The following is a 144,179-nucleotide window of genomic DNA, read 5'->3' as shown; positions in this document are numbered from 1 at the left end:
ACTAAAACTACACTAATTGATTGAAACAATAGCGGATGCAATTCTTTGATAATATTGTTGTAGATATTCCTTAAAATGTTGAGCGGAAAATTGAATTTATAATTTAGCGCAGTTCTTTTCGAAGATTCACTAATTTACGGATATACATAACATAATACCATTTTTGCTGAATGTTACCAATTACTTTTTCCTTGGGGTGGGGTGGGATTAGGCATTGTTATCAATTTAGATATATTAAAATATATTAATTTTAGGTTGACTGTACAATTATTCCCAAATCCCTCCATTTTGTGTGATCTGTGGGGAAATTTGCCTGTTTTCTAAAACAACTGAAAAATAATTTCACGCCAAGTCCCATGTTAACTGGGGCATTTGTGTGGCTCTACGTCAAGTGCCATGTTAATTGGATCATTTGGGAGGTTCAAGACTGCATTGCTGTCATATAATCGTTCAATCCTTTGAGAAGAATATTCGTTCCTTTGAGGAAAAAGTCTGATAGTTCTTACCTTTTTTGGAAGAATCATGAATGTATGGATTACCTTATCATCACAATTAAATGTTTCAGAAACTTTATTGCCAGATCAATAAAACAAATAACATAGTATAATTACCGAAACCTTTGATGTTATTTAAATGGAACAGAAGATAATCAAACCAACTGCCTGAAACCTGTGGAAACTAAACATGGAAATAAAAGACAAAAATACAAATAAATAATTTTTAAACTTGTACAAAATATATGCTATGTCTAAGTCAATTACTGCATTTATCAAAATCGCAAATGTAATTCTGTTCATAGTTAGATTTCAAATAAATTTACAAAAACAGTATCAAAAATACTGCTCATCACGTTATTTTGTTTGCTAGAGTTAATGAAATTAAATGATTTGCACTGTTTTCAAAACAAATATCTAGTTGAAACTAAATACCTAGATTTTCTTTAACAAATGTCCAAACACTTTATTAGTCTTTCAAATAGAGCCATGATTGTAAAGAAAAGGAACTGTAGGTCTTCCTTCAGAATATATATATTAAAAGATGAAACTTGTTATGGAAATTATAAAATGGAATGTTACGTGAGTTGAGGTTACCATGGAAATTGTAACATGGAATGAAACACGGCTTTTGGTTACCAAGCAGACAGTTTTCATGATAACTTAAGTTTCGTTTTTATAGACCTTAACACACCAGTTGACAAATAGGTAAAATACAATGAAAACATAAAACATGGTTAATTCAGCAGTGCACTAGAAGTCCAAATACATACTTCCCTTTAACAAAGCTTAGGACTTGTAATACACGTGGACGACCTAATTTAAGGATTATCAGGGTGACATACAGGCAGATGAAAACTATAGAAGTGGATGCTGACATATTCTCACAACGATACGCATATTATCCAAGTATGCTTATGATGAAAATAAAATGAGATAGCAGACATGATATATATGCAAATCGTGCATTTTGTCCCTTCTCCCAACAATTATAACATCTACATTAGACTCTCTTAAGGATATAAGTCGAAATTCCTAAACCCTTTTGCACGTCACAAGCCATCCAAAAAATTCGCTTTGCAAAATGTGAAGATTTATTTCTTTGTTGTTGCAATAGTTCCTAATATAGTGAATGCACATATATTCACCAAGCAGACCATATATGATGGTGTTACTTGATTTGTAATTTATTTAATTAATTAATAACTTTCTATTTATTTAGAGTTGTTGTAGAACGTTTAGTATTGTTTAAGATTTAGCTCACAGTACTGTATGTTCCTCTTAAATTTTTAAATTACATTTAGAACACATGATGCTTTTGCTTCTTTCTTTTGTTTAGTTTAAAACCATATAGTCGCAACAAAATATTGCGGGGTCCTTTACGATACGAATTTCTTTAAAATATTTAAGAGAAAGTTCTATTGGGTATTTTTAACATTCACTTTGTTTCGGAATCTTGTTAGTCCCTCTATCATTTAATTCACATAATTATTTGAAAACCTTTAATGCACACTACAAGCATTTAAATGTCGTCTAAAGTGGAGAACGTTGTTCCTAATCCTACCAAGAAATGGTTTGAGCCTTAAAAAAGACGAGCTGCTATATCAAGTTAGACTTAGTTCTATTTCGAGAGACAAGAAATACAAACATATTTTGATTAAGTATTTGATAGAACAGGAATGATTTCAGAATATGCTTTGCATTTGGTTAGTAAGTCTCAATCAGGCTCTGAAATGATTTTGAAACTATTGCAATTAAGTCCAAGATATAAATAGCGTTAAGAAGCTTCAATTACAAAAAGAACTGAAGAAAGACCAAAACCAGAAAGATGAAAGAGAAAGTGAGGCATATGGTAAAAGAGAAAGAAGAACCACAAATGCAAACGAATGAGGAAGGAAGCTGAGAAATGCAAATTAAGAGAGAGAAGATAAAGAAAGAGGAAACAAGAAGAAAGAAATTGCAATCTAGATTTAAATAATTAGAACTGATAGGTAGACAAGTATACAGCGCTATTCTCGTTAACGCACAAGTTATAAGAAATATTAGGTGCATGTTCCTTTTCAAAGAAAATTAAATAGATAAATATTTTTCTCATTTTGAGAAAGTGATGAAAATTTACAATGGCCAAGAAAGCTTTGGACTTCATTCTTGCAGAATGTACATACTGTTTTTTGTATGACTACTCTAAACTATAAGTACAAACAAGTGTTGATTATGATGCGGTTGAGGGCTGTCTTTTGAAGGAGTATGGTATCGAATATGAGGCATATAGACAGAGTTTTAGGGAGTGTAGAAAGGAAACTGGGCAAGCATATGTGTTTGTGCAATTATTAGAGCTATGGCGAAAATAGCTCATGAAATTGATATTGATCAGGGCATTCTTTTAGGGGGCACATTTATTGGTCATTCTTTTGGTGCGGCTTCTAAACCTTCTGATTTCTTATTCAAAAGTTATTGATTACAGTTATCTTCTTTCATCTACTCATACTCTTTATTCTAATTACCAATAACTTTGTTGTAGATAAATTTCATCCATAACCCCTGAAGGGAGATGAACAATGTGGCAGGTGGGCTCCAGTTCACCACTCCACATAAGGGAAGGTACCAACCAGTGGGCGGGCAAGATGCTTCTCTCTTAACATGTCCCGAGCTCTACAGACCCTCGCCACACAAAATGGGGAAATCAACGACACATTTATATTATCTTAGCAATCACTGGATAGCTACAAACATTTTGTTTTCAGACGGGGACATGGGACTTGAGCGCCAGGGGACGAATCGACCTTAGACACCACAGAGCTATAACACATGATGCTACACGAAATAGACAGGACTGTAGAGGAGCCCGAGAAAACATTGGCGCACAGCACATGGACACGGTAGAATGAAACCAGCCTTATAAATTTGTATTTGGCAGATAGTACGGGCCCCTTAATCTCGAAAACAAATTGTGTTGTCTGTGATGGATAAATAAAACAATTATATTGTTTTATTACATGTGTTTACTGAATTTATGCAATATCTGCATTATACCAATTTACTTGTATCTGCATCGTCATTCATTCCTTCATTCATCTATTTTCATTAGTGATCATAATTATGCAGATTTATTGAAACATTGCTCAGTATTTTGTTCGACAAAAACACTTCACACTGAAATAACAATTGAATAATCAAGTATGACGAAGTGCAGTGGTTTTGACGAACCGTTAGCAATTGTTACTTTAGTTTGCTTCTTTGACCAGGTGTGCTATATAGGAATTGCTAAATTTGATACGAATGTATAAATTAGTAGCATGGTTAATTTCATTGCGAATAAGGTTACAGGACATGCATGCTGGTAAAGCATATGTACTTTCACTCTTGATTACAATATTTTTTACGCAGAAAGGGGTGGATTTGATGAGGATTTGGCAGGTAAAAGGGTATAAATATATGCAAACTAGATTTAATAGGACCAATAAATCATGGTCCTAATTCATGCAGTGTGTAGACTTCAAAATTACAAAAGTCATACTGAGACGTTTGACTTACATCTTTTTCATAACTATAATACAAATATATATGAAATTCTGTCATGCGACATTTTATATCATATGACTTTCTGTCCCACTATCGCGTATCTTAGGTACAATCTCTTCTCGCCTTCTCACTGCACTAAACTGTGAATAACGCTGTAATTCAAACCAGGGGGTCATTTTAATGTACTTTAAAGTGTTTGCTCGTCAAGTCCGCTAAAACTTTAAATCATTTTCAGGTTTAAGGTGTTATGTGTGCTTCATCTGAAAGACAGTAATTAACTGAAGATTGTATACGTATGGAGCAAATTGTCAAAACTATTCGGCATTTTGCATTCAACTGCGTTGGTTCGAGTCTCGGATTCGGCTAAAGTAGGTATGTGATAAAGCTTGCCAGAAGCTTCTCGTGGGTCGGTGGTTCTTTCCGAGGTTTTCCCGGGTTCTTCCTCCACCATTAATACTGGCTTCCATGTATAGCCTATCGTGTGCTGAAACATGGCCTTAAACCCTACAACAACAACAACAATAATACAAACATTTCGCATTCGAAGATATACTGTTTAATCATTTTGTATCCCTTTGTATCCGAACGCAACACTTGATGGTCTTCTAGTAATTCAATTGGGCTTTTTTGTTTTAATAAAACAACTGATCATGTCTGTACCTTAAGGATATAACTTAATCGACATTACCCAGTCAATATATCTTATTAACATTCTGATCATACTAATCGTTGTATATTTAGAAATGTTGTATATATTTGATTGTAAAAGATATTTTATATAGTCAAACAAACTTTCATGTTGACATAACTGCTTGAGGTAATCGTCGGTATTCAGAATGAATACGCCTGAAAGAATCGTCACTTACACTAACCTTACAAAGGAATCAATACTTTAATGCGTGTGCAAAAAAAAATGAGAAACAGCAACTGTCAAATGCAGAAATTGATGATTGTGCTGAATGAGAAAAAGGATCAAAGGCTGAACATTGCTGGTTATGGTACGTTCTTTCATATTTTGTCTTGCATCGCAACATAGAACAGCTCTTGCTGCTACAGATGCCTCGTCCAGTGGATCATTCAAATATCCATATATGGAATAACCTCCATTCAAATTGTTTGGCACCAAATAATCATCACATGATCTTGTTTATACCTATTTGTAGAAAGGTATTGGTAGGCGATAGTCTTGACTTTGTCATCAACATATCCCAGTCAGCAAATAAATCGGCGATAACTTGAATTTCATTGATCAATCTGGCATGATACAGGAATGTTAATATCTATTCTACATCTCCGATTTCGTCCAACTCCATAACGATTGTCGGGGATCCAAAATTGCTCCCAAGTAATCACGATAATGTCATATTCACTTCCCCTGAGCTTATGTGCCCTAGCCAAAATTAACTCTAATGGCAGCTATAATTGGGGGATGAGAGATTTGTGGATTTTGGTTTCTTCCAGAATTCTGTTCTGAACTCTACCTGCTATATGTGCACCCTATATAAAGGTATCGCTGGATGTAGTTCAATCTGTTCAATCAAGAATGGTTTTATCAAAACTGTACAATCTGTATTGACCATAACTGCAACCCACACTAATATAATGTCAGGTTATTTATCCTCTTTCGTGCCTGAGCATCAACGCTCTTGTACGGTAACATTTTTACATGTTCACGAATGTTGCTCGGGTTGTTATTCAATTGATGTACGAACCGCGCGACTTATGGAACTGTCAATGGTTGTTTATTTTTGTGGATTGAACGCATTCATTATATTTGTAATGTGTCGTCATCTTTTTTATTTCTTTAACATTTCCGTTGACAATTGCATACAGTTATCTTGTGATGGTGAAATTTCGTTTCTTGAACAATTTATGGTGAGTCTTTGACGATCTCAGACCGGACATCACGTCCACCCCACTCCACTAGTGGCGCGAAACTACAGCCTGTCTCCCCACTGTTCTCAGAAGAAAGTTACCATTTAACCCCTACATATTGTACAACAGTTTCACTAGATTAGGAAACTGACGAAGCAAAACAGACAGGAGAATATCCAAACTGTTTTCAGAACACTGACGCTACAGCATTCTACGGGCTCTTGAATTGTTATATAAATTCATAACGTAAGCTTGCAGACTGTCTACCATTGAATTTACAACTGTAGGACTAAAAGAAGTTCAAAGTTTCTGACATGCTTTCAGTTTGTCTCCCGTTGAATGTACTACTATAGCACCAAAAGGAGTTCACAGTGCGGACATGCTTGCATTCTGTCAACCACTGAATTTACGACTATATGACAAAAAGAGTTCAAAGTGGCTGACATGCTTGCAGACTGTCTCCCGTTGAATTTACGACTAAAGTACCAAAATGACTTCGTATTGGATGATATGCTTGCATTCTGTCAGCCACTGAATATACGACTATGGGAATAAGAAGAGTTCAAGGAGGCTGACATGTTTGAATTCTTTCATTGTATTTACAGCTATAGGACTAAAAGGAGTTAAATATGGCTGATATGTTTGCAGACCATCTACCATCGAATTACACGACGGCTGATATGATTTCATACTGACTATCGCTGAATTTACGACTCTTAGAGCCATAAACAAACGTGAGCAAGTAATGATGAGCGAATGCACATTGCACGATTCGATGAGATCATGGGATTCAAATAATTGGTTATGCAAAATGACGCGAAACAGAAATTGTTCTTCAGTTGTAATGAAAATTAGTTCGTGTGGCATCATTTTCTTTTCGGTTTATTTACTGTTTGCTATATTAAAATTCGTTATTTCAGAATTAACTATTGTGATAAAGAAAGGAACAGTTTTGGTACTGAAGAAAGTGTTCTTTGTGTCATAAGATTCGCTTTTATCTCTTTAGTTGTAATGGTGTTTTGACTCTGACTAGGGATCCATCTAGCTAACAATTTTCAGGTGCATTGGAAACAGTGGATGTAAGCTTTTTGTGGCCTCGCTTGCATCTGTTTGAATCAGACCACGTACAAGAAGTTTCTCCTCAATACCCTTCTTACTGTTTTCCACATTCGCATGTAAAGTTATGTTAAGTATTTTCCCTCGCCCATACATTTCCTCAAGTACGATACCAAATATGAAATTGGTTTGCTACAAATACGTCAAGATAATTTCAAAGCTATGCTCACTTCATGCTTTTGAACCATTCAGTTGATCTTTCATTAGAGTAAATATTAATCGAATCATCAGGGTAAATAATGATGACCTTTCATGATTGTCAATATTGATAACATAATCAAATCATATCCAAGGAATAAGTCCTTATATTGAAATTGCTAATTTTACGTTCGAGTATATGTGAGTGATCAGCGCGTCAAATGACCTGACCACAGAAGCCTATAGGAATTTATAATTTAGAGTATGCGATATATGCAAACACTTTTTCATGCATTTCTATAGAGAATGAACTGTCCCTACGCATGGATCTCCAAATTATCTATTGAAAGTAAATGAATAAGGTTACTATATTGAATAAGTCAGCAAGAAATGGATTATTAGACGTCAATTCATAAACTTTCAAGTTAGAACACATTTTCATAATTCACTTAAATCAGCTAAAATCAGGCACTGTTACATTATTTTCTATTGAATCGTTACACGGTTTCTTGAAGACTTACCATCTTCAGATTCTCAAACTTTCCGTTTTTCCATAATTTATTTTTATCCTCTTGTCATTTTGTACACATCTCAGGCATAATAGTTTGTACACCACACAAGTATATTAATTTGTTTATCACACAAGCATACCAATTTTGTACACTATACAACCATATTAAATTTGTAGAAAACACAAGCGTACTAATTTATATACCACACAAACATACTAATTTGTTTATGATACAAGCATGCTAATTTGTATACCACACAATCATACTAATTGGCACAAGACACAAACATGTTAATATGTATTCAACATAAGCATACTAATTTTGTATACCAAACAAGCATATTATTTTTATACCACACAAGCATAACAAATTGTACACCACACATGTACTTTAATATGTAAACCACACAAGCATGCTAATTTGTATACCACCCAAACATATTAATTTGTAAAGCACACAAACATAATAATTTGTCACTAAAGCATACTAAATTGTTACCACACAATCATGCTAATTTGCAAACCACACAAGCATACTAATTTGTATAACACAAAAGCATAATAATTTGTATATCAATAGAGCATAATAATTTGCACATTATACAAGCATAATATTATGTAGTCTGTTTATCACTAAAGCAAGATAAATCGCATATCACACAGGTATATTCATATCTACACCACACACGCATGCTAAATTTGTATATCACACAAGCATACTAAGTTGCACAGCACAAACACATACTAAATTTAATACCACACACGCACACTAATTTGTTTTTCAATAATGCATGCTAATTTGCATACCACACAAGCTTACTAATTTGTATGCCACATAAGCATACTCATTTGCTTATCACCAAAACCTACTAAATTGCATACCACACAAGTGTACTAATGTGCATGCCACAAAAGCATATTAATTCTAGATCATACAAGCATACTAAGTTGTACACAACACAATGATGCTAAGTTATACACCACATACGCATATTAATTTGCATACCACACAAGCATAATAATGTGTTTACTAAACACGCATACTAATCTGTATACTACACAAGCATACTAATATGTATACTACACAGACATACTAATTTGTATACAACACAAGCATTCTAATTTGTTTATCAAACAAGTATCTGAATTTGTAAACCACACAAGGATATTGATATGTTCATCATTAAACCATGCTAAACTGCATACCATACAGGTACACCAATCTGTATACCACACAAGTATACTAAGTTGTATACCACATAAACACACTAATTTGTCTATCAGTAAAGTATACTAACTGGACACCACACAAGCATATTAATTTGTTTACAACACAATCATACCAATTTTGTATACCACACATTTATACAAATTTTGTATACCACATACACTAATTTGTTTATCAATAAAGTATACAAATTCTTTACCAGACATGCATACTAATTTTGTTCAAAACATGCATAGTAATTATAAAACCACACAAGAATACTAATTCGCATTCCACACAATCATACTAATTTCTACACCAAACGAGCATACTAATTTGTTTAACACTAAAGCATACTAGATTCCATTAAACATAAGTAAACTAATTTGTATATTATTCTGCTAATTAGTTTATCACTAAAGCAGACTAAATTGCATACCAAACAAGTTTTCTAATTTGTATACCACTCCAAGATTCTAATTTGTATACCACATACACATACTAATTTGCAGATCACTAAAGCATATTAATTGTATACCACTGAAGCATAATAATTTGCATACAGCACATGCATGCATATTTGTTTACCACACAAGCATATTAATTTGTAATCATTATTTTGTTATAATATATAACAAGATGTCAATCACATTATTAATTACACTACTTATTGAAACATTTAATATTTTATGACGTAAATATTTCGGTTTTCTCTTTATGTCTGCAACAGTTCTGATATTGATAGTCGAAAGACTTTTAATCCATTTGCAACTACGAAACTTTAATTGCGAAATGTTGAAGTTAGAGAAGGGGTAAATTTTACGACGTAAATATGTCGGCTTCCTCTTTATGTCTGCAAAGGTTCTGACCGTGAACGGCGTTTGGGGGTGACAAGTGGGGCGACTGCCCCAGGCCCCGCTATTGATGGGGCGCCGCGCTTCAGGCCTAAGTTCGTCCTTATGAGTTTGCCAAGCTATATTCTCCGGTAAATTGGAAACGATGGTACTGGCCGCACGTAATGCACGCAAATTATTGTTCATAATTCGTGCATTCACGTTATTTGAAAAGTGACAATAATGATCAGTTTATTAGGCCAAAGTCATTGTCGTCATGTTATTATTACGATTTAAAAAACCATTGTCCACAAACAGGATTTTTTTTTAATGAATAATGAAAAAACTAAATTCGTGCGTCAAATCGCGAACGTTGATCTAGTCTAGACATAATCAGTGTTTTCAGCAGCATACCAATTGAAATACCAATGCTCTGGCCCCGCGCGGTCATGGTCGGCCCTAGTCCCCGTGTGCTCTTAACGCCTTCTCTGGTTGTGACATTGATAGTCAAAACACTTTTAATCTATCTGCAACTACAAAACTGTAATTGGGAAATACTGAAATTGGAGACGGAGTAGATGGCTTTGTCTCCGCGAAGCTAGTTTCTACGTTTATCAGTACTGTTTTGTACAGAAATTGAGACATACATTGTGTACAGTAGTTGAGATATAAACGCTCGCAACTACTGTTAAGAATGTACGTGGAGAGAGAGAGATTTTAGAGCATTGAAATTGGAATTTATCGTTTTAACGTAAGAAACCACTAGTGTATGATGCGTTGATGATATTGTAAAACGTTTTCTGTTATATAAAACTTCAGAATAATTATCATTATACATATTCTGTGCACAGTGTTCTAATTATGTTTATTTTGTGTAAAACGTTTGCTGTAGAAATTCTTGCCTGCAAAGAAAGATAGTGAGAATGTCATTTTGTGACGTAATTATCGCAAAAGAATTCCTGCCTCTCACCCATATGTCACCGTTTCCTTCACAATGTGCATATCATAAAAAATAACAGGACTTACAATTTACAGGTAAAAGCGTCAAAACCCTAATAAACAAGCACGTAAACGTTATAATCTTTAGAATTAATTGTTTATTTTATTTTATTTTTCTTTTGTATGCGTGCAAATGGCGGGTCAAGTATAGATTAGTCGGTAATCCACACAGACAGTCTTTACCTTACTCACCAGTGGCATGCAACAACAAAATCGAAATTTACGATGAAGTCTCCGTGAGCCAGCTGGGTCAGATCTACAAATGATAGTTTTGATACAAACGGAAATGAGCAAGTTATAGTAAGATTTTCGAATGATTGATATGGATAAAAACGTGACTAACAAACGGAAAGACGACCAATTATTGAACAGACTAATGGAAGGCATATATACATTCATAAAGACACAAATGCAGTGCATCGAGTTCGTAATATGTATAATTATTTTAACGGTACATTAAAGTAGTACATAGATTTTTATTGGTTTTTTAACACTTTCTTTGAAGTAAAATTGATTGAATCATAGCTTCTAATGCAAACAGATAACTGATGTTTTGCGAGAGGTTATGCCATCATCGTGGCAATTTAATTCTCTATCCAATTTGGAAAATATAATAAAGCCTTGAGGACCACGCAAAATCTCCTTTAAAATAAGTATGGTGTCCCCATAGAATCAGACAATTTTCAGTTTATCTGCCATTTGGATAAAAAGGGACCCAAATTGGTCTATTTAAGACGATGAGCTCGAGCTCAGCTTATCTCGAGATTCCTTCTTCCTCTATTCATTTCCACCGATAAACGCATGTGACAGTTTTGGGACCGAAATGTAAGAACAAGTCTTAATAATGTTTCCTACGATGTTTTCTCTTTATAATTAAATGTTGTTTCACTTACTTATTAGCAGCAGGTAGGAGATCGAGAAGTACATAATGACCATCTTCCAGTAAGGTTAACTGTACAGTAGCGAAAGAGATATCCATAATTTCATACTATATGAAAATACATTTTGCACACAATATTTTTGTACAAACCGTGACACAAAGGGTGATTAGTATATTATCTAAATCAAAGAATATCAAAGAACTATGTTTAATCATTTCTGATACACAAAAATACATGACAAAACGATATAATACGCATATTTTTTTAATAAAAAAATTCTTCAAGCAAGCAGCTGAGAGGGCGAACAACCTCTAACTGGCTCATTCTCTATTCGTACAAATAAGCCTTCCTGGAAATCGCAGAAAAAGGCTCGCAATGATTGAAGTGAAGGATTTACCAATCGAGTGCCAAGTATGAGACGTTACCCTCTCTGCTGTTATAGTTAAATACAATTATAACAAATAATTCAAGAGAGAGGGCGAACAACTTCCAATTGATTCATTCTCTATTTCAAATAATAATCCTTCCCGGAAATCGCAAAATAGGGTTCGAAATGAACGTCCATCTTGAAAGCCGTAAAGAAAAGAAGGGATTGCGGTGACTGAGTGCCGAGTAGGATACGTTCACCCTCTCTGCTGCTAATAACTAAAAACTGATATATCAAATAATGGTTCATCCGGAATCTTATACTGCCCGGTTAGCTCGAGAGCGACAAGAAGTAATTAAGAAATTTCTTCCCGTAAGAGATTATCTTAAAAAAACACCTACAAAAACGACAAGAAGCCCAAGTTGAATAAGCAGAAGGTACAGAACAGTTATCTAAACCTGTTACTAAAGTTATTGAAAGAGTTGCAACAGCTACTACAAGTCTTTTTCGTTCAGTCAAACAAACGCTAAACAAATTGCAAAGATAGCTGCAGCTCAACCTCAACTTGAGGATAGAGGTGAAGAACCACTTGAAGGTACTGTTGGTGAATGACCAAAAAAAAAAAAAAAATGAAAAGGAAGAATTGATTTTAGGAGAAATTTACTAAGAAAGATATACACGAAATTCAAAAATATAAATTGAAAGCTAGACAGGATAAGGCCAAGTTTTGGTGAGATTTCTGCCGAAAGTTTTCCTTTCAGAGATCAATTTTTGAAACCTGAATACGTTGAAAAAGTAAATAGTGACGCATGAAGCGATTGGGTGTATAAAATAAATCAAAATGTTGATTCTATAGACAAAGAAAATACTGATTATAAAATTTATTCAGAAGCAGCAAAATGTCATAATAAAATACTAAAATAACAAAGATAGCAAGAAAGGGAAGAAAAACAAAAGGGAAGGGAACAAAAACAAAAGGAAAGGGAACAGAATCGAGAAAAACAACAAAAAAACGACAAGAACGACAACAAAAAACTTCCCAGCAAGAGCCTTCCTATCAACTTCCTCCTCCATTGCAACAAAGGGAAAAGAATTGACTGAAGACTTTTATAAACTATACGGAGAACCTACAGAAGAAGAAATTTACGTTGATCCTGGTGCTACTGGTAGTGGTTTGGGAAGTGATCTGTTTCCTTGTCTTAACAATATTCTCAATGACGTACAGTGGTTAGAAGTTCTCATAGGAGGAGCGCGTACTGGTAATAATTCTGAAGAAATAATTAATGAAGCAGCTGATATTTGTCAGCGATTATTTACAGGTGGTATCATGGATTTTAGCGTTTACCAAGAACTTATTGATGAACTCGTTGATGATTACCATGATTAGATACATGGCAAGTAAAATAAGACGATCATACACAATAGTCAGCGTAGACCTTTTATGGTCAGATCAATAAACTCAAGATTACCAACCTGCAGTGCGTATTACGGAGATGGACTTGGTGATGTTGTTCAGGGTTTATTCAGAAGGTTAGCTCCAAAAGTAGTGCCTGTTGCAAAACAATTATCTATGAAAGCTATTGATGTTGTTCGTGAAAAAGCTCCTGGTGCAATCGTCAACGTTGCTGGTAAGGGATTCTGGGCAATCAAAGAAAAACTAGCACGATTAATACGACGAAAATCACACCAGTGAAATTACCAAGCACTGAAGTTATGCCTGCAAATGTCAGTAAAATAATAATTCTAGCTGCAAGTCAGAAACTGGCAGCTCTAGCAGATCAAGGACTCGGTGAATCGGAGGATAATATTTCAAGATTAATATCAGGAGGCGGAGTTTTCCGAAGGCGGTAACCCACCTGTTAGACGAACATAATTATAATGCAAATGTTTAAGGACATATCCGACATAACATTTGACATGGAAGCACTTGTCCTTAAAGATGAAAGTGAACGTAATTATCAATTTTATTATTATGACGCACGACTACCAAATCAGCGTGGAAGAATTGAACTTCATGTTCATGATGCAAATATATACCTTTTACCCGCTGATGCTTTCATTGAGGTAGAAGGTGAAATTACAAAAACAGATGATAATGTATATGCAGATGGATTTCGAGTTGGTTTTGCAAACAACAGCATCATGACATTGTTTGATAGCGCCACCTATATGATCGATGGAAAAAATATTGAGTCGATTCAGCAAGATTTCGACTTTGCTACAACACTAATAGGACTAACAAGATACTATGATGCAGGCCCCACAATGATGTTTCTGAAAGACAGTTCTGATCACCCAGACAGTAGACGGCCATCAATTTTTCCAATAAGGCTGACGCTGATGTGTGGTCGGTGGTTCATGATGGTAATCCAGAATTTAACTTATGATTTACAACACGTCGAACAATGTAGGAAGGAGATCGTATACATTTTTCATGTGCAATTCCACTGACGCATATCTTTGGATTTTGCAGAAATGTTAGAAAAGTTATCTTTGGAGCTAAACACACAGTTGCTCTTGTGAAAAGGGATACCGACAACAACGCTATCTGGAGACCTGCTGATGATGCTGGTAAAGTAATACTAACAAAACTTAATGACTCCAACGATCGCAGAAAACAGCGAATATTATCTTTAATGGACACAGTTGGTAAGTCTTTGTTGTCCTGATTGACAACAACCACAGATAGTATACAATCTAATATTAACGGTAAATTTACATGGCACATAGCATCACAGCAAGTGTTTCTGCACAACAACATATATTTATTGCTTTTCAGAATTATAATCGATTAAACTCAGAAGAACGTAGTAATATGATATTTGACAGACTTGGTGTTATCGAGGTTTCTTTGCGAATAAACGGACAACAAGAACCCACAGAAAACATACTACCGAATTATGAACAAAATCGTATGGCGTGTGTATACCATCGGCTAATGACGTTTATAGGACGTGATCAAAACGTAGATACTGGTTTACAAATATCACAGTTAGATTTTAGAAATCGGTATCCGATTTATTACTTTTCACTGGAGCAGCTTGGTTTATACAAACAATCTGTCGTTGATATACACTTCGGAGCCATCGTAAATACAGGTGGTGGTGTTAATTACAGTGGCAAAGAAATGTCACGGTTATACTCAGTGACAAAGCAATGTTATTTGAAGGTGGTAGTGGTCGAATGAGAGTTGTTGATGCACCAGTGGAAATCTTTTATCCACGTTATTTAGAAACGCGTGTATTTTATAAAAACGTCTTACCATTATGCTAGTGTCAGCCTTACCCCTGGTCAGATCAAGACGCTACAATCCGCATCAGAAAAAAATGTGTGACCACAATAACGCTGAAGCCAATCAAATCGAAGGCGGTGAGAATAAACTGTCCTGTACAGTGCGTCAGCTTAAACATCTCAATGACGTAAACAATCCAAGACTGGAATACGATTTAAAGTTTCTGCTGGTGCTATCAACAACATGTTTAAAACGGGAGGAATATTCCCACTTCTCGCGGCAATATCAGCATTGATAGCTGCTACTGCTTCAGCTGTTGCAAAAAGCTGCTGCGTTAGGTGCAGTTGGAGCCGCCGCTGAAATGGCATTGAAAAGGAAACGGGAAAGGGATTAAGACTTCGGGGAACTTATCCAGGAAAAAGTCCGGGAACTTATCTACTTTGAACTCACAATGGGGCTTTACACCGTTGTCAAATTTTGATTTACTTGATGCCGCTCAACAACTCAAGATAAAAAACTTCAGAGGAGTTTTTATGCGAGATCAATTATCACAACAACCAAACAACGCTGAAACAGGTATTATTAATCTCGATAACAGCGCTGGACCTGGAATTCGTTGGGTAGTATACGGTATTGACCCTCGTGGAATTGTTTATTTTGACTCCTACGGGTTAGCACCGTCGCAGAAGTTTATCAAATATGTTACGCCGCTGCAAATATCAGTTTGGTATTCGACGTTACCAACACAAAAATTAACCGATCCGCCAATATGAGGCCGTGAAGCAATTGCTGTGCTCGAGTCTATATCAAAATCATCATTACCGCCTCACAAAGTTGTGCACAATTATACAAGTCAGAGTTGGAAATCTACGATTTGAAAACGAAAAAAGAATAATGGTTGATATTTACGGAAGATCTAGTAGTGATATTAGTATTAAAAAAATCTGACATAGATTTATCAAAGTACGTGACCAAAGACGATCTTAATGATCTAATGAACCTGGCTGGAGTTGACCGGGATGAGGTTGTTGTTTTTCAGGACCGATATGGCAGCCTAAAAACCAGCAACGTCAAATGGAATGATATAATTCGACGAGTATCGGTGCGGTCACGGATAATATCCTTGTGTTTACTGACGGGGGTAGAAGCAGAGACTCAAGTATATCGTTACAACCATCATAGATTAAATCGCTAATCGTTTAAAGAATACAGACGACACAATAACAGGTGAAACCAGCATGAACGGAAATAAAATAGTAACGCTTGGAGACCCAACATTCGACGAAGACGCGACAACAACAAAATATGTAGACGTTAACTACAGCACCGTAGATAATAAATTATCCACGTTACGGACCGAGTATGACGTTCATGTAGTATGTTCACGAATCTTCTTATAAATTTTAGAAAAATTGATGAAATCGCAGATGATTGTTTCTGGTACTCGGTTGACCGCTGACATGAAACTCTATGATATCAAGATGAACATTCATACAATTAAAACAAAACTAGAAGATGTCATAAGTGGGATTCCTGATATTGTTAGCAAAATTAATTTCATTAAAATCCCTCACAAAGAGATTACCAACGTGGTATACACAGTGTTATCGGGATTAGCAACATGGTCACATCAAAAATAAAACTCTCAAACATACCGCAACAGTTACTGGTGTGTATAGACCGTCTGTGTTCAGTGCTGTAAAATTTTAGATATTTACAACATATCCCTGGCGGCATTCAACCGATAAGTTTTCCGGGGTTGTGTCTGTTGTAAAAAGCGGAACCGAAGAAATTTTTATACTGGAAGCAGCTGATAAGAAATTAACCGCAACATCTTACTGGTGGTGTCTGGGATTTGTTGTTCAAACGCCTCAGTTGGTTACTGAGTAAATTAATAATGGTCTTAACAGAGTTAGGGACATAATCAAGAGTCCAAAAATTTAGATATGATCAAGTACGTGAAAGGCAATCAGCGTTAAAAGCCATCATTGACAAATATACCGTGAAAGTAAAAAAAATACAAGCGGCGTGCAGTTGCCATTGATGTTGTAGCTTATTCAGTGAACACGTTAGTTGCATCCATCGATATAGTGTTATCAGCGTTGAATCCGTTTACAGTATCAGTAGCAACAATATGTGTTTCATCATCAGCAGCAATTGCAGGTGTTTTTAATATTATCGCGAAAAAGATATCCACGTGCAAGAGTACAAAATTGCACCATTATGTTACGCGGTTACGCACGGCAACAGCTACTTAATCGAAATTATCGTCGCTGATATCATCCAGCCTCGACGACACAACGATATCAGATTCCGAATTTACCATAATGGTTAAGATATACAATGAAGTAGTCGACGCAGAAAATCACCATGTAAAAGAAAATGAAAAGAATAATGACCGAACTACATCAGCAGATATCCGCGAACACAGGGCCGATAAAAACAACAATGATATTGACAAGCTCAACAAACCCTGAATTCAGTATTAATTTTCCAACTGCGATTTCAGTAAAAGAAATCACTTTTGCACTGTTGAGAGCATGCCACAGTTGGCCAAATATCAAATCAACATAAGTCGGTAAATTAAAACGAAATAATTCGCTGGAGTTTGCAAATAAAAATAAGCCCGATGGAACCCGCGACTGGACCGTCGTAGGAATACCAACCGATAGTTATCAAATCGAACAGATCAATAATGAATTTGCAAGCAGAATGCAAAATATCACAAGCCAGGAATCCAAGATAGCAATAACCGTTCATGAACCAAGATTATCATCTACAATAGAGATAAACTCTCCCGATTAGCAGTTTATATCTATCAATCATCCATCAGATCGGTGTTAGGTTGGCCTGATGTTGCATTGAGGGCACCACCGATACATGAACCAACGCGGGATGATTTTAATTCAGACAAACACACATACTCGGAAGGAAACAAAATTATTGGAACCTATGAAGGTTGGCTTGAACCATTTATGACGGGGTTCATAATGGATAAAATGTTAAGTGTTACTTTTGGTCCTTCCAGCGATATGCTGATTTGGATCAATCACCCACATAACGTGGAAATTACTGAGGGAAGACTCATAAGTTTCATCAGTGAAATTACTAAAGTAAAGTACAAAGCTTTGCGAGTGAGTTTACGTCAAAGGTTTACAGAATACCTCACTGATATCAGATTAGATAAAAAAGATATTATTGAACATATAGAGACATCACATCAAATTATGGCCGATTTTAAATATTTGAATCAAATTTGCTTACAAGCGGTAATTAACACACACAAAAAAACCAAGCAACAATTTTTTAATAAATACCAAATAACACAAGCTTATTTACTTACATTTAAATGTCCCGGATATAACCCAGACGAGTTAAAATAACCACTCAACGATATCATTGGAGAAAGATAATACCACCCCATGATAACATTCTCCGACACTACAATGACCCAACGGGAACAGGCCGACATGTATCTCCGGAAATCGTAAATATATCATCGGTGATCGTTGTAAATCTTGTATGTGATGCAATTGATGGAAGCTATCAGATAAACACAGAAATATCCACACAGGCACAGCAAGGATACATCTTGTATACTTTTACTTCACGATGTCATAATCCACTGTTATCAAGAATAAATTTAAGACCAACTGACCAGTCCAGGAACTTGCTTGACCTTCGTAGGGAAACGCTGAATCTGAATTTATATGTGAAATCTAAATGATTTTTAATCGGAAAAATCTACGATTTTCAAATCTATGATTCCTCGTAGTGTGTTTATCAAGGAAACAGTAAATACTTAAAAAATGTCACTGACAAATTAAAACAACACAAAAAACAAAACAATTCCACTCCTTTACAGTCAAGGTGGACATTTTTTTACTGATAAATGGACCTAAATCAGTGAGAGAGATACTAAAATCACTTTTATTTCCACGAAAGTGTCTCACTTTCATGTTCATTACTTGACATAATTTTTCGTAGTTGCCTAGCACGAGTATTAAATGTATTCTTTGCTTCATATTCACGAGATAATTCTGATCTAATTTTTTCGATTGCACGAGAGAGAGAGAGAAACAAATTCCTTTACTTCACTTTATTTTATTGTAGTTAGCGATTGACACATTGCTGTTTGAATCTTCTTTAAGAATTTGAACTCGGATGGTAAAGTTAATCTTTCCTCTTCCCTTCTTTCTTGCAATGTCTCAAAAACAGAAATATTTTTTTCCAGGATTTAGTTCATCAGATATATTTATGCCGTCGCTTTCTAATTTGTTAATAGCAGAAATAACACCATTGATATTTTCATAATTCATTATACAGTATATATATATATATATATATATATATATATATATATATATATATATATATATATATATATATATATATATATATATATATATATATATATATATATATATATATATATATATATATATAACAAAAATATTTTACCCCTCATGCGAATACCTAAGGTGTCCATATAACATCCTAGCAAGTCCAGAAGGTTGTTTTTTTTTTACACCGAATACAAATCAATCAATCAATCCTCTCTGCGCCGTCTGGTGCTTGAGGCGACAGCAAGGGAGCACCATTTTGGTCTGTCGGCTGCTGTTATGGGGGCGGTCTGCAGGATGAGGCCTGTAGTCTTGAGTTCTCGCTCCACGGTTCGGCGCCAGGTCTGCCACGGTTCCTTTTCCCCCTGGAGTCCATCTCAGTGCCACCCTTGGTAGTGAGTCAGTGGACATTCTGCAGACGTGGCCGAGCCATCTCCATCGACGAGTTGCAATGGTCTCAGCGATGGTGCTTGCGCCCGCTCTGTGCCGGAGTTCCTAATTCGAGATCATGTTTGGCCAGAAGATCCTCATGATCCGTCGCAGGCACTTGGTCTGGAAGACTTCGATCTTGCGGTCTATGTTAGCAGTGGTCTTCCAACACTCTGACCCGTACAAAAGGACGCTCAGCACGTTGCTCTTGAAGATACGGATCTTCGTGTGGGCGCTGATATTTGTTGTACTCAAGATGGGCTTCAGCACTGCGAAGGCCTGGTTGGCCTTGTTGATTCTTGTGGTGACTTCCCTTGTGCAATCTCCATCCGTGGCGACCTTGCTGCCCAGGTACGTGAATTCGTCTACTTCTTGCAGAGGCTGGTCTTTGATGGTGATTGGGTCGCCCACTCTAGTGTTCTTCCTCAAGACTTGTGTCTTCCCTATGTTGACTCGAAGACCTATGGTCCTTGCTGTCTGTACCAACTGTTATGTGTTCTGTTGGATATCCTGGTGACTTCTTGCCAGCAACCCTATGTCGTCGGCATAATCCAGGTCATCCAGCATTGCGGTCAGCGTCCACTGTATTCCTTCCCTCCTGCCCTCCGTGGTGCGGCGCATGATCCAGTGAATGGCCAGTGAGAAGAGGATCGGCGAGAGAATGCATCCTTGCTTCACTCCGATTTTCACCTTGAATGGTTCAGTGAGTAGGTTGTTGTGGATGACTCTGCACTCAAAGTTCTCGTACAGGGGCCTGATGACGTTGACAAGTTTCTGGGGGATGTCATTGTGTCGTAGAATCTTCCACAGAGAGGCTTGGTGCAGGCTGTCGACGGCCTTTTCAATATCCACAAAGACCATATAAAGGGATCCATTCCACTCATGGGACTGCTCAAGGATCTGTCTCAGAACGAATGGGAAGGCACCTGGCGATGATGGAGTATGACCCGAGATGCTGAAGGCAGAAGACACAAAGACACCGCAGCTTCTTTGCCAGGGTCTTCGAAAGAGCTGGGATAGTGAAGAATCACCGAATGACTGGAAAACAGGAATCATCGTCAAACCTTCCAAGAAAGGAGATCTGGGGAAATGCAACACCTGGCGAGGAATCACCATACTATCCATCTCAGTAACATTTTCGGTCTCAGCATTCTCCAATGCATCACAACAGCTGTGGACGGCATAATACGCCAGGAACAGGCAGGCTTTAGGAAGGGCAAATCCTGCATCGACCACATCTTCGTTCTGAGACAGAACAACGAAGACAACACAATCCCATATGAGGCTCTAGGGTGCCTATATGACATCCTACTAGGCTCAGGGGCACACGAAACACAGCCCCCTCTATGAACTCCTAACCTGTCAAACAACAGTCTAGCAGACTCAAGAGGGCGTGTTTTAGAGGACGTCACAACACATAAGGAGGACGACACAACCCCCTGTGTGAACACCTAACCTGTCAAACAGCAGTCTAGAAGACTCAAGAGGGCGTGTTTCCCAAGGACAGCATAACAAATAAATCTTCATTAACTTAATTCTAAGGAGGACGGAACGAAATCCTCAGTGAACACATGGCGTGTCATATAACATCCTCACAAGTCCGCTAGGATACAGCAAACATTAATTAAGGACGGCACAGAACATAATTCTTAATTAACTTCATTCTAAGGAGGACGGCCCAATACATTTACAGTATTTACGGTAAGGTATTTATTGTATGGACGGCACAATACATATAGGACGGTACACAATACATAGGACGGTACAATACAAATAGGATGGTACGGACAGACACGGAGTAATTTTCTACGCTCAACAGGTTTTGCACACCCTTCCCCCAAAATCAACCCCTAGAGGGTGAAAAAGGTGTCCGCCACGTGTTGACATGGCGGGAAGATGTGTTTATCTGTTGAGTTTCGAAAACCCCAATAAAGAAAACGTGTCCCATATTATATAAGCTTGAGTGATACTTGGAAATTCAAAGACAGGCGTGACTTATATTCTTAATTTTTCTTAATTATAATCGCAAAAAAATGTAGATGAACCAGAAAACCGGACGGATTCAGTAAAACATACATATTTACTGTGAAAACAATACTATTTATAACAATAATCAATTACACCCGTGCTGACGCTCATTGATAAAAATCCACGGGAAGTAATCGGAGATAACTATTAGGGCTTGAAATAGAACTGATACCAGATATACCGTAGTTATTTTACTTCCGTGTTAACCATTGCCACAAAAAGTATTTGTTACAGGTATTCTGAAAGGACATAGAGAAAAGAATGATAATTTACCTTTGAGTATATTGTACATTTAATAAATGTAATAGCCCAATTGATTTGGTGTAATGTGTATTCAACTATGCGATAGTGAAACAAGGATGCGGTTAATCAGTACAGAAAACGAGGATAACTCTCACAGCCGCGTTACATGTCCTCGGTTTAGTTGTCTCCGCTTATTGCCTGTATCTTTACATAAGAGAATGAGCTCAAATTTTCGTACTCGTTAGAAAAGGCAGATTTTTGTATTTTATCTGCAACACGTTGTACCCCGGAGGAGTTAATAACGAAATACTTGCTAGCTGCATTCATTGAGTGAAATACTATTTCGTTACCGGTCTCTATATTGAAAGATTTAACCGCTCTCTTTTCAATACTCTTAAAATGGCCAGCCCTTCCACGTGTAATATTCTCGCGCTGTGTGATAGTTTGAAGATTTTGTAAAGAATTGTCCAGTTTGTCGCTGTTTATATGATCGATCACAAGACCAACTTTGATCTCCCCGTGAAAAACCTTGAATACAATCCTGTGAACATGTGATAACCATGATTATTAACAAAACTGACTGACTTTTTTCGCTGACAGTGTCTTACTACACCATCACGAGATGCTTCATAATTTGCAATGGTGGGTTGTTGAACTAATACTTTTTTCTCCATTTATACATAATATTATTTGTCTAAATTATAACTTATCTTCAAATCTGGCTATATAGTTTTCAGGGATTCTTATAACCTTATCAATGACAGGATTGTTACTTTTTTATCATATCGTTTTTACTCTCTATATCGTTTACCACTACTACAGGCACACAGCTGTGTTTTCCCTCTAACTGCAGCACCACATTTTAAACAAGGCTGTGGACCAAAACTCCGCCTCCTCACACATTGCAAATGTTGACCGCAGAATTCCTTCACGCAGGATTTATTACAAGGAGTTGAAGACCCTATCATCAAACACTTGCATTGATTACTTATTTGAGTCATCGTGTATATAATTTTTTTATTTAAATACTTGTCTGAAATATAATATGGAAGAGTTCGAGAGATTATCCACAATCGAGCTTTGGAAAACTTCCCGATTCGATCCGGACATTAGCACCCCTGACTTGCGGAGGCAAACTCTGATTGATCCAACTGTTACAAAATACCTGATATGGCTTGCTTAGACCGTCATAAATTATAGTATTTGACGTGTTTCTTGTAAATATACTTTTTCTTTGCATCGCGTGACGTCTTCATTGCTTGGGCGGCACGTGCGTAATATATGTTAACGTACGCGACTATACATATTACTAAGGGATCTTGACTGACACAACCATTAGAGGGAAGCTCTTTATGTATTTATCTGTCGGGGCGGGATCGCCATTATGTCTTAATTTGAGCCAACGAGTTGGGTGAGTTATATTATTTGTAATCACCTCTTTTTAATTAATGTTCAGTTTCGCAAAACACGTTCTATGTTGTATTATACGTTTGCGTTGTTTTATCGTACTTGTAGTTTAATTATTCAAGAGTGCGCATGGCTTATGTAATTTGGTAGCGAGAGATGGTACGATTCGGATTATTAACAGGGATTTGAACAATATGAAATGCCCCTGTTGTTAGGTCATCTTGTCGCTATTATAACTAATATTGAAGACGTATTATGTATGTATTATAGTTTTAGTATATCATATTTCTATATGATATACCATGCGGAGAATTGTCATGGACGCTACAGAAATTATTGATTATGCAATTGACAGCAATAGGGTAAGAAAAAATTAGCCGTTTATAAACAGCGACAAAAAAGCAAACGCGACTTTGATCTAGATGATGAATTTATCAACGCGCTGAAGCAGCAGCAGAATAATCACTGTGCGAGCTGTAATTGTGTAATTTTATGGCAGAACTCGAGTAATAATCCAAGACAATTTACCGTGAATAGAAAAGATAGTAGTCGCGGTCATACAGGAGAAAATGTGATGCTGCCTTGTCTCGTGTGTAATCGACGTAACGGTGTTAGTTAATGATCGCGGCGGTAATTGCGTGTCTTCAGGAATTACTTGTAATTGTTCACGTGTAAATCCTCGCTGAGGAGCAGTTGAATCTAATTTGTTGATTGCAGGTCTACCCGTGGATGTAGCCACTCTGGAAATGTTATGTGTCGTAATATTCCAGATAGGATCAGTTGCTCTTTTTTTAACACCTTCAAGTTCACCAGGTTCATATAAATATCTTACAGTCACATTACCTAATACTGGCTGCACTGCAAAAGTCACGTCGTTGTACTGGTATATATTTTTTGTGATCGCGTTAATATTCTTCATGTTTGGTTGTTCAAGTAATTTCATTATTTAGCGCAGCTATCCCACTTGGTAATCCTGCAACCCATTCGCGAGATCTTGTATCGTGAATGATTTCCTTCGAGAATTGATCTCCAAATAACCGCTCAGCATATGTTCGATTAAATAGCTCAATAATTGCCTGATCGCGGTGAATTGCAGTATGTCCTCGTCGTATTTTGACGTTATGTTGCTTCAGCAGCAATGATATTGCGCCCTGAAATTCTTTGCCAGGATCAATCTGTAACAGCTGTGGCCATCGTAGATCACCACTTCGATAAATTCGTTTAAACGCAGAAGCTACTTCAGCAGCTGTCTTTGATGATAACGGCTCTGCTTCCTTGTCCTATTTGCAACATCAACGACATTTAACGCGCATTTGTATGTTACTCGACGTCTAGTATCGTGTGGTAAAAATAAAATATCAGCCTGATGAACTTCATTAGGTATGCTGACATCAAAATCCGTGTACTGTATTGTTTTAGGCGGTGGTAGGTAACATTGCCATATTGCCTGTCGGGCAAACCATTTGTTCAGCAGTAGAACGTCCGACGCCTTCCGCCGAAGCGAGTTTACTAATCGCTGCTCTACCTTTCCAGTATCCACTTGGTGAATAATAAATCGACTCCATTATTTCAATAATCTGTTGATCAATTACCGTTTCCCAATACAAGATTACCTTTCATTGCAGATCTCACCAACCAATTAGCTAATGATTCTTTGACAGATTTTTGTTTATGGAATTTAGCGAGTGAATTAATTTCACATCTGCGATATGCCGCTGCTGAAGATCTTTACTTTTAAAAGCTACATCATGAGCTTGACACGCTTTATCAAAAACATGTATTGGATATTCACCTGGTTTTGGTTGGTCTTGGATGTCAAGTCTGATATCAAGTCGAGTTCCAGGTCCGCAATAGTTATATCCTGGAAGGTATTTTCTCCTGGTTACTTAGCCCACGGAGTTCCTGGTAGTTTGGCTAACTTGGCGGCAATATCACCTCCTCGCTATTTTTTTTAAAACCGACTTGTCATCGGAAATAAACTTAAAGTTCTTTGTACCGCATCGTTCACACTTACGTGTAACATCTGACCTGTTATTTTTTGTTTCAATAGTTGTTAGATCACCTGTGGGGCTACGCTCCATGCATTTCACACAATATAAATCCATGTTATAATTATATGCATGTAATCGATTTTTCAGCGACAAGAAAACATGAACCGATGGAGCATCATGATGCGTTACCAAATTCTGTGCGAATGCTTATCATAGATCCATCTGGATCTGGTAAGGCGCAACTGCTGCTTAATTTGATAATGAGGTGGCTCAAATGGGATAAGTTGTACTTGGTTGCAACGTCTGTAGATGATCAGCGATGATACGATGTACTTAAAGACTTTAATGAAAACGTAGCGCTTTTGGATGAGAACAGTGATGGTGTAGATGACCTTGACGGATTTATTAATAATTTAGTTGTGTACGATGATGTGATGTTAGATAAACTGTCCAATCCAGCTAGAATATTTTTTGAGGAAGACATAAAAAACACAGATATGATTTATGTAACCCAGCGGTATACACAAGTACCAACAGTGATTAGACATAATTGTAATACTCCTGCTGTCTTTAACGGAGTTGACACGCAAACGTTGCAAAATATTCATCGGAATAGGTGCAGCGGAGATATGGACATAATTAAGTTTAGAAATTTATTTAGTCAGGCTCAGTCAACCCCGCATGGATTTATAACGATAAATGTGCATGATCCGCGGTCACGATATCGAACTGATCTTGATACAATTTTTAATTACTAGCAGCAGAGATGGTGAAGTCTCCTACTCGACTCTCAGTCACCGCAATCCCTTTTTTTCTTTACGATTTTCAAGAAGGACGTTCATTTCGAACCCTTTTTGCGATTTCTAGCAAGGCTTATTATTTGAAATAGAGAGTGATTCAATTGGAGTTTGTTCGCCCTCTCTCTGTAATTATTTGGAATTATTTGGTATAATTTTGTTTTACTATAACAGCAGAAAGGGTGAACGTCTCATACGTGGCACTCGATTAGTAAATCCTTCGCTTCAGTCATTGCGATTTTTTTTTATGATTTCCAGGATAGCTTATTTTTACGAATAGAGAGTGAATCAATTAGAGGATCTTAGCCCTCTCTGCTGCTAAGCATGACTCGTGAGAGAAATATATATTTTGCCATTTGTATGATTGAAAGTCGCACAAAGAGGACCATATGACTCTATTCACCAATACATATTTTAGGTAACGACTAATAATAAATCCATAGATAGTTACATATCATCACCCACGCAGGAGATACGTAATGGCTCTTACAAGAGTAGTCATACGAAATAAATCTAAACGAGCAGTTGTATGCTTTTTATCTTTCCAACCCTTGCAATGAGCAGCAATGATATATAGAGGATCTCAAATGGTCAATGATTTAATACTGAATTTATTAAACGAGTTGAAAACAAGTGCAGCTTTTGCGTGCCTTGGCGTGGAACGGCTGGACATTATTCAACGAGTTTCTTATATATATATAAGAAGAAAAAATTATGTTCATTCAGACTCAGACAACGTACCTTTCATTTGTTGCGCGTAAAAATATTCCTATATTATTGTCGATTTTTTTGGCAGTTTCATAACAAATAAATTTTAAAACAGATTCTCTTTACTATAAGATTAAATGATCATATTTGGGTATTTATCGATGCGTACATTTTAAATAATCACTCACAAAGTAAATAAAGTTCGAAGAACTTGCTGTAAATTTCGTGAGTGATTAGGTAAAATTTACATTGATAAATACCCAGCCATGATTATTTAATCCTTATAATTTCAATTTACTTCCTTTCTAACATCAGATCAGCATTTTAATCAACAAAACATCACTTTATGTACATCGAAGTTTTCTTTCATCAGCCTCTTAACTGTGATATAATACATAGTCCTATCTTCACTAACCAAAATTCATCGATTCTATATACAGTGATAAGTGGTAGAATTTCATAGCGGGTCATGCCAGTGAAAACTTTTTGATCATTATTTTAATGTATAAAAAATGGTTGTTACAGGTAAACTAGGAATATTCCTTTCTTTTTTTAAATTACGCTTGCGTATGGCACGTGTTGTTTTAGCAACGTCGTTGTTACTTTCTACGCATTTCGATCTTTCAAAAGTAAAATCATGTCCATTTTCAGTGACATCCCTTCGTTGACACATGACCCTGACCTTTAATGACCGCTGCTGTAACATGTTGTCGAGGTGAAATGCAATAATTTCCGAAGATTGGCTTCTAATGTCTGCCATATGCCTTCTTCAGCAAAAGGGTGAGTGTTGGAGTGCAAGAAGCTCTGTGCAATTACATTGTTTTAACTTCTAATGGACGATTTTAAGCTGTGGCCTGTCGTTTTTCATCGGAAATCACAATAGTGGTTGGGTGGGAGCTTGTTTTAAATATTATTAGGGTGTAAGGCGTTTAAATAGATAAAACTTTACATCAAATGATCTGGTAACAGAGAACCAAAGGTAATCTGCAAAATGTATCGATGTGTAAAAAATTCCAGATCAGTATTACGTGACCGTTTACATCCAATCTAAACGTAGAAAACGCAGTCAATTTATAAAAATTGGAATTATAAATTAGAATAAACATAGTTAAATTAATTGTCTGACCTCAACGAATCAAACTTTGGAAGTACCATGTGATGTCCCAAAGTTTGATTCGTTGAGGTCAGACAATTAATTTAACTATGTTGATACCTAAGGAATGTCACTTTCGGTAGTAAAAGTGTTAAATATTCACGTGAAATGATTATTACTGGATAAATAAATTCCAAATATAATTTAATGTATTTGTGACCGGATATTTGCATAAGTTGATTTGGAACATGAGACAGTTGGACTTGCATCACGTACGAGACATTATATAGCTTGAGCTATTTTACCTCGTCAAAATAATGTAGTTTGATAGAAAGAACCATCTGTCAGTTTAGAGACATGTTCATATATACAATCTTCCATGAACAGAGGAGAGTTTATTTGCTTCTAGAAGTTAAAATTTAAAACACTCTTTCATATAGTTACATAATTACCGCCGACCCGTCCCCTCATACACGCTACCAATCGACAAATACCCTTAATGTTATTTGTTGTTGCTGTTGTTTGTTATTACGCCATTCTTAAAGCGCATCATAATACATAGCAAAACGATCCCAAGTGGGGTAAATTCGCCATATTCAGAAAAGCATGACCTCATTTTCTTAGTTCTCTTTGGTCAATGGATTCGAAAAAGGCAGCCAACATATTCATAGTATCAGCAAAAAGAAAAAGTTCCATTAGGCTTGGTAAAGAAAATTTACCCACGATCACAGCCAACCAGTAAAGAAAATACTGCGCAAGAATTTCATAATCACATAAAGTAATATGGTAACGAGTGGTAACATAAAACATATTAAACTGCATACGCTATCTGTAAAGTGCACATACTATGTGCTAAATAGAGGATCTCAAATGGGTATTGATTTAATATTGAATTTATATCGTGTGGCCTTTTGGAGCCTTGGCGAGCAAAAGCTGGACATTATTGAACGAGTTTCATAAATCTAATATTAAATCATTAACCATTTAAGATTATTTTTATCATATAGTTATTATGTCAGTAGAAATCATTTAGATAGAAATAATAATTATTAATTTAGACAGACGGTGTAACTTTCCGCTGCTGTGAGTAAAAGTTAGTCCCAAAAACGTTGATATAGTAAAGGTAGATTATCTATTTTTGTTCACTATAAATGAAAGAATAACATCCATCCGAATAAACAAAGCAGCTTAGAAAAGACCAAATCATTTTTTTCAACACAAATGTCCAATGCATGTGATGTCACATTGTTAGATACAGTACAGATTACCTGTTGGAGTAGGCCTACGTTACACGGCCAACTAGAGCACAACTAAACATTTCCTTGTTGTGATGTTTATGTGAAAAGATGAATCCTGGATGGAGAAATTCACATATTTACTGTACTGTATTTGTGACCGAATATTTGCAGTATTTGATTTGGAAAAGTAGACTGTACAGAAGACGTAAACATATTTCTTTAAGAGTCGGACTTGAATCACATATTTACCGCGTAAAATATGCTATGGTTTGATAACCTTCTGTCAGTTGGGAGGCCGGTATATGTCCAGATTATTATTTAAACAGAGGTGAGTTTATTTACTTCTGTACGTTAACATTTAAATACGCTTGTATATAGGGTGGATTCTATATTACATACATTCGACCCCACCCCCACCAGCTTCCTCCCCCAAGACACCCGCTATCATATGAGCCTTAATTTTACTTTTGTTTTTGTTCTTGAGATTTTACGCCATTGCTCGTATTGTGATATTGTTATTCATGACATAACAAACTCCATGTGGGGGCAAATTGGTCATATTCTAACAGACAAGATCATTTTTCTCCAATTTACTTTCTTGAGTCAAATCGAAAAATGGCGGCCACCAATGTTCATTGAAAACAAAAAATCTCAGAAGGTGGGGTTATAAAAGGTTTTCCACGATCGCAGCCAATCAGTAAAGAGAAAACTGCACAACAATTTCATGGACTTATTTGAACCTATCAGAACCATATAAAGTGATATGTTAACGTGTGGTAAACTAATTTTTTTTTTATGAAACCGCACATAATATAGGAAAAATATACCGACTCTTTGATCAAGCATGCTCTTTTTCACACGATAACAGCATCCCTGAGAATGTCATCCGCGCTAGAAGCTTATCTAGAACGATGCAGTGGGCGTAAAAGTTTAAGCCCCTGCCTGACGTATGTCTGACACAAAAAACACGACGAAACATCATATATTGCTCTTATATAGTCACGGTATTAACTTGAAATGATTATCTTAGTGTGTGAAATTGTTATCTTATTGCCTTTGATTAAATAAATGCGTTTGTCGATAAACTTGTTCCAAATACACCGAGTGTTTATCCCCTTTAATGGGAAAATAAATTTTTCTTTCTTTCTTTCTTTCTTTGTTTGTTTGTTTGTTTGTTTGTTTGTTTGTTTCTCTGTTTCTTTCTTTCTTTCTTTCTTTGTTTTTTGTTTCTTTCTTTATTTCTATATTTCTTTCTTTCTTTCTTTCTTATTTCTTTATTTCTTTCTTATTTATTTCTTTCTTATTTCTTTCTTTATTTCTTTCTTTATTTCTTTTATTTATTTCTTTCTTTATTTCTTTATTTCTTTCTACGACGACATCGCATTATGTATCCGTACAGAACACTGCCACTTACAAAGATGACGATCACTTTATATTCCTCATAGTTTCTTGTGGCAATCTTCTTTCCTTCCAACCAATTTTCTTATCCGTTCTATATTCAACCCAAGTTGACACATATCGTTTAAACAGAGTGTAGAAAACATCAGTTTCTCGCAGTGTTATATATATTTAATTTACATTATTTGCTTCACCTTTGTAAGTGATTGAGTGTAGAGTTGTGGCCACCTGACTATTGTCGTGTAATGTCTACGTGAGTTTTGCCATAGTTATAAGTGGTAAACAAGATCTTACCATGTTAGTGAAACTTACCATTAGAAATATCCCACATGCAGGGCAATTTTTTGTGTCATAGTTCAGGTGACAGTCTGTATATAAAGAACTAGGTACACAAATATTCATTCCTGTTTTCCGTTCCGTCTGTGGAGTCATTTAAGGTCGTGTTGAGATATAATTTGACAGGAATTATGTAATTAAATTATTAATCGAAATTACAAAATTCTCATTAACATTTTGAACTAAAACACTGCTTTGAGATTAATGAGGACTCATTCAAAGACATTCTGGATTATATCATTTCCGTACATCATGACATTCAAGGTTATGTGGTTCTTTAACTTCATTCGGAACACTATAATTTTGGACTTGTGAAAGATCATTTACGGTAATTTGGGATTTTATTGAAAAGAATTGTAAGTTCCTTTGTCATTAGAACACACACGTATGTTGTTGTTGTCGTGGGGTTGAACGCCATTTATCAGCACACGTTAGGCTATACATGTCGGCCAGTAATAATGGTAGAGGAAGAACCCAGGACAACACCAGAATGAACCACCGACCCACGAGAAGCTACTGGCAATCTTTCTCACATAATCACTTTGGCTAAATCCGAGACTCGAACCGCCTCAGACAGAGGTGAGATGGCAGTAATCCGTAACGGTGAGCGCTTTGTACCAGTCGGCCACTCGAGGCCCCCATAGATATATACATTTAAAGTGTTGGTATAATGCAAATTAATATACAATAGTATTGGTATATCAAATTGTGATCCGCCCATGGCGCAATAATACGAATATATACATATTCTTTCAGCTACATGCCTATAGATCAATGATGAATTTCTACTCATGTATTATATATATATAAATGATATATGTTTACGCTTTCTTCGTGATCTATCTATAGTTTTCATAAAAGGTCCAAATAGTCGCCCACGGACCCCTCACGCATCTCTCTCTCTCTCTTTCTCTCTCTCTGAATTATCGTAACTAGATACGAGTGAAAATGCATGAAAATACGAGCGTTTGGGAATTTTGCTTGTATCATATGACGATGATTCTGGACCTATGAAAGATGGTAAAATTTAGTCAAACGTCCAAAGGAGGAGAGAGAGAGACAGAGAGAGAGAAAGAGAGAGAGAGAGAAAAAAAAATACAGAACTAATCTTATAGTCTTTAGAAATATAAATTAAAGCAGAATAATGACTTAGATGAACTGTCAATATAGAAAATATTGTAATTACCTCTTGTTGGTTCTTCATTTCGCTTAGTTTATATTCCACGCTAATTTCCATACGCCAGTACCTGACAGTTCAGGTTCAGTGTACAAGAGGCTAACTGTGTTTGTAGTTCACTAATTTCTTCCTAAAAATACAGATTATACATTTAAGCCTCGTTTCCTTTTAATGAAAAATTAATACATCTCGTACATACATACATACATACATACATACATACATACATACATACATGCATGCAGCAGACAGACAGACGGACGGACAGACGGACGGACGGAAAGAGAGACGGACGGAAAGACAGACAGACAGACAGACAGACACACACACACACATATATATATATATATATATATATATATATATATATATATATATATATATATATATATATATATATATGTGTGTGTGTGTGTGTGTGTGTGTGTGTGTGTGTGTGTGTAAATCATCAGTGGAATATACAAAAAGAAATAGTTTCCAATAACTAGACGTAATTACTAACATTTGATTTCCCATCTACTTGACTCAAGTTTAATGACATACAATAAACGAAAAATTATGTTTCAGATATGGCGAGAGTCAATATAGCAAGTAAGCCATATGTAAGCCATATTCTCATCCATGCGACAGAGAAATCTACTTCTTTTGCTAACCTTACTTTTCCTATCTCAGTCTCGCTGTCTCACACAGTCGTCTCAGTCATGGTGTCCACGCGCTAAGGACTACTTTAACAAGGGATGCAAGCCCTGTTGTCTTCTCCTTGGCCTGATGGAGTTGTTTTCCGATACAACAAACCCCGACACTTAGGGAAATTTCCAAAATAGCTTTTGGAGGAGAGAAACAAATAACATACAAAAGGAAGATTTAAAAAAAACGATACAGGTAAAACAAAAACGAAATGGACTGCAAGCTAGGGAACATCTTGACTCTTAAAGGTAGGAGAGCAAAATTTGTAAATGCTTAGAACATTGTTCCCCATTTTAATCAAACATGTACCTGCAACCCTGAATGACAAACAATGCACTTACGAGTCACAAGGAATCATTTCTCCGTCCAAACGTTAATCCACAAGCAGAAATCCCTGTATCATATCCTTTCATTACTAGTAACAATACTTGCCATAGTTCCAAGACAGAAATTATTTTTTCCCCAAGAAACCGTGGATCTGATTAGATCTGCACATGGTTATCCGAAAGGATCTGTGTTTGGAGGGTGCTTCATGCGGGGGGTGGGGGTGGGGAATTTTACAATCAATATTAATTACAACACCTGTATGTCACAAACAGTTTCACCTCCACGATATAAAAGGATAATTATATACGATAGTGACACTGTCAATGCCACAAACTGAAACATACATAAGACTCGGCAACTTTAAGCAAACAATGCATGGTCAGAAAATAATAGGAAAACTAAACCTCTGCAACATTTCAGATACCAGCAAGTCAGTAACACTTTTCTCCGTGCATAACACCCGTAGGGCATTTCTTCGATGTACATCCGAAAGCAGTCAACACTGTATGTTTCAAACTACTTTTCTGAATTAAAAGCAGTCAGCCTGATGACAATTTTAACCCCCTAAACTGTATTATGTATAACGGATAAGCACATAAATCATTCGTGTTTTACACGGTAGAAGGTAAGGCCATGTTGATTTCGTGCCAATTACATTACATTTCGGAGGTTTAGTACTGATTTGAAATGAAAGCGACAATTGAGCAACATTTTATAAGAAATCTTCGTACGAGAAACAGTTTTCTTGTTATTGCAAATCTATTACGTATCGTTTCATAAATCTAGCCAGCTATCCACGGGTCATGAAACATGGAATTGTCTAAATCCTTCAAAAATGTTATTACCCTCTCATGTGTTCACACACTGTGAATTAATTAACTTTTGGAGAATTAATTCGGAACTTTATTGAGAATTATGTTTTCGTCTGAAAAATTCATAGATTGTGGATTGGGTCCAGCAGTTTTCACGGAAGGATTTAAATTCATTTTTCATTGGGTCTTTAAATTCATTTTTCATTCGTTCTTAAATTCATTTTCCATTGGTCCTTAAATTTATTTTCCATTGGTCCTTAAATTCACTTTTCATCGGGTCTTTAAGATCATTTTTAATTCGGTCTTTAAGATTCTGTTTCATTCGATCTTTAAAATCTGGTTACATTGTGTCTTTAAATTCATTTCATTTTTCATTCATTCTTTATGTGAAGTTTGCATGGGTATTAACAATTGTTTTGTAAACATCATGAAATCAACGAAAACTGGACATAATTTGTATGCATGCTGACAGATATAGTATGTGTTAAATAACAAAGCTATTTAAAACACTTGGACTTATTTAAAATACTATGAAAACATTTCACAATCGAAGATTTTACGAATGGCTTTGAAAATTATATGTAGTACTTTTTCTTGCAAAATATCTACCGAAATATTTGAATAAAGTTGTATCTATTTCATGACTTCCCAATGTCTTTATATTATTCTTTCCTTCTTTGTATCAATGTGTTTCAAAGATCTTAGCTAAGTAAGTCCAGTTTTATTTATACATTTATAGGATTAGTTTCGATGTAACCAATTAAATATAATTTTGTGTTATATTACAAATAGAAGCAACATACATCATGACATGAGAACAAATGGTGGTTGGGTTTCTGCTGAACCAATATAAACTTTATCTAGCTTTCTGTGTGTGCTTATTGTTATGCCTATTTATGTTATATATATTTAATTTGCTTTGTTACATATTTATTTTTAAAATGTGTTTTATTTCATTATTTGCTGTGAGTAATGAAGCATTGTATCTAGTTGCTGACTTTGTCCAAACTCAGTGACAACCTTTTTATTTTTCATATTGAGGATCATTATCTTAAGCTGAGTGAATGACATTGTATTTTGTATAGTTAGACTACGTGATGTTTGTCATATATTCTGCTATGATTTGGTGAAGGACTTTCTAATTATAACTAAGATTTTTCTAGAACATTGTACTTTTGACTCTCATCTGAGTTCTGTCTCCGTTTAAAATATAAACCGCTTTTATGTATAAAAAATAAGTCCTTTGAGCTTCAAGATCTAGCAGAATCAGTTTGTATTATAGTTGTGTCCAACAATTCGGTTGGGCTGGAATTTATTTTTGCAAGTTATTCAATTCAAGTGATTTTTCTCTGCAAATACTTAACGTTCATAAACATAAGATTCTTGGATAGAGACATTAACTTGGATTTATAACGAATACAAAACTGGAATTATATTACTGTCTTTCAACAAAAGACTCTTGGTATAATACCGCGATACAGGCGACCACAGAGATATCAACACTTTCATTTTGGGATTTAATTTGGATTTCAAATAAGTATATTCAGAAGTTTTAGTTTTAGGACTTGCGTCTGTAATTCTAGAGTTTTTGGGATTTAACATAAGATTTGTTTCCTTCATTTTCACTTTGTATTCTAGGGAAATTGATTATTTGTTGAATATTTATAAGAAGCTAGTTGTTTTCACCTTTTTCTGTTACTTATTTTAAGAGCAGAGATTCGTAAAATTACTCACACACACAGACACACACACACGCGCGTACGAACACACACATATATATAACTAATTTATCGTCAGCTGTCATTAAAAATACTGGATGATTATCTCTTCCACCATCTTGTTCATTGCTGAGAACAAAACCATTTTATATCAACACTTGTTATAGCTGTAACTACGTATCCTCGTCCGTGTACTGCCTTGATAATATGTTTGTGTAAACTCTTGGCAAAATCTGGTTCAATCTGAAGATGAATCCCTTCTAAACAAAATAATGATGAAAGGTGCAATATCATATTCAATCTTATTAGGATCGTCTCTTTTTGATTTTCAAAGTTCTCTGACACGCACGCAAACACCCACACACCCACACGCTGATTCTGTCACGAAAGATGGCTTGCTTTGTTACCTCAATAGACCTAACGACTTTTTCGGTCCCCTCTTTACCAGTTTCAAGAAAGCTACGCCTGGACATAAACTCTATTTGGTCTGCTTCATCTCTACCTGTTAGATAAATTGATTTATAGTCAGTGTCCTACATGTACATCACGTTTCAATAACATGACTGAGTTTATACTTTGCTTATTAAATAAAAGAGTTTTGTGAATCATTAAAAACTTGAAACTTGGTGCTCCTGGAAGGTAGATGATGCACATCAGCTCTTAGCGCACTTTACTGCCAGTTATTTTTTTATTTCTCTCTATCTATAATGTATGTGTTTGTCATATTTTTATTGATGAATAGTGCAGGTTGAAATACCTTCTCTGTCTCCTTTATATAGTACAGCATGGTACAGTATATTAAAGCCTGACTCACATTGGACTATTATGCATGTGGCTGGATTAAGGTAAGATATTTTGCGTTAATTTATAATCCTTTATTTCAACATCACGAATGTTATGTCATCTTCCTGTCAAAATTTGTTAGTGTCCTTTTTTGTTAGATTTGTAACTGGTGCTGGAAGTAATGCATACTTGTGGATATATTTGTCTACTTTACGAGTGAAATATCTCCTTAGTCAAGGAAATATTTCACTGGTGAAGTAAAACATTTTCTGTTATCATTGGTGGCTCGTACATATAATGTTGCCGCTTCACACGTTAAATATATCCTGACAACTGCAGCAAAAATATATATCCTCTTGATACATATTGTTATACAGACTTTGCATACATTATGAAAAATATGATATACTCTACCTGACGTTGAATAATCTATACAGCCTGTAGAGTAAAGGATAAATACCAAGATATTTGTGGTGGAGAGTGATGTGTAAAAATTACTTAAACATCTCTGATAATCTATGTTGCTTTGCAGTCTTAACTGGAAACAGCACAAGCACGTTCGAATAATGAACTCCAATAGAACTATGAAGAAATTCAAAAGCTAGTAAATGGCTTTGGTACACAAACTATTCTCGTAAACAACACAATCACACCTAGTAGTAATGTTGTGTCAAACTATTCTCGTGAACAAGACAATCACACCTAGTATTAATGCTGTGTCAAACTATTCTCGTGAACAACACAATCACACCTATTAGTAATACTGTGTCAAACTATTCTCGTGAACAACACAATCACACTCTTAGTAATGCTGTGTCAAACTATTCTCGTGAACAACACAATCACACCTAGTAGTAATGCTGTGTCAAACTATTCTCGTTCTTTTTCTTTCTTCTGCTGTGGGGTGTGTGTGTGTTTGTTTTGTAACTATACAACAACTACATTATAACTGTTTCTACTACACATACTCTTTCTACTAAAAACATTTGAAGATACCATGAAAAATTCACTTCCATTTATTTCACTTCCATTAAAGGCATTCATCGATTAGCGATAGCTACAATAGTGCTAAATAAACCATAGCTGAACAATTTAGTCACCCCAGTCTATAGTAGGAAAATTGATCTGAACATATTACGTTAGTTTCAGAAAAATACCAATAATTTATTATGTAATTAAACTTACGGGATGTTTGTTTTATTCATTTCCTATTTAATATAGACTGTATAAAAAAGTAAGTATCGTTACTGAATTTATCGAGAAAGAAGCATCGATCATCACAATAACAGATTGGCGCAGTGGCATCACTGATCCATATTACTGAAATCGTAGTCTTAGTATGATAGATTTTTCCGACTGAACAATGAAACTCATGGTTTATTCACTATTACTATATAGTGTAGCCTTGAGATAATACATAGTATACAAGTTAGACGGGTACGTAGTCTTTTTTGTAATGGGTTTTGAACGTTGTAGGAAGTTTTACATGAATATTATTTGCAGTAATAAGATTTCAATATTAAGTCTATTTGTCACTCAATTTACATACGTTTCATATAAATACCACACATATGACAGTCTTACAAATGTGGTATATTCACACGACAATAACAAGCTAATCGCTTTGCAATCGTATGAACTGCTGAATCACCAATGAATCAAGAAGATGCACTACGATGGGACTGGAATTAAAAGGTAGAAGAGATTTCAGTAAGGTTATATAGCTGATTGGTGTGCTGAAATTTTATTAATTTCAGATGTTTAAGATGCATCACAATTTTCAATTATTACTAAAAAAAACATCAGTATATATATATCCTACAAAATTGTAAAGATGCTTCTTTAATTTTTGAATTAGAATGACTAACATGTTCATTTTACTGTCTTAATTGTGTGTTGGCCAAAATAACAACTATTTGTTTCTTGTTCAAATTGGCAAGAGTAAAATAAAGTTTCTTACCATCATCAAAGTCGCCAATATAAATATATACCAGGTTAGGCGGGGACAAGTCAATCGGAACATATTAAATTTTGCTGTTTTATAACTGATATGGTGGAATGATATACAAAAAATATACATCTTAGATCGGATATGCCAAAGTCGAAAGAGGCGGGCCGCCACGATCTCCCCGTCATTTGACATAGGAATTTGGATTTTCGTCGATTTTCTGATCTTAGGTATCGTATCGAGTACATTCTCGAAACGTATCGGATGTGCCAAACCCGGATATTTTCCGGTAGATTAAAGCCTGCTGTAACTATATTTTCTTTCTGTGTGCCGGTATAAGCAATAATTATTTGCCATCTTTTTTTTTCGGACGGCTCCTTTAGTGGTCAGGTGCTCTATGTCACTGTTTTCCTCGGCGACTAGACTGGCAAAAAAGTAATTCATCATATGGTAAATAGAAAGTGTGCTGTGTAGGGTGCATATTTTGTGCTTCGTTTACTTTCAAGGTACACTGGACAAGTTAATTATTATATCTTCGAAAAGTAGATGCATGACATAGCGTCTTAAAAACTTACTTATGCAACCATTGTCAAAGAAAATATACAATCTGAATACATCACTTTCCCTCCATCACTCCACCCTTCTCTGTTTGTCTCCTCATACCCATTATCATGCACTATGGTTGAAATATCCGACAGTTGCATACCTGCCTGGTGATCTGAACCAGTTGGAAGAGACTATGCTCTTACACTGTTGCAATGAGAATGTTGTATTCAGCTAAGCAAGGAAAGAGTTCTTACGACTGTGACTGTGACTGTTTTCCTAGATGTAAGCGTTTGACTGTATTTTATAAAAGAACAGTTTAATGAACTATAGGTAAAATGATCCAATTTTGTATTCATGTTTGATAAAAGTTCTCGTTTTCCTGGAATCAGGATAGCATCACAGGAAGTTAAATAAAAATAGATGATATTTCAACAGAGAATTAATTATATCATTTATCAAGATTATCATAGCACAACGAGCAATTAACTAATACAACATCATATACTGAACTACTATGACACTTAGGAGGTTATTTGCACTTAGAGTGATACAGTTAATATTGTAGATGGTGAGATGAATATTAAAATATAATGATATAAGCTATATGCGTGATTACAGTCACAGGGTCAAATTCAATTTAAGACAACAGCACAAGGAGGCTATTGTGAGAGCTTATACCACAATCCAATCGTTATAAATAACATGAAAGTGATGACAATTGTATGGTGGTACATATGAATTATGTATGAATAAACACCTATTATCTAAATTTCTTATGGCAAAAAGAAAGTAGCTGACAAAGTGTCTTTTAACAACACAAGGAATTTTCATTAGCGCTAATTTACTATTTATAAAACCGCTTTTACCAACAGCATTTCCTCCATTAGCAAAGGAGCTTTCGATATTAGGGTTAGCCACCACTACGGGTGCTGTTACTGGGCAACAGAACATACCTCAGTACTGTCTGATGTTAGGGAATAAAAGCGAGGGAAGAAATGAAAACAATTTTTTTTTGTAAAAATATAATAAAAAATATGATTGTTCTATTATGGAATCTGCGTTTAGTCTAATACGACGTCAAAAAGGTAAATTACGAGAATATACAAACACTCCCACCCACCGCAGGTCGCACCATTGGAGTAACAAGCTGAAGCTCAGATAAAACAAAAGTGTATTATGAAAATACAATCAAAATAGTATGGTCCCGATCAAAACTTTTAAATTATACAATTAAAACAGTAAACAAGTTGAGAGAGAAGACCAAATAAAGCAGAACCCTCTCTGAGAAATAGACATAGTTGTTCGTGCATTGTGCATGATTTCCATGTACAAAATCATTCCATCATATAATACTTTTCTAACAAATTAGTTATAATTACCTCAAATCAACCATAATGTGTACATGATGCTAAGGTAGCACATGTTGGAAGAGCATACGAATCCTAATCAAAGGATCCAGGTTTGGATACCCATCAAGGTCGGTTGCTATCTTTGGAAGCAGAAGAGAGGGTGAACCGACCTCATTGTATAAACGTTATTTTGGTCAACTAAGGCTTATACAAAAACGAAAAAAGTATGCTAATAAAGTGAAACCGAAATCTCTAACATTTCAGGAGCTTCTCTATGGGATAGCGTTTTTGTTACTTTTTTCGCGTCGTCGTTTTCGAAAAACATATCGTACGTTTTATTACGTTGATGCCTTATCGAGGTCACACCCTTTCTGCTGCTATCAATTAAAAAAAGTTGTATCAAATAATGACAAACCTCGGAGAATCTATGCCAGCTAGATTAGCTCGAGAGCGACTAGAATCAATTACAAAATTTGTCCCCGTGAGAGATTCTTTCAGGAAAATGCTACAAGAACGGCAAGAATCCCAAGTTTAATACGCAGAAGGTAACAATTTAGTTAGACCCGTTACTAAAGTTACTGAAAAAGTCGTAACGGCTATTAAGGAGGACCTTATTCCAGTATCAAAGCAAACTGCAGAGCAAATTGCAAAAAATAGCAGCGAGAACTAAAAAAACAAAAAGATTATACGAGCTCTTCCCACTGATATAGCTGCCGCACAACCTCCATTGGTCGATGAAGAAATACTTGAGGGTATTGGCTGAGTTCATACTGAAATTGCCGATGTGAACAAAAAAGCTTGGACATAAACCCAAAGTAAAAAAATACTGAGTTGATTGAAAAAAATTAACATTGTTGAATATATTACAAATACTAAAGAACCTGAATTACCTGAAAAAACACCACTTGGTTTATATAACAAAACTAAAATATTAAACCGGATTATAAATCCGTAACTGATAAACAAGTATTTAGTGGATATATCTTATATACTATAACAAACAACAAGTCAAAGAAAATGATATTAAATTTGACCTACTTGTGAAAGAAGTTAAAAAACTTGATATGGAGTTTGGTAAAAGTATACAGCAACCTTCTGCACCTTCTTCTCAACTACCGCAGTATCAATCTCCACCAGCGCAACAACAAATACCCCCTGCTGAAATGTTTACTGATTATGCTATTAAACGATTTTCATAAAAACGATCCAAACTTTACAGTTGGCATTGCTTCGTATGGGCATATCAATAGAAAACTATATTTAAAATCCGAATTCGACAAACCAAATATGAAGTCAAAAGATTGCATTCCTTTAGTATTTTCTGCTGCTAAAAAATTATCAAAGGTTGATACAAATCATCCAGATTTTGCCGCGTTGTTACAAGATGTAAAAATATCGACAAGAGATAAAAGAAAAACAAGAACTTTCTCTGCAGCAGCGGGCTTCGTCACAACCACTATTACAACTTCCTCCACCGCTGCAACAGATAGAGCAACAGTGATAACAACAAACGGAAGATAAAGATTTTCTTACTGAACTGTAATGGGAACCTCCAAAATCGGCGAATGGTCTTGTTACTTGTTCTAACAATATCCTCGATGACGTGCAATGACTAGAAGTTCTCACAGGAGGAAAACGAGCCGGTAATAATTCTCGGGAAATAATTAATGAAGCAGTTGACATTTGTCAACGATTTTTTACAGGTGGTATCATGAATATTAGCGTTTGCAGGGAACTTATCGACGAACGCGTTGACTAAGTGACTAGTTGTCACCATGATCAGATAAATGGCAAGAAAAAGAAGATTGTCGTATACAAAATAGTCAGCGTGGACCTTTTATGGTCAGAACAATAAACTCACGATTACCAACCTACAGAACGATTTACGGAGATGGACTGGGTGATGGTGTTCAGGAATTATTCAGAAGGTTAGCTCCAAACGTAGCACCTGTTGCAAAACAATTATCGATGAAAGTTATTGACTTTATTCGTGATAAAGCTCCTGGTGCAGTCGGCAACATTGCTGGTAAAGAATTCTTGGCAATCAAAGAATGACTAGCACGATTAATACGACGAAAACCACAACTAGTTAAATTACCAAGCACTGAAATCATGCCTGCAAATGTCAGTAAAATAATAAAAGAAGCAGCAAATTAGAAACTGACAGCGCTAATAGATCAAGGGCCCGGTGAAGCAGAGAAGAGTATTGTTTCAAGTTTGATATCAGGAAGCGGAGTCTCCTGAAGACGGTAATCCTCGTGTTAGACGAAAATAATTATAGTAAAAATGTTTAAACGTATGTCCGACACAGCATTTGATATTTAAGCGCCAGTCCTTAAAGATGAGTCTGTGCGTGATTATCAATTATATTCTTATGACGCACGACTACCAAATCAGCGAGGAAGATTGAATTACAAGTCCATGATACAATTAGATACTTTCTACCCGGTGAGGCTTTTATTGAGGAAAAAGGTGAAATTATAAAAAACGATGATACTGCATATGCAGCCGGGGATCAAATTGGTTTTGTTAACAACGGCATTATTGCATTTTTGATAGCGCCACTTACATGACTGATAGAGAAAAAAATCGAGGTAATTCAGAAGGACGTTGACGTTGCCACAACTATAATAGGATGAGCAAGATACTCTGATAACTTTACAAAATGATGTTTGCAAAAGACATTACTACCAACTCTGAAAGCAATGAATATAATATAAGACGCAACCCCCCCCCAAAAAAAAAACAACAAAATAAAACAACACACTGCCGCTGCCGATGATGCAGATGCAGAAGCCGTGGTTCATAGTGTTAATTCAAATTTCAATCTAGCATTTGGAACACGCCGAGCAATGCTAGAGGGAGTCCGTAGAGCTTTTCGTGTGCAATTCCACTGTCACATATCTTTTGACTTTGTAGAAATGTTAGAAAAGGTATCTTTAGAGTTAAACACAAAGTTGCTGTTGTGAGAAAGACTACCGACGACAATGGTATCTGGAGACTTGCTGGTGATGTTGGTAAAGTAATACTGACACAATTTTCGTTGTTGATTCCGGTAATGATCCCAACGATCGCAGAAGAAGAGCGACTATTATCTTTTATGGGCACAGGTGGTAAATCATTCCTATCGTGGTTAACAACAACCACGGATAGTATACAAACTGATATTAACGGGGTATTTACTTGGCATATAGTACCACAGCAAGGTGTTTCTGCACCACGACATATATTTGTTGCTTTTCAGAATTGGAATCGATTAAATTCACACGAACTTAATTATATGATATTTGATGGACTTGGTGTTACGGAGGTTTCTTTACGAAGAAGCGGACAACAACAACCGACAGAAAACATGCTACTAAACTATTAACAAAATCTTATAGCGCGTGTATACCATCGGTTAATGACGTTTATGGGGCGCGATCAAAACGTAGATACCGGTTTACAAATCTCATAGTTGGATTTTAAAAGTCGATATCCGATCTATTACTTTTCGCTGGAGCATCTTGACTTATCCAGACAATCTGTCGTTAATATACAATTCAGAGCCAGCGTGAATACAGATGTTGGTGGTGTTAATTACAGAGCAATTGCGGTTATACTCAGTGACAAAGCAATGTTACTTGAAGGTGCTGGTGGAAAAATGCGAGTCGTTGATGCACCAGTGGAAAATCTTAATGTCTTACCTTAATCCATGTGATTTAGAAATACGAATATTATCTTAAAATGTCATCATATCATCATGTTTGTGTCAGTCTATCAGCATCAATAAAAGAAAAACAGGAACGGCAATAACTCTACAAAAGCAGTCAGATTAAAGGCGGTAAAAATACAATATCGTTGACAGGCCATCAGTTTAAACATCTTAATAAAGCCAAGCTATCCCGAACTGGAATACGACTTGAACTTTCCGCCGGAGCCATCAAAGATGATGTTAAGACAGGTGGCATTTTTTCACTTCTCGCTGCAATACCAGCATTGATAGCCGCTGAATCTCCAACCCTTGCAAAAAGGGCCGCATTAGGTCCTGTTGGAACCGCTGCTGGAATGGCATTAAAAAAAAAACACACAAAAAAACAACGGGAATGGTCTTAAGACTTCCAGGAACTCATCGAGGAAAAGGTCTGAGACTTCCAGGAACACTTCGTTGAAAACCAGTGGTTTTACGCCCATGTCAAATTTTGATTTACTTGATGCTGCTAAGCAACTAAAAATAAAATAAATTAGAGATGTTGTTATGCGAGATGTATTACAACAACGAACAAACAATATTGAAACGTATTATTAATCTCGATAACAGCACTGGGCCTATACCTCATTGGGTAGCAGACGCAATTGATCACCGTGGAATTGTTTATTTCGATTCCTATGGGTTACCTCCACCGCAGGAATGTATACACTATGTCACACCACTTCACGTAAGCACCTGGTACTCAACGCTAGCAACACAAACATTAACATTAACAGATCCACCAATATGTGGCCGTGAAGCAATTGCTGTACTCGATGCTATATCCAAATCATCGTTGCCACCTCACAAAGTCGTATCTAATTAAACAAGTCAACAGTTTTGATAAATCATTGATTTAGATCATCATTTGGAAAAACGATGAAGAAAATAATGGTAGATATTTACGGAAGATCCCCCGGTGATACTACTGCGAGGAAAAAAAGTTCGACGAAATAGATTTGTCAAATTACGCGACTAAAGATGAACTCGCTGATATCATGAACCTCCTGGGGTTGACGGAGATGAGGTTGTTATTTTTCAAGATAAATACGGAGTTTTAAAAACGAGTAATATCAAATGCAATGATATAGTTCGTAGAGTTTCCGGTGCTACCACGGATAACATTCCAGAGTTTACTGACGGGGTTAAATGAGAGACTCAAATATATCGTTTACAACCATCAGAGATGAAACTGCAAGAAGCGTTGCTAATCGTTTGAAGAATACCGGTGACACAATGATAGGTGAACTCAGCATGAACGGATATAAAATAGTCGTGCTAAGAGATCCAACATCCGACGAAGATGCGGCAACAAAAAAAAAAAAAAAAAATACGTGGACAACGCAGATGGTAAATTATCCATGATGCTAGCTGAGTACAACGTTCATGTAAATATGTTCACGAATCTTCGTAGAAATGTTAGAAAAATTAATGAAACCACATTTTTTGGCACCCGTTGGCTGCTGACATGAAACGTTCTGACAAGAAGACGAATATTGAAACGATTAAGAAAACACTAGAAGGTGTCATATGTGGAATTCCTGATATCGTTAACAAAATAATCCTCAAAATTCCTCACAAGCAGATCACCAATATAGTATACACAGTGTTATCGGAATTCTCGACATAGTCACAGCAAAATAATACTATCAAACATACCGCAGAAGTCACTGGTGGATATAGGTTGTCTGTATTCTGCGCTGCAAAATTTAGTATATACACTACATATCCTTGGTGGCATTCAACCGATAAGTTTTCCGGGATAGTGTATATTGTGTTAAATAGCGGAGATGAAGAAACATTTATACTGGAAGCAACTCATAAGAAATTAACCGCAACATCTAACTGGTGGTGTGTGGAATTTGTTGCTGAAACATATTAATTGGTTATTGTGTAAAATATAATGGGCATTTCAATAGACGTTCACAAATTTAGATATGATCAAGTGCGTGATTGGCAAACAACGTTCAAAACCGTCATTGACAAGTATACAACGAAAGAAAAAAAAAATACCGAAGACGTGCAGTTCTCATTGATGTTATTGTGTACTCGGTATCCACATTCGTTGCGTCCACTGGTGCGGTGTTATCAGCGCTAACACCAGTGACAGCAGCTGCAGCTGTGACAATATGCGCTTCATCATCGGCGACCATCGCTGGGGTTTTTGTTATCGCGAAAAAGGTATCCACGTGCACGAGTACAAAATTGCACGATTATGTTGTAAAATTACACACGGCATCGAACGCGTATTCTAAATTGTCGCCGCTGATGTCATCAAGCCTTAACGATACATCCATTTGGAAAATGGAAATTTAAGTAATAACAGAACTACTTCAGCAGATAGGCGCAAATACAGCCCCGCTGAAAACCACGATGATAACAGTAAACTCCACTAACCGTGAGTTCGGTATTAATTTTCCAACCGCGATTCCAGTTAAAGAAATCGCCCTTGGGCCGTTACGAGTATACTACAGTTGTCCAAATATCCGGTCAAGACCGTTTAGTGGACTACAACCAAATAAGTCGTTGGTATTTGCAAAAAAAAAAAATAAACCAGATGGAACACCTGACTGGGTAGTTGTTGGAATATCCACGGGAAATTATCAAATCGAACAAATCAATGATGAAATTCAACGTAGAATAAAATGTCTCACGGGGAAAGAATCCAAGATAGCCATAACATTACACGAACCAACGCTATCATCCGCTATTGAAATAAATTCACCGGATTAAATCGTTGATATATATCAGTCATCGATCAGATCAGTGCTAGGATGGCCTGAAGTTGCTCCAACAGCACATCCAATACCACCTGAACCCAAACGCGAGGATTTTACGTCGGATAAGGAGTCATATCATGGACTTAATCAAACTTATTTAACTAATATTATTCAGTTGGTGGGAGGCGGAGGATATTAACTCATGGAGCATAAGACACCGAGATTGTGATGAATGAGACAGATTTCATGTCAGCAAGGATGGTAATTTTTTCTGGTATTTAGTGAGTAAAAACGTTGCTTATTCTATCAGCTATAACGAGGATACTGTTCAGATTACTTTGGGAGAAAATGAACCGTGAACATAAACAACAACTAGAAAAATTACGCCAGCGATTTAACGAGTATCTTTTCAACGTGACGACTACGCTAGATGAAATCATTACTCAGATAGAAGTTCTAAATCAAATTGTATCCGATTTGATTTATTTTCATAGTAGAATTATAAGTTTAGTATTTGAAAACATAAATCATGAAGATAAAAACTCCTTTCTCAATAAATATTCTATAACAATAGCTGCACTGCCAGATTTTAAATACCCCGAATACAAACCAGACGAACTAAAAAAAATCCGTCAACGATATCATCTATGAATATTTCCCTAAAATATTTGCTGAATGGAGAAAGACAGCACTGCAGCAGGATAACATTCTCAGGTACAACAAAAACCCATACGGACAAGGCCATCATATCTCACCGGGATTTGTAAATATAACCTCAACGATCGCAGTCAACCTTATTTGTGATGTAATTGATGGAAGTTATCAGACAAATACTGATACATCAAATCAAGCACATCAAGGATATATTCTTTACACTTTTACACCGCAAGTACTACCCGGATATCTGATTGTGCAATAACCGATCAATCCGGTTTATCTACGATGTCATAATCCGTTATTATCAAGAATAAATTTAAAACAATCCAACCAATCCGGCAACTTGCTTGACTTAATAAATAAAACTTTGAGTCTGAATTTGTATGAAAACTCCTAAGAAACTACGATTTTCGAGGATTTTTAATCGTAGAGTGTTTTCTCCCCTTATCAAGGACAAAAAGAACAGCACATACTTTAAAAATGCCACTGACGCTTGATATACATTAAAAGAGTAAAAAAATAATCTCCTTTGTCCTTGATAAAATCATTGGGGTGGATATTTTTTAACTGACAAATGGACTAAAATCGGTAAAAAAAAAGAAAGACTAAAATCGTTTGATTGTGAATATAATACACTTTCACTTTTATTTCCACGAATGACTCAAACTTTAATTTTCATTACCACTGACAGTGTCTGATATAATTGTTCTTAATTGTCTGATGCAAGTATTTATTGTCTTTTTGCTTCGTATTTATGAGACAGTTCTAATCCAACTTTGTCTACTGGGAGAGTGAGAGATGGACGAATTATCTCACTTCATTTTCTTTTACTGTACCTAACGGTTGAAACATCCCCGTTTGAATTCATTTAACGAACGTGTATTCCGATGGTAGCGTGTATCCACCTTCATATTTACGTTCTTATAATGTTTCAAATTCAGAAATATTTTTTTTTCTAATTTTAAAACAGCAGCAATAATATGACTGATATTTTCGTAATTTATTATATACTAAATATACGTTCAAAAGAAAAACAAAAAATAAACCGTGGCACGATGAGCGGTTATCATTCATGTGGCCCTTCATTGGCCTTTGTGTCTTTCATAGGATCCTTTCTGAGATTTTTGTATTTTTGAGACCATTCTTATGGTCTTCTCGGCACCCTATGACCATTTCTTTTGGCCGACATTCTTTCCGAATGTCCTTGTGGGGTACCCTTTAGTGAGATTTAGAGCTCACATCACGCTACGGTTACCAGTCGATAGGCACATAGGTTGACGGAAAAATACAAAGGCATGCAGACAGAGCACATGTTTTTCAAAATCACACCTAAATTTACTTTAGAAGGAGCGTATAGCCTAGGAAAGAGCAATCAAGAGTTTCGCTCCACATATGTTGGCAAAATTGTTATTCTTTCCGTTTAAAAAAAATCATTAAATATTATATATGTGATCTTTCACTAAAGACGGGTGACCCCGAGGTAGATTTGAGCTGCTCCTTAAATATCTGCTCTGCGTCACTCGCCAAACAACGTTGATGCGATCTGGAACAATGCGATTTTGTATATATATATATATATATATATATATATATATATATATATATATATATATATATATATATATATATATATATAATCAAGCTGTCAGTCTTTTTACTTAATCTTATAATATTTAGTTGCAATCAGTAAAGGCAACATTCCATGTGATTGTGAATATAATACAATGGCTTCATACATCTCTTCATTGACGGCAAGAATGAGAAGCGAAATCTATCTGGCTTAGTTTGGGTGCTATAAATGAAATGCTGACTTCATTAAGGACTGATTGGTATATGCTTCTTGCAACAGTTTATCAAGTGCTATACTAGATGAAATGAATATCTTATATATGTAACTTGATCTTGTTATGATAATATCGTGACAGAAATGCAATCTATTTTTGCACACAAATGTAACATTTTGTATAGCGTTTAACGAACAAAGGCATAAACAATGGTTGATGCATATTAAACATTACATTTTGCAGTATCTATCATGATTAATTTAAAGCTAGTTGTTTCAGGCTATAAAATTCCATTATAGAAATTAACTATATTGTTTGAATCTTCAATTCCTGTTTTTCTCAATTCATTATATAAAGTTCGGGCCAAATTTTAAATGTTTCATATCTGATTTATACACGAAGATGATCAAAAATGCATGAATAATATACCGTATCATATATAAAGTAAATTACTGATTCATATTTTATTTTAAATAAAATGATAGTTTGTTGTTACAAATAGATCTAGGAATTATCAATAATTCCAAACTAAAAAATATATTTCGTTTAGTAACGAATTTATGGCTGATATATTTGAAATAAAGGAACTATGTGTGGTAAAAGAACACTTTATTTATAAAACTTTTGACTATTAATTAGAAATAATATAATATTTTGGTCGCGTCAAATGCATCTCCACATAAATCAAGCACGTTATTATGAAGCAGGTATACAAGCCCATGAAGCTAAATGGCATGGGATGAGGCAGAATAATATATGGTTGAATAATATGACATAGCCCATATTTAATAAATATGTTAGCAGAAAAGGGATCAACATGATACCCAATAGATATGCTAAAGCAATTCTTCAGCAATAGTTACTACGTTTGGTTGTCAATGACAATGTTATTCATTATGTCAGACTGGGTCATATGCCAACCAATGACTGACAAAATCTGTAAAACGGCAAACACAACCGATCAAACTATTTGAAATAAATGAAAGGATCGGTGGTATTTAAGATGAAGGTTGATACTTACATATCATCAGAAAACGTAATTCTTAATGATGCTGACTTATCTCCATTGCATAGGGCATTAATAGATATACAAGGAGTTTAAACCTTTCAATACCTAAAATAATATGTATTTTAAAACAAAGAAATATGTGTATTACCTTATCGCAATTTGAAATCATATTTCCAGTTAGAAAAAATGCTAGATAAGATGCATAATAATCAAACGGCGTCGTCACGTCCTTGTAATTAATTAAGTTCCCGTCCTATATCAGAGAAAGAAATTTAGCGACCTGATATACCGTAATAGGTATAACTAACAACTAATCCGTTTTATTACAAGTTATACTGTAATTACGCTTTCGTCTCAATAAAGCCATCCTCTGATGGACAAATTTATAAAAGGTTAATATACTCAGCCTGATTCAAATCTAATACAAACGTTTATCTTTCCACAGTCTATAACGCGAAATATAATTGTGCTACTAAATTCTTTCAAATGCATAGTGTGTCTTATAAATCTAGTTAAATATTATATAAGATATTTGTGTGAGTAAAACATGCTGTGTGGGTACTCTTGCTGTTGTGAAAAAGATATCAGATATAAACATATTTGGCCTTTAAAGTCTTACCCTGTTTTGTTCTGATAATTAAAGAAATTCATCGCATGTTCATAGGCTTTCGCTTATTGTATGATTGTTGTTGCGTGACAGCACATACATTGGATACAAATACTTTGTCTAAAATGAACGTGTGCCTTACATTCTATCTAGCCTATTTAATATTTACAAAATAGCCGAAATGCGTAACCATATCAATGTGTTGGTGTTTCTAATTTGCACAGTATCGTATACAATGTGTACAGTCCTTAGTTATATTTATCATTCGAAAGATGATAAATGTATTCAACGTTCCATTCTCTCAGTTTATGATCCTTTCAGTTGCATCTGAACATAATTGGCTATTTCATAAAAAAATAAATTGCTTTATAGTCGCTGCTAAAGGTTTTAATATATTGTTGTTACCGTGAACGCTTTACACAAATGCCTCTTTGTTTTTAAAATACATATCAAGAGATATTTTTGCTTATCTGTACATTTAATATAACATCTAATACACTTTCCAAGAATCTTAATACAACCACTTTCAAATAAAGATATGTTTTTTCTGATTATATATAATATGCTTGGTTTAGTCTGGTCGTTCTAAATGTCTACATAAGCAACACACACTACACATATACATTGTGTATGTATCTGCGTTTTTGCATTTGTATCTGCATGTGTATTTCGTCCTGCACATTTGCTAATTTATATCATGTTCCAGACAACATGTTTTTGTGCGGATCTTATGTACAACCATAAACAACGAAAACTATCTGCATAATATTAACACTAATATTACATAGTTATCTCTGTTTTCTTTTTAGTTAAGCAAATATTACTTTGCTTCTTCAAACTATTCATTCGTTTTATATCATTGTGAAAGAAACAATATTTTGTTTTTTGTCCACTGTAATCTTCAATTGTTTCTATTGCAGAATCTAAATATATTTAGCGCCTAGATTCTCCTTCGTTACCACATAGTTTCATAGTATCATGACTCTTAATAAACTCACTACTGGTGAATCAAGCATGACATTTCGTAAGATTTTATTAATTGCAACATCAATAACTATCTATCTTATAACTCAATCAAGAAACAAAGAAATCAAATGCAAAATTTTTATATCAGAAATAGTTGCCTCCTGATGCAGACAGGTATTCTTCAGCACATATTCATATTTTCTGGGATTTTGTTTTGCAACTGTAAGTCTAAAGTCTTCCTAAGAAACAAAGAACTATGATGGAAAGATATCTATTAGTATTTGGAAATAAACGGATATTCTAAGTTTCTTTTCTTTATGTATACTATACATTTTACATATGTAGTACCGAGATTTTATGCATAAGATTCACTCTCCTAGATGTTATTTCTTGCACACTTTCGGTTTTCTCATAAATATTAGTAGGCGTAAGACTTAAAACGCCCGTTAAACGATGTAACAATTTAGTTTTAAAATATCATCTCTACGAACAAATGGCTAAGTTTCTAACAAATAGTCTTCTAATGATTCAGCTCATTTTTAACATCACTTTATATCGCACGGAATACATAAAAAGGTTCAATTCATAAAATGGATCATAACCAACGTGTTACTTCTTGCAGCGTTTTGTCAGGCGTTATGCTACTTGGTGTATATATAATACAAAAATGTATTGGATTAAGATGCGAAACATCCTTGAAGGTAATTTCCTTAATGGATTGAAGTTATATATGTTCTGTATTGTGCCATTTATAGTCCCTTATCAACGTTTTATTACCTAAGCAGTATAATGTGTACCACTCATACCTAATTCATATCCAACTTTCTGGGATGGAGAAATTTCGAAGGATATTTTAAAACATTCAGTTACCACATCTTTCGAAAGATTAGTGTCTGTCTTATAAACAAGCACGCACTCCGATGAGAAGGACTATGATTTTCGCTTCCTTTGTCTAATGATGAAAATATACTAAATTTGACAAATCCTCAGCTTCTTTATCCACACACAAATTTGCCATATCCTCAGATTCCTTTTCCACACACACATAACAAACCGTACAAATGACAAATTAGTTTATGCTGTTAACGTGCTATGTGCAATGTTTCTCTGAGCAATGGAACTATAGACAGTTCCATTAACTTTTAGCCATAGACTATCATTTACTGCAATAGAATGCACTTAATACAGTTAAAGCACTCAGATGCGTACTAATACGTAATCCTACTGAAGAAACCTGGCCTAATACAGAAAACTATGAACTGGAGTTGCTTAAATCAATCGTTGTTTAAAATGTGAATTGGCGACTGCTGTTATTATTCATATTCCTTTTTGAGACTGTGTTACAACTAGAAGACAATAATAAATAACGTAGATAAGGATGGGCACGAGGTAAAACCAGCCGACATTTGAAATTGTCTATATGATGAAATCGGTATATTTAAAAAGTTTCGTTAATATCCACCCAATGAATCAACATAAATACAACATGTTACAGCGATTCATATGATTTTTTTATTTACGTGTTTATTTATTTCTTAGTTTTGGGGGAGTACATTTTGAATTATTTAGATCTATCACCATTGTGATCAATAATATAATATAATATAATATAATATAATATAATATAATATAATATAATATAATATAATATATTATAATATAATATAATATAATATAATATAATATAATATAATATAACATAATATAAAATATTGTTTGCAAGAAAATCCATCATCAGTATTCCGTTTCGGGTCGGAATATTCCTAATGTTCCGGCAATTGACTGAAGATTTAAAAGGAGGATTGGATTACCATTATCAATCAAACCATATTAACGATTTTGAAACTAATCTAGCACATTTCGGACGACCTTAACCTTGAAAAGCGTTCTGTACAGGTAATTGCTATGCATGTAACCTTAGTCTTTTTAAATATATAGTTTCGCAGGCAAGAGAAACCAAAACTTCCGACCGACAATTGAATTGTTACATTTTTATTATTCTACCTTCCATGACAAACCTTGTGTTTACATTGCTTTATAGTAGTACGCATACAAGTGTGTAATGCACATTATTTTCGACTCGACACCTTTCACATCAGATCAGAACTACAACAGGAAACGTTGTCATGTGCGTAACATTTAGTTAGTTTTGAAAACAGGTTTTTCTGTCATGGAATCATCTTTGAGGAATCTCTGAGTATACGAAATGCATCTTTATGACTTCCTCTCCCATCATCACAGTACAAACTAGATGTGTTTTATCGAGCATATAATGCTGGATATTTTTGAAAACATTAAACAAGAGCACAATATCCAGCATTATGTCATTTTGTGTATTATACACCTCAGCCTTTAAGAATCATTTGTAATTGTTATTAAAATTTCAACCTCCTGAACGAGTTGAAGTCTTAAAGAAGAATATCGTATGTGAATGAAGTACTTAGCCTTTCCATAATTTTAAGTTATATGGGTGAGAGTTTATTGTTTAAACGATTATAATAAACAATTATTTCCAGTATGTACAATGCAACAATCCTTGCACTAGTCTATTAATAACAAATTCATCCCGAATGTGAAAATGTATTTCAAATATTGTCATATTCAAAGATGCATATCTGACGTCATGGAAAAAAACAAAACAAAAGTAGTTACGATTAAGCAAACAATACTGGTACGGTAAACAGGCATAGCATATTCACAGTGCACTTTATTGAGTGCATCGAGTTCTAAGCTGACTGGGATTCCGGAACAATGCGTTCAAAAGAAGTGACTAATTATAATCATTTTTCAGTTTGCTTAATGCATTGTCAAAAGTTTTAACTATTTCTGAATTATAATGAAATTAAAAATGCAATTATTAATAACAGCACTATTGAAAAGATGTCTATTTAGTTAATACAGTTTGAATTTCCCATCCTCATCCCTACCTCCTATCCTAAAGATCTTGATGAAGTAGCAATACAATGTAAAGTACACGACTCATGCATGTGTGGGCGTGTGCGTGTATGTGTGTGTATACGTGTGTGTGTGTGGATGGAGCGAGTTTGATTACACAGCTTGTCCTGAAGTAAACAATTTATTCTCGTCTTCAGTTGAAGACAGTTCTGACGCGCGACGTTTGCGTGCTACGCCCTCATTAAAAGATAAAGAGTCATTGAATTCGCCAATGTATAGTTCTTAATCTAAAAATTGATCTCTTCCCATTGTAGCAATTTCAAAAGCCAGTATATCTCAATGTTTTTGTCTAATTGCTATACACATGCATATGTCTGTCATTTGTATATATTCGTTTGCAACCATTTCGTTTTCCTCGTCTGGACATATATCTAAATTATTAGTTATGTTTTTATTAAGAACTTTAATTATAATTATCGGTTTGTATACGTAAAGAGGTTCATTCAAATATAAGCATAAAATAAACTTTATGTATTTATAACATAAGCATGAGATCGTTCCTTCAGGCACGCCGTAATTAAGCTTAGCTAACGTAAAACATTTGTTTTGGTTATGTTTCGGACAAAACTCAATTCTTCCCAAGAACAAGTCCAATTTGTCAGTCTTTGCAAATTGACGATAATACAAATTTATAGTAGAGTAATAAGAATCATGTATATATCACTTCAGTACTATTCCACGCTAATGACATATCACCACACTCAAAATTGGAATTGAAATGCTCTATACTTTGGGACTTGTGATATAACGTTTAGAACTATTTGGGATTTAACATTAACAGTACTGTAAATTTGTTTTCATGTTTGCTAAGTATTTTAGGGAAATGAATTATTTGCTATTTTTGATAAAATTCATTGGTTTTGACTTTTCATAGTAGGACCAAAGAGTCTTAACAATATACATTGAGGTTTGCCAATGTAATCAACCCGTAAACCAAAATGAAATTAAAAGTATGAATCCGAATAATGGCATCGCATGAAACTCGGCGCTTGGTTTTTTCCTCATCGTAAGAATATTCAGGAAACAATTCTTCTGATTGGTTTGAAAGACTTATAAGTAATATAGCTTATTAACTGCCGCCTTTGAAACGCAAGGTTACATTTATATATTCATGGTCCATCTCCGGAGCGTGGCTGTTTTACGTGTTTCCCTTGGCATAATTATTATTTACACCGTCTCTACAGACCGTTTAACGTATCAAACATAAACTGTAGGGGCTAGAGCTGAGATCTACTTGGTAATTATCACTAAAATATAGGAACATATTTTAAAAAAAAAGATTTTATACATCTGTCAGCGGGGGGATGATAAATGTCAAAGGAATTTTGTATTCAGAAATAAGAAATTAATATATCACAAGTTAGTGCTGTATGTTAGAGTTTTTGTTCATCTTGAAGAACGTCGATCCATATTCTACATAGGTGATTATGTTATTTTTCTCTAGATAATATTTCGTATTTCCTTTAAAATGTGAGAAACATGAACTAAACTTTATCTCGTATGACATTTACCCATGTCCTGTTCTGGCAGAGATATCTTCCAATGTATTCCCAAAGAAACGTGAACATGTCGATTAATTTATAAATTTAAATTGTATGATTTATAGGAAAAATATAAATGCATCAAATGTATTCAATTATTGATTGACTCTAAATGAAAAAAAGAATAAACATTCTGAAAACTGCGGAAGTTGCCTTAAACGTTTGACCTCTGATAAAAATGGAGATATGACAGGTAAATGTTTGTATACCCTGATGGGTAAGTATCAATGGATTCAGCAAAATCCTTGTCATACACGCAAGAAAACGTATGTTAAATCACTCCACTATATGTGGATATTTTTGGTTTTTGGGTCACTTGCTTGACATTTAGAATATGTCATAATAAATCCGATGAAAAAAATACACTCAGTTCCAAAGGTACAGGTCAAAGACTAGAATCGATAGACAATAGTGATGAAGGATGATGATCAAGTTGTATCATGCCATTTTATGTTATCGTATACGTTCGTTTGAGTATTTTATTATATATATATATATATATATATATATATATATATATATATATATATATACAATAAAATAATATATATATATATATATATATATATATATATATATATATATATATATATATATATATATATATATATATATATATGCTTACTTTCTACATTTCAAACTAGTGTCATGCAAAAATAGCCAATATTTAAAGTTGCTCTTCCAATCAGATTTTACAAGTTTATCAGATGTTGTTTATGCATCCCTTTTTGGAAGAAGCAATACTACTGTGAGAAATGAAGTTTTTAATCTATCATTTCGCATGGGCTTTGATGTGAGACCATTTGTAACCCGTGCTGATGCTTAAACCTTTGTACCCAACTGTTTAGTTTGGAATATCTTCATAAAGATGAGACGTTCAAGAGCGATAACCACTTCGGTCAAATATTTGCTACTACTCCGTACAAACCCTCACAGTTACTCAAAACTTAGGTCCCATGTCAGATCCAGAAGGAAAATAAAACGTCGTAGTAATCCAACCTGTATCGGCATGCCAACCTTTATCGGCATGTTCACGGTAAGCTCATTGTAAATAGCATCCATCTGTTAAACATAAAATATACGATATATGGCCGCCTCCGCAAATACGAAAATCAAATTAAATAATGATTACACGCAGCCTCTCTGCTGTGAATAACAAATATGTGCTTTAGATTCTCACTTTATCATTTATTTATTTGGCGATAATTTAAATGCGTATAAGACGTTACACTTTCTATGAACTATTTTATAAAGAAGACAACTACTACATCTCTCGGTATTTCACTCCATCATCTCCGTTACATTATGGTTAACATGTCGCTAAACTATATTTACATTTCAAGTAAATATTTATGATCAACTTGAGAAGTTTCAGTATAAAATAAGTACAACTAATTAAATAAATTCTCACGGCAAGTCTAAAACGTTATAACATGTTTTTTGTGTTCTTGTCCCGTACTTAGCGAAATCTTTCTTAACTGAATATGTTGGATTAATATAAATGAAATGCAAATTTATGATCGACATAGTTACTCATTTACTTCCAATGGAAAAGCAAAATGCGTATCCTAAAGTTGTGTTGCTGTAATGGCTAAAGATGTATAGAGCCGTTGGAGTGCCCTGAAATCAGCAGAGCGCTGCATGGAGGACAAAACACATATCAGTTCATTTATTTTAAATACATTCTCAGTTTTGATGTATGGTAGGATTATATTAGTTAGTGTTTTTATTATGACATCGTTCTTATATTATATGAATTCGTGTGATATCCACGCATATCACCAAGCTGATGATCAATAGGCTCTGATAGGAATACAAACACAAGTCCTAGTTTAAAATATTCATTATATTCAATAAACCTTTATTTAAAAAGCAGTTGAAGTTAAGCAAGTATTGTTTTACTTGCATTGATAAAGAGCAAAAAGTTTTACCCATGCGCTGATTTTTTTGCGAAGCTATCCTAAGTACACATGCTACTTATACATTCTAGAGCTATATTATAAATCGTTGGCAAAACATACCCTATAAATATGTTAGAAGTATAATGGTGCCATCAGAGCAAGCACTAAAGCGGGTGTGGTGGAACTGTGAGTAGGTTGGTGTTGGTTTAGGCACGTTGAGGGGACAACACTATATATTTAAAGAACATTGGATTCAAACAACATAATGATATCACTGGTCAGTTTTTATAAGAGTTTGGAGTTTCTGTAAAGCTTATGCTAGTTTGGTACCTTCACTTCATGTGAAGTTGTTCTCAGTTCATATGTAGATAATATTTAGTATTTTATGTGACTTATTATAACTGTCACACCGTTCACTTAGGAGACGAAATATATATTCATTATCTAGTTTCAGCAGAGATATCTCCCTTAAGAGATATGTGAAACTTGGTTCTGTGTACCTTTAGTACATACTACTATATTGCTCTCTAAGACTCAGTGTGACACGGTTACTAAAATAAAAGAGACAGTATAAGTAATTGATTGAACGCAAGCTTTGAAATCCCTGCAAAGAGAAATAAAAACAATTGGATCTGTGCTATCTTTATGGAACAGCAGCCTATAAATAATTACCGGTATAAATAGTAACGCGTTCGCGTAATCTACAATCCTAAATAGTGTAAAGTATAAAAAGGAGAAATATTTTTAGAAATGTTAGATACTATTACATTATGGCTTTGATTGTAGGAACTTTGAGAAATATGACGTTTGACTGATAGTGATTTGATCTTCCTGAGAGTTTAGAAGCAATGCATTCAGCACATTAATTGTCATACGAAATACAAAATTTCAAATCAATATACCACATGTGGCCGAATTTGGTCACGTATTTAACATTTAGAATATATCTCATAAATAAGATCATAAAAGCCAAACGTATCTGACAACGAACCACATCTTGACCTTGAAAATTATGTTGTTTTTTTTTTACTTTGGGTCCAATCTAAGTAGTCTAGTACATGATCACAGGAACCAGCATAATATCGGCATGTACACAGAAGGCTGCATTCCATAGTAAAGATACTCTTGAACATGAACTAGCTGATATGGGTCAGCCTCTTTATTTCAAAGAATAAAATTAAACCATACACGCAAGATCCCTTATATATATAAAAGGCTGGCATTTTATGAATTTTGTTTTAGATAATAAAATTGCTCACCAGACATTCCTCGTTTCATGCACTAAAATACATCACTTGGAAAAGGCATTTAAATTATGCCTTGTACTGCATGCAATATTTTTTTAGGATACAAAATCGATATTTTCTGTGCTCTATTATCATACAAATAATGCAAATCATTAGTATCGTATACTATATTAGCTGTCATTTAATATGTTCATTTAAATAACATTGATTTAATAATTGTTTGAGGCACATTATGAAAGATTGTGAGGTTTTTATAAACCTTATGTTTTCTCGAACATTCGGTACCTAATTTAATTTAAGTATGTGTGATGGATTGACGTATTGCATGCATCAATATTTGAATTATTTACCGTTTTATTTCAGTTGGTTATGAACAGTGCGTCATCTGAAGTTTTGGATATTGTTAAGGACAAAAGCGCACATGTGCACTGGGTTTATTGTTGTCTACATGGGGCATCGTCTGGACGTATTAGTCTCCGGTTAGAACATTACACTTTCTCGTCTCAATGTTTTCTTCTTGTTTCTAGTCCTCTTTGATTACCTAATTATACGCTGCATATATCTTTTAACAATGCACTTTCTTACTATATTTAGCCCCATTTGACTTAGGATGCATTTAAGCCTATCGCAGTGATGTTTCATTATAGTCTTAAAGATTAATCGAAAAATAATACGACAAGTGTAAAGAAGTGGCTGAAATTATTTCATTACAATTGGAAGGATAGTCTTTTAAGATTGGGCAAGTTCACTCGTGTGCAGTGATTGGGGATAGTGGCCTTACCTATCTCCATTAAGTGTCAAGTGTTGACGGTTTACATTTTGCAGTACAATTGGGTGTTGTCCACCTGTCCACGCTATTATGCTATGTGTTTATTCAAAATATATCAAGTACTTTATTTTACACGAAATCTCGTTTTGATGAATGCGGTGAATGTTAAATAATATTTTGACCTTTTACATTTTTAATAAATATTTTAAATTAATGTGATTCCCCAACATCACTAAAACGAACGTCATACAGTGCCAACATGAGAAACATAACACAAGTCCTAGTTACAACTATTCAGTATATTGGAGTCGAAACATGGAAAAAAGAGTTGAAGTAAATCACATTTTGTACACTTTGGTACAATGAATAGCTTTGAACCGGATACAGATGTTTTTTTTTTCTTCTCAAGCTTGACTGAATATAATTGTTCCTTATACATTCCAGAGCTATATTAAAGATTATTGAAACCTCAAAGATACATATATGTAAAATGTTTCCCGCTGAGCGAGACAGGAGAGGTTTGAATATAATTTGCAGGGTAGGTAGTGGGCAGTTGAAGTGTAGGGGTCAGAGATAAATGTCTTCAGACATTTATATTCCTACAGACAATACAGATAGTTGTGTATTGTGTTATATTAAAGTTAGCATTTTTCGTCAGGCTGAAAAATAAATTGTATCTTAGCAGGACGCGAGTTTGTATTTCGGTCATATGTAGATCATGTTTCTTATTTTATATGGTGTTTTGCCTTCCATGTGATACACATCTTTTGCGACAGAATAAGCTGGGACTTCGTTATGCCCTCGTTCAATAGATACTCTGGATTTACCATCTAAGACAGCGTAGCATGCTTACTAAGGTAGGATAGAAAGAGAATTTATTTCACCAAACGTTAGCATTTATGTCTATTGGAAAAAAAATCGGAAAATAAAGAAAGGAACTAATAAGGTGATATCTATAGAATAGAAGCCTCTTAGTTTATACCTGTGAAAATGAACATGCAGTGGTCATTTAGAAACATGAATAACATCATGTATAATACAGACGGTGACCGTCAATATTTTCAATCTTTTGCAACATTCTGGCCACCTGTTTCTTTTTCAAGACCCTCTCAAAAGCTGACTTAGCGATAACCACGTCGGTCACGTACTGTCTGTTCATTCCGTACAAGCCGACACCAAAGAGCATCGCGGGAGCCTAGCTCATGTCAACACGTTCACAGAAGGCCAGATTTACCATAAAGGCCTAATGATGAACATTTGCTATCTTACAAGTGGGAAATTAAATCACAACCACCATTAATGTTTCTGCACTATATGGAATATTCGCTTCTGGTGTTGTCAATTTGTGTAAGACATTTTAATTGCTTACTAGTTATTCCGCATGTTCATTAACTAATTTTTATTACATAAAACGAAGTAAAGTATAGACAATTATTGAATATATAGACATTTCAATAATATGTTTTCAGCCGTGCATCATATATTATATTTAAGACAAAATGCTTATATTTTAGAGCCTTGTTTGTGAAAATGACGAGACTGGTTTGTTTGGCTTGTGGATTTAACACCATTTTCATTGCATGGTAGATTTTACGTTGAGGCCAGTATATTGTTAGAAGAAGAATCCGGGAGGAACCATTGACCCACGGGATGCTAACTCGCATACTTACGTTGGCCTAACCGATGCTCTCGGGCAGAGGTAAGATATGAATGATCTATGAAGGCGTGTACCTTAGATCACTCAGTCACCAAGGGCTCTCAAGAAGATTTAACATCAATTGCTATATAAACCATATATACAATTCTCAATTTTAGCACAAATGAATGATTAATTTGTCACGCTAGCGTTATTTTTGTATAGTTTTTCTTGTCCATAACTTACGTTAATAATCTTAATTTCACGTGTACTGCCGAACTACATATATCATTATGACTGAGATTATTTGTTTCATATGGAAATGCACACTGCTTTGTGTTGAATTTTGATGATTATGAATGATGTTATAGCACATGTGCTTTTGGACTGTCCTTGGACCGACTGGCAACTGACAGTACATTTTTTATGTTTGTACCGGCGATACACTGTCCCTTATGATTTCTGTCTAATCTGGTAGTGTCTCTTATTCCATTTCATACCTATACAACTTAAAGGCTGTTTAACATAAATTGTTTATTACTTTCCCCAATTATACTTACTGATTTAAATTACATAAGAAGAATCAATATCAAATAAACTGCCACATTTTGATCAATATTTCAAGCTTGATTTTGATTGTCCAATCCGTTTCAATCAATATTTTAGGAGATGTATATAGCTTACGGTGATGTTGAGTTGTTTCACAGAACATTGGTCTACACCACATGGGGAATGACCATCAACAATCGAATGAAATATATACGTCTCAGGAACTCTCGCATATAGTTGAAGTCCTTTATTTTAATCAGTAAAACCTCCCTTTTACTTGCAAAAGTTGTTGTTATTTCTTGGCACGAATGACAAAAACGTACACTAAGTGCTCAGTCAGATTATGTTATTTAGTACACATATAAATAGTGTGGCTTATTGCCTGACATTGATTGAATGCACAAAGTGGGGAAGCTTTAATTTCATATAACAGAGATGATCGGGCAGGATGTCCATGTGGGCAAAAACGTGGAATAGAGACCGTGGACAGAGAAAAATCGCTGAGCGTCTGCTTGATGATACGATCGGAGTTTGTCCATCTGCATATAAAGTTATGTTTTGTATCCACTAAAGTAAGACCGTTTATGTATATGGGATGAATTCTCCGTTTTGCTAGTAGGAGAGATACATACTGATTAGTATGCTGACCTTTGACCTGGTTATTTTATACTGTGACATAATATTATTTATCAGACATCACGAAAATTAAATTCAAGTGTTCAAACGAACACAGCTTTTAGTTTAAACGAATCATTTGATTCGAAAAAAATGCTTTTACTGTCAGCGACAATTGTTAGAAGAACAGTCTGAGGTTTTAGTGTACATAAAGCAGAACAAAAAGATATATCTCATAAAATAGTTGTTTGATCAGTGACACTATTTACTCTTGTTACCCATACAGTCTAGGGAGCTGGTAAACATATTGAAAGAAAAAGATTGGCTATATGCTTAATAGTACCACATGAGCAAGCCGGACAAGGAAAAAGGGGTGGGTTGGCGGGCATTTGTCTTCCTCTGAGCAAAATTACTTTGGTTCACAAATGTTGGGGGTCTGGCTTTAAAGGCTTAGTGAATAGCGTGCCTGTCTCTCGACCGCAATGGTGCTGTTTCGAATCCTGCTATCGGTAAAGACTGCTCACTAACATATTTGACAGTTTGTGACTTGCAATTTGTAGTAGACGAAACTGTATTTATTTCAATCAACTTTCGGACTGTCTATTGATAACTAATCGGTACTTTGGTACCTATAAGAAATCCATGTGTCAAAGAATATATTTATAGGTTACTGCATTTGTATGGGAAAATATGAATGAGTTTCTCGAATGGAAAAACTGCACGACCTTGGGAGTGCTGTATATCCATCAGACAAAACGAGTTCATATTTTCCCATACAAATGCAGTAACCTTTTTATTATATGCTTTTTTTTCATTCTACCTAATGCTTAATTATATTAACAATATACACTACAAAAACCAAAGTAACTGAATGTATGCCGTAGTCCAAATTTAATACACAAGAGCAGATTCATCATTACACAACAACATTATTACTGCGCATATAACACCGCCTAGATAAATTTTAACGTAGTCGCGTGCTCGACATAACTTTCTAAAGAAAATGGCGTGTCTAAATAAAATTGAAATTTGGAGTCATATTGTGAATGATTGCGCATTGAAACAACTTTTCCATTTGATCTGGAATTAATTGATTTTGGTACATTTTTTTCGATTCTACGAAATTTCGTGATTATGGGCTTGATTTAAATGTGACAATTTCACATGAAAATATATCTAATTGAAGAAGCGAGGGAGAAGCGTGTTGATATCTGCAAATGTGTTTATGTTTCTGTCATTGAATGTTTAAAATCTTAATGTGGGGAAAATATGAAGTCTTTCAATTGCAATTATCAAAAAGACGCTATCGAATTTAATTGTTATTTCATTTTGAGTGCAGTAAGGAGGATGTAATTGCACTTATATTCGAAATTATAGTACAGTTTCGAAATGTGTAATCAAGATTGAGAACCTATGACATGGCTCATGTAATTCAGATTTGAAGAACTAAAACAGTACATTTTGAGGAAATGCAGGATGTAAAACTGTAAGTATATTTTTTGCCATTCTTATCACCAGCTGAAGAAGACAGTACATGACTTGTCACTTGTATGTTATTTGTAAGGACCCTTTACACGTTTGTTGCATAGCTAGCCTAAATCCGAAACAATGTATCAACTATGTTAACGCGTAATGTGCCAAGCAGCTGGTATGTGGCAGTCCACGAACTATCTGCTTTAGTTCATTCAGAAACAAATTTAAACAACCACAACATAAAGTGCCTACTACACGAGTGTTCATGATCTGAGAACAAGTCAAAAGTGCTGGCGTCTACGTCCATTATTTGTTTACAATAGAAAGTAGTTCCCTTATGCACGTGAATGCAATATGTGTATTTGCGCGCGAGTTCAGTATCGAGCAATGTTGCACGATTCTGACAATGTAAAGTTAACGGAGAAAAAAACGAGCAGATAATAAAATCAATTACACTCTACCAGACTTCCATACCTATGTAACAAAAATTAATATTCTATATTTATAATGCGTGCAATGGATGCACACAGCCTTAATAAAACTTCGACATGGAATAAATGAAACAAAATGAACGAAAGTTTGAACTGAAACCAGATACACATAGGTATAAGATACTGCAACGTTTGTACCGGTGAGTTCCATATGCTTTTATTCACGCAAGCAGAGATATTTCGCGGGGAAGACAATGTAATCCAGATTTGAAAACACATGAGATTATGACTCTGCCAAACAATGTTTGCAGTGAACGTCATCTTGTCACAAGTTCTCTTATATACATGTCAAATCTGACATATATGTTTTTAAATAATTACGCTCAGTTCATTGTAGTAGCTTGTTATTTTGGACAGAGCTTCACTTAAAAATTATCATGCTAAGTACCGTTAAACCTGTTTGTAAAATACACTTAATAGAACAGACATACTTTCTGTCACCATCTTCTGCATTTTCCGCTTAAACGTTTCTAGTATTTTAATATAGTACATGACATGTATATTTCAGGCTAATTTGTAATAAAGATATTGTAGTAAAATAGTGTTATAAACCAAATTATTCAACAATAAACATAAACTTTATCGTTTTTGTTACAAGTAACTCATTATTCGGTATGTTGCCAAATTAACTGAATAACAGCAAATACCCCTTCCCAATATTCCGCACAGAACTTTAATATAGTTACATGTTTTTCATTTGGAATTACTAAATATAAGCAGTGATTATGCATCCCCTATGTACAAGTTTCCTATTTAAAGTAATTGTAATTTAGTTTTATCTAATCATGACTCTTCGGATTTCATAGTTCACTTGGTGGAAGCCATGCTTGTATAAGTCTCTTCAAATTCAAAGTTCATGGGTTAGATGAGTTTGCTTCGCTATCTCCAGGGTATTAACATTCTTTTCTTATAGAATGGAAAAATGTTCTTGTCCTTTTTGTGGCATCTTTTTGAATCCTGTAAAAAGCAAAGAGATCAGTATTTCTCAATAAAGTGAAGTTTTAAATATTATTTTATACAGTGCAAAATTAGTATCTAGCTAGCTTAAGCGCTTTCGACACTTAATGAGTCTTTATCAAAGGCAAATGCAAAAAAAAAACAACAAGACAAGACAAACAAATAAAACAGGTAAACTTTTGTCTTTGTAAAACTTTACATGACTTAGACTTGTTTAGGATGCTGAAAGATATTTTATATTGACCTAGAAATCGATGAGCCATAGCGTCATCTGTTATTTTCTGTAAATATATGCACGCGTAAATTATATCCAGGAAAATTCATTGTTATATATTTAATCATAGGTTATTGGGTGACTAATAAGCAAATTTAGAGAATCATTGAAAAGAGAACATGCCGGCTGCAAAAGATAATTTTGTTTGTTAATGATTGTCTTTTTCTAGTCTTCTTGGTTTAAACAGTTTGATTTCAATGTTCTAAGGCGGCGTATCTAGTAAGATTCCTTTTCTTTCCTGCTTTCGAAACTCCATTTGGAGTGGTTGGCAATTGCTATAAGTGTTATATTACTGAAGTGTGGCCATGGGATGAGAAGTGTTCTGCCACTGGGTTTCTGTACAGCTTCTTTGCCATCCAATCAGATTATGAAGGTTGATGGTTTTGCGTAGTTTATCAGTTTATTTTTGTCATCCAATCAGACCTATAAAGGTGAAAAACTACACAAAAGGATCAACCTTTATATAGATCTGATTGGATGACGAAGAAGCTGTACAGAAACCCAGTCGCAAACCAATCCCTGACAAACGTAATCCCTTGCTGGATCAAGTGCACTTGAAAGGACTGTTATTCACCATATGATTATTATTATTATTATTATTGTTATTATTATTATTATTATTATAATATATATATATATATATATATATATATATATATATATATATATATATATATAGAGAGAGAGAGAGAGAGAGAGAGAGAGAGAGAGAGAGAGAGAGATAATACATAGAGAGAGAAAGAAAAGAGAATAATATATCCTCTCCGGCATCCCATCCCATGATGGAGATGCATTTATAGTAAAGTTGCTTTTGAAATAGACATATAGACTAATTGCACCTAGTTCCCGACCGCATAGGCAATAATTCTTAAAATGATAAGTCAGGGAATCATACTGACTCTTCAATATGGACAGCTTCGCATGATTTACATATGTCGCAATCATTATATCACTGAATTTTATCAGAAACTGAAAGAATAAACTGCAGTCATTGTTGTAGCTTTTGACGCCATTTTTTCAGCACACGATAGGCTATACATGGCCACCAGTATTAATGGTGGAGGAAGAACCCGGGACAACCCCAGAAAGAACCACCGACCCACGAGAAGCTACTGGCTAGCTTTCTCACATACCCCTATTCGCTGAATCCGAGACTCGAACCCGCGCAGACAGAGGTGATATGGCAGTGATCCTTAACGGAGAGCGCTTTAAACCACTCGGCTCCTCGGTCATAAAAGACTGAGTTAATTCTGCACTCAGCCTTAAGAAAAAATGGGAAACATATCTATCGCAATATTTGAAGATCACATTGATTAGACATTGCGCATTTTCGTGTACTATTTTTCGTTTACCCCAGTGGAAATACGACACTAGAGTCATTAAAGAGAGTGTTGTATCCAAAGAGCTATAACTCTTACACAGAAATTTGCGATCACAGTAATATGTCAATTGCACACCTAGAAAATAACCAACTGATGCACCAGGCATCACATACACCAGTCAAGATTCAACTATTGTCATTTATTGGCTCCAGCTGTATAAGTCAAGTGCGAAAGAGCATACATATACACATAAATCCCATGAGATATAATATGTGCATGTCAGCTTATGCTTATGTGCTAATGATGTGTAGCAAGATTCACAATGCTCAATAACTCCCAGCGATACTTGATTCCTTCAGAAAAACCAGTCAAACAATGTATCAGACCGCAAGTAAAACAAACCAGTTTCTCTGTCAAAAATCGTAGGATCAGAGAGAAGTGTAAATCAGATATTCAGATGATAAACATATCATGATTCGGTGAGAAGATTATAAGTAATACAAGACTAGCAAAGCCTAGTCAGCTATATTTTCTCCCACACCCCGATGTGTTGAACTTAGATGATTCGAAACGTAGCTTTATCTATACATCTGTCAGCATTGGTTGCTTGGAGGGTGAAGTGCATCTTCACACTCTATCGAAGATGTGAGATCCGGATATTATTATCACAAGCATGCATCAAACTGAATGATCTCTGTTATAGATAGTTTGATACATGCTTTTTATGATATTATCTGGAACTCTCATCTGGGATTGAATGTGAAGGTACCTCTCACCCCTTCTTAGAATTATGCAGCCATCCAAATTTGGATAACAATTCGTTTCTTATTCCTACTTTCGTTAACAACCATGCTGACGTTTTGGGAAACCTATACTGTTAGGTGCAGTAGACGGTTCAATACCCAGTACATGCTCATCTTGATTTATATTAGTTCGAGCTCTGAGGGTAATTAAATGCTGCAGCAGCTATTAATATCGGAGGAGTTCTGAAGATTGCAATCGGGGATATCAAAGATATCGAAGTGGCGTCGGTGAAAAAATATTATAAATGCAACAGTAGAAAACCCTGAAAGCAGTCACTGAAATTAAGATAGTATAAATAATTTTATTACAGCTAATATCCCTAATTCAAATTATTAAACTGGGTATTCGAAGTGTCCTTGTGCGGCCCCAACATCAGCCATAAGGATCCTGTTAAATGGATGGTGAACTTTGTTAGTGCTGTTCCATATGACGAAATGTAATGTTTATGGCACCAAAATCAATCTTCAGCTCTATGCATGTTTGAACAGCATATTGTTCTTAATGCTAGCCAACTGTCTGTTCAAATTCTAAGTTTCTGTAATGAACAGGATCTCTTGATTTGTCATATGTGTAACATAATAATTAATATCTACATATTTTGTCTCCGAATTATTCAAGAAAAGAGAAGCACTATAAGATTATATCTACCGTTTATTTAGATTGTAAGCTGGAAACTACTATTTTCACCCAAGTAATTGTGTCATCATAAATAATAACAGTTGCATCTAAACTGAAGACTTTACATATAAAATATAGTATTAACCGTTATCACCAGTAGCTAACGTCGAATTTCGAAGTGTCCATAAACGAAAGCTTGACTATACCGATCAAGGTTGTGCGAAATAGGGGCAAAATCAACAGAAAATAGATTAATAGTAAGATAACATTTTGAGCCAACAGCGAATCACACCTACCTACCGTGGCTTGTATGGAGACGATAAACTCCCGAATCACAGTAACTTATTCGCTTCTCCGTTGGCTTTGATGTACTTTTAGAGTTTCCTGGCTTGCCACTCGATCCTGTTTGTTACCTCGGAGCTCCTTAAAGTCGTTCCAGAAAATGTCCTCGTGGAAATGGTTTGAATCCTATAAAGAAAAATCTTAACGTAATTGTACTTAATACAAGAAGAAGACGTTGATGATGTAGCAAATTATTCACGTTCACATTCACTTATTACATCAGGTTATGTAATATCAAAATGACTCAATAAAATATATTATTTAATATCGTTGTCTTCTTGATTTACAAATGATCATATCTAGACTATCTATGCACAAATACACTTTATCTAACCATTTTTGAACCAATGAATTTTGATTTTCAAAATGTTACGTTATTATTCTTGAAATCAAGATTGGCGTATTCTGAGCTTTTGGCCTTTCTATATTTCTTAAACGCCGCAGGTCTTGGTACAGCGAAAAGGGCATTTTGACACTGGATTACATATGATCCGGTAATTGGTCAGTACAAGTGTATACATGTAACTAAATTTACTGATTTCTTAATAACCGTAATTGGATTGCTCCGTAAGCCTTTTTTGCCTCCGATGTTGGGGTCACTGGATCAAAATCACGGCCGAGTCATACCAAAGACTCATAACAATGGTACTTACAGTTGCCTCGTTAGGAACTCGGCACTAATAGGTTAGTGTTAGGACTGGTCGGCTGGTGTCAGAATAATGTGGCCGTTGGAACATCATGTTACATGCTGCGGCATGATACCCTAGTGCTAGACATAACTATAAACTGCCACACTTCAGACACCGCAACACTGAACGAATGTTAAAAGTTAAGTTAAAAATCCAAATCAATCATCCATACACCTACCCGTAATTTCAGTATGTAATTTGCAGCATCGTCTGCCCGCATATTTCCTTCTTTCTGAAGAATTTTCTCCAATGTCAGCATGACGTCTTTTGCCATATCGGCGTCACCACATACATAAAAATGTCCTCCCTCTCGAACCATGATACTGTAGATGTCGGAACTATTCTGAATTAAGTAGTCCTGAACGTACATCTGCAAATAATAATGATATCCAGATGGGTAGGTAAATAAAGTTAGGCAGATATCTACACATAATAATGATACCCAGAAGGTGAGGTAAAAAAGTTAGGCAGATATCTACAAATAATAATGATATCCAGATGGTGAGGTAAATAAAGTTAGGCAGAAATCTACAAATAATATTGATATCCAGATGGGTAGGTAAATAAATTTAGGCAGATAATTACACTGCTCTAGCACAACAAATATAAAATCAAAAAAGATCGTGTAAATTTATGAGATGCGCGTGGTCAGAACTCCAAGATAGTTTTATATTAAAATCTTATACAAAATGACAGAAATGTCTCTAAAGAATGTTTTCTAATAAGGATAATATATTATCATATAAGGACAGTTATTGGGGAAGTTCCACCGGGGATTAATTTATTCTCTCCGAATAAAAAATAAATGTATAAACCATAGAGTCAGAAACACTGATAAGAATTATTTGTATTTTTTGTGCAAACTTTCCAGATTTTTACTTCTTTGATTTGTGCTACGAATTTGCGTGGCTTGCGTTTGGAATAATATTGTCTCTTTTTACTGTTTATGTACTGGTTTTCTTTTTACTTTATGCAAATTCTACAGTATTTGATACTTACTTCATTGACCATGTTAATGTTTGAAATTGTGAATTCATGGACTCTATTTCGAAGGAGACAATACATTCTAAATATATTAACATATCGATATGTAATAACCATCCAAGTATAATCTTTTGCCATTTAATACACAAATAATATTTAAAAGGTACATTTTCAAAATATAACGATGGAAATTATATTTCGAATACCATCTATACATTTTCAAGAACTCGCAATACCCGCGAAGATTAAAGATGTCTTGAATTATTTAAAAGGAAAGGGTATTGTATTTTGTGCTTTCAAGACACTGTCTTCATCGCTAAGGAAGATACGTTTATTGAAGTACAATGTGGATATATATTTATGTAAAATCACACGAACCTGTTTCAAGAGGATTAAGTTCAATAATAAGGCTCAGTAATGATTTTAAATTACAATAATGGAAAATGATTTGGGTGCTTTATAGAATCTGTGAATACTTTTGATGCTTAAATGAATTAATTATGGCATCTAATTGATAATAACCTCTTTGGTAATGTTGGATTAAAGGAAATAAAGAGAACAGCGAATTCATGTGCTAGATATGAGAAAAGAATGGAAAAATGGCATAACTCTAGGTAATGAGATATGTGAGTTGAAATATAATTTCAGTCATATAGTAGCGAAATTGAATTGAGAAAAGAGAAATCTATAAAATGTTAGAAACCATAAAGTACACATTATGCGATTAGAAAAAGGACGCGACGGGTTTAAGAAGGCGAAGAAACCATTTAGATAAATTTTGTACCACAAAGAATTGACACTCTATCAACTAAAATATGAATAGCATAGAACCTTCAGAAGAAACTAGTTATTATATCAAAATCAAATTATTACTATTGGAGTTAGAATTTTTTACCGTATTGTCCACTCAGAGATGTTTCAGATCTTGATCTGAATCCTTTACTGAGAGATTATAATATCCCTAAACTAATGAAACGGCAATATAATTCTTAGGAAGGACGATTATTATTAATTGAACTACTTAGTGTACTTAAAATGTTACAATCATTGATTTATCAGAATGTAAAGCACAGCTCATTAAATGTAGATATATCAGGCATAATATTAGGTTAATCTCGTATATAATATTAGGTTAAATTTTGTGAACATAGTTAAAAAGTAGTTTAGTTTTGGGAATTCTGAACAAACTTCGATTATGGTATTGTAACAAATATATCTTCAGCAGTCATACAGAACGGTGGTACATCAGATTTATATCCAGTGAAAAGGTAATGATGACAAGGAGAGTGAATCTCATCATACCTAATTATACCCTTGCACAAATAGTATCAGTTTTGATATAATATGAGGTACCATACATATTAATATGTATATTAGTTAATAATACAAGACATAAAGTTACACGTCTTGGAGGTAATACAATACTTATATGTGATAGTTCGCAGCAACGTATTTATTCCTATATGAATTTTTAAAAAATCCTTTCTGCTTCTGTACCTAACATGAAAGCAAATCCAAATAAATGAAAACCAATCGAATATGGATTTGAAGGTAAACATTAAGTACAAATGTATGCCATCACGCTCGCTGAAAATTATTGCGGGAACTCAGATTAATCTTACTGGTATCGAATTGTAGGTGAACGATGATGGAACGTTTTAGTGTTTTTATGTTATGTAATAAACAAGATTTATCATGGTCTGTAGTCATCTGTACTATGTTTATTATGATGCTAAACATTTCTGGAAGGACTGACCGAATTAAATGCATTCCCTGTTACTTCTAAACAAATTCTTACAACATTGTTTTCTTTCTCGTTCATTTCCGCCAGAATGGATGCTGCTTTGATCTTAATATACACAACTCTAGGATGTTTATATCGGCTACCTCCGCTTTTGAAAAGCCAAGCAATTGCTCATTCGTGTGTGGCAAAAAAAGTCCTATTCCTTTTGGGATTCTTACCAAGAAAAAGAATAATTTGATGAAATCCTGCATGTCGATTTAACGATTTGTTGTTCACATTCCGCATTGGCCAAACGGGAGACTCGAAGCCACGCGGATATAGATGAGATGGCAGAGATCGGTAAAGGCGAAAACATTAGACCATGAATCCGCACGTAGCACGGGAATGTATAAATATTAAGATATACATATTAAGACGCCTGATTTAGGGTTTTATGTTTGTTGGTATAATAAAGACACATATAAAAAAGATCTTAAAAACTAATATCTTAAAAGGAGGTCAATGACTTTGTGTTTTAGTAATATAATTAAAAATATTATCAGAAAAAACAACGTTTTTCTATCGAGCTCGTAAACTTCACTCGTGCATACCCACCCATATTGGGATACTAATATAAAGTACAAAGGAATGTAAATTAATTTATACAACAATTCTTTTCTAATACAAACATCACGACAAAAGAATTGGGCTGCTATTATGTGTCTTAATTGTAACCTAGTGATATAGAACCTGACTTATTAAAAATGTATTTATGAGCACTGGAGACTCTAAGATATCGTTCCAGTATAAAAGTATTCATACCATGTGATGCTATGTGTAAAGAGTATTAAACAAGATATCTCTAATGCCCCCAAAATATGTTAGTATTGACAAAGAAGAGGAATGAATATATTCAGAGCGTTTTGAGGATGTATTTATATTCATCAGTTTAAGGGAATCCTTTCTGAATAGTTAACATAAATTGCTGGATTACGTATTTAATTATTACATTATCAAATCGGTATTTCTCTGATGCACTACAGTTTATATGTTATCATACTAAATGTCATATTTACAGTGCCAGTAGGAACATAAATAAAGTTAATTTGCAAGCCTTTTTAAAATTTAAACATACGTATTATATTTCTGAATTCTATATCGCAACGATTAACAATTTAATTTCAAACGTCTGCGAGAAATAAGTGTATCGATGAAAACGTTTACTTATGTTTTAATTCGTTATTAGAAATTATGTTCTCTCCATTAATCTTACAAATGCTACACATTTATGACTGAAGCAAAAATTAATATTTAACTTAACGCTTTTTTCATACCTTACATCCTTCCTATTCTCTTGTCGTGTTTTGTTCATGTACATTTTAGATCGCAATAGTGGCTCAAAATTTGATGAGAGGATGCTTATAATTTACAACCTAACAAACAGAAGTGAATTTAAAAGACGTATATCTAGGTTGTATGATACGCGTTTGTTTGTATGGATATTTATCATGGATAGAGATGATCAGCAATGGAAATCATTTTACAAGAGATTATAAAAATGTTAATACCTGGATGCAATATGCCACCAATATCATTTGGCATATGTTTAAACAGGCACATTTTCAGATGTGTTATCTCTTGTGTTTCCTAGTCAAGACCTAATACAAATTATTACAATAATATTTGGCATAGCAAATATGGAAGATACCTACGTAAAGTGTTACTCATACAATTTTATGACGATTTAATTATTAAAGAAGAATCGATGTGGTACACTGAATGTTGCCAGGTTCACATTACTTTGACACCTTTCAGCTAAGAAATTTTCAAGATAAAGACGTATTACATGTTGTAATAATGGATGGACGGACTGTCGGGTGAACTATTCGAGATGCATATTATAATCATGTGCTTTTTCCAAAGTCCAATGTTGAAAAATCTGATTTTAATCCACCTTGTATGTTATTGAATTTTAGCGAAAGATGAGAGGATTAGTCACAGTCTTACCTTAGGTTTATCCGCTTCCCTAGAATAAGCGGTATATACATTCGTCAACACGCCCTCCTCTTTAGCTGTCTGCAGCTCCTTCCTGTATATATCGTCCACCAGGGAGCTTCGACATCCAAAATACAGGTACATCTTTCCCCAGGCCGACTGATTTGTATCTACAGTGAAGAAACATCTCTTCATAACATACTTCTCCTGGATTCATCTTATCCTTCCTCTTGTTCATCTTATTATTATTCATATTAGTAGTAGTAGTAGTAGTAGTAGTAGTAGTAAGAGTAGTAGTTGCAGTATTAGTAGTAGTAGTGAGAAGAAGGGGAACAAACAAGCAAGCAATACATTAGAGAATAACCAAACGTGAACTATTTGAAATAACCCATATAGTTATCTATTTGATATTTAGTTGTGGAGATGACTTAATCTCTTCAAGAATTTCTGGTAGTTTTGTTGGCATTTTCTTAGTCGTCCTTGTTGGAATACTCTAGCAGATCATAGGTAGTAAATCCTGATAATGTGTTTTAATAAAAGTAACAACATCTATATCGGAAAATGAAACAGACTTTTACAGAAGATATTTTCCATATAACTGGTGCTAGCGGATACAAAGTTTCGTAAGTGCGCAAATGGGTACCTGCAAAACTATTAATCAAGTTAAAACAATAACTCAAGTGGTTGTTTATAAAGATGAAGTAGTTTAACTCCAATAATTTGGAAATTAGTCATTAATTTCTTGTGGATTCTTTATATTTAGGGACGCTATACATAGGATAGAGTTTATTCACACTTGTCTTCCCTATAACTTCAATATGGCTATGCACAAAATCTTGCTTAGAGAGGCACCTTGTTTTTGAGGTACTGGTAACGATTTCCTGTCGATTTTCCTCTGTTGCCAGAAACTGCGGAGTGGAGCAATACCCGTGCCTGGACCGACCATGACGATTGGAAGAGACTTGTCCTTAGGCATGTGGAAAGATGTTGCACTGAAAGATAATCCTCCTCAGAATGATATTCAATATATCTACATTATCAGGACAACATATCTGTACAAGTGAAGTTCTGTCAAATTTCTTCCTGAATGTGCAGCCGATCAGATTCGTGTTTCCATGAAACTCATACATTGCTCTTGTATTCTGCTAGGTGATGCGAGTTTAATATTTTATTCCAAGAATTGTTCCCTATCTTAAAAGTCATTGCTCGTAGTCCAACATTTGATGGTATTCAAGATCCTCCCAAACCAAACCCTTCATACATCCACACACACAAATATGTGACATCAGTACCATATATTACTGGGAAATTTCCATTTTGCTATAAATCATGTCGAACTTAATGTTCACACACACACACAGATATATATATATATATATATATATATATATATATATATATATATATATATATATATATATATATATATATCCTCTTGTTTGAACTAGTTATTAAGATACACTTATCATTTGTGCAATCTCGTTCGCTGAAAACGAATATGTGCAATTGTAACCAAGAATAGTGATTTATCCGGGGAGGGGAGTTTCATTCTCAAATCAATTAATCAGATACAAAATATGCTTTTAAAATGAGAAACATTTCCGTCAGAACGTTGAAGGCAGATACATAATAATCTGATTCAAAAACAATTATGCATCCTAACAACGACATATCCGAACAAAAAGCATACTGCAATTGCGGATACTCCTGTCATAGCCGTAGTTACCTTTTCTACCTTAAGATATGGAATTGGAATTGCATTTGCATTAAATAAATGTCTGATTGCAATGTTCGAGAGAAATGTTACTCTTACATTCGCACAAAACAAGGCACAATTGTTCCGGACGTAATTTTATTCAGCCATGATGAGCAGACGCCTTCGTGCAAGGGCCCCTTGCCACCTGGAATAAATCAAAGAACGCGGCAATCAATTATCTACATGCAATGAGGTAAAGGACCTCACAATTAACTATACCAAATGTTTCACACCATAAATGCCTCTTTAAGTTAGTTCACTGTATTGAGTTCCGAGGATAATAAGAATCAACTGTAATGTTGCTTCAAATATAGCAAGACATTTATATGTAGTTATACGTACAACATAATACATTTAAAAACGACCCTGCTTGCAACAAAATATCAGTGCAGTGTGGATATCTCCTATTTCAAAGTAAACTTGATGGTTCCCATGAATCAATGTATACTATTATACTAATGAGTCATTGTAATTTCATACCTTCACTTCTGTACTTGACGACAGCAATGGTAGCGTGTATTTCTCCCGGGTATACAGCTGGGGAGGAACTGATGCTGTAGTACCGCTGCTGCAGTAAAGGGAGCTGTGTCATAATGAGAGCCGCAGGAATCTGTAGGGATGGAAATTCCTCCAAGACTTCGAGAAGATTGGAACGTTTACTCTGCTTCCATTCATCATACATTTGTAGATCCTAAATCACACAATTTTGAAATGATGTACACTGTCGTTGTCAGCAATTTAAGATAACATTCACGCCATTAACAGTAAGTTGTAATATTAGTTTTCAACTGTATCACTGTTCTTCGGCGACAGGTCTTTTACATATTTCATTATGACATGTTTTTAATTAGGCCCATGGTTGAATGTTGTGACATAAACATTCAGTATACCGTCGTTTCAATCAAAGAACACCATTGCAAGGGGAATGCAGTCAGCCATACAATAAACCCAGAACATCAATATCAGAACCTAACAAACGATAGCGGTTAAGGAGCGCTAATATAAGAATCACTTTTTGGTTCTTAAATGTTTCTAAACTGAGTTCATCTTTCACAAATTGGAAACTTAAAAATATCGCGCAGAAAATCATGTAATAAAAATCATTTTTCCTACTTGTCATTTACTATTACTATTACAGTTAATGTGTGTTTTGTGGTGCGGTCACTGTTGGCTATTGTTTGTAAAATCATGTGTTTGGGACTATTTTGTTATTACATAGACCCTTGATAGTGATGTTAAATCGTTGGCAAAGTGTACATGTTTATACGAAACAGTCATGATGATACAAAGCAACATAATTATACCCTTTTACATGCACGTTTACGCATATTAAGTATGTTCATTGTCTGATATATTTTGTTTCAGCAGTACTTTATACGGAAATTTTGCCAGAATGTTTTGTGCTGTTTCTCGAAACGACTACAACCGTACATTGGCGAGATTTTCCAGTCCTTCTCTGTGCCTATCATCAGATGCTTGTGTCGCTAAGATCTTCAAGAAGCTTCGAGTAGGTGGTGTTGTAATGTCCAAATATCTAGACAAAGCTGTCCGCAACGTGCAGGTTGGAAACTTCGGAAACCTGTCCCATGTTTTCATATTGCCTGAAAGCATAAGTACAACGAAATAATTAACTTTTATTTGGAAACGGAATAATAACAGCCCTGCAGACACATATATGCTTGGCAACATTTGCCTAAACTATCTCAGAAAACTAAATGTGTTCATTGATGATCTGAAGGGCCATGCATAATACAGTTAAGTTGTCTTCCAGATACGTTATACCTCTCAGTATAGGTATGAACACAATGAAAATAAACCACGAAGTCTCTTAATATTTTCTCGTGATATTCCATCATAATCTCTCAGTCCTCTTCTTTTGCTCTGTATCTTTTAATCAAGGAAAATATAGTGTATAGGCATTCAAGCAAATTCATTTTACCTAGTGGAGTTGTACGTTCTAATTGCATCTCAATTTTAACATTCTGATCCGCAGGCGGAGCATTATACAAGCGGGTAAGGATCCCGTCTACAAGGGCAGGTGAATTCTCTGCAAATACCGCCAAATGGTCTCCGGGGGAATATATTAGCTCTGACGCACCCTGTGTGTTTAATCGCACCAGCAAAGTCTGCCGACTGCACACAAAACAAAAGAAAGAAATGCAACGTGTTTGCTGAGTAGCAGAATTTCGCAAAATAAGAACACTTTAATCATCTCCCATTCGAGTCGTGATTGGTTCTCAACTTAAATCCAGTTAGGAAAGGTACATCAATAGGTCGCGTTTATTATGAAGTAATCATCGGATACAAGAACATGAAGACTATATCTGCCTATCTTAATTCAATTTGTTTAACGACGATAGATCATATTCTTACATGTTTATTATTTGTAGTACTATTGTGGGGTTGTGGAATATAAGCACAGTCATTATTATATAATTGTCAGGACATTACATGCGTTAAATTCGAAATTTACGAAAAATGTCTAACTGCAGACATACAATATTTTGTATATCTCATTCGAGGAAACTCAGATCTTTGTACAATATATCAAACGCAGACGCTTTGCAGTTCATACATGTAAAAGATTAAACAGAGTATTACCCTAGCCTTAAGATCAAAAGAAAAGCAAATTGTAGAAACGTGACGTATAAATCTGCACTCAGCATGTGTGCAAATTAATACCTCGAATCCAAAGACTGCAGTTGTTTACTCTCGATAAGTCGACATGGAACAACAACCTTCCCGTGTAGCTTCGAGAGACCTAGGTAAAAATAGAACGTTCAACTGAAGATTGTAAATCCATACATGTATGTCGATCACTGCCGAGGTGGTCCTTCTGCGTACTGCACCATGCAAATGGTCATGCGATGTTTTGGGTTTTCATCTCATTCATTCTTTATTGCATGCCAGCTATAAGAATGTCTATTCATAATCATTCTTACGATTAACATGATGTATGTATACATTAGTTACTCATGCAAGTCAAAATTTAATTAAACATTGATGATATATATGTATGCTGCTACGTAGTGAAGAGATTTAAAACCTACACTAAAAACAACGGCGACATTATACCATTATTTCAAAGCACATACCTTCACAAATGTCACCTGACATTTCCTCTGAGGGTGTCAGCCTGAACTTCCCAGGAGACCATGTGAGATCGGTTTGAGAGATTGATCCCACGGCGTCACGGATTGTTTTTTCATCTCCAACACTGAATGCCTCACACGCAGCCTGAGGAAATAAATGATCCACTAATTTAGAGCAATAAATACATGTATAAATCATATCTTTATAGGTGTATTTCGAAATAACGGAATTAAACAGACTACAGTGTGTATACTATTTGTGTATTTACACATGCGTGGGCTTACATAGATATACCAGATCATTACTAAGACGTGGTTTCGTGCATAAGCATGATCCCATTTACTCGTTATGAAATATCAAAAGTATTTCAACACTGATGTCGTTCACATCTAACGTGCACATGTTAGTTTTATGCTACGATTTGAGGAAATTTTCAAATGCATTCTAGTCATTCCTTATGGAGACTTTTCTTTGAAATCGAACAAAGCCCGTATTTCGTCGAAAAAGACGTCAATCTTTGATTGACAAAAATATCAGTTATATTTTCATGATGATGAAGACATTAGCACAGTTTGATCTAAAAGTTAAAACAGTAACTAAAGCATATGTTTACCAGAGAAAAAAAAATTTTGTTTTTCATCATGTACTAAACATTTCCAAACAACACTATCTTTTATTGATAAGACAAAATAATGATTGCAGAGAGGGTAAGGCCTGCCACATAGTCAGCTGTCTTTATAACTAGCCAGGATTTATCGCTTTGCTGATTTCTAGTATCCTGAAGACGAACGTATACGTGTATAGGAAGTTGAAAGAGTTGTACATAATGCTCAATAGTATATAAGGCGGCCAAATACTAAAGGTCACAAGAATAACATTCATATTTTAGATAAGTGTCAAGAAAGAATGAGATTAAATTTGCGCGGAATATTGTTATTACTCTGTTTTAGTCAAGGAAAGTAATTTACATTAAATATTGTGTTGTACGTTTTCTACGCTTATTAGTGATATATATTTGAATGGCTCTTATACAAACAAACCAACATGATTTCTTTTCAAATGATATCGCACCCGTCGCTCCGGTACATAATCAAAAGGTTAGCACAATCACCTTTTCAAGACAAGTATGCCATGATTGACAAATATATGTCCTAATGGTGATAACAAGATTTGTAAAGGTGAATGAATGCTTGAACTTTAGTTGATATAAATGCAATAATATATACGACACGGTGTTGCATACATATATATCGAAAGCAAATTCATTAGAGCACGAAAAGTCTCTGCCAATTCAATCGACAAAAACAACCTGCCAGAGTTAGGTGATTTCAAAAGTAACCACACCAATTAAAATCTACGACATTATATTCATTCGTGCCTCTGATAAACATGACATACTTTTTCCAATAATAGTGGAACAATACAAAGAAAATCACTCAGTGATAGCTCGATAGGATAGGTCATCGGTCACTTACAATTTCTCACAGTACAGTCCGTTATATATATGACTGTAAGAGCTCTGGTTTACTTTTAAAATTTATCTATAGTCGATGTAAAACGCTGAATAAATATATTTCTAAGCCCATATTTCAACGCCTGTTGCGCTCACAATTAAGACACTAATATTTCAAAGCAATAAGTCTACAAGTTTGTCGGTATGTCATGTGACAAAAATTATCAGGAGGATGTGTCATTCAGTTCTTGAAAATGTAAATAACTAAATTGCTACTTAAGATCATACTTTGTATTACCTTAAAAATATCATGCGCCCAGGTTTTGAAAGACTCTTTCTGTCCGTGTTCCTCGTCCCCCTCACCCATCTGTAGTACCCTCTTTGCACCCAAATCATGTAGTATGTCGTCTATGTAGTGGCCGAAAGCACACAATCTAGGGTAAGCACTCGAGCCCAGGCCAAACACCGAATATCTAGAATTTAATTCACAAATGATACTCATATGTAGTTTCAAGAGAGCTCATTCAAAATCATAGGATAACGTCATAACCCGATTTGTTAGTATGCACTGTTGATTGATTTCGCCCTGTTAGCCCCAAGCTGACCAATATAAGTTTGTATTATTCGTATTCGTCTGCTGAAACTTGTTTCATGAACAGTATCAGCTTTGTTTTTTGATTCTCATTTGATTACTTTTGCTTAGAAACATGGTGGTAGAATTTTAGATTCCATGTTAATTTTTAAGACCTCTACACTAGGTTTTAACAGAGTGGCGACACCGGAAGCTGAAAACCAGGTTCTGCTGAAGTCAGCACACCAATTGTGAAATCAGGTTAAATTCCAAAACTAATTAAGGATATTATTGCGTGGAAACAATCATTCCTGGCACCCACAGAAAGGACACACAAATCACTAATTCGTGATGCAAATATAGTAGAGAATTAATACTATAAAATTGCACTGACCCACAAACCCATCAACATAAAGATGCATACCAAGACGGTTATTCCACAGAAAGGAAAATGGCGAGTGCGGCTATAAGCCGCCATAGCTCGCCATTTAGAAAAAAAAATGTGTGAAGGACAGGCACAAGGTAAGACTCATACGCCTGTTTTAATTTAACCGTTTATTATAATAGCCAATAGAAATAAAAGTATGTGTCCCTCAAAATCTTTGTACGTGAACGGCACAAATAGAGATCACAAACTCTTTTATATCCTTATACAAGGGTAATTTGGTTACATTACTGTGCCATCCAAATATGGATACTTCCGTGCAGCACAGTTCCCTCTTTATCCGCATATAAAAGCAGAACCGTTCGTAAGACGTATTTTCTATTCGATACCTAAATATGAACATACTGAAAAAGAATGATCGATTCACCAAATCTGTTATTCACGTATATACTACCCATTCCATCAACTCATACGCTAGTCTCTGTGCTTTAATTGATGGAAATACTATTTAAACTCCAATAGAAACAACTAATTTTGATTTTAATTTGTTCCAGTTATATAAAACCGCTAATCATTCCGTATGATAATGTATTCACTGTTCTGTACTTTCTCCAGACACCATGGTGGGACCATGGTGTCATTTGTGTGTAAATACGATATACAGACTTCTCACTTTTGACATCACTGTCCTATCGAAAAACAAATACAAAAATACGGAAAGCAAAGAACACATGATTAGATACCTGACATTCCGAAGAGACCCTGTGTCAATTGTGATGCTATTCTTCCTCTTCTTTAACTCTTCGTTGTTGCGGTCCAAGGAAGATTCCTTACCTTTAAAGGCAGACTGTTTAGATGGCGGTCGTTCGCCCTTATCACTACAACAAGAAAATAATACATTATGTCAGAGTAAACAGCTGGAATTGTATTTTAGAGATCAATAAGCATGCAGTAGATCATTACAAATGAGTTATTTATATATATTCAGTGGATTCTAAAGCAAATGTACTTCATGTTACCTGCACACTTGTCTGGATTGTACCTCATTCCTAACTAAGTAACTATACATAATGAAATAAATATTTAGATCTGTATAAAGAAACATAAATTTATTATTAATATGGTCTAACATCAAATGACCCCCTCACTAAACGTGTGGAACGCGAAACCTTGCTTATCAATAACGCCAAACAATTTCATAAATGACATTCGTGTAATATATGCAAAATAGTCAAAACAGGAGAAATTCAAGAAAATGTGCCAGAAAATTGAAACATTGCATTTCAGTCATTATTTAGCATACACACTAGCTTTGAGTAACACATCTCATAAAAGCCTATCACTTAAATGCTTTGAGTTTTGAAACCTTTTCTGGAATATATGCAGTCTTAAAGCTTCACATGATCCCCCTCCCCCCCCCCAAAAAAAAAAAACAAAACAAACAAAACAACAACGCATGCAGTCAACGGTATGGTCAAAGAAGACATTGGTGTCTTAAATTTGGGCTTTTGGAATAAGAAAAATTGATATTGCTTAAGATTGAGACAAACTACCTTCAGGCAGCTTGTTCTATGTTATTGTTGATTTACTATGTAAGTGTAAGTAAGCCGTACTTGTGAACGGTTTAAGTGGGTTCAGTTTGATTAAATTGTATTCCAGTAGTTGTCTATTTGATACAGTACGAAGGCGATTCTTGTGTAGATTTGCAAAAGAATACTATGCGACAGGCACATTCTGATACATATGCCATCTCGAAACAATATTAACATTTCGGCTTCAATAGAGCTGTCGATAGAGATCACACAAATTTAATTATTACAATAAACTGAACACCAGACACACGTACTATGCAAGAGACTAAACAGTGTGGTATAGTCGCTTCATTCATGTCACACTTGTATGGATTGATCATTTATCCGAAAGAAAATCCTATCAAGTTGCTCTACTTCGCCGTCTATATTCAGTTTGAATAACTTGTATTCCAGTAGTTGTTTATTTAATACAATACGAAGGCGATTCTTGTGTAGATTTGCGAAAGAATACTATGCGACAGGTACATTCTGATATATATGCCTGCTCGAAACAATATTAACATATCGGCTTTTGGCTATCAAAACTAAGAGAGATGACGATAGAGATCACAAAAATGTATGTATTACAATAACCTGAACACCATAGACACGTCATATGCAAGAGAGAATAGACAATGTGGTATAGTCGCATTACTCAGGTCACACCTGTATGGATTGATCGTGTATCCGAAAGAAAATCTTATCAAGTTGCTCTACTTCGCCGTCTATACATTATACGGTTCATGTATAAGGAATTCTTTAAAGTCTGGAATACGTATGCATGATAGAGCTTAATTAATAATTTGAACACTAATGTAACCATTTTAAACCACACAAATACATAATTGAAACTTAATATTAATTATAGATCGTACTGATCGTAATCAGAGAGGTCTGATGGTGTGTGCAGGCGGTGTGTTGTTGAACAGCGAAGTTTCTTAAACCGATCGGGATATGAAACCTTATTTAAAAAAATTCGGTCGCAGTTACGTATAGCAGCAGGTTTAGCATTGCTAACAAAAATGTAACCAAGGAGTACAACGTTCGCTTGTACTCGATCAAACATAAATATTAATTGTGACAAAAATGATGGCAACGTTTCATGTGATATAAATATCATACAATTGATGCCAGGTCAAGGAAGCATGTAATGTAATTCACTGTACTCCACTTTTGTGATGATGTTGAAGTATTCTTTCAAATTTATCCTTTCAACAAGCGTCATGATTTCGGGTTTAAATGAATGCTTACATGGCGAAAAGAATGCCTAAGTGAGTACGAGCTAATGCAATACCTGAAACTAAACCAGCTAAATGTGATACGTAGTTCATAATAAACCTAGTTGATTGTAAGTGTATAGTACTAACAGAGGTAGGCACACTCATATAGTTTAATGGATTCAGATTGGACATAATTTGAGAAATTAACTTAAAACATACAATATAACCCAATGTAGCGAAGTGTCAAATATATGTCACACTAGTCTGATGGTATCATACTCTTTGAGAAACAACAACGAACCAGTTCGCTTTATTCAAAGTGTAACAATTAAAAGTATGTATACAGCATGCCAAATAACTGAGATAAAAACAATTACTAAAATAAGAATTACAAATAATGTATAGATTTATCCCTTTATGCACCCTCTAGGGCATAGTTTCTATGAAACCGACTTCAAAATTGTTACCTAAGTGTTATGTATATTTAATATGTATACTATTTCCTCTATGATAATATCGTAGTTTTGACTTGACCTTGTCCAAAAAATCTGTATTGTCCACCTCACTAATAACATTTGCTTTGTTAAGCAAATAATACATATTTAATATTCTCCTAAGATTATTATCTTGGTCTGTATCAAGGACATTATAATTACCATAATTTTTGTATTATGAATACATTAAGTAACATATTTTACTTCGCAAACAACCCAGAGTGTTATAGAATAAAAAATTCCTTTAAACAGACGCCAGGTTTCCAGAACATGAAAATTGGGACTGAGGTCAAGGGGCTTATAATCGTGTTAACTTGAGAAATTACTCATTTCCGCAATAACATCTGAAGCAGAATTCATTCTTATTGATGTGTTCTGAGTTTCAGTTGGACGGAATTTCTTTGTTGAAATTTTGCATTCACTGGCAATACAAAGTGTTCCCAGATACTATGTTTAGACAGAGAGAGTAATTTGGAACTATAGTGAATTCAGACAGGAACACCGTGGATTGTATAATTATAAATAATTGGAAAACTGTTACTAAGTCATCCCACATCATGTTACCGGTACATTAGTTCCTTTAAGACTACAGGCATATCGACACGTTCAGTGGTGAATCTTGTTTCTAACACTACGTAAAGTTATTTATAACTGAATTAAGTAGGACTGGTTAGAGAACATTTTAGACTCGTTGAGATTTAATTTGCGATTATGTAAGTTCTTTATAGTTTTTATTTCTATTATACGTACATAACTTATTTGTTGAATATTGCAAACATTGGTGGTTTTCGCTGTTTTCTATTACTTACATTTTGACCATAGAGTTGTAATACGACGATCTATATATGTCAATTCGTATGCGTTAGCACCTACGATGTTGAAGTTTCATTAATTCAATACACTTCGTAGAGCAAAAATAAAATGGAGACAACTATTTATATGCAAGAAATAGAGGGTCCGTTCTGATACAGGACACGCTGGTCCAGCCATAATACAAACTTGTGCAAGTTTAATTATAACACCGCAAACGATTAGGGAAATAAGAATAGATATTTGACACAAAACAAATTACGAAACCTAACAGTAAATAGTTAACTAGTAATGATGCTAATGAGAGGCTCTGATTTTAAGCAAGCAGTGGTGAGAATGAACTGCAATGTTACTGAAACAGGGATTCAAAACTCTAACACACACATGCATACATACATGCATACATACACATATACCTACTCATCTACCTACCTACCCTCCTTCCTACCTACCTACCTACCTACCAAACTACATACATACATACATACATACATACATACATACATACATACATGCATACATGCATACATACATACATGCATACATGCATACGTACATGCATACATGCATACATATATACATACGTACATACATACATGCATACATACATACATGCAAACATACATACATGCATACATACATGCATACATACATACATACATACATACATACATACATATATACATACATACATACACACATGCCTACCTACCTACTTACCTACATACATACATTATATATATATATATATATATATATATATATATATATATATATATATATATATATATATATATATATATATATATACATACATCTAGTTACAAATGTTCAAATGCAAGTTATACTACGACTGCTGTTATATAAAACACGCGATCTAGTCTAAATACTTGAATGTACTAAATTTCATTATCACATCATAACGGTTAAGTGAATGGTTATTATCAATTCAACTTTCAAAGTTGGTATGATTGTTCCAAAAGTACTATTGCTACAAAACAAAATCTCATATAGGACACAACCTCTTGCAATGATACAAAGGCTTGTCAGGTTTTCTGAACATGTCCAGAATACTCAAGGAGATTTTAATCAGAGAGAAATATAACAGACAGACACAAAATTTCCAAAATAGCAATCGGACAATCTACAGTGGGACAAAAATGATTGTCTTGCTGGATCTTCTGCACTGAAAGTGTAACAATATCTCAAGTTTGTTTTGCAGAGTTATTCGGAGATAAGTGAGCAGCAAAAATGGGAAAGTTAAAGTTCCTCTTGGATTGGCTCCGTTTTTTACATGATATATTGCTTCCCTTTGTACAAGAGCATACCAGGCTTTAAAACAATACTTTAATAGTTCATGAGATGAAATGAAAAACGTGACAGATGAGGAACAAATACGCCAGTATAATCCACCAAACCATTGCTACTTTGATTAAACATCGTGAACATGTATTGTTGTTTATCTTCTATACATACTTGTGCTGGTGCTCTGGGTGTTTCATTTCAAGCAAAGTCTTTGCAAAAACCTGTATAAACAAAGTAACACATATCTCAAACACACAAAAAAGTCGGTTGAGTGGTATTTTGTGGTCGGCTAATGCGTTGGCTCATGGCCATGAACAAACCTGTAGTTATTAAAATAAGTATAAATCTGGAGATGATTGAAAAGGATGGTACTATATAATTTGACAATGAACAATGAAATATAAGAAACATTAAAATTAATAGCGATGCGTGTTTTAGGTTAAAAATAGAGACGTTTATTTGCAGTCGATACTGATCAATTCTGAAAGTACCGTCTTACCTATTCTTACATTGCCCAACGTTGCAAGGTAAACTTGATTCATTTCTCACATAACATAGAAACTGATTTTTTACATTGAACCATTACAAAATATTCATACATGTTTGACACATGCTCACAAAGCATGAGCGTTTACCAATGCTTACCTGTCCATTTTCAGGTGGATCTCCATTTCCAAATGTGCTGGTCACGATCAGTAAAAGTGATTCGTGTTCAAGATCAACGTAATCATATTCATCCATCGATAGCACCTGCAGGGAAATCAACATTACGTAAGGCGCTAAAACAGTATAAAAATCCCTTTAGCCCGTCAGATATTAACACAAACAAGTCAAATACTGCACTTTTAGGTTATAATATTATTTTAAACAGTAAGCATTAATATTGTGCATTTATTATGCTGAAATTTGTTTTGCTCTCTTTTTTAAACATTTGATATGGTATGAAAAGTTCTGTATCAAAGAGACAGTCAAGAGCCTATGTCATCTTGCGAAAGACAATAGTGATGGGTGAATTGAATTCTATACGATCCTTCACTCATGCCGTTAACTATCATTTCCTTATATATCAGTGTAACTATATGTTGTGGCCTGCTAATAACTACAATACTCACAATGATTTTCACAAACGAGAGGTTGATTTTGTTCTCGAATGTCAGCAAAAAACACTGATGTATCGATTTTATTTGGAGATAACTAGGTTGGTCCTACTTTCAGCATCAGTGTACCTTTAGCAAGACATAATTTATACGTTGAGAATATGGGCCCAACAAAGCTAAGTATAAGGCTGGTTTTATTCAACATGTGCACATTATGAAGCTCTTAGGAAGAGTGCCACAAATATCGATGAAACTGCACGCAAATCACATTGAAGACACTGGCCCAAAACGACAATGATATAATTTACAGTCTTATCTGTTTAAGGTGGTTTATATAACAATAGCGAGAAAGTAAGAGGCAATGATTTTTGTTTCAAAAGACGCTTATAATTTACTTTGAATAATTAAAACTGAGGGAAGATCAGGACCAACGAGAATCGAACTGTCGCACTTATTATAGTTTCACTTTATTCAATGTACTAGCCAGAACATTTCAAATTATTAGAAGGTTTTCAAATCTGATATTTTATTTATTATAAAAGTAACTTAATTGTAAAATAAAAATGTTTCATTGACTGATTTTTTTCTGCGCAAAAATTATGGATATTCTGATAAGCGCAATGCTTTAAATCGGGAGGACCTGATGAAATAACCATCTATTGGACTTAATATAATTGATGGTTTATTTTATAGGAGCCCAGATTAAAACTTCTTTTCCATTGCTACGATATTTATGGATAATTCGGAAAGACATTATGCTATACCCATCAGACGAGGGATTTGGTATTTTCTTCGTAGCAAAATATTTGGAAACAATAACCATGTTTTACTTGTGACTAATGCCTATTATATTTGGATGTGTGCTTTACTGCAGAATATTTCGAAGTACCTAACGTAATCCTTGACAGGAGTTGTATGTGTTTGATATTTGTGATCAATCTCAAGGTTTCGAACACGCATATGCAGATAAGTGGTTCCTAAGTCTTTTAAGCAAGTGTATTGTGGGCTGACGGGGGTTGTTCTTCTTTTCTAACAGGTAATGGAACTTATTTTTTGTGTGTTGAATTACCTGTTTGTCATGTGAGATGGAATGCAACCATATTGACAGTAAATGTTCACATATGACCTTACATGGGTATTCATTATAAACATTGAATCGAAGAAGTTCACTGATATATATTATATGCCATAGGCTACTTTCAATCATTAAAATGTATAGTTTTTTTTCACTATATGTCTGATACCGAAGTATCTGAAGCAGGAATCTGAAACTATATAACGTTGGTTTGTGTTAGGTTAAATTGGTGTATGTGACATTATGTTGCATAAAACGAAATAAACGGTATGTGATTTCAGACAATATTCAGACCTTTGCATTGAATGCATGCTTGAAGATCTGGCAGAGTGTCCTAGCAAATCCTTCCGACTTTCCGGTCTCCGTGGCATACAGAATGGTGCATTTTACTCTTCTCGCAAGAGCATTTCCCATAAAATGAACAGATAATTTCACCGCACTGTAAATGAAAACCAATTTTTTCTAATACAATTTCTTTCGTCGAGACTACTTACCCAATCATAATATCTTAGGAGAACTACTACTACCTTGCACATTAAGCCTTCCTTGACACTACGTTTAGCTAAAAGGGAGCTAACAGTTGTCTGCTAACCTATGTGGCGGTCGGGGATTGGGAAAAGTATTTAAATACGAAACATAAAGTATAGAATAACATGCTACATATAGCGTCGCTTAACCTAAAATTAATGCGGTTTATTTGAAGTGCAACTATAAATATATCATGTATGTATATGAATACTTTCGAATGTTCTTTACATATTAAATAGATACACTATTAAAATTTGTATCTACACCATTAGCAATCCAATTATTGTGGATTTACTGGCACCGCCTAATCTTTAGAGCTCTAATTGCTTTACAATATCGGATAACACGAAATGTATAAAACGACAAGATTACAAAAGCAAACACTATGAAATTACAAAAAAAAAAATGCTGACAAAAAATAATTAACTAAGGTTTATTAGGTCGTTAAATTTATTCATGTAGTCTTAATACGTTAATTTAAGATTAGTTATAAATGAGCTCACATAGTCATTGTATTTAAGATATATGATAAATTCTTTCCAAGTAGCTGAGCCCTGGTACGTAGAAGAACTTTGTTCAATTGACTCTTTCTTACAGTGTGAACAACGACAATACGAGTGTCAGAAGAGGAACAAAAGTTTTTTTGATCACATGTACACACGGACAAGGTCCGGTACGTACATTGGACTGGATCAAGTCAACGAAATGCAGCGTAGCAAACATATTTTGTGTTTGATTCTGGATTTACTTACTGGCCTAATTGTCGGAATCCAATCTTACGTCTCGGCTTGTCAACACTATTTGTCGCATCTTTGTCCTTCTTCCAGACGTGCGTTTTCCACGGGGTGTTCTGTAAACAAAGTATTTGTGTGTATATTGGCATCACTGACTATTTGAAGTTGTGTGAGAAAGCCCTTATACATTCACCTGGCAAGCAATGCAATACGTGAATTTAAACTTCTGAAGGCTAATAATGTAAACAGAAGACGAATTTAAATATCCGTCTTATCTTAGTAGATGTTAACCGATTTGTATAGTATTTCTTTGAATGCGAACTTAACTACTCTCATCCTATAAATATGGTGATCTCAAAATGCACAGTGATTTGTAAATAGCTCAGGAAACCAGTGACTACATGGAATAAAAACTAATATTCCCTCTTTCGAGTCCATCGCGTTCTGTAATGAGATATAATCTATGCGCGAAGTGCAATTATAATTAGTGTTTCAATCATTTCTAACTTCTAAACGATGTCGATACAAATTGTGTGTCACAGTTTTAAGCGGTTTAGTTTTGTTCGTTCCTTGATGTTGACAATAAGACAAGGTTGTTTATAATTGCCGTCAAGTTATATTAGCTATGCTTTATGTAAATTCCCTTCCAGTTATTATCAATATAGCAATTATCAGAGCCATGTCATGGGGGGGGGGGGGGGTTTGCAGTCTGACATATTACTTGTGAGAATCAGGAAAACGAAACTGGCATTTTATATTTATATCACGTTTCTCAAGGCATATGTTTTTCATTATGAATATACTTTCATACTTTTATCGGTCAATTACAAGAATAATAAATGTGGTTGTCCGAAGGATCGCATAGCTTCATTCAGATGCCCTAAGTTAGTAATTCAATAAAGACTTCAGAACATTTAGTAAAACTTTTTAAATCAAAGGTCTATGGGACAGGTATGTTTATTAAAACTACTGAAAGCCGCCTTAAAGCTGGATGCAAAGAGTATATTGTTAGTAGGAGGTGAAGTATTCCTTTGAACCCCACTTCTGTATACAATATTTTGTGAAGGTCAACAGGAATATCGAGGATGGTGATATAAAGGTTTAAATCCTACATTTCTCTCTCTCTTTCCCTCTCTCTCTCTCTCTCTCTCTCTCTCTCTCTCTTTGTATCTCCCTATATCTATATAGCTATGTACTTGTACAGCTAAACAATGTGTAGGGTACGTTTTAGAGTGTAAGCCCATTTATCAATGTAAAGATTCCAGAGGGGAAAATACACAATATGCTAAAACGAATATGTTTATACATACGATAAACTTTGATTTGCATGTATTCTTATAGTTAACAACAAACACAATGCTTAGACTCTTGATGTTTGGGAACACATCATAATATAAAAAGGTATATGTAGGAAATAGATTCGCGACCGGATATAATAAACAATATGAGTCCGAATTTGTGCTTGAATTCATTATATACCATACAGACATGATGATTCAAAAGTAAAGTTTCTTACGATTGACTGAATGCAGATCACAAGCTGATTCTCAACTTTGAGAATTGTATGATCTCCAAGGAAGGTAAAAAAACAAGATTATAAAACCACATTTTATTTAAATAAATAAATATTAATATTTTAATAAAGTCTACAGCACTTGTCATATTTGTTTTTGTGCAATAAATTTCGCAAATTTCATGTTTGATGAATGCAATTTTGAGATTATTTTTTCATTCAGACACATAAATTAGTGTAATTTAATGGCGTTCACGTGTGAAATGGAAGATATGTTGGCAATGTAAAACATCAGGTGTATGTAATCTATCGTTGTAACGATATGTTAACATTGTGTGAGGACATGCACTCTTAATCTTTATATCGCATTCTATATTTATCTTGTCATTGTACCTGATACTCATATGATGGCTTGAGCTTGTAATTTAGCATCTCCTGACGGAAGACCGGCGTTAAGCTTCCACTCATGGGAGGTACTATCCAGACCCAGTCTGATGGACATCCACCACGCAGGCGTTGCTCGTTCTCTAAGTGGCTCATGAAGGACTCGGCGGCGGTATGGTGATCCATAATGGTTACACCTTTCGCCTGCAGAAGAAATAGACTTTCTTCTGATATGAGTGATGCCTATAATGGAGTTCTGAACTTGGAAAACAAAACAAAAATAATCACCGTTGGTGTATTTAACAAAGTAACGACAATATGTCATTTTGTCCAAAATACAATTGCTCGCAAGGTTATTAACGATGTCAGAATATATTTAAATTTTCAAAAACTATTTGCAGCCTTTAATAAAACGGATCAATTAAAACCATCATAGTTTCACTACAGGATGCGTACTATATTTACTGCTAATAGGTTAAAGATGATTGTCTAATAAGATGACAGTGTATCTTGTTAATATAAGGTGATATGTATTATTTGAAGAGGAACAAACCTATAGCAGTGATTGATTTAGCCAACAATGAGCGACCTGTAAAATACATCAGCTATCCCAGTGCAATAATGCTATTATTTCTAATGGAATCTATCTGCGAGCCTGATAATATATGGTACTATTGAAAACATGTCATATGTCATGATAGAGACTATCAATTACACAGTGAAAATGCTAGATATGGTAAATATCAGAAAAGGATTCGACTATGCAAATAGATTTTTATCGAAGAAAACACACTGCATATATATTTTCTGCAGTGGTGGACCTTTGTAATATCCTGTATATACATTTGTCTAGATATGCGTGCTTTGCTTAAAATTAAAATAATCATCAGAACAACTACGGTGGCAAATTTACAAGATTGCTGGGAAACAGAAAACGTTATTAATGGTTATCCACATTTTCTGAAATATCCACATACATTTAATTTCCGCCTCAATTTCGCAGTTTGGGGAATACATCCGCTAGGGTGATCACCATGCAGCTTAAAGAAGATAAAAGTATATAAACCTGATAACTATACAGCACAGCAACATTTATTTCCACCAAGGCTATGTCTTTCCACAGGTTGGAATTCTTCCTTGTGTCTAGCTGCATCTTCTGAGCAACTGTCTGGAATAAAATGTATGTTTGCTAGCTTTATCACAGTTTCCTATTCATCATGGTAATTTGTGTGGATGATGGGTGAAATTAATCTTCGTCCAAATATGATGAACATTACAGTTCAGATTATTAGTGAAAGCACTTTCGACAAAACTACGAATTATATTGTATGAGCCAAATAGAACATGGTAGTCTTTCTGACAATTCTGAGTGAACGATTATAATGGCTTAATACATTTGTACTCGACTAAAGATTAGACTTACCTCCAGGATGTTGTAGCGATTAGGGTCACATAGATCCCGGGCTCCTACTTCTGTGGACATGTACCACCCATTAAAGGGAGCGGCTGTAAACTCCAGACCGCCGCAGTCAAACATCATATTTGATACCGCTGGCAGCGTGTACCATTTTAGGCCGAGGTCGGCAAACCATGGAAATCTGACATAAAAGACATCGTCATGTTTCCTATGATTGTGGTGCAAGCTAAGAAACCATTCGACATTTGATTATTAACACAGACGAGAAAATTAGAAGGTTAAAAATCTATATTGAAATATTATATAACTCCTTCCACTATTTAAATCGTATAACGACCAGTCGCATTCCAACTTACAGACCGCTATACCCATTGTATGGTTCAATCAAACCGTCTAATACCGAGTTCTTTGTTAAACAAGTCTAAATAGTGCGAGCAATCAAATCTCGTATGTAACTGTGTGGAAATGCATTCAAAAGATCCGCGATGACGTTAAGATTTCAGTGCATGAAGTCTGCTTTGCTGACAAAATGTTTCATTTTGACTTATATAATTGTATTTCACATCCAAATGTGAATTGATGCGGTCGAAAATATAATGTTTGGCTGCATCGAGACCAATTATAATAGAACACTCTAGTTTTCAATATTTCAGGCAAAACGAACACAATTTTCAGATAATGTAATGCTGCATAATCCGACTGGACTGTATTTGATACACATATACGACTATCCAAGCACCTAAGAAACACTGTAGATTATCCGGGTTGTCATTGAGCTCAAACTTATTGCACACACTAAAACAATTGTTTGAAAAAGATGAATGATGACGGTGCCAGTTCTGTCAAAAGTTAGCCATTGGTACAGATGGGAAGTATGCTATTTACGGCCAGGAGCCTCTCCTTGAAGATCGCCGTATTTTATGATAAAGGATGGGTAAGTATATACGATATTAAACTGATTCAAGAGAGCTTTACTTGGGATGCTTCATTTCAACTTCCAGAACCAATTCAGGCGGGATGTCAAAAAATTCTGGATCATGCTCATTGGCTTGTAAGACCAGTGGGAGGATATCAAATCGTCCGTTCTTTCCTTTCCAGCCCAGTTTCTGGCAGACCTGTGCAAAACAAAAAATGACATATTGAGGACACCTGTGCATTATCTGTTGAAACTAATGATGTATAGTGATAAAATAAAATTAAAAACTCATAAACTCACATGTTTGTTATTATATGAAATTACACTTTAAAAGTTTACTTTTCTTTAATCAAATTTCTCAATTAGTACATAACTAAATTTAATGAAATTTACGTCGATGCATTTTCATCAATTTGTTTCGGTTATGTCATTTAGAGTCACGTGCAGTGTTTATATAAAGACTGCCGAGCACACATTACGAGGCTTTTAGTATACTTCATTAGTTACAGCAAACATTAATTATCATTTAAGAAGTGAATGTAGAAACATTGCAAAGCAAAATTATGCAAATGTGGTCTTGACCTGATAGATCGTTCCTCGTGTAACAAGGCACAACGGGCAGTAAATAACAGGAAGGTGGATTCGGTTATATCATGCCAGTGCAAAGGAACTATAATGAGATGATACAAGCCTCAAATATTTCTTTTTCAAAACAACTGGTCATACAATCTACTTCAGTGGTTATTCTATAATGATTTTTGCTGGCTGAAAATAAAATGCTTTGAGTAACTTTGGAGTGACAACCAATATGACCACAATTGCAAGCATGCTTCACTAAGTAAAGATTTGTCACTAGAAATGAGACCTAACACGAAATACACTCAATCACCTCTTCTTGTAACTACTCAGCCACTTGCACAATACAGAATTTGCCTGTTGAAGCGTACTCATTTATATGGCACTTTTTAATGATTCAACATAGCTATTAATATATGAAACCACACTGCCTACAAATGGATCACTTTGTTGGCTAGAATGTATATAGCATGGACAAACTATGTGGTTATGAGCTTACTAAAATTACCTGACAGAACATATAGAAGCATCAAACGTTGGTCACAATGACCTTCCACTAACAGAGCTGCATCCAATAAAGTTTCGTTATTCAAGGATGAACATCGGTCAAAATATGATTTTTAAACTCAATATTTCAACAAATACATGCATGAAATAATGTCACATATATCTTTTCTTTAAAAGATGTTTAGTACTTATTAATATATACGACTTAACCCCAAACATTCTTTACACTACGTTTCATGATTATATGAAACATTATATGCATTAATATGCATTCATTTGGTCTAAAACTCACGTTATCAAGAGTTAAGGTAACATCCCATGAAGACATTGCTTCTCGCAAAGATGTATACTTATAGATCGTGTGATATGTCCATGTGATGAACAACTACCTTCGTAACCCTGAGCAAATCGCAGCCATTTATTCTAAGGTAATAAGATATGAATGGTTGTGTAGACGTGGCACGTACAACGATGCATATAATCTTGACAAAACATGACATCATTTTACCTCAGTAAATTCAACATGGATGGGATCTCCGATCACAGTTCCATCCGATAGTTTATAGCCAGCATACGAGAACAGTTGTGAGTTCCATACACGAAAGCTGCGTCTTCCGCTGATCCGATGTGGAAATATTGTTATGGCGGATCTGTAAAAATGCAATTCTTCGTACAATCAAATTCAGCCTGTAAGCTCAATTTACTCCTAACAAATTTATTTTACGACTCTGTCTAATTTATTAGAAAATCATACTGAACACTTTCGTCGTCTACCTAATCTGAGTTGCGATTCAATTTGATACTACACTGTTTCTCTAAACACTAAGCTTTTAAATATTCGTTAGGACAGTTTTAATAGAACGTGTTTGTACATTATGCCGATAGATCACGACATCTTAAAAGTATACTCTCATTCGATGTTCAGCATGGGTTGTTTAAAATAAAGAAATCACAAAAACGTGGAGAAAGTAAGCGATTCTACTGAAAATCCATCCTTAATAAACTATTTCATAATCAGATATTTTCGAAGTGTATTTGTATCGTTGTTTCTATGATATAAAAATAAATTACGCATACACCAATAAAATATAGTATGACAGTTTTAATGACATATGATTCAAAGACCATTACTAATAAGTTTGGTAGATATTCTTAGAATGGTTCATAAACAGATTTTTGCTGTCATTTCTCGTGTTCTTTTTGTTTAAGATAAATAATCAAATGCTAATCAGAATCTCAGATTGATTAATATATGTTTCCGCGCATGATACACGAAGGGTATTTGTGTTTTATAGTGCATTGAACACTTTTTCCAGGAATATATCGGGTTTTTCAAACATATTTTAAACCTTTAATAAATGTGTTGCTAAATCATATAGCTTAGCTTTCCTAAATATGTGCTGAAAGTAAAGGTTATAACCATTAGTTCATCTGATATTCAACCTGGCGTTGTTTGTTCAATCCTCAAAGCGAACTACACCATTGTCTTGAAACATTAGCAATATTCAATATTGGATACATGATTGACCTTTTCATCCCTAGTTAAAACATAGAGATGTAATTTTGTAATATTTCAAATCACAGCAACAAACTATAAATATAATTGACATTGATTGCGATGACTGTTTTCCATATATCCCACTCGCTACAAACCAAAGCCAGCGAAAGAGTGATGCACACCGCAACATTAATCTACAGTGCATCTGGCATGCTTACCTCAGATAATACGAGAGCAAAGCAAAGCAGGGCTCGACGTTTGCTTGGCTAAGCACCTAACATGGATATTTTTGGTATGTTCCATTCGGTACACAAAGACACAGATTTAAGGCGGCTTTTGCTGTGCGCAGTAGTATGATATGTTAAAAAAAATGGATTCATAAGAGTCATGTTCTATGGAATGTACGCAGATTTTAGTGTTCCAGCTCACGTCTTCTTGCGAAAGCACACTTTAAGTATATTGTGGATAGCATTTAGAAGAGATTTATTCATGTCTATGAAAAATGCATGCCATTACCAGTTTATCATGCCTCTGTCGGTTTTGACCAGATATCTCATTCGTCTCGCAGCGATTTTAATAACGCCTGGGGAACATAAAATGGTTCTGATGAGGTTATGCTAGATTTCGTAGCACATAGATGTAATCTTACAGAGAAAGCAGTGCAATAAAATGTGCGAACATAAAACAGTTTTTCACTCATTACAAATGACCAGTACCTGTCTGATTGTTGATGAGGCATCGGGAAGAAGACAATTTGAGGCTATACCTCCATATTGGTCACGTTGATTAAGGTGCTCCGAAAGAGTAGCTAACTATTTTGGTTATTGATGGGTCTAACGTAAAAATAAACAAATATGAGACTGTCGTCGACATTAAATTGGAGTTGAGGAAGCCATGTGAACATATGTGGAAATCATTAAGGGCATAGTTTTTCAATGTATCATACTTGTGTCAGGAACATACTAATCATGACTGTGCCAGTGAAAATATACAGAGGAAATGACAATAGTACATAAGATGAACTATGCAGATAAGCTGGGGAATGTTGATGCTACTAATTTAGAAATCTCTTAAAGTAAATACAATAGAAGGATCCATATGAATTTAAAATGCGAATTTTTGTGTATCAATTTTCATATTGTTGTCAGCTATTTATGATATGGTGTGTACAATCATGTATGTAATTGAAAGCGTTATGATGACGTATCTTTCTGTCTACGCTGTTACCTTACATAGCAAGATGCATACTCTATCAATATTGTGTAATATCACATTTGTGCAGGATGCATCGTAGCACTTTGCATTGAAGTCACATTGCCAGATGAAGGACAGATGGTCAATAACAGGAGTGTATATTATAGTACCTAATATTTCCATCGTTTGTTCCATATTTGATGTGATTGCAAATAGCCTCGAACATCCCTCTCGGAGTGATTACATGACGAGCATCGAACAACTGAAAAAGTCGAAAATATATTCCTTGATCCGATATGTTAAGATATTGAAATGTATCAATGGAAGACACTCGACGGACAAAGAAAAGATGTTACAGAGGGCTCTACAAAGACTACAACATTTTTACCCTTACTGGACAAGCGTAATTTATACAGAGACGACATATAAATGTAAATGCAGAAGAGATCGCTAAATGGTGTTCTATATACGCGGTGACCTTTATATGGATTATTCGTGCAATATTTGATATCGTGTTACTCTTGTCTATAAAATGTGTTTCATTATACACATTATTCGTTCCAACAAACAAGCGAAACTAAAGTAAAAGAATAAATTAATATGAGTTGCATATTTAACTAAGTAACTGGCTTTAACATTGCCAGCAAATATTAGCGATTTCAGAAATGGTGCTTAGGTGCGGAAATACTGGACATTGGACATAGGAAAGAACATGAGTTCAGAAAATCATGTAACAGTGACCTGCTTTGTAAGAATGGCTTCATATTGATTAAACTACATACTATAACAAGCTTAACAACATTGCTGGTAACATTAGTCTTTTTGGTACATATACAATACATTACAAAAGTGTTCGCAAATGAGTATTCCAGACGTTTTTGTTCAAATCACGTTTAACATATTTAGTTTTCGTTCCGCTCCCGTGCTAACTTTCAATATTCAAGCTGAGTAGAGGAAATCGCTTCATTCCATGTACATTGAATTTTATTAGTTTTAAACATATACGAAAAGACAGCTAAATCATGGTAGCATACTTTCTACGTCATTTGATAATAAAATTGTAGCGTTATAAAAGGTTAAGAGTTAAACCCTTGCTCATATAGCTTAGATATAAATGGCTTATGCAAGCGTCAGCAAATGCAAACATAACATTCAATTATTGATATATAGAGGACGTATTAATGTGCACTTTGTCCCTAGCAGATGAAAGTTGATGGAAACTAATGTAATGTACATGCATCTCTCTACTTGTCGGGCACGATAGCGGAAAATTAGGAGGTTGCAGCTACAGAAAACATTTAGCGTAAAAAGTATGGTGATAATTCTCTTCTCTACTATATTTCTATCAGTAATGGTGAAAGTATGAATGCCTATGTGTATGTATGCAGGTGTGTATGGTAGCTAAGCAGATGTAATTTTAACATACCTGAAGTTTGGACCACTGGATCCGGCCGATACACCTGGGTGCGTTTCTCCACGCAGTCTTTGCTCCAAAAGTTAGCTCATCTAATGTCAAATCGTATGTGCCCGTGTTTTCAATCGAATTGAGGACATCAGCCCAGCGCTTTTCGTGGGCTATTTTATCTTGTCTGTCAGGAAAAAATGATTTCACTTTAAAAAAACAAATGCCTATACTAAAGTCGATCCTGAGCAGAGACAACTTTGGCAAGTAAATCCGATAATTGTTCAACATAAAACGTTGATACTAAAATATTTCGCTAAATTGTAGGTCATAATGTTGAACCAGCATGTTGCATAATGAATTTATTTAGCTTCATAACAATCCTTCCAAAGTATTAATATAGTCCATCAAGAGGTTTTAAAATATAATCAAAAGAAACAATCAAGGAGTAGAATATGGTCTTAAAGTTACTTTTCATGGGCTGTCAGCATGACTTAAAGTCTACATACACGAGCAATCAATCGAAGGAATAAGCTCATAATATTTAACCAAAACCGCTTTACAAATGTTCCATGATTGACCTTAGACCCAGAATCAAACAGGAAAATAAGTGTGTCGCACTATAGATATCCATAAAGGAGTTTGCGAAATATAACCAAATAAACAATTTAACCAAATGCTTGACGTACGGATTATATGAATGTGACCTTGGTTCCTAAATAAAGGGATCGAGAAAGCATGTCAATGTATAACCTGAGTTTCTGAAATATAGAGAAATGAAACATTATCCGAATCTTTGCAAATTGTTATTGCCATCAGCATCAAAAAAATAACAGATATATCCCACTTCCCACTAGCACAGGCTAAATATTATTCCACAGAAAAGTTATACGGTTAGTATTGAATAGTCACTGCCAAAAGTGCAAACGGTCATGAATGGATTAGCATTGTTGTGATTTTTATTTCCTTTACTTGTGTTCTTGTTTGTTTGTTTTGTTTTGTTTTGTTTTCTATCCAGTTGGTCGTCTGTCTAAATTGTAAGTGATCAAAACGTGATGGTTTCTAATAGTTGTTTTTGTGACGAAGGACTGTTAACCCACGGTCGCGGACTTGACACAAGGCGAAGCCATCCAGGATAGACGTCTCGTAGTATTCCTGCGACAGTCATATAGCTTCAATGTCATTGGCATAAAATACCCAATAAATATGTTAAAATTGTTTTTAAACCATCCACCCAATCAACTCTTAGTCTTAGTCTGAAAGCTTTCTCTGAATAATGTATTGACCCTTCTCTTGTTCCTGATTTCCAAATTTGTTAAGTGGTATTTGATTTGTTTTCGACATGCACAGACAATGCACAATACTTTATTTTCAAGAGGGTTTGCAATTTCATAATGAGAAACAAAGATAAGTAGAGCAGTTTGACCTGCTGCATACATTAAAATTACGAGCAACTTGAATAAGCAAAATTATACACATACAGGCAGTTAAGTATATAAATTTATTATTAGAGTATCCAAATAAAATTACACTCACATGTGAATATAATATACATATACACATTAAAGTCCATCCATCCATCCATAAACACATACATACATACATACATATCTATATATGCATACATACATGCATACATACATGCATACACACACATACATACATACATACATACATACATATATACATACAGATATATGCATACATGCATGCATACATACATACATACATACATACATACATACATACATACATACATACATGCATACATGCATACATACATACATACATACATACATACATACATACATACATGGGGCCTCGAGTGGCCGAGTGGTCTAAAACGCTCTCCGTTAGGGATCACTACTATCTCACCTCTGTCTGCGTGGGTTCGAGTCTAGGATTCGGCCAATGTGGATATGTGAGAAAACTTGCCAGTAGCTTCCCGTGGGTCGGAGGTTCTTCCCGGGGGTTTTCCGGGTTCTTCCTCCACCATTAATACTGGCCGCCATGCATAGCCTATCGTGTGCTGAAAAATGGTGTTAAACCCAACAACAACAACAACATACATACATACATACATACATGCATGCATGCATATATGTATTCATCCATCCATACACTCATACATACATACATACATACATGCATACATACATCTACGTCATACATGCGTTCAACGATATCAATTTAATTGTATCGTTATTATAAACAAATTTATACGCTTAAGTCCTATTGAAAAAGATTTTATCATGCTTAAAATCTAAAACGTCAATTAGTTATCATAATTACTGACTGTTCTATATCTTCCAAGCTCTCGACAGTCAACGCCGATATATTTTTTGTCTCCAGAATTGATGAGTAGCGATCTGAAGAAAAGAAAACGTACTGGAGAAACTGCCAGATTCTGACTCAAGCTTATCTGATCTGAATGTCGGCCTTCATCTTACCTTTTAAAGTTAGCATATTACTGATCTATAAAATCTATGCTTGGAATGTCGGACTTCATCTTACCTTTTAAAGTTTGCATAATACTGATCTATAAAATCTTTTGCATGGTAGATGAGTTCCTTTTTGGGTCGAGATGTTCTTGGTGTTCTGTTTAAAGGAGCTATCATCATAGACCCTATACACCGTTCTGCGGTGCAGCATATGTCCTGAAAGCCAGATGCAATATTTGTATATTCTTATGCTTAACAGGGGCATCAGTGAACTCATATCTACAAATCAATTGTAATATACATTTCCATGTATTGGTTCTGAATGGGACTAATTGATGTGTCAAAGTCTATCCTTTAATCTCCTCGAAAACATTTTGCATCCTGTACATAAAGATATTCTACTGAACATAGTTCCAATATCCAACTATTTTATTTTGCTCGTGTTTTTATTTCCTTGTATCTATTCTAATTAGCATTGATTCAGATCAACTATCCATGTACAATTTCAAGTTCTGATCATTGCAGAATATTCAGAATATGTCATTTAGTCATGAAACGGTTGTAAACCAACATTAGTAGTTGCGATGATAATCTCCCTAATTCTAACTTGAGAAGATATAACTAAGTTTTCCTATACCCACTTCAGGGGTCAATTGTGAACATGTCATTTCATTCTCATCTTTGACTTGCATGGAACTCTAGAGTGATATCGCTCTTAAAAAGCTAGAATTTCAGAAGTGCCCTATTCATCACTGTTAGAAATATCTCCATTGCAAAATACGAAACTTTAGACCTGGCATCTAATGGATGTCATTTTGTGTAAAAAATGTCGCACACGGAATAGAATTCATAACATCACTGTCAGTATTAACCATTGTTAACCAGCTTCTTCTGCTGGCGTATTTTTATATGATCTGCAGCGAACAATATAGTAAGCAGACGAAAGATTTATAATGAATCAATTCTCAATGATGTGTTTTCGCTAACGACATACAATAACTATAATTAGATAATTCCCTTTGCAAGCTAATGATTGCTATTCAGCTTAGTGGAAAACACTTCCAGGGGTGGGGTTAGCGTAAGGTGTTCACAAAATTCGTCATTTGTGAATCACACTTAACTATTTAAGACTCATGAATGGGAGCTAATTCGTTACAAACTGTTTGTTATATTTGTGATTTGGTCGTAGTTCCACTCGTTCATATTACAGCGCAAAATACGTCACATTTGGGCTCTGTTACAACAATGGGTGACTCCGATTTATGAATATATGTCCATGGATAAACCTATAGATGATAGATTTGCAACATAATTATAATATGGATGTAGATACAGGTATATATTTATCAAAATATTTACTGAGAACACCAATGTTGAACCCATTGTTTTAGTCTTCTCGGAAGTATAAAATTACAATTTGCTCACATAACATTTCATCATAGTCTGCGTCTGCACCAAGTGGAAATTCATAGGACATTATTTAGTTTAATTATAATTCACTAGTGAAGTGTCTAACATTGAAACAGAAAAAAAGTTAAAGAGATGGGGGAGAAAAATGCATACCTCTAATGCCTTCATATGCAGGGTATCCATATATGCAGGTCTTTCATTGGTCGTATTTATCAACTTCACCGCCTTCTGGGGAGCATTCGCAGAAGTGTATAATCCTCTTCTGTCCTTTGGCAAATCTGGAAAATGTCCGCCATCTACATCTAAGAGTTTGGTTTTGTCATCATTATTGTCGTCAACATACCCGTTATTATGGTGATGCAAATTCCTCTTCTGGTCCTCGATACTCGAACTATGACCAATGACATATTTATCCTCAATCATGTCGTCATTATCCTCCCTTGTGCCTGATACCTTATTTGACGAACACAATATTCTCTTAATTCTTGACATGAACGTTTCAGGTGGATTAATCGGCTTTGTAATTCGCATAGTTTTGGGTTTGCCATCTTCCCCAAAACGCGTTTCCAGATGAGCCGTGTAACCATTTTGACATCGAAGCAGCAGAACGACCTGGGACAAGACTGGAATTGATTTTAAAATGATATTTGCTTCTTCACATGACTTGCCTTGAAGGCTGATGTCATTCACCTTGACCAGTACATCCCCAGTCTTCACCAAACCACTTTGCTCCGCACTGCCACCCCTAGCAAGACCAGAAATTACTATAAAAGAGCTGTTCTTGTCGTTGTGTAAGTAAAATCCCAGTTCGTGAAGCGGCTGTTTGATAAGTGTTACCTGTATAAGACCTGCCGATAAGGTGTTGTTTTCCATTCTGATGCTGATACGATTAACGCAGGCACAATCTATGTCTTGACATTTTTTTCCGGCGAAGTCTGATTTGCAATATAATTTGAACTTTATTCTGAAGGGTGATATGTTCAGAAACTAAAGCACTACCGATGAAGGAATACTGTTATTGTTTAGCACATCTGTTTATCGAAGAGCGTGTTATTGTCTGAAATAAAAGTTACCCCAAAGCTTGTTTAGTTTTATTAATAAATACATAATATTTCTAGTGTATATATAGTGCGGCATGTTTTGGAGTAGGTATTGGCTCGTACCTAAAGTTTAAGTACAACATATCTAAGATTGGGATACTTTGCTTAAAGATTTACATTGACCCTAAGGCATTATTGCTATTAAGAAGGTTCTACACACAAACCCACACAACCTCTCTCTCTATCTTGTCTCTCTCTCCCCCGTCTCTCTCTCTCCCTTCCTCTCTCTCTCTCTGTATATATATATATATATATATATATATATATATATATATATATATATATATATATATATATATATATATATAAGACAATATATAGTGTGAACTGGATCCAGCAATTGATCCATTGGCACGGATTTAATTAAGATAAATGCAGAATGGATGTTTATAAAATGTAAAGTGCTAACATTTTAACCAGCCGCAATATTTTAGCAAATATCAGCTTCACAACTATGTTGGAAGAAAATACTGAAAATGTGCAAGCTTTTAAAATCCTCCTATCCTGAATCTGACACACCATTAGCGCCTGTGCAGTGTTCTGGTCAGTATTACATTTGTATGTGTGGAGATGTCCAGTTGAAGGATAAACAGAAAGGGGAGGTGTAAAAGTGGATAATTTATCAGAGCAATCTCAAAGGTGAAGATTTTCCTTATGGAAATTAAAGAGCTATTTTGGAAGCCTGTGTGTTTTTTGTGCAAAATATACTTGTAGTGGGCTAAATATTTTCCATGCACGTAGCGTGGATATATCCCATGCTTTGGAAGGATTAGTTCAACCATCAATGCATAAACACACAAATGGATCAAAGCACAACTATGAAATGTCCATACACCGGAAGGACTTTTCCATTAAATTGATATCACTTGATAAACATATCTGAATTAACTAGAACAATCTTGGAAATGCAACTCTTGATAAACATACACGGCTTGAGCAAAACCAATTTAGGTACAGCCATACATACTGCCATGGTCCAGATATCAGTTCTGCTTCGCCTATAAACTTGGTGTCGTTACGTAATGATTTAATATTTATGCGCGCATGTGTTTTTGAATTAGAGATTGCGCTCTCTCTGTCTCTCTGTCTCTGTCTCTGTCTCTCCCTCTCTCTTGCTAAATCAGTGAAAGTTTACCAAACTTTGCATAAAAGGTTACAACACACCTTGGGCAGTAGATCATCTTATCCGTATTGGAGGAATTAAATCCCAAAGAAAGAAGCAAAAGCAGCGCATACGTAGGAGGAGGTGTCAACCTTTCTCATGCTATCTGTTTAATGTTGCCAAGGTTGTTTCAGACAAAAAGTAAAGTAACAGAGGCTGGAAAATATAATGAGTTTCTTGTCTTTACTTATGTAGCCGGAGAGACATTCGACTTTACCGCCAAATAGGACAGAGCACATGAAGATTTCTCATCTCTCTCTCTCAAACCTAGTGTTGTAATGCCAAATTATGAAGTCACAATGACACATTTAATCACAATAAGTATGGGAGAAAGCTTGCCATTAGCTTCTCGTGGGTCGGTGGATCTTTCCGGAGTTTTCCTGGGTTCATCCTTCACCATTTATACTGGCCACCATGTAGAGCCTATCGTGTGCTGAAACATGGCTTTAAACTCCACAACAACAACAACAACATTAATCACAAAAAACAACATTAAAAAAGATATACAATTACACTAGTAGAAGAAACACATTAACAAATGATATATTATTGCGTAAGTGCAGATCCAAGACACTTGATTTTACATTGGTACTAACATCATCACATATAATTATATCTTAACGTCTTCAATTATTCTCTTATTTGTTAGGCGCAATATAAAGCAACAGTTGCAGTGGTAGTGTTAGCGTATCCAAATGATAACGTCTTGAAAATAGTAACAATTAGAGTTACATAAGTTATTTTGTAAAATAGAATACGATGCACGGACTATAGCCAAAAAATATAATTACAGGGAACTTTTACTACTATTATAGTTTTTTTTTACTTCACAAGAGAGGGTGGCGACTTGCATAGATATTTTGAGCATAATGAAATACTTACTCAGTTATCCATGCGCAGAATAATTTTTTAAAAACGAATAAGATCTTATGTCATATTCTTGTTAGTATACACTTCCTTGAATCCTGCACAATGCATATCCTGAAAGTAATATAACAGTTTGTATTATCCTTACCTTTGATATGTGACGGCATATTAATCCAGCTCTCCTAAGGAGAAAATAAAATCGGTCAATTAAAACGCTGCATCCATTATTACACAATATAGCACTGCGTACATATAGTCTTAAAATCTAATTATCACATGTGAACAACATGACGTTCTATCAAAATGAGACAGTTCTAAATATAGTGCATTTATAAACCAAGACATTTCTTAAATGTTCGTCATTAAGTATTATTATGTTATGATACCCTTCCGACCGTTCTTCTGTTGCCTATATCGATTACGTACAATGACCTCTAGCCCACCATCATCTATGTTATTAATCTTTGTTTATGGCTTGTTCCTATGCTAAGGGGAAAAAACCTATACATTTCTGGGTCAACACATATATCCGGACAAGAAGGGGAAGCCTTATACGGGCTCTTGTTGACACAAGCATTGTAAAATTTTTAAATGTTTGCTTGTCTGAGGAAATCATAGACAAAAAATGCATCATATTTGAAAATCTTAAAATTGGAATTGATATTTTAAATTATTGTAATGGCGTCATGTACACGTGTTCATGAAGTCGCATTTAGCTATGAAATATCCTTAATGTTTAAAGTTATTTTTCAAACAATATACACGGTCTACATGTAACAACCAATCTCATATTGTTTTTAATGTTACGCGTATTAAATATATTACTATAAAATATATTTAGCTGTCGCACGTGGACAATGCAAAAAAGGGAGAATGTTTAACTAAATCAGCGCTCAAGTATGACCTATACTGAACTCGACATATCTGCTCCAATGAACACATACCATGATTGTGAAATAAGACAGAAATTCTTATGCAATATCCACATTGAAGATTACTAATTACACTGGTCAACAGTGAAATCATTACTGACTTGAAAAGGCCCTAATCTGTAGTATTTTGGTGTGCCGAACACGAATATAACCGTGAAAAATTTGTATTGGCTCTCGTTTTGAAGATATTCATATACCTCATTTTCTATGTTTCACTGTGTAAATTTCTCCAGCAGGACTGCAGCAACATCCGGAATAATGATGTAACATTGCATAATACCATCATGCTCACATCATCCACAGTTGATTGCATCATTTTCTGATGCAATGCAATACTAATGCCATGCGGCTGCTGAAGTAAGTTGACGTCAGCAGTGTACTATACATGTGTAGGCCTATTATACTAATGCCAGGCGGCTGCTGAAGCTGACGTAAGCAGTGTACTATATAAAGCCCAATCAGATAGGTTCAGCATTTAAAATATTTTAGACGTTGTGCGAGACAGTTCAAGCTACTGTTACATAAAACTTATTATTTTATCCATTTACGTACAATAAAGAACAGTAATGCCTCGAAAGTGTGTTAATACCGCGGACAATTTTTGCTATATTTGTGGGGAAGTGACATTTGCCAACCAGAAGAAAAGTATCAATTCTCAAGTGAAGAAGGCATATCATCTTTACTTCGGATGCAAGGTTGGTGACCAAGACAAGCCTTGGGCTCCGCATATATGCTGTGCTACATGTACAACACAGCTTTCACAGTGGTTGAATTGCAAAAGGTCATCAATGCCGTTTGCAGTCCCAATGGTGTGGAGAGAGCCAAGCAACCACCTAAATGACTGTTACTTCTGCTTGGTTCCTCCTCTTTCCGGCGGAATAACGAAGCGAAAGAAGTCGAGAATAGTCTACCCAAACATTCCGTCTGCATTGAGACCAGTTCCACATGGTGAGGGACTTCCTATTCCAGAACCTCCAGCAGAATATTCTCTTGATTCATCTGACGAAGACAAAGGTGAGTCGACCTGTTCTTCTCCTGGTCCATCAGCATGCAGTGATCCAGATTTTCACTGTGGTGCATCATCAACCCCACACAGAATAACACAGGAAGAACTAAATGACCTGATTCGTGATTTGGACTTATCAAAGAACAAGGCAGAATTGCTAGGATCAAGACTCCAACAATGGAATCTTCTAGAAGAAGATGTCACAATTACTGCATATCGAAAGCGCCACCAGCAATTGGAGCCTTTCTTCAGAAAGGAAAGTAATCTGATATTCTGTTCCGATATTGAGGGCCTCATGAATGCTTTAAAAATCACTCATGACCCACAAGAATGGAGACTATTTGTGGACTCTTCGAAACTGAGTCTCAAGGCTGTGCTTTTGCACAATGGAAACATTCTTCCATCTATTCCAGTAGCGTATGCTGTCCACATGAAAGAGACATACGATAACTTAAGGCAGCTACTGAATTCCATTGAGTATAACAAGTACAGCTGGCACCTCTGTGGTGATTTGAAGGTAGTTGCCCTTTTAATGGGACTGCAGCAAGGATATACAAAATACATGTGTTTCTTATGCGAGTGGGATAGCCGAGCAAGGGAAATGCACTACATGAGGAAGGAATGGACTCACAGGCAGAATGTAGCCATTGGAGAGAAGAATATCCAACACCCAGCTCTGGTTGAGGCTCAGAAAATCTTGCTACCACCCCTTCACATCAAACTAGGTTTGATGAAGAACTTCGTGAAAGCCATTGACCGGACTTTGCCAGCATTCCGATACCTGCATGAAAAATTCCCTCGACTCAGCGAAGCAAAGATTAAAGAGGGAGTTTTTGTGGGTCCTCAGATTCGAGAGCTTTTCAAAGATGACCGGTTCAACAAATTGCTGGAAGGTGACGCGAAACAAGCATGGAATGCTTTTCGCCTAGTTTCTACAAACTTCCTCGGAAATGTTAGGGCAGAAAACTATAAGGAACTAGTAGAAGACATGTTGATGAAGTATAAGAAACTTGGCTGCAATATGTCTCTAAAGATTCACTTCCTTCATTCCCATTTGGATTTCTTTCCTAGCAACTGTGGTATTGTTAGTGATGAACACGGCGAACGTTTTCATCAAGATATCGCAACAATGGAACAAAGATACCAGGGAAAATGGTCCACTACAATGGTGGCTGACTACTGCTGGACACTCCTCAGAGATGCTCCCGAACAGCTGTACAAGAGACAGGCGAAGAAATCTAAGATGTAGTCAATGACTTGATTTTTTATAGGTAGGCTATTACAGTTGACCTTTTACTATTGGAATGCATTTCGTTATGTAAACATTAATTTCTTGCAGATTACAAAAAAACTAGAGCCAATTTTGTAATTTGACTGTCATATTCGTGTTCAGCACATAAAAATTGATAAGAATTGACTAATTTTATTTCAGTAACATGACTTTTGTAAAAATTTGTTGTCCAGTGTTAGTGACGGAAAAGTATTGTCACCGTTACGCTTATGGAATACTTTATGCAACAGATTTTACATTATTTAAAATTATGATATCAAAGTATAAAGGAAAAGATTGTAAAAGAGCCGATCCCAGCCCCACATTAATATCAAATGATATGATTGTAGGAGCTCTTTTTATGCTGTATAGTAATGACTTTATATCTACTGGAACAGAGATATACATATCATATAGTCAAACAGTGAACTAAACAATTCATGTATTTATAATCTTCAACAACAGAATATTTTGCAATAGCTGTGCATAGCCAAGGTCAAGATTCTACAAAACTAGCAGCTCAATCGAGAACTGTTTTGCTTTCTGACCGAATAAACTTTTTTTAAGAAACCATCTAGCATATCGTCTAACACATGCGCAAGTTTCGGACCGAAAGAAAACAACGAAGACAAACTCCATTGTGAGCTTATAAATTCAACTACATCGTATCATAAACGTGCCGTTTCTTTCCTAATTTTCGTAGAAGCCAAAATATTTAAATGTCGACTGTCAATATTGAGGATTCCTTCCTTTTATTTATTTTTTCTTCGGATCGTGTTTTGGGACACACATTAACCAAAGGCTGAATATTAAAATGAGGCTAGCTAAAGATAGAAGTTTTTGATGGAAAAAAATAGAACCACAACATAAACAAAAATGTACGATAGACATGGACTGGTGGTATATATAACCATTATTCGTATCTTACCCATAAATTGATCATTTTATGAAGCATATAACGATCTGTTTGTTGTGTAATTTATGTTTTTCCTAACGTTAAATTCACGATCTTCAGCTCTGACAAACATCACCAAAATACAGAAATAATAATGCGAATCATGCATATATACGCCACGAAAGTACTTGAATCAGAATTAAAAAAAATTAATATTATATATATACAAACGAATTGATGTCGATCTCCACCCGACTTTAGGAGAAACACAATTGATTGCAGTAGTATTATAGGAATATTGTTAAGACATGTAAGAAGCATTTTTCCTTTTTCTTTTGCTTTTTCTCTACAAGGAGAAAAGTTAAGAAAAACGTTTTCCGCAATGAGACGTTAGCTCTACAAACCAAAAATATTTTTCATACATATACTTCAAACATACGTTAGTGAAGACTAAATGAAAATAGAGTGATCATAGTGACATGATATTCTGACCTAATCCACTTAAGTGACCAGGTTTAATGGTGATATATACTAGTCTTGCGTAATATATACCACTGCCAATGGGTTACTAAAAGGGCTTCCCCGGAATATCATAGCTGGCAAGGGCAATCAAATTCTCAAAGTAGGTCCTAGATTTCTCTGACACGGTATCGGATAGGATCTTAATAAAATAAATAAATAAATAAATAAATAAATAAATAAACAAAATCAGTTAAAGGTTCGCCCTTTTTGATGAACTCATTTGTTCTTGTCGTCGTTGCTTTAATTGACAATATTGATCTAACATCTGCATTTATACTGGTACATTACATAGCTTTTAATGAAAACTCTTCACAAATAATCTGTATTCCAGGGCGAACATATCCTTGTTGCACAGATCGCAGAGCTGTATCCTAATAAGGTTTCTACCATCCACTCAAACAAAACATGCATTAAAATTAACTTAACCCACAAACTTCTTTTCGTGTTTTTTTAAAACAGATATTACATTTTAAATGATAAAATGTAAATGGAAGGTCGTTAGGTGTGTGCACCACTCTTATAATAGGCGATTTGATGTTGTGAATTTCCTTTTATAAATTTATTTACTTAGTGAATGTTAGAGATGCTTTTAAGACATTTTTTCAATTTAGCCAAAAGTTGTATAAGGATAATTTCCAAAACGAGTTGTGTATTTATCAAAGCTAGTACGCTAAAATGCCACCTCGAGAACAATATTAAATGGTCCTGGCAACTGATGCTGTCGTTCCCACACCATCCTACTGTTGTCCTTTTTGCAGTCTAAAAATATATATTATTACGAACATAACAGGAACGAATCAGCCATATTAATAAAATAGCCCAGTGATGTGCATTATAAACGATACATCCAAAATGAGCACGTGTTTTGCCTCATGTTGGATAGATCCTTTTTCTTGTTATGATTAGTCTATGTGCAAAAAATGTGTATTTCTTTCATCCTAACGTCGTTTGGAGCCATACGTTTTAGTCGTGTCGCCATATGAAGACATGACACATATTAGCAAAGTAAGACAGGAGATCATTACATATTCGTACCTAGAACCACTACAGGAATTACTGTTTTGCTTTATTTGTTGATTCAAGGGTAGATTTTGGCATGATGTCTGTTAAACCTTCTGGCCTACCCACATATAGGAACACACACACACACACACACACACACACACACACACACACATATATATATATATATATATATATATATATATATATATATATATATATATATATATATATATATATATATATATATATATATATATATATAATAGTAATAATAATAATAATAATAAACAGCAGCACGTAGAACGTCAGGTTTCTCTTTATTGCTTCATCAGACGGAATCCAAACTGAATTAAATATTTATAGGTTAATGCATATGTATGGGAAAATCTGAACGAGTTTTTTTCGGACGGAAATACTGCACGACCTTGGGAGTGATGTATATCCATCCGACAAAACGTGTACATATTTTCCTATACAAATGAGTAACCTTTTCATTATATGCTCATTTTGTTATTCTACCTAAGGCTTAATTATATAAACAAACTACATTACAGGAAACAAAGTAATTGAATGTATGCCTTATTCCAAACTAAATACACAAGCGCACATTCATCCTTACACAACAACAACATTATTAATGCACACATAACTCCGCCCAGATACATGTGAAGTTAGTCGCGCGCTAAACATAACTTTCGAAAGAAAATATCGTTTTGGTTTACTTAAAATTGAAATTTCGAGTCATATTTGTGAACGAATGCGCATTGCAACAATCTTTCGTTTTGAACTGGAATGAATAGAATTTGAAGTTTTGTCGATTCTACGAAATTTCGTGAATATGGACTGAATTTTTGTGAAAATTCTACATGAAATACATCGGATTGAAGCAGCGAGGAGGAAGCGTATTGACATCTGCAAGTGTGTTTCTGTTCTGTCATAAAAGTTTTAAGTCATAATTTAGGTAAAATATGAAGTCTTTCAGTTGCGTTTATCAAAATGTCACTATGAAATTTAATGTTTATTTCATTTTGATTGCAGTAGTGAGTATGCAATTACACCTGGAATATAGTCGAAATTTCAGTACAATTTCGAAATGTGTAATCAAGCTTGAGAACCCATGACATGGCTCATGTAATTCGGATTTATAAAACTAAGAATGTCCGTTTTGAGGAAATTTATGATGTAAAACTGTAAGTATATTTTTTGCCATTCTTATTACCAGGTAAATAAGACTGTTTATGCCTTGTCACTTGCATGCTATTTGTAAGTACCCAGCAATTTTTTGAAATTTGGCGTCTATCGCCCGCCTAAATGCGAGCATTGTATCAAAAACGTTTACTCAGAATGTAGCAAAGCAGCTGGTATGTGGCAGTCCACGAAACATCTGCTTTAATTCATTCAGACAGAAATTTAATCAACCAAAATGTAAACCGCCTACTGCCTCAGTGTCCATGATATTTTTACAAATCAAAAGTGCTGGCGTCTGCGTCCATTGTTTGTTTACAATAGAAAGTAATTCCTTTATGAGTGCAATATAAAGTTTGGCGCGAGTTCAATATCGCAAAATATTGAACGATTCTGACAATGCAAAGTTATCGGAGAATAAAATGAGCATATAATAAATTTTGTTTCTAAGTGTTCAATGATATAAATAATATGACATAACCAAGATGACGTCATAGTTTGCATTTGTAACCTAATTGTCATATTCTTCAACGAGTATTTGACATGGAAATATGCACTTACAGTACAAATTAATGATAATTTAATACAAAAAATGCATAAAACTGCATCTTAAAGACAAATCTATGTCTATTGATAACTATCTCAAAACTATTTGAATAAATATAGATTTACAGTTTTATATATATTTTTTTATGTATAATGCACACTTAATGCAAATAAAAATATAAATAAAAATAATACTATATTATATATTGATTTATTATTGACGAGGTCAATATTTCATCAGAACTAAATGTATATAATAAAAAAATTTGATGTACATAATACTAATAATCAAGTATTTTATAAATAATTGATCATACTATATTGAGAAATAATTTTAAAATGCCCTTTCATTTTTAAAGAGTTAGTAAGCTTATTTTTATGACATTAGTTTACAGTTTCACTAGTTAAGATTTTCTGAAAGTTAGAATAATATATAAATATTCTTAACTAATTGTAAACAGGGGACATAATTTAAAAAATATTAATGAATGTCGTATAGTGTTTTGAAATTTAGACCTGTTAGATGTACCGTATTAAGACGGTGAATCCAACACTTTCCTTTAGCAGACGTTCCATCACAGAGAATCAACTATAACAACAGGTTGAAAGGAAATCTTCTAAATCAAGGGAACACTTGTTAAAATACACGGCAACAAAAAATAACAATGATTGACCGATATGTTTTATCTCTGATGTATGTTGGTTAATACGTTTAGATATATGTTGACTGGTTTGTACAATATATTGGATGCAACATCTTTTACATTTGATCAGATAAATAACATTTGATATTGCACAATTAATATCACGACGCATATTACAAGTTTCTTTCGTATTATTACTATTGAAATAAGGATTTACATTAATAATAATACAGTTCGAACATCTAGGACTGTTACATTTTGGTGATGATCCTTTTTTATATGATGTTTTATCTAGTTTAGAATTAATTAGAAAATCTTTAAGATTTTTAATCTTTTTATAAGCAAGTGTGGTTTGCTTTCTTGTAGCGATTTAACATTTGATTTGCATGATAATTTTATTAAATCCCAATATTTATTGATAGCTCTTATCTAAGTTAGGCAAACTTTGATTCTATTCAATAACAAATGGAATGATATCTTCATTTCTACTTTTGATTTTACATTGTAAAGATTCAAGTTGTGTAAGAGAAGATACTATTCGGAAAGCAGAATTAATTGCGTCAATTTGGTAATTTCTATTTAAAAAATGCTGACCTAACTCTGTCAAAGAAGATTTAAAAACAGTATCATCAGAAGTAATTATTCTATATCATTGTACTTGACTATATGGCATCCCGTTTGTGCATGATATAGAATGGCATGAAGAATATTCATGGTAGTGATGTCATTATTTTCATTTTTCAAGACCTCTACGTCCAAAAATGATACTTTAATTTTAGACATATTGAATCTAACCACTCTATATGTATGTATGTATGTATGTATTTATGTATGTATGTATGTATGTATGTATGTATGTATGGATGGATGGATGGATGGATGGATATGTTTAGGGGTATATATATATATATATATATATATATATATATATATATATATATATATATATATATATCAGTGACCAGCCTAGTATCTTCTAGAGATTTACCACTTTATTTAAAGTAGAATATCTGAATATATTCTTACCCATCCTTAAGTCTGCCTTTTTTAACGAAACAATTAAAACTACTTATGATAACAATAATACTAATAATAATAATAATAATAATAATGATAATAATAATAATAATGATGATAATAATAATAATAATAATAATCATTATTATTATTATTATTATTATTGTTATTTTTATTATTATGTACCACTACAACCAATATAAATATTACCAAGAACATATCACATAGTGAAAATACGTGATTATATTGCTCGACTTATAGTTATAAGTGATAAAGATCAATGCATACATGTAGCACTGTTTAGGAAACTGAGCTAGATGTAAATGCTAAGAGTGGTAATCTTCAATGCAAATGAAAATGACACATCTCTTCTTCCTACATAACACTTCTTTCCTGTGGTGCTTTAAAATGTAACGGACCTCTCATATATCATGATTGTATGGATACATTTTCATTCGACTTTCTAAAATCGATCACTTTGAACTATTTTTGCTAATAGTAGTACCCTTAGTGGCGAGCGTGCTACTGAGTTATGATCGCTAGATACAAGTAACTACTGTATGACTGAAAAACATAGTGTGGTCCCTTATAGCCACTCATTTGAGTTGCTGACATTCATGACGAAACGTTCCACAAATCGGTTTTTAAGGCGACTCCTCTAAACCTCAACGTCTGATGAATCCTGTAAAGCGTCGTACTTATATATGCGGTCACTGTACATTCCCTGTATGGTGTGTGATTAATGAAAGCTGCGCAAGAAACATATATTGTCAACTCTTTGAAGCAAATTATTGTCTTTAAGTTTTAGATTATGCATTCTGAGTTAAAACTGATGGTCTGCCAACACAAAATCCCTTACCTTTAACTAGGCATGATTATGATCGGAAACTGCCACATGATATAATCACTGTAAATATATTTGTGTGTCAAGTACATATCTATCTTTTTGCCCTCGTTCAGCATACACCAACTTCATATCATAACTAACCTTTATTACGATTAAAGAAGAGAAAGATAGTACAACACTGTTAGACGCTGTTCTGTTTAGGTCGTCCAAGCACTGCACACATTTATGTAATTATAGTCAATCTTTCTTGCATGAAATTAAGAAAGGCGGTTCAACAAGTAAGTGTTATTCTGTTTCGTGAAGAAAACGAACCAACGAATATATCCGTATGCAACTTTCACAATCCAGTAAACAGGACACCGGAGTATCTTCCGTTGGCTTGATATATACGGTTAGCTCTTATTTTACCGTCGCCACAGTAGATAAATCCTTCTCCCTCGTTACCATTTTTTTTAGAGGATTTTAGAAAAAGACAGAAGGAAAAATTGACGAGAAAGAAGACGAACAAGCATTTTTATTCATCAAAATTGTGATGTGGAAAAAGGTAAACGAGAAGGAGAGAAAAGAACGTGTGAAGGAGCAGAACAGAAGAATGACGGAGGAAGAAAAATATATGTGTGCTGCAAGAAAGTTTGGCAGAATTAAGGTATCTGAAACAAATATATCAAACGTCTTTGACTAGACCCAAGAGATAGAGACCTTCACGTTGCAAACTCTCCAACAACGCCATAACTACATCTACATTCACTACCATTGAGATGCCTGCAACAAAATCAGGAGAAGTAAGTTAAGGTCATGGCAAGAACTTAAGACAATTACAGCTCATAATGCCTGTTTTGTCAAAAAGCTCTGAACGGTCATTTTCAGGACCATCTACATTTCTTGGAAAGGGATATACTGTTCAAAGTTTTCAGATCCAGTAAAACATGTGCGAGTGCGCTTTAAGTTGCTTAGTATCAAACTCAAGACAAAGATACATCTCCATTCAAATTTTGGCATATTATATTTTTGAAATCACAAAAGAACATTTCAAATACAACTCTATTTTCTTAGCTCAATGTCTGTCTCTCTTTTTGAATTTCTTCAAAGGCATAGACTCGTCCTTGTCTTTACGCTTTTCTCGTGGTCTGGATTTCGTGCATTTGATGTCTGGAATTGTTCTTCACTTTGTGAATACCACTCCACCTCCTCCTCTAGCCGGTTTAATTTGTTTTCTTTTCTCTTAGGTCAGCTGAAGACAAGAGTACTGTGTCCTAACAATGTTAACATGTATCTTGACCTTTGTCTCTCTTTTTTATATCGTTCAATCGCTGTGATGTTATCGGCATTCTGATACCTAGTCCCCTTTCTCCTGACAGATATCTCAAATACCTTGACTTTTATCTCGAGAAGAGGATTACTGCATCGTCGTCTCTGAAGTATACATTCTTATGCCTGCCTGCCAATGTTTGTCCAGAATGGCAATCTTTGTTGACTCTTGAATCTAGACTGTTTAAGTGCTGAATGATGAATCATGCTTATAAAACATAGTCAAATGAAAGTTTGCAATGAAGATGAAACAATCGCAGTATTCCAGTGAGAAACTATGCGAACGTAAAGTGCAAAAAGGTGCAGTGTTCCCTCACATATGAGAAGCGTTAGCATAAATCCATGCCAGAGGTTTCGAAGACGACACGGTCGAGCCTGAATCAACACGTGTGCCGAAAGACAAAGAGATCTACAATGAAAGAAAGTCGTTCAGTAGGTCCTGTGTAGTATTACCACTTTCGAGAGTTGCAAATCGTATTTCCAGAAAAATTAGAACCACGGGTTAGAATTACTCGGTGAAATTTATATAATGCAGAATTGACATCATGCAGCGTCATCTACTAAAATCATCACGTCTAACAACCCAGAAACGTTTCATACAACTGTTGGGAAAGACAAATTTTACATGACTCACGTTTCCGCTCCAAAAAGGAGAGAAAGTTGAAAAGTGTTTTGGTGCACGACATTCGCAGCACCAAACGCAGCATCATCCAAAGTTATCAATTCCCAACCCACATATGCTTAACCCGAGCCATCGTCTTGGTTCGAATGTATACAGTCAAGAAAGAAACTTCAGAATGGAAAAGAGTCTAGAAGAACATTCGAAATTCTGACCATGCAAAACAATGAAGCGAGAAGCAGAACTCCTACTACAGCATATAGGAGTATCGAAGAGACCGATTGGTGTATTCCTGAAATGAAAACTACTTCAAGACGTACTGGCTCCTCGCTACAGATTAGAAATGTATCCTTGGAGATCGTGGAGATATAACATTTCGAGGACCCGTTTCCTCAGACGAAAATAACATTCACTTATTTTATCATGATGAAAGTTTCGATGCCATTACCAGTATCATGGGATTTCTCAGATATACTTATGATTGTGAGAAATGTTACGAAGAATTTAGCAAAAGGGAGCAACACATCCGTTGCGGGGAGAAATGCCGGGGTTGTTAAGCATACAAAACACTACATCCACGAAGGAAAAGAACAACTTCGCTATTCTTCTTGCAAGTGTACCTTTGTTAATCCTTACTAAAACCATCGCATGATAAAGTCAACGACAGAAAAGCTCTTTCCAATTATTACGTTTTTGTCCTGCATGTGGAGATCTCGTTCACACCAATAAGCCAAGGCACACCTTTGTACAGTAATTTCGAGAATATTAGAAACAAAGTTGGAGTATGAGTCAGGTGAAAAAGATAAAAAGAATGTATTTGACCCAGAAAAAGAAGATAAAATACAGAAGAAAAAGACAAAGAGACGATAATGATATCATGATGGTCGGAACAAACACAACATTTAGTCCCTTAATTTGGTACGGACCTGGCTCTGACCCAGGAACACTGTATTGTATGTTAAAATAATCTACCTAGTCAGATTAAATGCAATACATGCGTGATGATGAGGCAAGAGATAACCTTGAAAGATAATCTAGATTGGCTTGGATTATCATCTACGAAAGCTAAATGTTTAGCCAGTGCATTAAAAAGCTTGTGTGACAATTCCTGTTCTTAAATGACTTCTCAGGGCCACTTTAAATGTCTAGAAATTAGAGATGCTAATACTTTTGTCATATGTTTCATATCTTGTAGCTGTCTGTGTATGTGTTTGTCTTTCCCCAACGAAAAATCCTTCTCTTCTTATGTGTTTGTTTTGTATGTAAGAATATAGATATGTCTCTAAAATGATTTCCTACCGTTAATAATATAAAGTGTGTGTTTAGCTGGATTGTATGTTTTTAGTCTTTGCATTTCGTCACAAAATAAACTTAATCTTATCCAGTGTCTGTTTGTGTGGAATATAAGGATTTTACATGTAAAAGGTAGAGATATAGTTTCATTGCGGTTCGCGCAAAAATTATTTGTACATATAGTGGTATTGTTTATGATCTGATTAAAGTTTTCGTATAGTGTGTTGTACGTCATGTCCGTGATAGAGACATATATAGTGTTGAGTTGGTTACGTATTGATGACCCCCCAAAACAAACGACAACCCAGCTGATCATTTCAACTCTGGCAGAAGAGTAGAGGATGATACAGAGATTTGGAGAAGAAGAAAGCACCATAACATACGATCAGTCTGTTCGGTGAGGCCATGTTGAAAGTGTCATTCCATCAACAATTAATAAGAGTCCCCAAGATTGAAAACTGACCTTTGAAGTTGCAACACAACAGCGTGAGTGGCTACAACAGAGACAGCAACCACAACAACATCTACAAACACAGCATCGACTTCAGAGGAAAGCAAGAATATTCTCCACAGTCCCTCAAACTAAGATTAGAGCAATGAAGCGACATATTTCCCATTAGCGTTTTCCATCTCCATTAACCCATGTGAAATCGATAGACTAGACGATGTGTGCCTGGAGTTCGATCTAGGAGGTATGGGCAGCAGGTGAACCAGAGAAGAAAACAGCCTTTTCATAGTCACCACACGTCTTGATAAAAGCCATGAATCAGTTAGCCTAACATGTCTTATTCTTGTTTCTGTTTGTGTATGTCTTTCCTATACAACATCGTTTTCCCTATTATAAAATGCTTTTTTTGCATGTGAGGAATTCTTGGTGTGTCCATAAACACTTCCTGTCTTTTTTGTTGATAACGTGTGTTTGGTAGGTTTACTGTATGAATGTAAGTGCCTTTACTAAGCAAATCGTTTTCCTTATCGAACTTATGTTTGCTGGATATAGTAGTGTGACTATATATACATCCTACCCTTGCGTCTATGATAGTGTTCGCTTGACTGATTCTGACGTATGTATTATCTTTACTTGCACAAACTATCTTCCCTTTATTTTTATTGTATGCTTGTATGTAGTATAGTGTTTTTTGTATGGAAAATGTAGAGATGCAGTTTATTTTAGGTCCGTACCATATATAGTATTCATGCTTTGCTCTTCTACTTGATATGTATTTGTGTGAGGGATGTTTTCCATCACGTACGTATATCAGCCATAAAGTGCGACGCGTATAGCATTCATCAACAAGACAAACATGAACTCAGCCAAGCGATGCAAAGTAGGTCAGCTGCAGGAAGGAGTAGACATGGTGATAGGGTTAGAACAGCAGCTAGGACAAGAAAAGGCACAATGGTATACCCTAAGCCGTATTGATCGGAAAGCAGGTGCTCTTCAAACAGCCAATATATTTGGGAAATACGCAATAGCAGAGATAGCTAAGAAGATAAAGGCTGCCTGGAAGGAGCAGAATAAGGAAAAGAAACGTCAGATGAAAGAAAGGGATTTTCAATACATAAATTACAACTGTCTTAAGGTCCAAGAAACCTTTAGAGACTGGGACCATCAAAACTGGATCCCTATTGATGAGAAAGAAATATATTCAGTAAAAATACATGTTGAAACAATAGTGGCTAAAGAAGAAGACGTAGGAGAAAATAAAAGAACCTTTTCATGACCACTCACATATCTAGAAAGATGGAAAATAACATTCAAATATTGCCGTATGTGTTTCTCTATGTGATGTGCATATGTTTGTTTCTCTGTCATATTCACATTATATTTGCCTCCGGGCCACATAAACCATGTTGTCCCCATTATCATGCTGTCCATTTAAACTATTTTCTCCCTATAATCATTATCATGTTAAGCATATTGATCCCATTAACATATGATTCCCATATTTACCTGCTGTGGCACTTGCTGAGGTCAACTCTAGCATGTTATCATTTCAAACCCGTTACAATCAATCGCTAGTAACATTGTTTCCGTTGGTCCCCATACACACTTGAATCTCTGTAAAACCCTTCCCATATTAAATGTACGGAATTATATAACATAGGAACTCCCGTTTGTCCCCTTAGGGGCATTTTGGTCCCACAGTGCCCACATACAACTATTATCGTTTCTATACGAGGAAAAACTTTTGTTTAGAACAGAGGAGTAAAATATTCAGATGACATCCTTTCTTAAAAGGAAGCCTTTTTTAGAGACTTCTCTCATTTACATATTTACATTAAATGTAGATAACTAATGCATTTTTAGTCTTCCTATATTACTCTTTCCTATGTTTGTAACCTGATCTTTGAAGATGAGAAATTAAGAATAATGATGATGTTGATGATTATGTTATGTGATGACAATGACGGTGATGTCTGTCAAGCCCTTCAACTATATATATATATATATATATATATATATATATATATATATATATATATATATATATATATATAGAGAGAGAGAGAGAGAGAGAGAGAGAGAAAGAGAAAGAGAGAGATATATAGATATGTGTCATTGAAGGGAGAGAGAGAGATTAAGAGAGAAATGAGCAGGTATTAGCTTGATATATCCTAGAAAAGATATGCGAACATCTTCTGTCAAATATAATTGTTGCATTTTGCCTGTGATGTGCCATTTATCACATATTTCAAAGTGAAACATTGAAATGTTTCAGTGGGATAAACATGATAACGCCATGCTGCAAGTATCACCTTTTTGCCATTTTGATAATATCAGTGTTGGTACTACTTTCTTTTTCCATTGCAGCATTCTACGATCCTGAACACCTTGATATTGCAGGCACGTGCACGACACGTTATGTTTCCACAGAGCCCGTAACGAACAAAAACGTTGACCTATCAATCAGCACAAGAAATGTGTTAATGGATAAAGTTTTTCATCAAATTGACCACGTACTCAATTAGAAGCATTAAATGTATTCGCTGAACCTGAAACATGTCGCTGTTTTACACTTTCTGTAATATTTCCAAGTTACCTTTTGACAAATTTGAAAATGAAGCCGGTATTCGCAATGGTTACAAAGTAATGCATGCTAATTGATGTTTACGGTGTAAAGATATATACCTCTTTAGTGTATTTTCGAGTTTTTTCTATATAGCAACATAGCAACCAGTTGGTTCTAAAACTTATCCTAAAACTTTTATTCCGTATCCTTTCAAAATCTTTCATTTCTATCGGTTGAACTTACGTGTGCTGATTGTTTATGTGTGATACGTTTCCTTAACAATAGCTTCACCATAGTCGGAGGACAGATGATTAATGTTAATTCCACCTATATGCAAAACGGAATCATTAGAGTCAGGTTTGCCTTCCTTCTAAAAGGTGCAACATTCGAATTAGAATTTGAAATATCAAAAATACATGCAGACGTTCGTTCTTAAAAGGGTCCGACAATCCCTCCAACAGCAACTCAAAAGTTGGCATGTTCAAGGAAAAACTTCTCACAACGGCACGTTTGAACGTCCGGTTCCCATGCCACCAGCCCTTACTTTAGCTATGACATAACATGGTTAAATCGCAAGAAGAATAAAGTCTTGCTGTTCATTAGTGTAGATAAATTGTTAACGAGGATTCAAATAAATTCTTCATCAAGCTAAATAGTTTCGACATCTTCAAGGACAGTATCAAATTTATTTAAGAAGTTTTTGAAACTATTATACTTGCACAACTCTTTTATACTAGGCATTGGGAACCTCCTTTGGTTCTTATGTTCTTCTGTTATTGTTACGAAATAAGGGCTTCTGTAAGACATTCGCTCAATTTTAATGTGATTGTGCATTACAGCGCTGTATTGTGAGATAGCTTACCATATTCCACAAGCAGCTCATCAAAGCAAACTTGCAAGAAGGGTACACACATTTATTATCACTGCTGTCTTTTCTGCCCCAAAAGTGCTTACCAAACATATCTTCTATTTCACGCAAAAGGATGGCATCGGTAAAACCTAGCAAATTAATAAATCATCAGTTGAAAATTATGCTAGCTAACTAAAACATATTTAGCCATTCTTTGTCTTGAACATACTCTTCCTTCACCATTTTTTGTAATTTTAATGCAACAGAACTATATTTTAATTTAAGCATATCCTTTGTAGTCGATACATTTCTGTTCCAGTCATACATTCTGTTTTTCATTCTAGAAACTTACCCACCATTTCTCTTTCCTAGGTTCGAATCTCGTGTTTCATTTTAGAGATCGTTTGAGGCAAAGCTAAATATCAGAATACCTCTTTATGTGTGAAAACGCTCCGTATCTAAAAGTACCAAATACAAAACTACGAGCGCTGTCACTGTGCCAAAAGTACACCACAACGTCTGCTGGAGAAAGTAACAGTATAACTGTGGAATTATTAGGTGTAATTTGCTTTGCAGATAGTTTATTTAAACTTGGAAGCAAAACGAGGATTTCTAAATCTGTACTTTCATGTCGGAATATAATTATATTACGGTGTTGTATAAGGTAACGGGAGTACATTTTAATGGTGAAACCAAGACCAAGGGAATGTGATTGTGCATGCATTGGCATTCGATCACTTTTATTTTTCTTGATCGATACTAAACATAAACAAAATATAAGGTAAAAAACGCGGTCTTACAATTTAATTTAGCATCGAACCTGTTTTATGATGAAGTTAATCAGGGTAATGTTTCAAAGATGCTGTCTTTAAATGAGGAATTATTCAGACCGATTCGTCTTGACGCATGATTTGTAGACGTCTCCATTATGTACTAATTATAAATATACCGTACTTAACACAACTTATTATAAACTATAGTGGAATGCAGACATGGTGTTATATTTCCCTATCTCTTTCTTTCATTTAAAAAATGACATCCTCTCCACAGTCATCTTTCTTGCCCTGTCAAAAGCAAAGTCCAACATTTGTCCCACCAGAAAGGGAAGCTATGTGATATCCTGGAGAAATTATTTATATGTAGTGGGGTTAACTAAAGGAATATATATATATATATATATATATATATATATATATATATATATATATATATATATGACCTTAATATGAACTTTAATTGTAACTCAGTGAAAGTATCATTTCTCTTTCTTTCTCGTTCTATGATAGTGGATAGACCAAAACAATGGTCGTGAAATTGTAACTTTTTAGAGTTCATTCACGAAGATATAGTGAGCACATAATTTAAAATGTACGGTGGTACTTGGTAATGATGTATATTTAAAAGTTACTACTTCGCTAATGAGATATGCAGTCTTAAACATCTGGTGCATGCAATGGTGATTCATCCAAGGATACATGACATTAATTAGATCATATATGGGATGGAGTGTATAAACAGTGACTGACAGATCGAATTAAAATTATTTCAATGTTGTCCAGCTGTAAGTGTCAACTTTTGTGCACTTTCTTGCCTTGAAATTGTTCATGCAGTTTATTGAGATACATTTTCCTGTATCCCCTCTTGTTGATGTAGCAGGGAATACCAACAGACAAGTGCAGTTTATTTAAGTCAGCATTTCGTATTGACACATGTATAAGGCCAATTATAACCTACGATTGACTTTCAATTAATTATATTTATTTCTGTCCAGCTGTTCCTATGGAATTTCCATATTAAGTCAAACATTATTGAGTGATCACCATATTAGTCACAGATGGCCCATTCCTTCCATCAAAGTCAACATTGTTCTTCAAACTTTGCATCACAGCACAATAATCCAAATTGGCATGGGATCATATCTGTATGTTTATGGAAGACAGCACTTCACATGCCGGTAGTGTGGAGAACACTCTTCATGTCTACACTACATATAGAAGCCTGAATTTAGGTTCTCACTTTATCATTAATGAAGTTTTAGATAATTTAATTGCATTGAAGTTAATTCATGAGTTTGGGAACTCATCTATGTTACATGGACACTATATTGGAGGTAATACAGATACCACACATGATGTATATGATTTAGTTATCTCTCTTACACCAGACATAATATTTCAAGATATAAAATCTCACCTTTTCAGTGGTTGGTTATGCAGATAAAGAGAAAAGTTGTGAAGTATTGTATTAGTCCTCAGTCTTGATGCAAATGTAAGTAGAAGCAATTTAATAATTTCTCACAGTAACGCTTACAGGTTTAAAAACTGATAAAGTATGTTTTGTTCGATCTAGGTATTTTTCTGCCTAATTGAAGCCCATTATTCCTAATTTCGTATGTATAAGAAATATAAATGATATGCATCTATATTATCTAAATTATTGACCCTTTAATATTAGATGGGAATGAACAACACTTCATCTGAAATGTTAGTGCCTATAAGGGATGTTATAACACAGGTACCTTCATACTGTCGTTTGACCTATAGGTCACTGCCTCCATATATTTGTCCAAGGTAAGGTCATCAAATTTTCACTTATCATTTTTATCATTGATGGTTTTGTCTTCTTTATTTCCTTTATAATAAGCTACATTTCCATTTTAGATACACACTCTCCTCCCGTTTTGAACTAATTTGACTCGCTATACTTATTGTTTATCGTTGGCATTTTTCTGTATTGTATACCCCAAATTTCATCCACAAGTCCAACATAACCAAATAGAAGCTGTGATATACTATATATGGTGACAGCTTGGCTTATTGCATCAATTTTATTCAATACACAAAGGAAGGAAGCGTTCTATTTGTGTTAAAAGGAGGATGGGCAGGTTGACCTTTGTGTGAGTGGCGGGGGGGGGGGGACTGTCCTCATGTATCTGCAGACAGTGTAAGTGTTCAAAGCTTATACTTTATAACAAGATTGGGTCATGTCCACCTGTCTCTGATGTTAAGTTCTGCATCTACCAAACAAATATAAATTCCTTTATTTTAGGTGACTTTAGGTAATTTTTGAAGTAGAAGAGGTACATACTCTTTGGTACATTGACCTTTGACCTACTATATCCATGACGTAGTTTGGTAGTAAAGCACAAATACGAAAACAGCAGTTGGAATAGTTTAAAGACCATTACATACACATTAATATAAGACACAGCTTGGTAACTCGTGAAATTGTTTTTGACAAGCGAGACTACGTACACTTGTTACTTGTACAGTCCCAAGCTGTATCACATAGTATTGAAACGAATTAAGGTTGACAAGAGGTATAACGGTACCAATTGTACAATCCCAGGTGGGCGGAGCTTAATGTGTAGGCAACATTGTATTTAAAACTAAACGACAAGACTAGCTATGATTGGTACATTATGTAAGAGTAGTACTTTCTCTTTGGCTTACAAAAGTCTGAGCACCTTGGCAACATGCGAGATTATGTTAATTCATGTCTAAATGATAGCTTGCATTTTTTATGATTTCTTTAAATGTGGTACACGTGACTAAAAATGTGTTTTGTGTGACTAGATAACTCCTACGCCTATCTTGCTTCAGCAGAGTTATCTCGCGTGAAAGCAAAGGTGTACCTGGTTCTGTCCTTGTCAAATTGACAATCTAACATTGTTCTCTATGACAGTGTGTGACATGCATGCTGAGGTAGGATAGAATGTATATTTATTTCACATAATATTGGCACTGAGGATTATGGAAAAATAATTGGTACCGTGATACCATATCTCCTATTCGCAGCAGATCGTTCGTGGAAAATCTAGATGAGATATCATTGATCTTTGATCAAGGTTTATATAAATTATTCATAATTTACTAAAATAAAATTATTGCATAAGTAGTCACATGTTTGCTTGTAACGCACGTATAACTTTATTCATATATTTTGTTCTTTCCTCTGGTATTTTCATCTATGTTTGCGCATCATTAACACCACAACTCTCACATAACCTGTGAATAGTCCATCTCCCAGTACTACACTTACAGCATGGATACAGCCGCTTCGAAACTTTACCATATGCATACCACAACAATCACCAAAACCGTTCTTCCCAGGCACCTCTATATTATCATGACTGAGTCAAGTCCACATTTTTGACACTAAAAATATCTTCAATGTTAATATTCATTCGGTCGTTTTATTTTAATCGATATTTTGATCTTAGCAGACCTCACACGGGTAACCGTCAGCTAGGCACATAGTGCATAAGGCTTTGTGGCAGGACGGCATTTTTAACTCCCACTGGCGACCTACCTATTGGAGTGAAATGTGGTTGAATTATTCTTGGCGTTGGGAAGAGATCTACATATTTCGAACAGAGGTGGGTGCGGTCTGTATTTGTAAGGTTTTGACGACAAAATAAATTTTACCCATACAATATTACCTCGGCGGCTTAACCATAAGAATACAAATCATATGGCGCATTACAGTCCTTTCAAGTGCAATGGATCCATCAAGGGATCACGTTTGTCAGGGATTGATTAAAATAAATGTAATAAACTGACTACGAATAGTGCAACACTAGTATCTAGCTAGCCTGATCGCTTTCGACTCTTTAATGAGTCTTTTTCAAAGGCAAATACGAAACATAGACACGATAAAAACAAATAAAACAGAAAAATGGTTATGTTTGGTAAACTTTACATGGCTGTTTCTACAGAAATTCAACATTTTGACTCTATTATGTGTCAACTAGTTTATTTCAGCTTTATGTTTATACTGTAAAATATTTGTATTGACCTAGAAATTGTTGAGCCATACCGACATCTGTTATTTTATGTAAATTTATGTAAGAACAGATTATATCTCAGATATTCCATTGTTATAGTAGTCACAGGATATTAAGCAATTTAAGGAATTATTTAATATAAAATGTGTCGTCTTCAAAACATAATCTCATTTGTGCATAGTTGTTTTTATTCTAGTCTTCTTGGTTTGAACCGCTTCGTTGACACATAATAGAGATTTAAGGTTGCCCAAGAAACATATAGAAATGATTATGCAGATTTTCCTTCTCTCTTCTTGAAGAGTAAAACGATATTAAAGGTTGCAATGCGCATTGACATCCGCCGAATCCCTATTTTAAACTTTAGATATAAGTAAAAAGTATCAACCTTAAAACAAATTAATCAATTAATCAATATCCTTAAATATTGGGTTAACCATGATGGCAACACGCGCCGCTAACAGCAATACAATGGCCGCGTTTGAATTGAATACTAAAACTCTGCTTAAACACTTGTTTTGAGCTGTGTAAAGTATTCTCGGAATGTTGACCAATATTATTTAATTCATGCTGTCTGAATGAGTCACTCAAAGTTTCTTTTTAGAAAAATATTACTTATCCGTTATAAAAGTTCGCTGATGTACCGGAACTTGTTTAATTGTATTATTTATATGGTGTTAAAAGGAGCGTAGCCGAAGTGGCCCGTATCCATTGACAACAGCGAATACTTTTACGAGTCTTTTTGTCAGATTCTGTAAGTGAGAACTACACAGTTGTTTCTGCCATAATGTGATTACCTGACACCACTGCTCGGTATATTATAAGAGTTTGTGATATAGTTTCGCATACAGGCCAGTCATTATCGCTATATATTTGAACTTGACTGACGTTAAACGATATATTACTTAATCCCGTGGAAAAAAGTATACTACAACAACTTATTTGCATCTTTATTTCTTTAAAACCTGCATGTTTGATGTTAAACAAAAATCTCTAAATCTTGCTGCGGGATTTATATTTGTATTATCATAATGCAATAATAATAATGAAGACTTTGTATAGTGCTTATAAAATGAAATCATTACAAAAAAAAAAAAAAAAAAAAAAAAACACAATGAAATTAGAAAATAGAAAACATGCTGAAAATATTTAAGATAAGTAAACAATATTAGGCTTTTAAGTCTGTCCTTGCAATCGAAATAGGTGCGTTTTAAGAGCCCTCTTGAATGAGATCACTGTGTATTTGTGTCTAAGTTTAGTAGAAAATTCGTTCCACGTTGCTGGGCCCTGGTATGCAAAGAACATTGTCCATATGACTTCACTCTCATAGTGGAAAGTATTCGAATACGAGTGCCAGAAGAGGAGGGTAAGCACGGTGTTTGAGTCTGGATCAAAAGGATAGCCAGTGTAGCGTTCAGAGCAGTGGGAGATGTGTTCTGATCGTGGTGCTCTAAGGATGATCCGAACAGATGTGTTTTTAACTTTTGGAAGTTTCTGGATTAGATGTTAAGACGAACCAGACAGAAATGAGTTACACTAGTCCAGTCTTGAACGTACTAATAAACATACAGGTATTTTAGTGGCGTCAACTGAAAGATAATTGCAAATGGAGCTGATGCGTCTCAGCTCAAGATATGCAGCCTTGCATATGTTCTTGACATGTTGGTGCAATGAGAGATTACTGTCGAGAATAACACCTAGGTTTTGTACTCAATGTGTGAATTTAATGTTGGTGTTGCTAACATTTATTGATTGAGGTAACATATATAAGTGAAAAAGTCTTTGTGTTGTAATCAGAATGGCTTCAGTTTTATCATCATTTGGTTGCAGCTAGTTACATGTCAACCATCATTTCACATTGGAAATGCACCTCTCTACACATTGGATGGTAGCATAAACTTCAGTTGGGTGGCTATATTTGTATATTTGGATGTCAAACGCGTACAACTGGTGAAACACTGGATGATGATGTATGACACTAGAGACCGGCTGAGTATAAAGAATAAAGAGTACAAGTCCAAGAACAGATCCCTGTGGAACCCCACAACATAAATCAACTGAGCTCGAGTGTATTCCATTTGCGGACACAATATATGTCCTGTTGCCCATGTAGACCTTGAGCCATAGTACCATATTAAGGCTGTATTGGGAATGCCAAATACATGCTGGAGACGGTGAAGTAATATATCATGGTCTATTGTGTCAAATGCTGCGGACAAATTAAGGAGGGTGAGGGCTGTAATCATTGCACTATCCAAAGCAGACAGAAGGTCATTAACTAATTTCAGAAGGGTAGTTTCAGTACTGTGGCAAAAGCTATATGCATTGCTAAAAAGCCTGTTTGAATTAGGATCAGATTCAAGTTGGGAGTGAACAACGTTTTCTTAGCTTTTTGACATGAATTTGAGAGTATAAACTGGGCGGTAGTTCTTTAAATCGCTATGATCAAGTGTTGGTTTCCTCGGCAGAGGCTTTACAAAGGCACTTTGAAAAATGATTGGAATTCTGAGGATGAGAGAAAGGTGTTAATACATCAGTTAGTGAAGGCAATATTGGCAATATTGGATCTAAGCACTCAAGCAGCAGTGCGTTCAGAATTGGATCAAGTTCACACAACTTCGGTGCACTCTTCATCATGATTGTACGTACTATACGTACTAAATCCATTGAGACATGTCCAAATGCTGCTAACGGTTGCCGCTAAAAGTCCGTATCGCAACTTTACGTTGACGACGAGTCAAACGAAATTGTGTTGGCAAGCCTATCTCTAATGGTTTTTACTTTGTCACGAAAGAAATTTGGATGAAAATGTCAAAGCTATATCTAATTAAATTTTGTACATTTTGTATTTTAAATCCACTCCTTACGCATTATTGTGTTAGAAAACATTTATCCAACCGTGTATGACATCAATTTCACCTACCTGGAGACGAAACTGCGGTTGTGCGCTAATTGATAGATGATGCAACCTGATATATATATATATATATATATATATATATATATATATATATATATATATATATATACATACATACATACATACATACATACATATATATATATATATATATATATATATATATATATATATATATATATATATATATATATATATATATATATACTTTCTTCCTTTGGTCTCGATATTACAATGTTCTTCTAGTCTTCCACACAATCATCTTCAATACAGCAATATACATTTCGAAAGCAAAATAGATAAGCACTGTTTTGTTTCAAGTACGATTCCTGCTTGCACCTCATGACCTCTGTGGAATTCACGCAGGCTGATTATACAGTTTGTTGCGTTGTTTTTTTTTTTACAGCACATTCTCTACCTCTTTTGGACATATCATGCTAAAGTCGTGAACACTATTTCAACAAGAATAAGAATTGTATCGTCAGTAACATGTACATATATAAGAAAGAGAATTTAAGATTAGTCCAATCCCTGGAAAAGTCTCGTCATCAAGTGGCTTAAGTTATAGTTGCTCTCGATTACATGTAGAATGTTTTCTATCAAACAATTAACGCGTTATCGTTTCATACATGTAATAAAGATAATTTTTTAAAGGGGGTGCACTTTTACCAAGTTGGTCAACGTGTAGTCCATCCCAGTAACATAATTATAGAGTAGGGTAGATGTCATTACTATGAATTAAACCAAGTAAGATACTATATATTCAAGTTTACACTCAATTAAACTGATATAATTATCATTTGTCCAACGAGTGTGTATGATTAGGATTTTTAAAGTTGCTTTATCAATTTTGCAGTCATATGGCTACGATGCCTGCAGTGTGGTAGTTTATGGTGATGTCTAGAACTGGGGCATCATGCATGATGTTTCACCCAGTCACACTATCCTGCCACCAGGTCGACCACTTCTAACACTAACCGCTTAATGCCGTGCGCTTAGCGAGGCAGCTGTTAGTACCATTTTTGTAAGTCTTTGGTATGACTCGCCCGGGGTTCGAACCAACGACCTCCTGCTTCCGAGGCGGGCGCTTTAGCCACTAGACCACCGGAGCGGTCTTGTCCAATTTAATGAATTGTTTAAACTAATATCGTGGAAGAACAAGTGAGAAAACTTACAAGATATTATAATAAAATATCACTAAAGCGTTGTATCACCTTATAAAAATAACTTAATTTTTTTTTTCACTTTTGTGTCGCTCTGAATCTGAATAAATGAAGACACCGACATTACCTGCATATTTGCTTCGCTCTTATAATAATAATAATAATAATAATAATAATAATAATAATAATAATAATAATAATAATGAGAGAAAGGTGAATAATTTGAAATGATAGTTTCCTCCATGCCAGCAAAACCACAACATAAACATTAACAGAAAAGAAAAAAGAAAGCAAAACATACATTATGATGATCTTGATTATTCCAGTGCAATTCCAATTATGGTCTCCAAAAATTATATAAAGATACCATATATTGAACATATGAGTCCTTCATCAGTTTGGTTATCATAATGATTAATACTTTAATATCGTCATTTATAATAATAATAATAATAATATTATTATTATTATTATTATTATTATTATTATTACCACGATTTTATATTGATTTCAATATGGACAATTACGAGAAGAAAAAAATAATTCCACGTAAATCTGGTTGGATTTCATTTGAAAATTATATCAGACTATTTGATTAGATTTCGCAAATAACATGGCATTGCACTAGAACTGTCATTTGTTTCTGGCCGCTTGGAGAAAGATATTACACATTCCTCAAAGTCATTGTGTTTACCGGTACAGCTGCGGTAGACGTAGATTGGTAAAATGTGTAATATATAAGGTTAATTTTATTAAAGACAAAATCGTACGTACCCTAGTGGAGATGAATATTAATGCGTTTGTCAAGATAGCTTTTCCAAATCAGGCACAATCTGAAACCCTTATTAATACTGACTATACTTTTGTGATATCCCTAAAAATGCTTAGTCGCCTCAAATTTGAAAAAAATAAAACAAAAAAAATTAAATGCATTAATTATTCGTAAGATCCTTTTATGAATTTCATGTACACGTATATTTCAGTATCATAGAGCCGTTTTCTCTTAATCTTTTTTTTTGTTGTAATAAGCTCCAGAAATGGCAAAACATTTAGCTGTTTGTCAGAGTATCTTATTTATATAAATCATAAAAGTTCATACATTAATCGATTGCTATGGGCGAGGTAAAATATCATGCCTTAAAAAAGTCGATCTGATGGTAAAGTACATAATTGGATCTAAATAAATAAATGAAACCTGTGTTATCAGGGTGTAAACATTTATACTTTTGTTAAATTCGAAAGTAAATGAATATACATTTCGGACGTGTGTAATTTATTCTTGATCACATCTTAATTTCTTGTGGTAAAATATTAAAGCGTTTAGCAAACGCTTTCGTAAACTCTACTGGACAAAGTTTTAGGAGAGACACATCACCTGATGGTGAAAGGTATACAACAAGTGTGTGCATGCAAACTAATAAGGAGCTGTATTTTCAAAGCACAAACGCATTAAATTATGTTTCGGCATTGCCTCTTTTACATAAAATGACAACATTTTGCCCGTTCCGAAAGCAAACAGAAACGTTAATGATCAAATTGTAGGATGAGCATTCGAAAATGTGAATTATTCATTGAACCAGTTCGTATGAATCGCTATTGCTTCTTTTCTAACAAGAATACTTTTGGTTTATTCTACTCCGAAATTTATTCTTGCAATATTTTTGCAAAACCATTTTAGTATTAAACCAAGATAATGAGAACGAGGATCTCTGACATCGTAGTGATTAGCAGTATTGTTAGTTGTGGCAGACGTAGTAGCATGTTTTCAATCAGAAATATATACCACAATGTACATGTGTATTGATGGTTTGGGAATTAAGAGGGTTATAGATTTAGTATTCGGTAGCTTACATGCACTTTGATAAAGATATCAGTAACAGTGCAAAGGGATGGGGCCATCTAAACATGTATGCGTTTAGATGAGGAGTATGTATATAAACGACCAATATATATATAAAGGAGTTACAAAAATGATTATATACCCAATGCAGAAATAAATAATGTTATCAATGATAATTTGATTTAATCTACAATACTGATGGGTATACGGGATGTAAGAAAATGATATGCAGCTTTAAATGACCAGTAATGCGCTGAAATGAGTAATATTTAAAGCTTACTTTGTTCCAGTCAAGGCCTTACTTACCTAAGCGGAGACGAATGGTCTCGAATCTGTCAGCATCGCATTTTCCAAATCACGCAGATGAGGAAACCTTTCTCAATGTTGACCTGTAGGGTTGTGATAAGGAAATACGGCTTATATACTTACTTCGATCGCGATAAGGGAGGTACCATCATGCTCAGTCATGCTCCTTTCAAAGAAGTAGATTTGTAAAACAAAGTATTGAATTGAATCAGAACAGATATAAAAACAAATATAAACAGATATATTGTGATTCATGGATACATTATTTAGCACAATAAAATATGAATAAATAAATCGGTAAATAAATAAATATGTAAATACAAAAGCAGATTCAAGGTTTGCCTTTTTGATTATCTGATTTGTCATTGAGTGCTTAGTTTTATAGTATTGATTTAGCATATAAATTTATTGTAGTACATTATTTAGAACATCACAAAAAACTTGTCATGAGGAATATCTGCTCCGTGGGAGACTTCTCTTGTTGCATAGATACGTAGAAATGTAAACAAATCAAATTTCACCCGTGCACTACACATGCACTAAATTAATGTTTTCCCATTTATCTTGTTTGTTTTTTTTTAAATTGCTAGTACCTTTCAAAAGATAACAGCTAACAGCAAGATTGGTACGTTTGTGCACAGCTCTTATTTCAGGAAGCATGACATTGAGAGATCGTTTTTCGCTTTACATTTGCTACCTTAGTGAATTATATACTTAATTTCTAAGACGTTCCTTCAGTTTAAAATATAGCAGTATATGGATGTTTTTCTAAGAGGGTTTGATGTATTCGATACAGACGTTCTATTGTTAGCTGCATTTATGTAAGTTTGCTAAAATAACTATGATATTGTTATTATTGTTCTGCTGGCTTGTCATGGTATACAGCACAACACTTAAGTACTGTTCAACTAGAGCTTTTAATGAATTATGCTATGTTCTGCTTCATCGAAAAGGGAATAAGAGGTTTCCTCAGCGTAATAGCACATAAACACAACATAGTGAACAAAATTATCATTCCAAATACGATCTTGCAAAACCACCAAATTGCCACACTGATCTCCACCCAAATATCTGTATAGTTTGATGTTGATTAAACAGTCAACTTAAGGCGGTTTCTAGTGGATCCCTACTTATTCATTTTCGAGGATGATTTATAAGAAAGTTCCAGAATATGTTGGGTATTTTGTTGAAATTAATCTAGATTATCCTGAAAATATGCACCTATTACATAATGATCACCTAATTTGTCCAGAACAAATGCCAATAACAGACGAAAAGCTAAGCAATAAGCATCTCGAACCAAATGTGCAGGATGTCGGTTTAAAGTTTGCGTCTAAATAAGGCTCAAACTTATTTTCTTATGTGTCCTCAATGAATGCCTTACGAAAACGGAAATATATGCCAGATCTATATTCAAATCCACTGGTCAGTTCCAAAATGATATGTTCAATCAATTTCAAGCATTTTCCTCTATACCCAGACCTAAGATTATCTCAATCATGAACATAATCGTGACATCACAATGTCGCATCCGATCTTCACTAATTATAACAGACCAACGTATTTGACCTATTTTAAATTTTACACAAGAAACAACGACAAACGATCTTAAACCATATTGATATTATTAAGGAAGAAATACTTCCATAGATATATATGAGGAACGTGTTTATAGAAAATGCATAGATACTACTAAGACGTGTGTTGTTCGTCTGAAATCAAATGATATCGAAATAGAATCCAGAATTATAGCTGCTGTGGATGAGATATCGTATACATCAATTACAAATAATCTTCTTTCAGACTAAAAAGAACAAAATCAAGGACTTTACCAATTCCGAGAAACAAGTAAATAGATAAAAAAATAATATAAAAAAACGAATACGATAAGAATGATAAATCCTTGTACACATACTACCACTTAAATTAGTGATTTCAGGAGAAAGAAAATGAACATTTATTTTGATAACATAAGTAAAGTCTGCAAAACACTGTTTACCCTATATATTGCGAAATATCGGCGCCTGTGCAGAATAACTTTATTTAAAATGATTGCTTGTTAGATATTTGTATTTTGGATAATAGAAGATGGATATACAGGGTACAAGTATAACATCATTTGCCACATAAAATCAATCAGTATGTGCATATTTAAAGACTTACTGGCAAATTCCTATAGTGAAATGACATTATAATAATATTCTTAATTAAGTACACAGAAAATAACACAGAATACATGGCATTCAAAGGCGAAAGCAAAACCGGATATTATACAAGTATAATTAATCAGTTGGATTTATTATCCGAAACCAACTATTACTTTGACATGCATTTGGGATTGTTGATAGCTTGTACTGTACATGTTTATGACAATGAAACAAGTCCCTCTATATATAGAGATCGTATAATATAATAAAGATGCTACATCCAAAATATATATCATAAGTTGGCTTTCTATATCTCTTTAAATTGTGTGTAATAATTGAAAAAATATTTCACACTCTGATGCGTCATTACATACTGATCGTTTGATAAATCATTTGTTTTCCGGAGGGAGCGGTCGCACGAACATGTTTCAGCACCTATGTATGTTTGCCTTGTGATAAGTTCGAGAATTAATTGATCACCTTGACGAATAAATATATAAATTACGGTTGCGGCTGTCATTCAGCTCATTTTTCATGCATTGCAGTGGTAGTAAAAATGTGAAAACGAGTAGTCTCTTGAATGAATGTTTTTTCGACATGTCGCAGGTATTATGTAAGTAGTAGTATTTGGGGGCAGCCTACGGTCAATGGAAATTCCAGTCAAAAAGGTCGTGGGCAACTCTACGGAAAAGGGGAATTTAACATGGGAAATTTAACATAGGAATGTATAGGGACAATGGTTTATGCCTGTCTACGGACAATGGGAATTACCATTACAAAACCCCTTGGGTCTGTCTACGGACAAGACTTTTCAGCAGACACTGGGCCTGTTATCGGACAAGATGTTTATAGACAAAAGATTGGGCCTGTCTACGGGCAAGAGAATATATTGAGTATGTATAAGACCAATAGGTGGAGTGGGTAAACACAGACATATATAACACATAGAACATACAAACAACTATACAACAAATTAAGACAGTTTTTAGGCAAGAAAGCAAATCTTTTCGAGGCATATGAGTGGCCCTGAAAAAGGGTCTTTGGGGTCTTCTTCTTCTATTTTCTCTAATTCTTCCACCATTTCCTCACTTTCCCAATGATTCCTTTCTTCGTCTCTGGCATCCAGTTAGGATGTCCCATGGATCTAACTTTCTCCTGCACCTTCAGCCAGTTGTTGTTCATTCTTTTAAACTCCCCTTTTTTCTTTTTATTTTCTTTGTCCTTTGTGTTTTCGTTTTCGTTTCTCTCCTTTGCCCATGTATATTTAATCTTTTTCACTTCTACTTCCAACACCTGTCTCATCATTTCTTCTGCTTTTGTTAGCTGCTCTAGTCCCCACTTCACAAATTACCACTCTGTCCAATACAATTTGTCTTCTAGAAGGCACCTGATTTTGATGACATTATCAAGTGCCTCCTTCAAGGTACCCACTCTCACATATTTTGGTGTAATTAATCTTCTTAATTTCTTCACTGCCTCCTCTATCATACCGTTTACCCGATCTCTCGCTAATTTAAAACTGGTCACAATGTCTAGGCTACCTGGATACTTCATTTCTTTCTCAAGCCTTTCCATCACATATGCTACATCCAACATCCAGTAACAACTGTCCTTCAATCTGTTGAACAACTCTATTGCCATCTTTCTTTATTCAACGCTGAATGGCGCCAACGACGAATGCTTTGATTTTGTATGTGTCAAGCAGGGACGTGTAGGAAAACATCCCCTTCATTCACTTCACATGTTATCTACTATCCATACAGAGGGAAAGGTAAAAACAATTATAAATTACCAAGAAATTACGGGAAGGAGAAAAAACAAATCACGCAAATACTATCCACACACGGAAGAAGAAAAAACAAATCACAAATATACTATCAACACAGAGATAAGGAGAAAAAACAAGCCGAAATATAATATCCACACACGGGAAGGAGAAAAACAAACCACTAATATACTATCCACACACGGGAAGGAGAAAAACAAACCACAACATCTACTGTCTACACAAAATTACCCGAACGCATAAAACCACACACTCTACTATCCACACAGAAGGAAGGGAAAACACACTATACCATCCACACAAACGTACGCGAGCTCATACATATACACACACAAACATACACAAACACAATCACATCAGTAAACGAGTGAGTGTTGATAATCACACTGCTCCGCACTCACTCAGATTAGCAACTTGATTAATAGAGACACCTTCCAGGCCAGCGCACCACAGACACAGCGGCGGCTCCATTCATTGTCCCAATTGACTGTAGGAGCTACGAGTGCGGAGACAGAGTGTGGTCTCATTATCCCAAGCTTCAGTTTGCGGGACCGTGAAGACTTCCCTCTGTCTTCCCCTGTGGCAGACCCGTGGATGTTGTGGTTCTCGTGGTCGCTTTCGCATCTCCTCCACCCAGTTTTCCGTCTGTGGGATCACGGTCCTTTGTACTGGTGGGAGAGGCTGTGGTTATTGTGGCTGTGGTGCTGGTGCTGTCTGTGGAGGTGTACTGACCAGCTGGTTCACCTCACACAAAGTTCTCAGCATGAGGTGAGGCAGGATCCTTTCCTTCATTTCTTCCTTCTTATTCTTCTCCTCCTTTTCATCCTTCTCTACCCTGGCATCTTCGGCTGCGGCCTTTATAGCCAGTTCATCAAGGATGCGCCTAGCATACACCAGGTGCATTTGGAGATCAAACAATTTAGCATTTCTGTTACTGATCTTCTTTAGCTGCTGCGTCAACGATGGGTAGCCAGACTGACGAGCGTTTACCGTTATATTTGTCAAGGAAGGACGTAAAGGAAAACATCCTTCCACCACAAATTTCATTGTCCATATCATTACCCAAAGAAACATGCTACGCGCGGACTTGAAAGAAACACTCATTCACTTTTCTTACTTACAAACCTTAACTACTATGAAAAGTTCACTGACAATTTTACAAGCTACGGAAACGAAGTGCTTATAGACACACTTCTAACAAAGTCTAACAGACGAAGTGCTTATTGACACACTTCTATTTTTGAACTTACTAACATACCATTGGCAATTGTATCTTTTTTCTAGAGGATTGGGGCAGCCCTGAAAAGGACTGTTTTTGTGGACGAGGAGTTATGACAATCTGTTATCGTCTAAGATTGCGTCCCCGTCTGGTGACAGACTTTTCCACAGGATAAGGTCTGCTTCTTCGGAAAAAGAAGGATAATTCTTTCGTTTATACACGACAGTCGACAAGAGCTCTGTCTGGTTCCTGCTGCTGCAGTTGCTGCTGCTCTCTCTGCTCTCTCTGCTTCTGAAGTTTGTACTTCTCCGTCCATTTTTTCTTTTCTTTCTTGATTTTCTCTCTCAAGAGCTCTTCTACCAGGTCTTCAGTCACTTTCAACATTCTGACATTCTTTGTCTCTTCAGGATTCGGTATCAGACTTTGCCTGACACGATACAAATTCACGTAAGCTTCGCTCATCTTGGCTAGTTTTGAGCACATCTTCATAGGAGGAGGAGTCAACAATGGATGGTCAGACTGAATTGTCTGACTGACTGAATTCAATTTACGGCGATTTCGCTCGTCATGGCATGTTGGATGAATTTATGCCAGCAACGCTGGCTACTTGATTGTTCCTTGGGGAAGGAATTAGTGCCGCATCCCCCCAGCCATTAATGTGTTCAAAGAACACTAATTAATTTGACCTTCAGGTCGTGGGACTAATTAGTGTAGGGCCGTCATGAGTGGGAATGAGTCCAACACGTACTCATGATAAAAGAGTTGGTATTCAGCTGAGATTATACGCACCACACGTCAACCCAAGCAGTATGTAACGTCCTCTACGATTGGTCGGCAGCGATTACGTCACATCAGGACACTTGGTTTTTTGACGGGTGGAAATGGTTACACATCTCCGTCGATGCACGATGTCCGAGAGAGGCAAGGAAGGCAAGGAACTCTGCACGCCGTCCATGGATGTCGTGTACTCCCAGAAAAACCAGCACGTAATTATTTCAAATCGTGTCTATTCTATTGGGCAGTAAAAAATACCAACTATGTGTTAGCCAACTGTGCAATTAGATCAAATTCAACAAGTCTAAATCAAAATCCTGCTTCTTAACAAATCTATATAATTCTAGTCCATAGTGTAGATAGCAAACTAATTTTCCTATTTAACTAATATTTATAAGTGACATATAAACATTTGGTCACTATTAGGTCATAACGAGTTTTAAGTATTGATGTGGCAGTCCAATGGATCAAAGTTTTGTAAAAATACTTTTATCAAAGTGAGATACCAAGCCAAATATGTTACCTAGATAAGACTCAATATTGGAAGCCTTTAGAATGGCTTTTGAAGCAAACGTTCCCCGTTTGTCTTCTCTTTCTTTACATTTCTTCGCAGTCCTTCTTTCCTCGTTAAGAATATCGAGGAAGTTGAAACTGTGTAGCGAAAACATTTAGTAGGCTGCTTCCACCAGCTGCTGAGCTGGGTAGTTTGTATAGCCATTTTGATAGAATTTGGAGAGAATTCTGATCCCATAATGCCATTGCGCAGGTCGGGGTTAAGATTGTTGTTGGCAAATACCACCATTGAACTGTCACTGGGTAATGTTAAGTAAAATTGGTTGTTGTTGTTCATAGTTCCACAGTTCTGCTGTCCAATGGGTCACTGGAAGTCAGAGGAGTGTCTAAAAGAGGAATAATTTGGTGATTATTGTTGGAGTGGTGCCTGACGCTGGACGCAAATCTCCCGCTGGTCCAGTTCGAGGAATATTTCAGGTAAGGATTGGGAAGAAGGTAACCGAAGCAGCTGCTCAGTAAAATAGTCCACAAATGTTTGTCACCTTGTATCAAACTCTAATTGGCAATCGCAGCACCAATGACACAATACACCTTAAAGATTTGGCAGAAAAAAGACAATATGCAATTTAGGCACACGTTCTTCACACGACACCCACAAAGGTTGTTTTTGTAGATATTGCAGAGAAGAATTCGGCGAAGGAGTGGTCACTATGGTAGCTGAGGCTGGGTGGAAGGGCATGATGGTCACCTCCTTTTATAGTCGATGAAGTACGAAGGGTCGATCCAAGAACCAAACTGAGAGAATATCCTTTCCAACGTACTTTGACTTCTTTGACACGTCGTTTTCCCTCATTACTGGTTCTTCGTTCGAGAATACTTTCGATGTCGTACACTTCGTCGTCTCTTTTGGTCACACATTGAACTCGGGCAAGTAAAACGTTCCTTTCAACACTTTTGCCAATGCGCACCCCATCTCCTGCTGTCAACACTTTACCTTTCTGTGGGACAGCCTCCGTCGGGGACGTACAAAACAATCGCTCAAAAACAGTCACTTAGTTGTCGGGAATCACTTCTTGGGGAACACGTCCGATGATCCGGTGGTAAGATTCGTTGTGGATGTACGTGAGAGTATGTTGATAAGTACAGTATTTCCTCATGCGTTTTTTGAAAATGCGTTGAAAACGTTCCACGATGCTGGGTTTGGTTTCGGGATTCTCGGTGGTGAAAAAATGAATGTCACGTTTCTTTAATTCTTTTTGAAAGAGCGTGATTCAGATATTCGGTGCCTTTGTCAGTTTACCATCGAAGAGGTTGACTATCGCTTTGTTTCGACACCAGTTGGAGGGCTAGCACTAACTCACTGGTCGATTTGGAAGTCAATGGCACGACCCAGGCAAATTTGAAAAAGCTGTCGATGACACAAATCAAATATGTGTAGCCACGATTGTAGGTGGCCAAATGAGAGACATCGGCTAAATCGGCTTGCCATTGATGATCGATGACCACCACTCGATTCCGACGTCTGGAAAATTTTCGTCGAATGCTTTTATGTAAAGTATACTTGGCTTGTTCTTGTAACCGTCCTTGCACCTGAGGTAAACGGCGACTTTTCAGACAGGTTTTGGCAGCACGACACAATTTCTGAACTCCTCCTGTAGAATAAGATGGATCGTAGAATATGCTGGCTAACACATTCTCCATTTTTTAATAAGTCACCCACCCTTCACTGATGCTACTTAGGATAAGGCCAGATTGTGGTTTGGAAACGGCTTTACGTGTCCGATGTGCCACAGGAGTGAAAGTCGAAGGAAGTGGTGGTGGTGGAGGTGGTAACTGGATGGCTGTGGTCTTCTTTTCTTTTTCACTTCTGGTTTCCCTTCTTTCTTTTTCACTTCTGTCGAAGGAGGAGGGGACATCATCTTCTTAACCCAAATTTAAGTTCTTCTCGTTGGGGAGGGTGGAAGGTTTCAATAACGACGCTGAAATCATACTAGGAATGGGAACTGCTGACGGTGTTTGAAAGACTTATCCTACCTTCTTCTTCAGGCATTCGTGGGGCTGCGTTGGTGTTGACCGCTGGGAGTGGTGACTGTGATGGTGATGGACTTTTCATCAAGGCATTAAAATCTTTCATAATGTGTAGATCTGTTTCGTCTTAAGCTTTCTGGTGAAAGACTTGCAGTCGCTACAAGAGTTGACCGTACTTTTGGGATTTTTCTGTTTCGGACAAATCTTTACGATACATCAAAGATTGTAATTTGTGTTGTAACTGGGACATCTCGGTCAAATAAGGATTGGGAGGCAAATGCGGGGTCTGTTGTTCTTGCCAATGATGATATTCCATATTCGTTTGTAAGGCACTTAAGCCAGTTTTCGTCCTTTAATTCGACTTCAGTGGTCACGTC

At 35.1% G+C, this 144,179-nt stretch overlaps 1 protein-coding gene across 2 annotated transcripts; it reads right to left on the bottom strand.

The window, feature by feature from the left end:
- Nucleotides 1–64,093: 64,093 nt before the first annotated feature.
- Nucleotides 64,094–135,417, bottom strand: LOC149807856 (nitric oxide synthase, salivary gland-like). 2 transcript variants are annotated; one of them, XM_089971386.1, is made up of 28 exons: nt 135,336–135,417; nt 107,519–107,552; nt 104,395–105,298; nt 102,905–103,047; nt 100,415–100,577; nt 99,159–99,250; nt 96,805–96,946; nt 95,273–95,412; nt 94,304–94,478; nt 93,947–94,048; nt 92,890–93,084; nt 91,002–91,099; nt 90,016–90,160; nt 88,195–88,299; nt 87,721–87,770; nt 82,893–83,027; nt 81,492–81,666; nt 79,743–79,884; nt 79,330–79,408; nt 78,587–78,780; nt 78,079–78,248; nt 77,128–77,338; nt 76,705–76,792; nt 75,744–75,883; nt 74,904–75,061; nt 70,368–70,559; nt 69,455–69,626; nt 64,094–66,140 (listed from the first exon to the last, which is right to left on the bottom strand). In XM_089971386.1, exons 3-27 carry the CDS (start codon nt 105,112–105,114, stop codon nt 69,501–69,503), a joined length of 4,080 nt encoding a protein of 1,359 aa, XP_089827512.1. In that variant the 5' UTR covers nt 105,115–105,298; nt 107,519–107,552; nt 135,336–135,417; the 3' UTR covers nt 64,094–66,140; nt 69,455–69,500. The 2 variants fall into 2 exon arrangements, with proteins under 2 accessions (XP_089827512.1, XP_089827513.1); XM_089971387.1 differs by having other exon boundaries at nt 69,459–69,626.
- Between the last annotated feature and the right edge of the window lie 8,762 nt (nt 135,418–144,179).

Source organism: Sinohyriopsis cumingii, chromosome 1 (assembly GCF_028554795.1).
Source record: "Sinohyriopsis cumingii isolate HCF-2022 chromosome 1, ASM2855479v2, whole genome shotgun sequence".
In the NCBI taxonomy this organism is placed as follows: Eukaryota; Metazoa; Mollusca; class Bivalvia; order Unionida; family Unionidae; genus Sinohyriopsis; species Sinohyriopsis cumingii.
Note: the sequence above shows the minus strand (reverse complement) of the source record. Positions and strands in the feature narration are given on the sequence as shown.

What these genes read in the sequence shown, in the direction of transcription:
- LOC149807856 (XM_089971386.1), bottom strand. Translation starts at nt 105,114, where the DNA reads ATGGAAAACAACACCTTATCGGCAGGTCTTATACAGGTAACACTTATC. An exon ending in TATTATGCAAACTTTAAAAG is followed by an intron (nt 100,578 to 102,904) that starts GTAAGATGAAGT and finishes TTTTCCTGACAG; the next exon opens with ACAAGATAAAATAGCCCACG. An exon ending in AGCATGCATTCAATGCAAAG is followed by an intron (nt 88,300 to 90,015) that starts GTCTGAATATTG and finishes ATTTCCCTGCAG; the next exon opens with GTGCTATCGATGGATGAATA.